This window comes from Condylostylus longicornis, unplaced genomic scaffold (genome assembly GCF_029603195.1).
Source record: "Condylostylus longicornis isolate FDR11 unplaced genomic scaffold, ASM2960319v2 ptg000055l, whole genome shotgun sequence".
NCBI classification, from domain to species: domain Eukaryota; kingdom Metazoa; phylum Arthropoda; class Insecta; order Diptera; family Dolichopodidae; genus Condylostylus; species Condylostylus longicornis.
In genome coordinates, this window is record NW_026578024.1 from 15,070,990 (window position 1) to 15,184,758 (window position 113,769).

A 113,769-nucleotide genomic window follows, 5' to 3' on the forward strand; every position below is an offset into this window, starting at 1 on the left:
TGACACAACACCAAATTTTTAAAATTTCAATATATTCCTGAAATAGCATACAAAATCAAAAATGTCTTCAAACCGTATATGCAAAACAACAAATTTATTTTCTATAACAAAACCGGAGTACACAAACTTTACACCAAACTTAAAGATAAAAAAGACAAAATGAATCAATCACACTTAATATATAAAATAAATTGCCAAGAGTGTGAAGCGTGCTATGTAGGACAAACTATGTACTTATGAGCAATTGAACATACAAATAGAAAGCAAAATACTATTCCAATATCTCTCAACTTTTGTCATTATGTTGTTTTTTTTTGTAATTTTAAAAAATTCAAATCTTCTGGCACTTCTGATATGGTTGAGATAATAAATGAATGTTTAACAACTAGGTTATTGAAAACCAATTACGTTATTGGTTTTTCGTTAATTCCGTTATGTATTTATATTTTTGCCAATAGGTCTATGAAAACGGGAATGCAATGATTGCACAGAATTTGCCTTTTTACATCATTGCAATATGCTTCGATTCCTGCACAATAAATTGAATACTACTTTAAATTTTTAAATTAATAAAGTTTTTATATAAATTGTTTTCATCAGTTAAGTTGGAAGCGTATATGTGTAAACAAGTCATATCATAAAATTCTACATATAGAAATTTATGCAAAAAGTTTATTACAAAAATGATTAAATTGTATAATAATTCATGATAAACAATTTACTTGAGAATTCCGTAAATAATCAAGTTATATCAAAATAAGCTTGATAAAATTATACCTTTATTTTGCTAGGTTAAATCAAAGAGTATGAAACTATATGTATATTCACAGTCACATTGTCTTCGTTTTTATGAAATTTTGTACTAAAAATAGCTATTGTGAATTGGATTAATAAAGCGTTCTGATTTCTGAAGGAAGTGTATTTGATATTCATATTACACACATAACAGCTGACAAATTTATGAAGAAATAAGAGTAGTGTAAATAATAAAAGTAGTATAAATTATAAATAAAAGAAATAATGGCATTAAGGAATATTTTGCCATGCAATAAAATTATTAAAATAAATCTAAGAAATATTTATACTCAAAATAAAATTAATTCTATTGAAAGCAGTAAAGAATTTAGTGATTCACATAAGCATTACGATATTATTATAGCAGGAGGAGGATTAGTTGGAACCACTTTAGCTTGCGCTTTAGGTTTTTATATTGTATTCTAGTATAAAATAATAAAATAATTAATTATTATTTTAGGTAAAAGCAAATTCCTTTCAGAATGCAAAGTATTACTTTTAGAAGGCGCTCCACCGTTTAAACCTTTTGATTGTAATAGCCAATATGGAAATCGAGTTTCAGCTCTAAATCATGCCACTGTAAAATTAATGAAAAATATTGGTGCTTGGTCAACAATATCTGATATAAGGCACAAACCAGTAAAACAAATGCAAGTATGCTAAATAATTTACTAAAATTTTGCGGTTGCAAAACAGAAAAATCTTATAGGTATCAGATGCTAGTTCGACTGCTTCCATTTCATTTAATAATGATAATTTTGAAAATGATGTTGCTTATATTGTTGAAAACGATTTGGTCATTCACGCTGTTTGCCAAGAGTTAGAAAAGTGCAAAAATGTTGAAATTAAAAATTTAAGTAAAATAGAAGGTGTAAAATTTTGTCAAGGAAGTTTTCAGAATTTTTGGTCGGTTTATTTAAAAGGCGATGAAAAAATTAAATGCGATTTGTTGGCAAGTATAAGTAACTTTATAGCATATTTTCATATATTTTTTCTTAATTAACAAATTAATTTATACAAAAATTACAAAAAAAAATGGTTTCGCCGTAAAAAATTAAACTAATTTTATTAAATATGTGAAACATTTAGTGTTGCGATCTTTGATCTAATTGCATTTTTATTCTGCACAGCTCTTCCGCTGTAACGTTCATTTTCTTTGATAAAATTTCCGTAAATTTGTCGAACTTTGCTTTCATATCTCTCAATTGAGTTTTAATGTCTTTTAGTTCATCAGATTCCGTTGAGTCAAATATTGAATTTTTAGCAGTAAGTTTTATTTTATTCATGCCTTTTTCATTATCAGAAAATAAACGTTGCCTTGAAAAAGCTATAGAACGGGGTCGGAGGGCACAGGTATCCTCTTTGGAACAGTTTATTCCCATTGAATAATCGTATCTACCAACACTTCTTTGAAATGTATCAAAATTGTCTTCACATCTTCTTCTACGAATAGTTTGGTTACGATCCCTCCGATCAGCAACAAGTTTAAATATGTTTAATTTTATATCCTCTGGCAATTGAGTGTCCCGAGGATCATTCGGTCTTGTCATAAATTGTAATTGATACCGTGATGTTCGAAGAAGTGCACTTCGTTGACATAAAGACAATAACTTTGGAGGAGTTTTTCTTAAGAGACGAGAAAAAAATAAACCTTCTAGCCTAGAAACTAATTCGGCTTGTCTTATTAATCGATCTAAGCCAGCTGAAACTTGAAGTCCTTGAATATCGCTTACAGCCAAACCAACAACAAGATTTGTTAAAATAACGGTGACAAGTAAAACGAAAGCCAAAAATATTATGTGAGAAGTCACTGGAAATGATATAATTTCTGTATCAGCTTGTAAGAGATCCGAAGAAGCATCTCCAGACTTCGTATCTTCTTCTTCTCCGTAAAATATGTCTTCAAATTCCAATTCGCCAGCCATCATCGTTACTACTTTAAGAAATGACCTAAAATAAGGTTTCAATGAATTAAAACAATTGATATTATCGAATATTTTGGTAACAATAAACTAAATATTTTGGTAACAATAAATCCAAACGCTTTTCTTTTGCTAATACTTAAAATGTAAGTAGTAAAAATACATACCAAGGGATGCTTTTGAATGCTTTGTATCTACTGAATAACACAGAAAAACTCAATGCGAAAGCTATTAAAAGACAACAGTAAGCTAGTAGAAATTTTCCAAAGTTTACAGCAACTGCAATAATAAACAAATAAGTTTGTTTTTTTTGGATAACTTTTTACCTTTTGTGAACATTTGTATATACAGTCCGAAAATTGGAAATCTTCCGACAAGCATCATTAACTCCAACCAAACTAAAAATATTATAATTGCTGCTATGTGAAATTGCCACTTAGGAACCTTTTCTAAGTCTCTTGCTATAATTGTGTCAGGCGTCTAAGAAATAAAATATAAAACATCTAAAAGCATATACATATTCTTACATATATATGTGTGTACGTCTACGGTGCATCTACCATATTGTGAATATCAAAAGTAATTTTACAGTTCATTTTTCTATTTTAAAACTTTATTGCACAATTATTTTTAATCTCTCAACACACTTACGTAGATGTAACATTATATAAATGTAAGCTATTAACATACCACGCAAAGAAATACCCCTAATATAATCGTCCATTGTAACCAATTTTCCCAATACTTTGCGTATGCATAAATTCCGTGACCCATTTCAAAGAATTCTCGTCCAGTTAGAGCTAAATTCAAAACAACAACAAAGTAACCAACCACTGAACTATAACTTGATGGACGACAGCTTGCGTCATCTAAGCAGCTCTTGACATAAACTCCAGTTACATATAATGAAAATAATAATACATAAGCTGCATGATAAAATAAACTCATTAAAAAAAACTTTCTAATTCTGCGCCACTTTAAAAATAAAAACGTTTCACATAGTGGATGAGTTAAAATTCTTTTTTGCCCAACTTCAATGAATGACATTATTAGCTCAGATTCCCCACGTTCAGTGTTTGGTACTAGTTGGCGAAAATCTAATTTAATTTCACAGTCAACATCACCAATTTCATGATCATTCACTTTAATTGATGAATCCAGTTTTGCAATGAATTTCGGAATAATATCTGGTGTACGACGAACTATGAATGATAAAGCTGTAATACCTCCATTTGTCCTGGAAGTGATATCACCACCGTTGTCTACAAATAGAAAATAATTGTTTGCTTAGAGATTATTCCACATATGTATATGTATGCTAAATTCGATTGAAAATTATAATTTTTTTTTCTATTTTAGGTGGGCGCAGATGGAGCTAATTCACTAGTCAGAAAGGAAATGGGTGTCACCTACTACAGTGAAAATTATAACCAGATGGGATTGGTTGCCACATTAGAACTAGAAGAAGTAAATACATTTATATTTTATTATAATTCATCAAAATTCAAATTATTTTTTGAACAGATAGGTGACGGAAACAACGTAGCTTGGCAAAGATTTATTCCCACGGGGCCAGTAGCTATGTTGCCACTGAGTGATAATTTCAGCTCTTTAGTGTGGACTACGACACCGGAACATGCGAAAAAGCTCAAATTGATGTCATCGGAAGAATTTGTTAACGCTTTGAACGAATCTTTTGTTAGTCTCACATCTTATATTAATTTCTACATTTAAATAATTCTTTAATAGATTAAGGAGTATCCAAGAGATGATCTAACAAAGTATGCACTTAATTTTTTGGAATCATTAACTAATGGTTTTTCTAAAAGTATAAAACAATATCCTCCACGCGTCAAATCTGTTATAGAAAATTCAAGAGCCTGTTTTCCACTCGGTTTTGGGCATGCGGCTTCATACGTTAATCATAATGTTGCCTTAGTAGGAGATGCTGCTCATAGAATTCATCCATTAGCCGGACAAGGTGTCAATTTGGGTTTCGGGGATGTGGAATGCTTAACAAGAATACTAAATGATACCATTTACAATGGTTCAAAATTAGGTATATAAAAGAATATAATGTATTTTTTTTTTTTCAATATTAAATTAATGATTCATAAATCGTTGCATATCATTGAAAAAAATTAAACGAAAAAGGTGATTTACACTATCTTGTAAAATATGAGCAAGAAAGATTGTTAAAAAATTTACCAATTATGTTGGGAGTTCATGGTATTCAAAATTTATATAGCACAACGTTTTCGCCAATTGTACTTTTACGGAGCTTGGGCTTACAGTTTACTCAGAACATGCCACCATTGAAAGTAAGTAAAAAATATCAACATTTTTGATAATAAATTGTTTTTAACTTTTAGAAATTGTTTATGGAACGTGCTATGGGATAAATACGAATAGAAAGAAATAATATTAATTATTATTATTAACGCAGTAATTTTTATTATTAGTTTTATTCAGTTCATATATTCGACATAATTTAACACATATGTACTCATATCTTTTTCGAAACATATGATTTTTAATTAAATTAAACCTTTAAAATTTTTAACAGAAAAATGTAATATTCTAATTAATAGCATAATATTATGTATTTTTATATAGAACAGAATATTATATACTTAATGTACGTACAATACAAAATTCGAGGTACCTACCATAGGCATAAAAAAGCAACTTTCACGTATAATAAATAATGGACCATTTTTTTAATTTGTATTTTTTGCAAGATTATTTGCATAAAAAAATTTCATTTGGATAGATTTTTTTTCATAATATTTTTGCTCTTATGTTTTTTGTTCTATGGTAGTATTACATAAATTAATAAAGTACATGAAATATTTCAAAAATAAAATGATTTTTTAGTTAAGTTTGTAAAATAGTTCAATATAACCCTATTCTTCATCATAGCTTTACTTTTTTAAAATTGGTATTTCCATGTTTCTGAAAACAAAAACAAATTAAAAATTAAAGACCTACAAACGATCAAATCTTACAAATTTCTTTTTTTGGATCATATCTCATCTTTGTTTTAAGTGTAATTTCTTTGAAACATGTTGGTGCAGCCCTCCGTCTTGGGCGAAGGTGAATATCATCTTTCAAAGACTCACCGTTGTTTTCAGATTTTATGGCTTTATCTGTTAAATTTATACTTTCTTTGCTTGTGTTAACTGTCACTTTACCTTTTAAAAGTTTAGTACTAGGAATTCTTTTTTTTGGTATCATTAACGGCATGAGATCTTTTTTATGCAATCGACGTACTTTAACCACAGGTATTTTACAAAAAATCTTGTCATCACGAGGAGTTTTTCGTTTCTTAAAAGGTGTACTTGAAGGAGCATTCAAAAGAAGATTCAATGTTGTATCACTAAATGTTTTGTGAAATAAAAGAGAACTCATTTCTTTTGTATTATTTAAATACGAATTTTCACCATAACTACAAGTTTGGTTTGTTTTAGAGACAATTGTATTCAATTGTGTTAAAGTATTATCATTTTCTAATTTGGCTGTGTTACTGTAGCTGCTGCGAGCGGAATTTTCTTCCTCAATTATAGTTTGTAAATGTCTTCGAGTTTCGTCTTTTTCTATCCCATTAAATTTTAAATTTTCTATTTCGTAATCATTTCTTATGGTTTTAGGATTATTCAAGTTATTTTCATTTTCTTGAGGTAATAGCAAACAGTTCTGTGGTTCTAAAACATTCATTATAAACAAAGTTAAGTCTTTAATTGTTTTATAAAAAGTAGGAACTTACTAGTTCGACCCCTTCGAGATCTTGTAACATTTTTTGAAGGCGAATTATCGGCGTTTGATGTTTCTGCTACATTTCCATTGGACTTAGAAGAACCGGCACAACTTTCTTCATTATTTTGACTATTACTTGCATTTTGATTAGGTGACATAAAATTTGAGGAAAAAGCAGTATTATTCTTCACAATTACATTTGGCATACCACATACTTCGGTCAGTATTTTGCAATAAGAGTTTGCTAATATCTTTTTAACAGAATCTTTAATGCTAGCATTTTCACTTTTCAATTGAACTATAATTTCGTTTAAAAACACTATTTCTCTGTTCAATTCTGCGATCGTTAATCTTAAATCACTATTTCGAACCGCTAATTCTTGATTAATTTTTTTATATTCAGCCATTGAACCTTTTATCAATTATAACTTTTATGAATTGTATTTTATGTTAATTAATATTATCAAAATTTAAACAATGTTTTTAAAAATTCCATCTTTCGAAAAACCGCTTTTTAAACAACTCAGACTGTCATTTTAAAGCAACTTCAATAATTTCAGAGCTGCCAACATTTTGTGCAACTACAATACAAGCAACAAAAATTACACCAGAAAAATATTTTAAAAATTTTAAGACTAGTTCACTTCATTTGACTTTTGTTACAAAAATTGAAAACAAAAATTATTTATCGAAACTCAAAATTCTAATAAAATGTTTTTAATAGTAAAAAAAGAGATTGATATTGAAATGGAATCTCGAAATTTCACTGTGCAATGCCAAGTTATATACAAGCCTCTGAGAAGCTAAGGACTTCCACTACTTTTATGTGCATTATTAAATCATTAATTATTTTGAAATAATTGCATTGAAGACTTAATTTACATGATTACGGCTACACTCGAATATATACTATATAAATATATAAATGAATAGTAAACTATATAAATATATAAATGAAATCATAATGACTTATATTTTCTTCTTCTCATATCCTTGCTGCATTTTCATAATTTTTAAAATATTGAGGCCTTCATATTTTCTTACGTCAAACAATTTGCCTTTTTCAAATAAAATTAAACAGAGACATGCACTTAAAAAATTAAAATCTGTTATGTGTGAACACACAGCTGTCAAATATTAAATTTCCGGCGAATTCTTCTGAACTCGTGTAAAATACACCATACGAAACACAAAATGTAATATAATAAGGTCACCGACACTAGTGTTAAAAACAAAATTAAGCAATGACCAGAAACGGCGGACGATATTCGTTGTTAATCCAGAACAACAGCGAAATCAACAGTTCAATATTATGTCAAAAAAAATCCGCCAGCGATAAAATAGGATTATGGGTTATTTTACAGTTGTCGGCTGGGTTCACAGCGGTAATTTCGCTCCATTAGCGAGCAATCTCATTTATATATTCTACAAGAATTTTGACATGTGTTCCGAAACTTTAATTAATAAAAAAAAAAATAGCTGCCAATGTAGTCACTGTAGGAATTATTCCACCCAGGAATTATTCATAACTCATAGAAATACTAATTTGACACCAAGCAGCCCTTGTATTGAAGCTGATGCTGGTCTGATTATACCTACATATATGTATCAAAAGAGATGTCAAGGCTTGCCGCAATTTTTATACAAAGCTTTCCTTCATCATTCTCAAGTGCACTCATATCCTGCTTCAATGATTCAATACCTGAAAACCTAAGTCCATAAACTGTTGCAAACTATTATTACTTTTAGAAGTCCTCAAGTTAGAAACTTATGATTTCATTTCTGTTGAACTCAACAATATCTCATTCTTGAACTCGAAATTGAAGTCACTAGTCTTGTATAGAGAAAAATCGTCTAAACAATGCCTGTCATCTATCCGTTAAAAAGGATCCTTAGTACGTTATTGGTGTTACCAACTTTTGTTGCTTTGTTGTGGTCTTACATTTGATGGTATTTGAGAGCAAGTAAGCTAAAAAATTCTTCTTGTTAATATTTTTCAAAATGTCGTGTAATGTAAAAATTCTTTCGCACTTTGTATTGTCCACGGTAAATTTAAATAACAACTAAAAATATCAAATGTTTTTTAACGTTTGCCCTTAACTACAAAAAAGTTAAAAGATTCAATCCATCGTTTTTCAGCACGTATTTTTTTTCTTCAGCAGATTTCAATGAAATGAAAGAAATAAATTAATGGAATGACAACAGGATCGATCCGGTCTCCGATCTTTACCATACATATATGTAGATACATAATATGTAAAAATCTTTCAAAACTTAAAAAGTGCAATAACTTCAACAAAATTGCTTGAGCTAAATGAGTTGCTAATAATAATTATTAATGAATAAAGTAATCAACATTATTTTTCATTTCAAATTCAGTAGAAAAAAAATACATAAAAACCGTTAATGCAAACTCACCTATTAATAATTGAACACAATTACTAAACTCATTTAAAGCTGCTATGTGTAAAGGAGTATATCCATAGTTATCCGATTTATTAACTTCAGCACCAGCTTGAATTAATTTATTTACACATTCTAGGCATCTAGTTTGTTTTACAATTGCTGCATGAAGTGCGGTTCTTCCATCCTTGTAAACTGCATTAACATCCGCACCAAATTTTATTAATATTTCTACAGTTTCAACACATTGTGAAAGACAAGCTAAATGTAATGGCGTTTGATCATCAGCATTTCTTGCATCAACCTGTGCTCCCTTATCTAACAGAATTTTAACACAGTCTACATAATCATCTTCAGCAGCCAAATGGAGTGCCGTAAGTTTTCTTTTTCCATATCTAGATCTTACATCTGCTCCATAATTTAATAATAATCTAGCACATTCGGTATGACCCAAGGCACATGCAGTATGCAATGGTGTTTCTGTGAAAACCTTAAATGAAAAATAAGTGTGAAAATTTTTTATAAGATTAATCAAATAAACACCCAACATTTCTAGCATTTTTTACACATGCATAGTATACTACTTTACAGAGTATTTAAGAAATTGTTGTTTTTGAGTATTTTTTAATTACTCAAACTTATTTAAAAATTGTACATACATTATATAGGTCTTCTTTATCAAATAGGTTAATTAAATTGTTTTATGTATACAAGTATGTACATATATGAACATGCATATAAAATTAAAATATGTACACATTAAAGTTTAGCAAACTTAATCGCCTTGTGAAGTTTTGGGGTCCTGAAAAATTTTGTGTAAAATTGTAGTAGTACGTGAAATTGCCTAAAAGAGGTTTTTATGTAGCAAAATAGATTTTTTTTTTGAAAATTCAACTTTTGATCAATAAAAATGCTATTTTGTTTTAACAATGATAACAAACCAAAACTTTCGCAACTGGGTGCTTTATGATCTGCTAAATAAAATGTCTAAAATTATTGAAAGGGCTTCCCATCCCAACATACTTATTTGATTTATATAAGTTGTTTTTACTTTTTAAAATAAGTTGAAGATAACTAAAATTTTTGGTTTTTGAATAGATTTGCATATTATTAACTGAATGAAAATTGTGTTCGCATTCATTCATTCAAAAAAAATTATTTTACATAAATGTACATCTTTTTTTATCCGCAACTGTATTTTCTAAACACTAAATTCCGCAACACTAAATTTCTTTAGTGACTTTATATATTATAACAATACGAAAGATGTGTAGCAGAAAAGTAAATTACCTGTGGCGTGTTTGGATCTGCTCCGTATTTTAATAAAGTTTCTACACAATCAACGGCATTTTTATCTATCGCAAAATGTAAAGCAGTTCTTTTCTCAATTCCAACATTAATAGATGCTTTCCGTTTCAATAATAATAATATACACTCAACACTACCGGCACTATGAAATACAACGAATTATGTTTATCTTAAAACCAAATTAATGAATAACACAAAAAAAAAACCAACCTTGCAGCACAATGCAATGGGGTCCCTTTATTTTGTTTATCCCAACAATTTGGTTCAGCTCCATGATCTAACAAAGTTTTTGCTATAATTGCGTCTCCATTACTACATGCAAAATGTAAAGGAGTCCTGCCCCTAGAATCAGTACAATTTGGATTTGGAGAAAAATTTTCTAGTAAACTTATCGCATTATCCGTGCATTTATACCAACACGAAAATAGTAAAGCTAAATTCACTTCAATGGATCCTGGTTTTAAATCTATTATAATTTTAAATGTTAAAAATTATTTTATTAATCTTCAAAAAACAAAAAAAAAATATTTTTACCATCTAAACATCCAATCGTTAAAATTCTTAAAATTTCACTTCCATTTGGCGATTCTTTTAAATTAAATTCAATTTCTTTAGGATCCCATATTATATGGCTTCTTTGATGCCGATGAAAAAACTGATGAAACTCTTCATTACATACACCTTCACTGGAATCTTCACTTGAAATACTTCCTTTATCATATAGATCGGCAGAGTCATGCCACCCCCCATGCTAATGTAATTTTAGAAATAAAAATTTGTGAACAAAATATTGAGAGAGAAATATAAAATACTTTTGATTAAAAAATATGTATATAAATACATATATATGTATATACGTATGTCCATACCGAAAACGGATACGTTTTAAGTTATCCATAGTTCCATGCATAGTTTTGCATGGTAATTTTTAAAATAATTCTGAGATATTCCAACTACAAAAAGTAGAACTGATTTTCCGTTTTTCAACTGATTTCAACGGATTTACGGTTGAAGTAGTTTTGTACTTGGTAACACTAAAATAGTCTAAGCTGACTTAGGATAACTATTAATGGAAGCATCGATATGCATTCCAAAAATGTATATATTGCTGCTTGTAAGTACTTATAATTAAATATGTAATTAGTTTTGAATTTATTTAAACTAATATGGAAAATATTTAGATTTTGCGGTACAAAATTCAAAAATTTATGTAAGAGAATATGTTGAAAGGTAAAATATTATGTATGAACATATCTACTTGAGTACGTAAGAATATATTTTTAACAACTAATTACCATAATGTAAGAGAATATCATAATTTTCAATAATTCAATTTTTATTTGATTCTTTTTTATAACAATAAATTCCATGCATAAAAATATTAAAATGTAAAGTACTTACCAGAGAAAATCCAATATTTTCCATGTTCATTTTTAATTTAATATTAACAACTTAAGTACTTCAGTACAACTTTAAAAAAAATTATATTAAACTTTAAGATCTGCACTAGATTAATTACATTTATGTATGTATGTATGTACATACGTATTATGTATGATCCAAGCAAAAATGTGTATGTATGTATGTTCATATATAAAATTTCTTTTTTAATTTTTAATTATTAATTTATAAAGATTAATTACAATATAAAAATTAAAATCAGTACAATAAAGTACTGGCCACGAAGGCTATTTGCTCAATTCTTAATACTTAGGTACAATATTGGTAATACAAACAAATTATATAGTTAGGGAATTTATTTATTTGCGTTGTTGGCCTTAATATGTTTATGAATTTGATGTCGATATATTTGGAATTTGTTTAATTTTCGTTTTCTGTTCTTTTTTTTTGTTATTAAACTCCAAATATAACAATCTTCAGTGATGCAAAATTCCCAAAAAAATTTTTTTAAATTTATTTTTTTTTTTGTTTTTACAATATCATATGAATCATATAAGATTTCGCATTTAAAACATTTAGTGAATTAATAAGTACCAGAAAAAAGTATGTATATGTAGAAATTTTTAAATCTCCTATCACACATTAATTATAGAAATTCATTGTCGTTTATCCTCAATATTTCACTATATACATAAATAAATTAAAGTTATATTATTAAATAATGCAAATTTAACTAAATTGGAAAAGGTAAAAAGTTGTGATATTGATTAAAAGGTCTTTATTTATATATGTATTTTTTTTTTGAAATTTTTTTTTTTGGCCAGAAGAGGAAGCACGAAAGATGTTCGTCCTATTTTAGGCAAAAAACGGCACATTTCGCTGTCCGCTATACCGATCCTTTTCAATGAACATTGGAGAGACAGTGTTCAGTCAGTACACCTGCCAATAATAACTTCAAATCTAGACGGCTCAAAGTGGCAGAGCGGTCGTCCTTGGCACCACAAAGCTATTTATACATTCACGTAAAATATGTAATATATTAAATGTTGTACAGGCGGTAAATCTTTAATTAAATATAAAATTCATAGCAGAATTAAAATTTTTCTGAATTAAATGCGATAAAAAAAAAATTTTATTGAAGTTATATTTGTATTTTTTTCGAAATATAATGATTTTCTATTTCTTTTAATACATTAAAAGAAAAAAGTGTATGCAATTTAAAGAAAACATACTTTACTGGTGCTGTATATAAACCCTTCATATATGAATGTGTGTATATGGAATCCGTGTGCATATACATAGGCTTTATCAAAACTGAGGTCCTTATCATCATTCTCATAAAAATTTGAATGAAAGGAAAAAAGAGTCAAAGACAAATAAAATCCGTCTGGTATAAGAAAGCTGTTAAAAATTTTTAAAAACTTTATAAAGTTTCTGGTTCTTTGCTAATTATCGACACAGGACGATAAAGTTTATCGTCCTTCGCCAATCTAACTTTGGCCAAAAAAAAAATGAATGAATGGTAGACAGTGTTGCTGATCATTCTGTTTTTTTCAATGTTGACGCCGAATTTTTCCATATGAAATTACAATGCACAATGGCAACTATTTTTAAATCTCATTTTTTAATGATGACATTAAAAATAATAATCCCGCTATTTTTCTCGGAAAGTGAGTAACAATTATGTACTCGTACTTGTATAATGTAATTTTCGAGTGAGAAAAATTATTCCGATTGCGTATCTCGTTTTATTTTTAAATTATATAAAAAAGTTTTTCATATTTCACATTTTGAAAGGGAAACAATCAGTCGATAATTTGAGAAAAAATGCAAAAATCCAATTAAAAAAATTAGTAATTTTATTGGAATAATAAAAAATCCATTAGAAAAGCCGAAAATTCTGATTTGAAAGTGAATAAAAAATGAGTAAAAAAGTGAGATACACGATCATTCTGTAAATGTGAATTATAAAACAGCGATGAATAGCATTGAATTATTACAATACTTTTAAAAAATTTAAATTGAATGATTTGAATTCACTGTAAAACGGTATTGGATTTTATTTATTTAAATAGTAAATTAAATATAAATAAATTTATTGTTTTATCACGTATTAAAGGTTTTATTTTTCCAGGGAGGAGCTTTTTGTGTATGACTGGGTTAAGAAAATGAAAATTGTTCCTACTTTAATTTTTTGTGTATTTTTTTCATGTCTCGTGCTTCACATTAAGTGTTCTTAATGTAATGTTAATAATATTATATTGTATAAAAGATATACATAATTATATATATATATGTACTCGTATGTATAAGTATAACACTATTATTGATTTCAATTATTATTTCAATATATGCATATATTATTATAACACTTTGTTTATAATACGATCAGCTTGTTGTTTTTTCTTGTGTTGTAAACAAAAAGCATAAATTTATCTATTTTTAAAAAATGTTATTTAATTTCTTGTTTTTCGATATTTAAATTATGTACTTTAAAAGAATTAAAAGGATTTTTTTTATTTTAATAATAAAAAAATTTAAAATACAAAAAATTTTTGGTAAGTCTATTTATATAATTCAATATAATTTTTTCGGTTATATTGAAGAAATTTAAGTCTAATTTAAAAAACAACATTTTTTATTTTAATTTATTTTAAAATATTAATTTGTATATATAAAAAAAAAATCTCATTACAAATTCACTTAAGTAAACACAATAGAAAATTAAATATTTTTTTAAAATTGTATCACCGTTATTTTTATCTAAGTTGTAATCTATAAAATGGCGTTAATCATTTTTCCCTTTTTTGCAAAGTTTAAATTATTTATTTTAATATTTATTTATTTTTTTGTTATAAAATCGCAAAATTTATGATCACTTTATCCATGTTTTGTTACACTGTTAATTTACACGATTTTACTAAATATTTATTTGTGTACATGAAAAGTACATACATTATTATACGTACAAACTATATTTGTATATAAACCACAAATATAATGTTAATTAATTTAAATTATCGTTACTACGTTATTATTATATATTAAAAAAAAGTTCTATAAGATTTTATTACAATAATAATTTCAAATTGTTTCAGTTGCAAGTTATCGGGTTGAGATCGATCGATAGACTAGATTTCCGTAACAGAAAAGAAAGTTTTTTTTCGCGAAATTTTTTACGGAACATCTAAATATAAGAGTTTATTATATAATTGTACCAATCTATTTATAGTACTGGCACGTGTATATTAATTTTTCTTAAATTTAATAAATATAAAGCTTTTCATTCATTGATCGGTAATTATAAGTATGTACATCTATATTTATTAAATATATACTTATATATTTATATACCTATATTATTTTAAATATATTATATATTAAGGAAACTATGAAGTTTTCGGGATATTTTTGAGGAAAATATTTAGAGTTTACACATAATTTTATTTATTTAATTGTTTATATACATAACATAACTGGTTATTAATAACAACTGCATTATTAATAATAAAATTATACATGTACATATTAGAAAAATTGTAAAAAATTCAACTTAGTATTTATAAAATGGTAGAGTTTAAAAAGAAAATTAGTTTATTTTATAAAAATTTTAGAAAATTAATAGTTAACCACATTATTATTGTTGTTAATTTACAATATAATTTTTCTTTTAAATTCATTTAATCTTTATCTGCTTCAAATTCGTTGGGAGATCATTATACATTTAGAACCATTAACATTTTCTACGCATTACTGCTTTGTAAAAGATTCGGGCTAATGTTGTCGTTGTTCCGCCGCATAAATTATTTTTTCATATAAATACTTTGGATGCATTTTTTTCTTGATTTTAAAACAATAATGGCTAATTTTTTTTTTAATTTTTTGTTCCAAAGTTAACAAATTAAGAGTTTCTAGTAAGAAGTTAATTGACGTATTAATATTTAACTGTAATATTTTCCGCATCGCTTTTTTTTGCATTTTTCGATATCTGTTCTTCATTTGTTTTGTAACTACAAGAAGAACAGATTAACTGTACTCGAGGTGATATATGCATAGCATTTGAGATTGTCAGTCTTTTTCTAGTCATTTTGAAATAATTTATTATAATAAGATATAATTTCCAAATATAGTGAATTTGCTCACCGAATTTAAGTTTTTTGTCAACTTCCTAAATATTTATTTTGGTAAACTATTTCAATTTTTTCGTCATTTATTACTAATTAAACTTTTTCTATAATCAACATAGCTTTAGTTTTCGCAATATTTAATTTTGACTTAATTTATTTGTATCATAATTTAACCTTTTTTCACAATCGTGTTAACGTCATCACTGATTACATATACTGCAATAGTACTAATTTTGAATATTCAACTGTTTTATAAATTTAATTTATGTATAAACTAAATAGCAGTATATTAAAGATTAATCCTTGCGGTACTCCCAGGTTTATGTCCATTAAATGTATTTATATTAATGTATTATATAATATATTGTGAATAATAAAAATAAGAAGTAATTTAGTAACTTCATTGTATTGTATAATTGATCTATAAAAGGCAGATTTAAGATTCCTACAAGTTTCTGTAAGTTACCATAAAAAAGTAAACCTCTCTCTTTTAAGCTAGTTTTAATTAGAGTACTGTAATCATTTGCCAAAACAACGGAAACAAAAGAAACTACATGTTTTTATTAAGTATGTCTTGATTATTTAGCTTTAATTTTATTCACTTTACAGGATTAAATAATTTAGAAATAAAATTTTTAATAAGGAATGATAATATTTATTTTTTTTTATAAAAAAATAATTGATGTTAAATTTTAATAGTTATTGCTTCATATGGTTAGTTCTTCAAATTTTTAAATTAAAAAAATCAGCGTCAATTAAAAATAAAAATTTAAAGTGTCTATATTTTATTTAAATATATTTAATTTCAATTTACTTAAAGCATGTTTGATATTAATTAATTGCTATTTCATTTAAATGTTATTTAATTTTTTGATATATGTATGTATGTTAATACATACATATATAATAAGTATTTTAATAAAAATCTATCTACTCTTCTATTAATATAAGATATAATTTAAAAAAAAAATTAAACTTAAATTATAAAATTATATAAATATTTGCTCTGCTGCTAACTTATCCATAAACGGTTGTACAACTGCACTCGTAGAAAAATAAAATATTAATCCAAATGTAATAGAAATTGGCAGTGCTGGTAATGCTTTTCTGCATATTGCTAATAGGAGTAATGTCAAACACAAACCAATAAGTATTCCTACAAAACACGCAATTGTTGTATTCCAATCTCCATAACTTGAGGCCTTCCCAACTAATACAGAGTAAAATATGAAATCACCGAGCCCTAATTTTATACCTCCTAAAAGCAAATTGCAAATGTATTTAATAATATTTAAAATATTTTATGTGAATTTTACTTTCTTCTTCTTGCTCTGGTTGATTAACATTATTCGTTTCTCGAGTTATAGTACGATATTCAACTGATCGATTTGGATTGCCAGAATCATTAGCTTGTACTTCAACCTGCCTCCTATTAATTCGCTCATTTGCTGTTGAAGCCCATTCTTGCGTAAACCCAGCATCAGTTTCTAAAAAAAATGTATTTTTTTTTATTTACAATGTTACAATTAAATACCACTAAAATTATTAATATATTTAGTTTTTTTTCCGGCAATATCTACAAAGCTATGTTTTGTTGAGCAATATTATTATGTATTATGTAAACAACACAATTTCGTTTATGTAAGCGACATTAATTTGAGCTATAACCTTATGATTTTAACCAAAACATATTGGTTATAAACACTTACTAGATGTTGTGCAAAAAGCGAAGCATCATAAAATTTCTTACTCAAATAATTTAAGTATAAAAAATGTTAAGTACCATTTAACTGATAACAAAAATTCACAAGTGGCGTACCTTCAGCATCATTACGATTTGAAACATGATTTTCTACTACTCTGTTTGAGGTATTGGCGTTAACACTTGGTCGTGCTTCCGTACTACTCTCGTTCTCTGTGAGATGTGTACCCATGTAAAAGTAAAGAACAGTTGCTGTAAAAATAAAGAGATATGCTATTATTTAAAATATTAAATTCGTTAAGTTTAAGCGTACACGAATATATAAGAGCTGGAAAAATTTGTTCATTTCTTTCTTGGGCCGTTTCAACTAAAATTCTCAAAGGACCTTTAGGTGATAAAACAGCTATTAGATCTAAAAATATAGTAGATATTTAGCTTTATTATATAACATTATGGTTGTAAATTAAATATACCCCATATTGAAATAACAGCTAATACAGCCCAGGTTGTCCATTCGGGCAAGTACTTAATAAATACTAACGCCATCAAGGCTGCTACAAAAATCAGGTATGCCTGCTGCAACCTCAACGGACCTAACCAATGAATAGAAATCATTCCCACAACGCCGAAATTCCATAGTATCAAGATTGTTGTTGGGTAATCAATAGGAATATTAAAAGCCTTTAAGACCACCCTAATAATAATAATTTATTTTTAATACTAAAATAAACAAATAATATTCATACTTACTCTAAATACATAAATGTGAAAATGAACAGTAACATAAATGAAGATAGTATTAACCAACCATGAATTGTTTTATAACACCTTTTTTTGTAGAGAACAATAAGTAATACCGTCATAATTACTATTACTGTTATTAAAATCAAAGAGTTTGCCGCTGCATTCCAAAATTTGGTTCCATAGTTAGTTGACTGCTCGTGAAATGGCGTATACAGTCTTACATAAATAAAATTACAATATATTAAATATATTTATAAAAGGTTTTGGAATTAAATTTTCTTACAGATAAACATCTTTTTGAGTATAAAATGGAATATTTGTTATGGTAATTACAACGACCAGAATACATAATGAAACTGGGGTAAACAATTTTATAACATGATGTGCTCCATACTTCAAACCTTCTGCTTCCTCTTCTTGTTGATTTCTATTACTGCTATCACCTGGTGCACTTGGTCCGGCTATATTTTCACGAATTGGATTGTTAGGATTATTTGTACTAGCTCTTAATCTAATATTATTAGTATTTATATCTGCTTCCTCTCGATTCGATGATGTATTTGATGTAGCCTAACATTTACATTGAATTTACAAGAGTAATATAAACAAAAATAAAAGTAATAAATTTAACTTTCTTGTGTCAAAATTAACAGACTTAGGTTTTTTTAACTTACTCCATAGTTTGAACTACTTTGACTTTCTTTTTGAGATCGCCGTTTTCTACCAAGCCTATCCGCAGGCACGGAACCTGATTCGCCAATATTTCTTTCGATATGACCATCCATTAAAGGAGTGTTTTCCGAAATATTTCCTTCCTGTACAGTTTCTGAGTCAATCAATAAGTTTCCGAATGAGTTTTTAATACTTCTACTTATATTCATGTGCCAAAATAATAATAAACAAAAAAATTCTCAACAAAAAAGAAATCGGTTTTCCAAAATTTGCAAATTTTTTTATTTTTTATCTAATGTCAAAGTTTTGAGAGTTTGCTAAAGACTTTCAAACTTTTTTGTGATGAAGATCATATCAGCATGTTTACATCGGGTATCAGTGCTCCTATGTAGGAGTGAAACATTTTTACCGATCGTATCATTGTATTAGTAAAGTATTATAAAGTGGCAAAATATACTTAATCTTTATACACACCATCATATGAAAATCCTAAAAAATACCATTTAAAAATGTTTAACCAATATCTTTAACAGGATTTTTAATATAGTAAAGTAATTTTTTTAATAGCAAATAACTTGTGGGGAATATTATTCCTGATGTGAGGCTTGTAATTTTGTTAGCAGCAATAAAAATTCGGATTTTGTTAGATGTATGAAAACGAAAACAAATTTAAGATTCTATTATAAAGCTCTATATCTTGAAAACCAGAAGTCGGATAGGCATGATTCATTAAGGCAGTTCTTGCTTTTTGACAAAGATCATGGAACAAAAACAGTTGAAAAGCCCAACCTCTCACTCACGCTCAAACAGTAGGGTGTAGTTAAGGATAGGGCTTTTTGGGATATTTTTGACTTATGGTTTTTTTAGCTCCTGCTGTAGAATCAGAGGTAAGTTTTTTGAATTATGTCGGTAATTTTGATTACCTAGACATAAGAACTTCTTTGGATTGGTTACAATACTTTGACTCTTTCTTACGTGGAGAAATCGTATTACCATATATTACTTGAAACTTTGGAAATTTGTTGTAAATTTTGGTAAGTTGAGCAAAAAAACTTATATTTTTTTAACTGAATATACTTATTATAGATATTTTTTAATATGTACATGTATTTTGATTCCAAATATAATATTTGAAATATTTATCAGTGTCCCCCACTTATGATTCAAGTGAGAAAGCCATTATACCCAAAATAAATTAGTTAAATTTTTTTATAATTTTCCTATTTTATCTTTCAAATTTCAAAACTCTAGCTTAGAAAAGTGTTTGAACGAACATACCTATGACTTTTAAACTGTATCGGAAAGAAATGTCAAAATTGCACATATCAGCTGATGGTGTAAACAAATAAAATTCTTTATTTAGTCGTCGCATTAGTCGATTGAGTAATTGTAAATATTTTCGAAGAATGACTTTATTTCAGATGAAATGGCTTCGGAAGCTTGTACGAAAAAATACTAATCCTATACCATTCGACACTGCCTCCACATGGAAGCGTAGATTAAGTAAATACTAAAAAATAATTTGAAATTATGGAGTTAATTTGGAAATATATATTTTCAAACAGGTTTCGGTTATGCTATAATTGCATGGCAGGCTTTTGGTTTAGTTTGCTATATGTTATATAAAGGAAAAGGAGATTGGGCTAAATACCATGGAATAAAATCAGAAGAAGATTTGAGGATGACACCAGGTAAAAAGAATTGCTTAAGTTTTTTGTAAAAATTTTTAACTTAATAATTTTAGCGGAACATTATAGCAAAATGTTTAATGTTAATAAAGCGAAAGTTATCCGAATATCTGGTTTTGAAAAGATAGATGAAGTTCAAATCGATAACTCAACAAAAAAGTAAATTTAACATTTTTGGATTTGTAGTGTTATAGTAATTAAAATATAGTTTGATTTTAAATATAAGTTTATTAAATTCATTATTATAAGTATGTGTTTTGATTTTTCAAAATTTATATAGGCACTTTACATATAATGTAATATTAATATACAATATTATTTCTTAATCTTAAAATGGGGAAACTATCACATTTATTAAATATAATACAAAATAAAGAATAGTAAAAATGTTGGTATGATGTTAAATAATTATTACTTTTTTAATATCGTATTTAATAAAATATGATTAATGCGATGTAATTCAGTTCGGAAAATACTCTTACGTGCATGTATAAATTTTCATATTAAATATACATAATAACTTAATTAAAAAACAAATCTAAAATGTAAATATATATATATATATATATAATTTTTTCAATTTTCGACATACCGAATATTTAACTAGTTTATATAAAATGAAATGGTAAAATAAATTTTTATATTAAAATTAAAAGGCAAGATATTTAAGTCTTAAGACATTTTAAAAGAATGGTTCTTTTGTTTTTCGTAGATTTTGATGTCATAAATTCCAAATTTTAATGAAAATATTTTGCATTTTATATTTTAAATAACGATTAATATAATGTTAATCACACCAATTGATTATCTTTAATCAGGTATATTTTAAGTTTAATCTCAATCATTTTTGATAGCTCGTGCCATAATAGTTCGACGATCAATTTCCGTCTTTAAATATTGTCTAAAATGGCGTTACATCGTTAAAAAAATTCCAAATACGTGACTTAAATATGTAGTATGTATTTACCTATATTGTTCATAAAATCCTACAATACGTTCCAGTTGTTTTTTATACAATCTTGTTAACATCGCATCGAAACATTCTAGTTCTTGAAGACTAAACATTTTAAATTTCAAAATATGATCTTTTGAAGAATCAGCTAAAATATAAAGAAGTGATCTATAAAGTATTTAATTAATATTTTTTCTTTTGAATGTTACCATGAAAATACACGTTTAACCAATCTGGAATTTGCTCATGTAAATAGGGATTTGCTGGTACTAAGGCGTTATGGGCGTTATACTGTGATAGTTGCGGCTCTGGTAAAATTGATTTAGGTGGTTCCGCAGAAGTTGTATATACATAACACGATGTCAAACAAGGATGATTTCGTTGAGATTGCCGTGTGATATGACTAAATAAAACAAGTTATTTTTTACACCTAATTACTTCTTACTTAAAAGTTCTTACTTATAATAATATATCCCGTGCTGTGCGCTATGAATTTTAACCCAACCTATTGGTAATCCCTCTCTTTCTAAAGGATGAGACCAATGTGTCGTTTGAGCGTTATGGTCAATATAATACTTGCGGCCGCGTAATGTGTAATACGCTGCCCATCCTGGTGGTAAAGGTAATTCTTCGTCAAGGGATTGCTGCGAGGGGACTGAAATTAACAACGATATTAAATTCTTTAGAAAATTTTAAAAACTTGATTCTTACCGTGAGGTAATATTTGATGGGTTGCATTATGAACTAAATGTTCTCCAAAAGTCATCCCAACCGCTTCGTAATTTCTAATTGGTTGGTAAACTGGGATTTTTGTAGGAACTAAAGCAAGATTTTGTCCTAAATGTTGATAACTTAAAACTGAATTGTTATTCGGGTAAAGTGTTTGATGTGTAGTTTGAGTTGCATATCTAAAAATTAAATATATATTACATTAAAATATATTTTTAAAAATTTTACTTGAACCTTGAATTGCTAGAAACATTTTGATATGGCGTTAATAAACTTGAATTAGTGTTACTATAAATAGGAGATTCTGATCTGCCAGTAGCACCAGTAACGGAAACTTGTGACTGGTTTTCATAAATTGGAGAATTTTCAGAGTTATAGTTTTTGGCAGTGGCCTGTAAAAAAAATGTAGTTTCAAATATTTAAACAACATTCATAGATATCAAAGCCTCTTGTATAAATCACCATTGTTAACTGCGATAATCCTTGAGGTGATTGTGATCTTGGTGATATATTTTGAACGTTCTTTATTGCTCCTAACTTATTACCGAATTGATCGCCAGGACTGTTAGTGGGACAACCGCCTCCACTCGTTGTTAAAAAGGTATGAGCATGATTTTGATTAAAAGAATAATTTCTACTGAAATTATCAATTGATTGTGCATATGAATTATATCCTGAAGAATCGCTTTGATGTCTCATTCGATCAATATGATCGATATTAACGTAGTTACTATTCCCTATATTACTATATGGATGTAATTGATTTGAACCAGTACTTGAGGGTTGAGAATTAGATCTTTGAGATTGTTGTTGATAAAAATCTAACTCATTTGTTAAATTAACATTCCCCACTCCAGTTATTTGATTATTAGGTGATACTGAGCGGCCACTAGCTCTAATTCCACCACCACCATTAAAACTTGAAATATTCAAATTTTGTATTGATTGATTTGGTGTATATTTCCCCACATGCCCCAAACCAGTTGATTTTGATAAAGTTTTAATATTTCCAAATTGGGGTTTACTCTGATTTGTTTCCCCTTTATCACTTTTGGGTCCCAATGTTTGACTATTACGACGATTTTTCCCTTTATTTTTACTATCATCAAACGTCCAAACATTCGTAACTAAAAAAAAAAAGTATAAGCAAATAAAATATTGATTTTCTTTTTTGCTTTCTGACTTGGAATTTCGGATGGTGTCTCTTTCTTAGTAAAACGTCCTACTACTCCATCCCGTGATTTGTCTTTTTTCCTTGAAAGCATATTTACTTTTCTTACACAAGCTATTTTTAATAATTTTATAATAAATAAAAATACATTTTATAATAGGTATAAATCTCAAAAGAATTCAGGAAAATTCGTAAAAAATATTTTACAAAAGCCGCGACCTAACGTCGTATGACTTTTCAGTTTTAAAAGGTTGACTGGCAAATCTCTTGATTGTCTAATATTATGTATCAAAAGACTCCTCTTGCAACTCACTCATTCTCACATACTTTTTCTTCTATTCGTAGTTAATGTCAAAGAGTTTATAGATTTGTTAAAAAAACTCATTTTAGAATGAATTAATGAATTACAAGGTAACGGCAAAGGAGCCTACAAGTTTATAAAGATGTAATTATTTCGGCTTGCTTTAGTTTTATTTTTGAATCTAATGAAATAAAATTCAAAGAGACAAAAACAACAATAAAATATGTAGGTAAATATTTTGTATGTATATACTTCGGCTTCAACTTTGATAATTATAAGAAAGCATATGCGTCTCCGGATATTTGAAATTTTTAGTTTTGATATTATAAGCAACTAAATTATTGCGTTAAAACAAACTGATTGCGTCAACTTAAAGTGGCATGTGTGTTTGCCTTAATATAATATAATGAAATAAAAATAATCGATCAATCAATTGTAAAACTAAAAATTCTTTTGGAACTGAACTCTTTAACCATCAAACATTTCCAATCGATCGATTTTGTTTGATGAAAATTGATGGCAAGACGTTCTATATTTTTCGTTATAGATCGAATTTTTTTTTTCATTCATATGTTACAAGTTTATAATACTAAGCTATCAAAAACAGAAACTGTGGAAATGAATAGGTTTAAAATATTTTGATGTAGATATATTATGTTACCAGTATATAATAACTTCCTCAAAACTGGTATAGAAGCTTAATCCGATTAGATTCAACGTTTTCAGACTACACTGAAGATCAGACAAAAAAAGCTTATAATCAACGAACACAACAGACCTTATTCTGTATGATATTTTTTGAAATTTGTCAAAAGTGTCAAAATAGTGTAACAAATTATGAGCTCTGTAAAATCTGAAAATTTTGTCAAGCACACAGAGCGTACCTGAACTCTCTTTGATTGTTGAAAAGATCCACAACTCAGATCGTATTCTCTATTCTGCATTAATGAATTATTATATTCTACCATTTCTACTGTTCTGAAATTCTACTACTTTTTTCATAAAACGATAGTGTTGATCTGAAAAAAATCTTCAAAGTGGAAGTATAATGTCTGTATAACAAAACTGGAAGTATAATGTCGCAAAACATATGTTTTGATATTGCAATATAAGTAAATTAATGATCATAATAAAGTTCAGAACATAATTTTTTTAGTTTAGAAATTATAAACAAACATGTTAAGTTTATTGACGAGGTAAAAAAAGTTATTCTGCGAGGTTGTTAAATAAATGAATAAATAATCACTCATATATTGATGCACTTTAAGGTTAAATTCAATGGTGATAGCGAAAAATGTCAGGCACATTTGTACAACAAATTATAATTTTCTACAAGTGACCTCGGTTCTTATGGCTGAGCCTTTAAAAAAGAAAAAGAAGCTAGATCCTATGATTATAAAGCAGCGGGAAGAGCGAAAAAAGAAAAAACTTGAGAAACAAATTCGAAGACTAGAAAGGAATGCAAGGCAATTAAAGCCTGTTGATGAACTGGAAGTCCCTCTCGAGTTATTGGATGAGAAAAAGTAAGTACCTTTAAATTAATAAAAATCTGTGCAATAAAAGCTTTCTTGTTTTAGAATGAGGGCACGAATTATAAATCCGATAACTGAAGAAGAAAAAGATAGACGAATTTTATTAGAAAAAAAATGGGCACGTTATAAACTTGAGACTAGAGTATCTGATTTTAAATTTATAGATTCCCTCCATGAAATGCAAGAATTTGCCTTAGAAGAGCTAAGAAAGGAATCTGAAGAACTATACCAAGAGGCAATCAAACCAGATTTATCCTTAGTTCCTTTCTCTTTTACTGGACCAGTAGCAACTCCACCTATAGACAATTATGATTCACCGGATGGCGAATATATTGATGTAACCAAAAAGTGGGAATAATGAAAATTTACAAGACAACATTGATAATTTAAATGATCTGATGCAGAATATGTATATTTGAATTATAAAAAAAATATAAAACTTAGAATACAAGTTACAATTCACAAAACTTTGTCCCATCTCCATATGCTACCGTCATCACATATACAAATTAAAATTTGAGCATCCCTTGAAAAGGCAGTTTGTCGAATAGTTGAGGTACATTTCTGATGACTCAATGTGCTACATTTTGTTAAATTCACATCAGTGGGGTCTAATTCCCATATAAAAACTTTACCATTTTGTGAGCCCAAAGCCATTATACGACGCCAATAATCCATACCAAAACGAACAAACCATATGTCACATTCTTTAAAATTAAATCTGTGTATAATTGTGGTTCTGTTATCTTTCGGTTTTACTTCCGTTTCTTCCATATTACTACCAATCTTCCAGCAAACAATAGAGTTTTCACATGATTTTGACAATATGTAATCTCCCAGCCAGAAAACACAATCAACATAATTGCGATGAATATCTCGGGTTGAAAAATCAGGAAAATGTTCTTTAATCGTTGGAAAAAGTCCGTAATTTTTCGTATAGTCAATATTAGAACTATTTGTTATTGCTTCTTTAATTCCTGGTTTATCTAATCTCCACAATTTCAACGAATGATCCATTCCGCAAGATATAATTTTCCCACCTTTCAAATCAAAGTCGGCACCAAGCACTTCATCTCGGTGGCCCTCAACACCACCGAAAATAGCTACACATATTCCAGTCTTAATATTCCACAAACGTAAAGAATGATCTTTACTACCAGATAAAAGAATATGTGCTAACTTTGGATGGAACTTTAATTCATTTATTGCATGTCCATGACCAATAAAATGTTTAGTACAAGTTTGCATTTTTAAGCAAAATACTCTGATAACACCTCGTAATCCACCTGCTGCTAATATAGGACGACTGGTTTTACTTTCATCTGGTTCCGTGGACCACGCACAAGTATAATAAATTTCATCTGTGTCGGGATCGGAATATGATTGCAATAAAGTAATTTGTCCATTAGGTAAACACTCGTACACCGAAATACGATTGGAACCAACTGAGGCGAAAATATTTTTATTTTTAATACCATGATGAAATTGGGCTCCAAAAATTGGCTGATTATGATCTTCCTTCAAATGAAACGAATACTTATACGGTGGTTTTACTACTTTTGAAGAAGCTTTTCGTTTTTTAAGTTTTCTACTACGGTTAGTTGGAGTTGCACTTCTAGATGTATTAGCCGTTGAACTGCTGGCCAAACTACCACAATCATCGTCACCGGAATCAATTAAATCGATTTCTTCAATAATAGTTGGGGCTGCCGGTGCCTTCATAATAGTAAATTTGAAATTATTTCATTTAATTTTTCAACGGGAATTATATTTGGAAAACGCCAAACAATCTGACATATATATTAAAAATGCATGCTTTACTAATTATAGTTTTATGTAATACAAAAAAAAATATCTAGACACTAGCCGCAGATATTATTTTTATTCAACAAAAAGTGGAGGCTTTTTCAGTTTTTTTTCTTGTGTTTTTTTGTATTTTTTTTTTTGGGTACATTAAGAAACGACTTTGACAACTGTAATGTCTTCAAAATGGTGCTGCCGTTTAAAATTCCTTATGGTTTGTTTTCACTTATCTTTTAGAATTTTTAAATTTTTGACTCAGTAGCTAAAAAATTAGCTTAAATGTTTAAATATAAACGTGTTCAGATATAACAACATTCCTGAACCTGACATCTGCACTACACTAATATTGTATCAATAATTTGTTTTTATAAATTTCATTGTGTAATAATACAGTATTACTGCACAAACAGTAATATATTTTTTTCTCGTACATACATATGTTTCGAATACATCAAATCATCAACAACGGGTAGCAACTCAAATACGGTATGAAATGCACTTGGCAGCTTAAGTTCTTTAATGATCTGGTCAATAACGCCGTGAATGCTACTTTAGTTAAAAGAATTTATGCAAGACTTATATAAAACAGGAGATTTGGAAGTGGCACTTGTTGAAGAATGACAAGATCAAAATGAAGATTTAAGATGCTATAAGCTTGCACTAACGATTTAAATTAGATATGTAATAAAATATACGAGTATTAGCATTAGGTAGTTTTATTTATAATAAATATTTAAGTTCATTAATATTATTGTTTATTTTTCTTAGTTTTTAATATCGAATTACTTGTATAATATACATATGTATATTAGTATTGTATATTAAGTAATATAATATTGAATATAATTTTTATAGTAACTTGACCGGGGGTTTGAACCCAAGACACTTCGGTTAAAGGGTCGGTACCATAAATTATCAGGTTATTTATTATACAAAAAAGCTTGTTGACAAAACCTACATATGTCAAGCATTAATGCAAAATACGTCGTGTAACCATAAATATTCAAACCTATGTTATGCATGCTTTACTTACGTATGGAAGTATCTATTTAAAGTATTTAAACTGACATAATATAATATGCGCCATCTATTCTATACCTTTTCTACGCTCATCAAATGAAATTTAAAGAAGCAGGTGTACACACATGAATCCAATCATAATGTTTTTATTAATGATTAAAAAATTGTTTTTTATCTATGTATGTATATATGGAACATAATTATAATAAGCACACACATGCATAATTACTGTAAAATGTTAAATATTTAAATTTAGCAATATCGTAACATGTTTTAAGCATGTCGAAACATGTAGATATTCTATTTTGCTTGAAAAATTTACATATTTCCAAAATATTGTTTTACCTTACAAAAGAAAAGGTAAAAATAATAAAAATCTATTATTAATTTTCATTAAAAAAAAAGAAATTTGTTTTAGTTTTGTTATTTTAAGTACTGATTTTAAGTGATTTCCCTAATACATACATACACATGCATATATTAGAGAAATCGCTTGTAATACATTATATATTCACATATCTATAGATATTTTATGTATACATAAAATACGTAATTACGTTATAATTATTTGTAATTTTCTAGAGATTTCCGCAGTAGGTAAAATAGAGTTTCTTCTTAATTTTTTTTAAATATTATAATATATTTACATATGTAAGAGTGTAACATTTTGCTAGAAATAGAAGTATCTGTCTGTATGAATATAATTTTTTAAAGGAGACGTACATTTGTATTAAACATTATTAAATAAATACTTGTATGTGTTGGTAATACAATATAATGTACACATGCATAATAATTTTATGACCTCAAAAAAAAAAAGACGTCACATTCTGATTTCGTTATAGGTACGTTACGTTCACTTATTTTTACCGTATAGAAACATATTAAAGTTATGCTACATTATGTAGATACCAGATGAGTTAAAACGATTTAGAATATTTTTTCTTAATTAAGTTATAACATTCTATTTTTAATATTGGGTCTTTCTTTTCAATTCAAAATTATTGTCAAGCTTTAATATGTCAAAGCAAGATTAATATCTTTTATAAATTTCAGAAAAAGAACTAATTTAACATTCAAAATTTTGTACAAAGGACTTGTTATAAACAAAATAATTTTCATGTAACTAATCAAATACCAAATAATATTCCATAATTTTGTTTAAAAAAACCTTTTTATTGAATAATTTACTCAAAAATATTTAGAGAAACTAAATAGAGTTTTTTTGAATTACATTTAAATTTTTTGAATTAGTTAATATTTAAAAATTTTTTTTTTATAAAATTACATATAAATAAATTGAAGAAATTTAAAAATGTAATTACATACTTACATTCTTTGATTTCCACGGTTCAGGGTTGCGAATTTACGGTCCTTTTAAATTTTTGGGGTCATCCTAAAAGTATGTTATTTTATTAGTTTTATTAAAATTGTTATTTGTTACATAATATCATTCTGACATAATATTATATCATAATATGTACATATATACATATTTGAGAATATTTTAAAATTTTTAAAGAAGATTGTTTCAAAAAATAGTAGAGATATTCATAAACGCATTGCATACTGCAAAAATATAATGTGATGAATGTGCAATATATGTTAATATTTTTAACTATTTTATAAAATCAAAATAGTTTTTATGACTTAACTGCGCTGCTTGTACTAATTTAGCTTTATTGCAGAAGTTCAGCAATATTTACGAAGAAACTGGAAGTAACACTGTTTATGGACATTATGTTTATGGATATGCTGCATTTATGAAAATTCCCCGTAGGAAAATATAATTTTTCTCTTAGACAATAAGCTGTAAGAGTTTAAAATTTTAATAGCTTTTGAGCTTAATAAAATTGAGAATGAAGTACTATTTGTTATTTATTTTTAATAAATAGTTCGTTAGATTGAAACTTTTTTCCACTTCCCTCCCTATCCAAGTTATCACTTCCCAAAATTAGTTAAATTTTGAGACCTTATATATCCCAGACTGTAGGTTTTGCTTAATTTCTATAAATGCAAAGAGCGAACGGTAATTGCCTTGCCAACAATAAATATACTATCTTAACTTAATTATAATCGCCGAATTCAAAAATTTTTTTTAAGGTTCTTTCATATTTCTGTTTTTTTCTCCGAAATGCAAAAGTTTTATATTTCTTAAAATAATATTTTTGTGTTTTAATGAGAACAATTTTAGGAACATAGTTTCAAGTAAAAAGTGTTTATTTTATAGTTTCTACTATAGTTTACCGAAGCCTTAGAAAATTAAAGTTCAGCCTTAGAAAATTAAATAAATTTTAAATAGTTTTTTCTAAAATTAACAAAAATAATGAATTATGTAGTTTATTGTATAAGTTTCTCATTATTTTCATATATTAAAAGAAAATTTACCTAAAAGAACGGAGATGACAGGAATAACTTTTAGGAAGTTAAAAAAATTGAGTTTTTACATAAACTCAATTAGGTACTTCCAGTCCTTTAAAAAAAATTATAAGCATATGGTCATCGTATAATACAGTATAATATAATATGAAACAATATGCAGAATATTAAAAAGTTTGAATGTGTGTAAGCTGATTTCTTTGTTTGAAAAATATATTTATACAAAAGAAATGAACACAATGATATTGTGGCTTTAATCGTTATTCACATTTTGTATATCTATATTATGCTTTATAGCGGTAACTCTATATATTATAAATAACATTGGTTTTTTTAGGAAGTTAAAGCCATTGAACTGAATCATGCGCGTTAACAAATTTTTTTTCTGTATATTTAAGTAAATCGATGTGGATGTATGTATGTACATCTTATATATAATATTATATGTAAAAGCAATTGAAATAATTAAAAAAAAAATACTCTTACCCTTTTTCTATACCAAAAAATATTGTAAAATAGCCCTTTCAAGAAAATTCCCAAGGAACTATTTGAAAAATTACATGTATTATGCATAAGAAATGGGTTGCAATTTAATATACATATGTACTTATGTATGTATGGCTTTATGTAGGTATGTATATCAATATGTACTTGAGTAATTTGGGTGCATGATTTTTTTTTCAGGCTTTGTACTTGAAGAGTACCTTAGGTATAATACTCGTATATAGATCTTGCTTACCTTTAAAATGAGCCGTTAAAAATATTATACGTATGTACATATTTATATAACGTATGTATATATGTGAAGTATATGTATGTAACGTATATTAATGCAGATATATTTGTTTGCATGTTATATGAGTGCCTACATAATGATTGCGCTTGACAAATATTTCAATCTAAATTTTAGACATGTACCTACATATGTAGGTAAGTAAATTATTTTATAATATTTTTGAATACATACATATATACATATACATATGTATGTATGTCTATGAAGCATATGCAGCTATAAATATGTGTTTCTTCTTTTAAGTTTTTTTCACCATTTTGCATCTGTTCATTGTTCGATATTAAAATTTTAGGTAGAAAGAAAAATGTGTACTTACCTCTATAAGTGTGTATGCCTGTATTCCAACTTCTTATTAATTTGGAAAAAAATACATACATAATAGGCAGGTATACATATATTTTTAGTAGCTTAAAAATCTTTCGATTTCACCCTTTCTGGTTTTAAATTTTAACAAACATATATACATATGTCTATATTTATGCAATTTCATATTATGTTATACTTACTTTTATACTTTTAGATAAATTATTGTTAATTACAAAAATTATTATTGTTTTTCATAAACGTGCGCACGCACACGTATGAAATATATTCATATACATACAAAAACTGAAAATTTATTCACTACGCTACATAATTTAAATTTTTATTTATTTTATTATTTTCTAAACCATATACTTAAATTTAATACATATATGGTGTATATATAATATATATTAAATATACTGCGGAAAATTATTATAGTATTAGTATTTAATACAATAATAATTTTAAATCGCGCACTTCAAGAAAAAATTAAATAAAATTCAATGAGAAAGGAAAGTATTATACTTAACTTTTATACTATCGTTATTTACACTAAAAAGAGAAGATATCATATTATGTACTTGGCATATATTTAATTATATTATAGTATATTGTTGGTATATAGTACAATATATGAAAGATAATAAATTAATTTAGATTAATAATATTGTTTTCTTTCTTAAAGAAAAATCAAGTGATATAATTATTAAAAAAATAATATACATCCTATGTATGTATGTGTTTGTACAAGTTATCTTAGGTACCTATATAATAGTATCGAATATTAAATATTGAAATTATAATAATTAAATTTAATTATGAATAAACTATGGTGTTGAATTATACATTGCATGTATACAATATTTTTCTGCCTTTGTATTTATTATAAAAAAAAAAAAACAAATGGCGTATTAAAAAATTAAATTGTGTATATGTTTCTAGAATTTTCAATATTACATATCTACATACATATATTTCAATTATATTATTAATTTGAGCAGACAATTATGTTCGTTCAACATCCAGATTAGCGACACACTTTTGTACTATTGTAAATCAAAGTATAGCTTTATGCTACGTACTTATATGTAAATATGTGCCTATACAAGATATACATACTTAACAAAATAAAATAATTCTACGATTAGGACTGAGCTTAGGATTTACGAATTTTTTATATGTATATCCTAATATATACGCACACATAATTGTTTAAATATATTTAATCATGTAAAACCAACAGACTTTATGCTGACATAATTTCATCTTATAGTAATAATGTAAATTTTTTTACAAAATTTTTAAATTATAAGTGTTTAAATTTGAAATGCATCTACCTACATACATACATACATACATGAATTATGTATAACATATTTAAATAATATTTTTTTAAATTATTATACAAATTATATGCATAAATTAATTTCGTGTAAAGCAGATGATGTACACAGTACTTTATAAATAAATTCCAACCCTACATATGGATGCCATCTTACAATATATATTGTATATGTATGTAAGTGTTATGACATTATATGCAGAGGGTTGGAAAATTTATTTTTGATATTATTTTATTTTATTCAAAGAAATAAATAAAATTTTTTTTAAATGAAATTAATAAAACATGGGAACTTTTTATTTAGAATCGTTAAGTATGTAAGTATATACATATAGAAGCAGGTAAGGTACGTGCATGGATGAGAATTGGAAAATATTAGGGCTTTTTTTTTGCTGACCTTGATTTCAAAATTTTTTTTTATTAAGTTGATTTCACATTTCATGAAATAAAAGCTAAAAAATACGTTAAAAATGTTGTTTTCTTTATTTTGACTTTGTGTATTTTTTTTTGTCTTCTTTATTTTTTCCACTCTGCATCATCTCTTTAATAAACATACGTATGTATGTAGATATACATAAATATATTTACCTAAATACGTTAGCACATATTATATATGTACATACATATGTATATACGTTTATACAGTTTTCTTCACATTTTTCTTGCCTCATATTTAAAATTTTATTTTTACGTTATATATTTTGTTTTCCTACATTTTTTTTTTAATTATCTGCAACCTATACAAATATTTTTCTGACAAAAACAAAATGAGTAACGATTTTGCGATGGTTAAATTATAAAATATAAATACATACAATATTTGAAAGGAAAAATTAATTGAGACCGTAGAATAGTTTTAAAGATAAATATACAAATACATTATGTGATGACTACATATTTGGGTATTTAAATATTTATAGGTCGAGGTATGCTTTTGGTGGGTATATACTCGATATACAAAATTATATTTTATAATCAACATTCAATAATAAAAAAACAACCTTGTAATTAGTGACAAAGAAGTTTGACGGCACGCTATTGTAAAATAAAGTATTTTACAACGTTTGGTGAACTAAAGTTATTTGGTAGGTAGATTATAATGCTCTGTTGGTTCAACAGTGATATAACTCAAAAAAATTCGATTTCTGATTTATTTATGCAAAAATAAATATTTATGTAACACGTCATTTTTCCAACTCTAAAACTTTAAATTTTGATTTTCTGAAATGTGCAAATTTTGATTACATATATCAGCTGTGTGTATAGTTTTAATTTTTAGTAAAATAAAATTAGAAAATCATACTCACGATTTAAATATTATGCGTACTTAAATTTGCTACTAAATTTTAAAATAATAAAATAAGTATGCAATAATAATTAAATTAATGGGATAAATAATACTGAAAAGTAATTAAGGTTTAAAATGTAATAATGATGTTAAGATAAGAGATTGTACATAAATTCGCATCAAACCAAAGGTTTGTAAGATATACAATATAATAATTGAAAAATATTTAAAGTTATCTTTTGTTTAAATAATAATTTCATTGATGAAATATCTCATAATATACATGTATGTATGTGTGTATGTATGTATGGATAAATTAAAATGAACTGATATTGTTTAAAAAGAAATAATTATTGCATATGGTTAGGATGAAATATTAAACAACAGTGTAAACATAAATAACTACACTAGTGTTAACATAATAATCAAATTCGACGATAATTGAGTTAAGACAAATATGTAAATTTCACTAAATTTTTTAAAAGGGAAGACGTTTTTGATAAGAAGATGGTTTTTGTTGGTTACGTTAGAAAAATAGTTTCAGAAAGGTATAGTTTAAGAAAAACAACGAGGTGAAATTTGGATTATTTTAAGATGTTGGATGGAGAGGGAAGCGGAAAATAATTTTGTTCGGATAAAATGAACTATTTTTCTGGAAATAGTTAAAATAATAGCCCTTAAAACAAAAATTAAACTGCTTGAAAAAACTTTTAGGTTCAAGAGAAATTTCGTCATTACAATGTGTGCCTATAGTATTTTGCTTTAGAAGAAGTTATTCGCTATTTTTTTGCGATTGTGGAATTCAATAGTGTAAATTGTAAAAAAATTAAATTTTTAGGACTTTAGGAAGCCATAAATTTTATAGAGAAGATACAAATATACAAAATAAATCTAGAGATGTAAGATTTTTTGAAAAAATCCACTTGTATATAATAAAATTTCACTTTTCTATCTATAAAGGGTGTAAAAGTTTTAGAATCGAACCGAATTTGTTGATTTGAAAATGTATTGAGTGCTCATTTTGGCTTCGATTTTAGTAAATGTACATGTTTTTGCCCCCTTTTTGCTTTTATCAATAATAATGATTTATGGAAAAATTACAATGTTAATATTATATCATTAAAAATGTTCTTTGGGTACACTCACTATGGATTCATACAAATTTTGTCACACGATTTTGAACTTCTTGTAAACTAAATGTGAAATAGACTTTAATATCTTTAACGAAAAAACCATACATATTTATTTAAAATGCTTAAAAATACTTAAATTTTAGAAAAACTAATAATTTTAAAAAATTTATTGAAAATTTACTGTTTGTGTACATATTAATATTACAAATCTATTATGTACTTATATGGAAGTTTATAATAATGTAAAATGTTTCTTAATTATGTTATTAATAAATTTAACAAGAAATAGGCTCTTTTTAAAGCAATAAAAAATATACAAAAAAAAAATTAATCAGGATTTATTTTTGTATTCCACAATTATTTTAGATAAAAATTTTAATCAAAAATTCAAAAAATGAATAAATTGAAATTAAAACATTAAATAATAAGATTTTATAAAGACATTCCTTAATTAGGTACAAAATTAAGTATAATTGCTAATTTTTCGTTGCAAGACTAGATAATAAGATTATAATCACGTATAAAACTGAAAATTATTAGCTCTCAAAATAATTTATAATTAAAATCCTAAGTATTGTTAGTTTGGGGAAATAGATTGGATTGTAGGGATAAAAATTAGTATGGTAAAGAATTTTGTTAATCGCATCTTTTGTTGTAATTTTAATTTTCTGTTTTTTTGAAAATGAAATTAATATTTCAATTTACAAGTATCTTTCAATATTGTTCATTACAATTTTTAGTATCTTTCATTAATTTTTCAATTATTAACTTTTTGTGATTTAGGATTTTTTATTACATTAATGTAAAATTAAAAAAGTAGGATATGCAAAATGCAAAACAACATCTTACAATTATGTAATGATTCAAATTAGGTAAATATGTATGTATGTATGCAAGCATGTACATTTAAAAATCGATTTTTTAGAAGAAAATTCTAGAACTTGCAATATGAAAAATTTTCTGTGATGATTTTTTCTCTATATTTCAATCCATATTTTTTTGCACATATTTTTACGATTACTAATATCATCTCGTATATTCTATATAAAGAAACAGTTGAGAATCTTATTAATTTTATATATAATTATGTACTTGAATAATATATGTAGTGTATTGTTCATGCATATGATGCAGAAGCTAAAATAAATGGCTTTATGTATTTGTTTTTATTGCTTTCAATATAATATAATATAAAATAAATGGAAAACTACTACAAAAACAATATTTATTACAATAAAAAAAACTTACCTTTTATTTGAATATGCTACGCTAAAGGAAATATCCTTTTATTTTTATATTTAAATTTAAAAATATATAATATTCTACAAACACAATCATAATTTTATCCTTTATATACAGAAATTCGTCCTTATACTGAATCCTGAACAAAAAATATATGAATTTACAAATAGTGCTACTTTCTATATTAACGCGTATGAATACATACAAGTGGTGGGGATATTGTTATAAATAACGCTGTAGCTGAGTGAATATTCACAGTTGAGAAAAGGTTTTCATTCTAATCGTTTGGAATTGTCTTGCAATTAAGACCAATATAATTGAAAATATAAAAGTTATTTGTATAAAGTTATGTAATATTGGTGAATAATATTTGAAATATAAAATTTAAAATAGACAGTGAATTAATTAAAAGTAATTTAAAATAAAAAAAAAAAAAGAGACGGTATAATTGCAATACAGGTGTGTTTTACTGTAAAAAAGAAATTAATTTAAATATAGATATTTATTAAAATTCTATATTTATAAAATAATTAAGAAAGAAAAAGCTGAGAAATTTAGTTCTTATTTTAATTTTCAAAAAAGGAAGAAATTAAAAAGTAGTCGCAATTAAAATATATATATAAATTAAATAATTATTTCATACAATTCTACATTTCGTAAAAATTTTAAAAGGAAATAAAACGAGTATATAAAAAAAATTAATTTCAAAATGGCTGCTTTTCTTGATGATTCATTAATTTCTGCTGACAAGCCCCAAACTCTATGTGATTGGGTAAAAAATTTTCGTTTAAAAAAAATTCAAATGAAAAGAAAATACCGTCATGGCAGTAATTTACGCGTTTGTGCCATGCTAACAACAGCACTTAATAATGCTGAAAAAGAATTAAAACTTAAGCAACAAGAAAGATTTAATAAATGGGCTGAAATGCAGTCAAGACTTGGTTATTATAATTATAATAATATGAATAGCACTAATAATAATATAAATAATATATATTATAATTATAATAATTCTTCTTGTGCTAAAGAAATGCAATCATATTCATATTATAATAATCAACAAAATAGCAATAATATTAATAGTAGTATAAATTGTGAAGATGATATACTACAGCAGCAGCATCGTGATAACATTAACGATTTATGGAAATCGGAATTAAGTGGATTAGATCAATTTATGAAAAATATGAGCAGTGCATGTAGCGTTATTAATTAGAAAAAAAAATTATTAAAATTATTAGCAAAGACTTTTCTATTCTAATTTAAATGAAAAAGATTAATTGATTGTATTACCTACCAACTTCTTTTTTTTTGTTAAGAAATTTTTGTAATTAAAAAAAAGGAAATTAAATTTTTATATACGTACATTTTGTAAAAGAAAAGAAAATTTAATTTATATTTTATAGAAATTGTTAGAAATTTAGTTGAATAATTTTTTTATATTATTGTGATATATTCGTTATTATGACAAATTTTCATTTACAGTTACAAATCACTAATTAAAAAAATAATGTGTGAAGAAGAATGATGACCTCTTTCTCGACCGGACCCGGGCTTACTTAAGAGCTTGGCAGTGTCGTCAGAATCAGTAAAAATGTTCGTTAAATTCATATATTCCATACATATGTGTAACTTATTTTGAAATCTTTATAAATAATCAGAATGATATGAAAATAGCTAAGTACAATTAAAATATTGTTGATATTACATTATATTAATATATTAATGAATTAATTAATATTTATTTTGCAGCTTTAAAACAATGTTTAATTTTCAGGTCAATTAAATTATATAAAGCCACATAGAGTATACAAAAAAAAAATTCCCCTTGAAATTTATTTTCATGTTTGTTAAAATATTTATGTACATACATACGTACGTATATGATATTTTGCATTTATAGATTTTGTAGAAATTTCTAGAATTTCTCGTTACTTATCTCTTTTTTTTTTCCAAAGCGCATACACATACTATACTTTTACTTACATTCGAAAGATTCATCACTACCACTAATAAGACTTAAATGATTATATCGTAATTTTTTTTTATTACAGACACAAATCAAACGCTATTGGTTTGTGTTCATAATAAGTTAGATATTACGATATGTTATTTCCCATTCAGCTTTAAAAGTGATTAATCGATAATAATGAAGGTTTTATATACATACTTAGCTATAGCTATACGTGTTAATTTGCTACTCGTATACGCGTAATACCGAAATGTATGTATGTGTATATATTACATTATATTGGATTTTTTTAATTAACGGGCAATCAACATAACATTTTATCTTTTTATTATTTTTTAAAACCTATTAAGATTTTTTGAAAAATTTCGAATTAGTAAAAAATCTGAAAATTAAATTTGTTTTAGCTGCTCAATAAATTTTTAATATTTAGTGGTTAATATATTTTAAATTTTCAAATTCATTTAGTTCATATTGAACTGTTTTTAACAATAAAAAAAATAAAATATTGTATATTTAAAAAAAAACAAAAAAAAATTTGACAAAATAAATATTTAATTATTTTAAAAAGTAAACATTTAAATTGTACTTATTGTTCTTTATACCCTCATAATTTTCTTTTATTTATAGCTTTTTTTTTTAATTAAATAAAATTTCTATTTTACAGCGCACATTCACTTATCATATTTAATTCAAAATCTACACAACACAGCCACTTCAAGATAATTTATAGAAAATATGTATATTTCCATAAGTAAGGTTAATAAGAGTTCATCCAAATTTGAAAAGAAAGGGAACTTCTTCAAATGGTTGAAAAGAAGAGTTTGTGACTGATAATTTAGTGATAGATCGCGCCTAGGAATATGGACATTTTCTTATCTTATATAATAACCAAAGAAGTTGTTCATCGAATGATGCATTTTCCATGAATCTAGAATGTACAACTAACACTGGTTAACTTGACATGTTTTACATTTTCGATAATGCTACGATTAAGAAGTGCTACACTTTCCTAATAATCCAGAGTAGTTAACAAGGAAATGCTGAAAGGTGATCTTTCGACAGAAGCTTGTTAAGGACCAGAATGGACTGTGGTTTGCACAAAAATCGTAGAGAACGGTCGTTAATGTATTGCTGACTAGTTGAATTTTCGGATCCGATGAAGTGTTTTGAAAGGATTTTTCAAAAAACCTTAACAATTGTTTTTTTAAAACTTATACACTTTTTTGCTCCTATATGAAAGGAGTGTTAAGACTGAATTGATTTATTTTTACAGATTTTTGTCGAAATTTACCTTGTACTCGCAATTGAGGGGCGACATTTATGTTATCAAGGGAATTTTAAAAAGATCAGCTTGTTAGTATCGCTAGTATGATTATTGGTTGAAAATTGCGGTTATGCTGATGATGCAGTATATTATACTTTATCTGTCATCGGTTTTTCGAAACATGGTACCTATCTAATGGTTTTAAACAAGTCTCCAGTACGTTCAACATTCAAAAATGATTTCTTCAAGAAAACTGCATGTATTTGCGTGTGGCTGTTAACGTGAGATTTAACACTTTTTTGAAAAATATTTTCTTGTTTATTTTCCTGAATATTCTTACCATCTTTATATATGTGTATATATTTATGTTAATTATCGGGATCCGTATAATAGGATTCCGAATTTTTTGCTTAACATGCCAGTAGTGTTTATTTTCAAGGTAAAAAACTAAAATCAATAGCTTAAGAAGGGTTATGGAAAACTTGAGAGATAGATCAAGCTATATGAGAATACGATTCCAGTACGATTTATTTTATGAAGAAGCTCATTGGAATATTTACTTTGTCGTTTATTCACGAATTACACTACTTTTGCTGATTATACCGTACGAGAGTTTTTGGACATCATTTTTGTTAGCAGACATTTAAACGAACATTTTGTAAGTTCAATATGCGATTTTAGAACGCTAACGAAATATTTTAGGGTTTTTATAAAACGAAAAAGAATTATTTAATTTAACTTCAAAATGCTGTGTTATATACCAACAAGTGGCATTAGCAAACTTTTTTCATTGGCATTAGTTTTACATTCACTTTTTCGAGCTCTGGAACTAGACTATTGAATGGCATTTTTAACACGAGTTCCTGAGAGTTGAACACGCATGATCTTCAATTAGATCTACCAAAATCGAGACTATCATCCATCGAGATTTCAAAAGTGCATCTCAAATTTTTAAAATACATATTTGCTGATCGGGCTCGAAATGACCTATGAATCAAAATTCAATCGTAAGATCTAAGATATTTTCCACTAATAATACATTTCAGGTTTTCAAGTCACTGTTCGCTGATGTTTTTTAAAGCAGTCAATGACTTTCAAAGAAATGTTCCGTATTTTAATGATTTCTAATGCGTATGCTGTACCTAAGCCAAACCGTTTGAATGTAAGCAGTACATATTTTATCCACTAATAGTATATTTTAGGATATGTTGTCGCTGGTGTAATGCGTTTTAACATCAAAATACGTACCTAGCTACCTATAGAAAAGAACTTTTTTATTTTTAAGAAGATTTAATTTGAATATGGATTCGTGGACACTAATTTTTACCAATTTTTACCAATATCGCTCGTAAGCCATAAATATTTTTTGCATTAACCAACCCTTTTTAGGTTTTTTTCAAAATAAAACAATCATATGTATGTATTCAACTTACAAGGATATATGGTTTCCTAAAGTTTTCTAGAATAAAATTTTCTCGAGGAAAATAAAACAAACAAAGCCATCTTAAACATCAAATTGAAAACTAAGCGAATAACTGTAAGAGAATACCTTGTTATTTCCTATTAATCTATTTTATAGGACATTCTGATGAAACTAATCGTGTTAGAAAGCTGATATACGAATTAAAACTTGAATTGTCACAAAAAATTTTATATGAAATACTGCAGGGTTGTAAGTTTTTTGCTATAATATAAAAGCTAACAGTATATTTTAGCTAGGAGTTGGTGATTTTCATAAATGTAGAAAGTTAAACATAATATATGGTTCCTAGATCAAAAACCGAAGTTCAGGATATTATTCAGGAAATTGTATTAGTGTAAATTCTATTTGCAATTAGTAATTCTGCATGTATGCTTGAAAAACAAAAAATGCCTGTAACTGATCCAAAAAAAATATTTGTGTTAGCAGCCTGATTCATCAAATTGCATATTTGAAGTGTATTTTGTAAAATACAGTAAATAATTGCATCATCCCAGTATTACAAATTTTGAAATTGAAAACTGTAAGAAATTCGCATGCTAAATATTTTTATACAAATTTTATTTAATTTTTATAACTATTTTCGTAAATATTGGATAAATTTTTTTTTAACACTTCGAAAATCTAATTTCGTTCTTTTTGCCATGAGAAAAACATATATTTATAGACTAGAGACACGTTTTATCACCTTTAGAGAAATATTATATATAATTCGCCAGTTTCAACTATTCTTCATAAGCAAGTAAATTGAATATAAAATATGAAAATATTAATTAATAAATAGCAAGCAAGCAAGCAAACAGCAACAAAACAAGCAAACAACTAGCCTAATTATGAACAATATATGTAGGAATTTTAGAATTTTCTTTTATAAACCAACAGAGATGTAAGTTCATTTAAAATCATTTTTTGAACGTATTCTAAGAAGAATTTATTTTTTTTTTAATACAAACTTAATATAAATTTCGTTAACCCTTTAAAACAGCAATATATATAACTAAGATAGTTGAATTATTTGGATACAAAATTATATTTATTTTTATAAAAATTTTTACATAACAATTATTATATAGCAGTTGTACATATTTACACCAGTTTTGGATATTTGAAAACATACCCATATTTGAAAAATTTGCAGAACATAGGAAAAATATTAAAATCATCAATAATTTTTTTTTTATTGTTTTAAGTGCATTTTTGAACAAAGTCAAAATATAATTTATTTTTTTGGAATTCAATGAATTAATTTATATTAAGAAAAGAGAAGATCAAAAAATTTCGGAACATATGTATTTAAATATGAAAAAAAAAATCAAAACGAATGTTTGTGAGAACGGTGGTTGCAGAAAATTTTTAAATGTTTTTAATGTTTAAAGTTTTGTTTTTGCAGCAGAGCTGCTTTTGTTTTTAAATGTATACTAAAAAAAAAAACATATTTTCCAATTGAATGGTTTTTTTTATTGTAGCTTTTGCATATAATTGGATTTTGCAAAAATGTGCATCAAATAATGGCAATTACATATAAGCAGATTTATTTTTAATTATTTCATCATATTTATTGTTAATTGTTGCTGATATTTTTATTTTTGAGAAAATTCAAAGATTTTTACTTGGTTTATTTTTTCTGAAAACAACTTTTAAGCACGAGCTTACATATTTTATCATATATATATATATAGAATGTAAAGGGAAACAACATACTACTAAAAACCAAAGAATGCTGATACTTATATATAATTTTTTAAATTAACTAATTATAAAGGAGATGTATTTTTTTATAAGATTTTTTCCCGTAAAAATAGCTTTTAATTTTATTTTAGAGAAATTTATTACATAGATCCGGCTAATGAATAAACTTAATATATGTTTACTACTTGATAGCTTCAATTTCATCACAAATATAATATAATCAACATTGAAAAATTAGGAAATTTGTTATTCTCCTTCTAATTTGCCGCCGGCTAGAAATAAGAAAACGAATCGATGAGAAAGAGAAAAAAAATTAATATGATCTACATTTTTAGAACAAAATTATTTATGTGATAAGTAAAAATTCAGATTTAAAATTTTGCAACTATAAGAATATCGTTATATATACATATATATATATATACAATGAAACAACAAACAAAAAAATTGTATTTTTCAGGATGAAGATCTTTTTTGTTTCTATTTTTTTTTTTTCTTAAATCTTTGTTACAGAAATTTCACATTTTAATATTTCCAATATTGATTTTGTTCCGGAATCACAAACATAATTATTACAGAGCAAAAAAAAATTGCTTCATTTTAAGATGGTCATGTAAAATATGAAAAAAAAAATGAATAATGTTTTAACACTGAAATATGGGGATTATGTAAATTTTGAAAAATTCTTTAAATTTAAAATTTAATTTTATTTGTATAGCCAAAGCTGGATTATAATCTACTTTTATTGTATATTATTAATGATCGAGTTTAACAACTGCAACTTTAATATTATTAATATTGTTTTTGTAATTCACAATGAGAGAAATTCACAGCAAGAATTCGAATGATACAATTTAATCATCTGCAAAATAATATTATGCATAAATGTTGTATAAAAGTTTTTGATTGAAAGAAAAGTAATAATGTTTTTAGTGTTATACATAACATGAGATGAGCTATATAAAAGTTGATTTAGTAAGTTGATTTTTCACAATATTTCTCGCCCAAATTTTTTTTTTTTTTATTTTCCAGTCAATTTTTTTGTGTTGTTTTTTTCTATTTTCAATTTGCATTTGCTTTTCCGTTTTTTTTTTTTTTTTGGAAAGTGTTGTTTAAAAAAATGAAATCTTTAAGCAAATTCAATATGAGAAAAGGGAATCAATGCAGAGTGTGTGGCAAGCATATTTAAAAGAAAAAAAAAAATGATCTGAAAAAAAAAATCAAAAAAAAAGGGAATCCAAATTGTAATTTTAATGAAAAAAAAAATCATCAAAAATTAAATATTTTGAAAAATTCATCGGGTTTCGTAAGTGTATAATTTTTTGCTTTTATAATTACAACAACGTTGGAAATTTTGTTTCTTTTCAGATTTTTTGATGTTTTTTTTTATTATGATAAAATTTGTTTCCACTTTTTTAGTAAATTATACTTACATAAATTTGTTTTCCTATACAAGCATTTTTAATTCACAATAGCAAAATTAATTTGAATATTTTCAAATATTTTTATAAAATGTTTTCTTAATATAAATAGGTGAAAATTGCATATTTTTTATAAGTGTGTTTAATTTTTATTAAAATAATACATAGTCTAAAATTCTAAAATATAATTAATATAAATTATATAATAGTTATATATTATACGTGTATTAAAATGAAATGCAACCAGTGTCTGTACTTATAAATAATTAATACCATTTTATATAATGTAATTTCAAATTTTGTTAAAAAGAAATATTTTTTTGGTTCTTTTATTTAATATATTATTTTTAATAGCATTTATTATTCATATAAATATTGTTTTTTTAAATGTTTCATACTAAAAAAAAAATAATTTTTTTAAGTAATTAATTCTAATTTTCATATATAAATGAAAAATTTAAAAAATGTAGTGCAAAATTTTAATTTCAAATTATTTCATTTTTTTTGGTGGGTTATATATATATGTATATATATACATAATGTATATATATTTCATATTGTTCATACAAAAAATAATAATTGTTCATTTAAAAAATTAAAATAATAAAAAAGTTCTCACAAAAAAAAAATATGAAAATTTAAAGCGTCCTAATAATTTTGTATAATAGCACTAGATATATATAAAGCTACATATTTATTATATGGTCTATTTTTGTGTATGTTTCCAAGTTAATTTTGTTTAAACAAAAATAAAAAAATTAAAATTTAATATATTTACATAAAAATCATAATTTCTCTGATTAATAATAAATTTACATATTATATTTATTGTTTTTTTAAAAATGTAGTTCTATTGTAATTCTACTATATACTTTTAATTATATATATATAATATATAGAAAGCAAAAAATCACTAAAAAAAATTATGCAATTCATTTTCTTAAAATTTGTGATATTATTTTTAATTAATATTTTATATTAATACGGTGCAAAAGTTCACAAAAAGCTATTAAATGCATTTTCAAATTTAATTATTATGGTTATAAAAATATAATTTATATTCATAAATATAAAAATATCAGTATAAAAATATAAATATGAATATTATATAGTTATCAACTAATTTAATATTGTGAAATAATAATCTCCATATAGAAGTATATTTATTATTATAATATATAAATAATTTCTATATTATGAAATTTTAATTCTTTCAAAAAATGGGTTTTTTTATTATAATATTACTTATAATTGTGCTTTTGTATTTTATTTTCTTAATATTTTAATTTGTTATTTATATAAGATTTATACTATACATAATAATTTTTATTCAAATGATTTATTGTGCTTTCTTAATAATGATATATAAAAATTATATTATTTTATTCTGCTAAAAATGTTTCTATTATATTTGCAAAAGCCTTAAAGAAAATAATTGATAAATTAAAAAAATAATATTGTTAAGTGTGATATTTTATAAAAGTTCTTGTTCAATTTATTTTAATTCAAAATATCTTATTAATTATATAGAGTTATATCAAATTAATAATACCCCCTCTACATATGTGTGAATTAATTAATGTCAATGTGATATATAAAATATTATACATATAATAATTTCATTTGTCCAATATATGAAAAGTTTTAATACATATATTAATATTCAAAATGTATAAGTAATTCAAAAAATATGGGAAAATTTAATAGTTTGATTTGTCTATAATATATTTTGTTTCTTTAATTATATAGATGAGATAAAAATTATCTCGAATCATTATATAGCCAGAAAATTGTGTTGAAATAGTTCTACCATATATATATATATATATAATTATGTTCAAATTAGATGTACATTTATCTATATAATATTGTACATCTTAAATTTGTTTTTAAGTTATTAATTTAATTTAATTTACGTGATTTCCTATTATTTATTTAATTATGTTGTCAAAATGTTCATATGAAGAAGGTTCTATATTCAGTGTAAATTTCAAATATGAGAAAATTAAATGAAAAAAAATATGTATAGAAAAATTTCAAGAGAGAAAAAAAAGAAGTTATACCTAATAATGTGAAATCTAACAAAGTTTGTTTTGTTATACATATACGACAAATGCTCTTGCTTTTCTTGTTTCTGTAATATTATTTTTTTATAATAATAATGTTGTAATAATATTTATTTATATATTTTAATAGTAAATAATATATAAGACACTGGTTGAATATAAAAAAAATTGTTTGCTGCGTTATAAAAATTTAATTATTCAAGCTATCAATTATATATAAATTATTATACAAAGAATATTCTTATATAAAACAAATCTTTAATAATCTGGGAATCATTTTATAGTTATAATTATTTTTAATTTATTTTAAAAATGAAAAAAAAAATAATTTTATAATACTTATCAATATTTAAATCGCCATTATAATTATTACCATAATATTCTATATATTAATTGGTTATATGGGAGTAAAGAAAATTAAAAATCTTATTACACCACTAATATTTACGTATACTTAATTAAATAATTTAGAAAGCAAATAATTATGCTATACTGTTTATTTGTGAGGTTATATAATTTTTGTGTATATTTTTTTTTTTGATTGAATTGAAAGTGAATGTTCATTTCTTTTGTTTTTCTACTCATATTTATTTTGAAAATGAAAATTATTTTTAAATCAATATAATAATATTATCTGTATAATTAATTAAATATTATATAAAAAAATAACTAAAATTAATAATCATTATATATTGCATATATTTACGTACGTAAATATATATAGAGCAAATTTTAAGCAAATAATTACAAAAATGTTTATACTTGTAAGCTCTATATGAATTTTTATATTCTTATATAATATTATACAATTTTACTATGTAGTCTATATAACTAAAGTATATAAAAAAAAATCATTATTTTTTCAATACTACTTACTACTACTACTACTACTACTATGCTTATCAAAATTTATATATATACATTAGTAGCATAAAATATTTTCAATGTGCGTCAAGCTAAACTTTTTTATATTATAAATTTAATTATACTTATGGTTTTTTCATCAATTAAAAATATCCACCTTCACCAATATATATAATATAATATCAACCAACTACAATGTAAACAACATATAAGCTACACAACTACTATATGGAATTAATTAATACTTCAAGTTAATGTTTTTTGTGCAAAATTTTCAATTTTTATATACTTATATAATATTATTTAATGTATATTCAAATTATTTTGTTTTCACCTATATATATATATTTATATATATATCCATATATAAGTTAATTGCAACAAACAAAAAGGAAATGCTTTTGTTTTTTTGTTAATATTTTGTTTTCCATATTTCTTAATATTTGATTTGGAGAGGAAAAAGCGTATTTAACATATTTTAAAAGAAAAATTTGTTTTACACATTATTATATAATATTTAGATGAAAATTTTAGAAAAAAAAAAAATGAATTATAGCATGAAAAAAAAAGAAAAATCCGGACGGATTTGATTTATTTTTTGGCAAAATGTTATAGTAACTAATTTAATTTTGATGTGTTGGTAATACTTTTATATAATACTATATTTTTTAGATTTTTGTTTTCATTTCGTAAATTTTCAAATAATTTATTTTCTTAAACATTAACACAATATTTTCAATATTTTTTCGTTTATTAGTTTTCTTTTTTCTTAATGTTTTTTTTTACAGAAATTTGTGGTTTTTTTATTAAATTTATATTAATTATATATAAATATTTAATGATTTTATTACAATAACTATTTTTTTAATTAAAAGAAATCCAAATTTCAAATTTATTTTCTACATTTATTCAATTTTTATTAATGATATTTAATATTTTATTATTACAAATGAATTCATATTTTTTTCTTTTAGTTTCCTTTTTATTAAATACAATTTATTTTTTTTGCATATTTTCTTAATTTTTTCTCTTTAATTATATTTTTATTTAATATTTTATTTGAAAAAGTTAATCATATATTTTTATAAAATTGTTTTTTGAATATAAACCAAAGGAAATATTTTTTTTTACAAATATTAATGAAAATAGTATATATTATTTACATATATGAATTTTACTATGGTAGAATAGAAAAATATAAAAAAAAATCATTTTTATACATAATTTATAATTAACTTAAAATTACAGATAATTAGATCTGCACACTAAAAATATAATTTTGATGTAAAATTAATACTCACTTTATTGAAACAAATATCAAGAAAAAAGCAAAATCACGAATTTAAGCAACTGTAATACATACAAGAAAATATAAACAAAATTAAAAGAATAATTCATATGCTTGCAAATGCTATATAAATAATATATATATGAAAAGAAAATTTATTATATAATTAAGTATCCTGCTATATATTTTCACATAACTGGCGAATTTTTTTTTATTATGATTACAATTATTATTATTATTATTAATATTTATTAATTTTAATGGCGAATTCTTTTCTCTAGTCTTTGTATTATACATATTTATTATAAAAAATATCGATCATCATTAATGCAAAATGCAAAACAAATGAAATACTTCATTCAACATACAACAATCAAATTGTGTCAAAGAAAATATTATCAAATTATGTCAAATACTTCGACAAAATATTTTTTTTTTGTTTGAACTTGTTGTATATTAATATTATTGTAATTTTATAATGTTGTTCTTTTGGTGTACTTATATTATGTATTCGAATCCATTTTATATTTTTTTTTTATCTATGTTAGTTACTCTTAAAGAAAAAAAAAACTATACTTTACATTATTGTAATTATTCGGATTTTTGTAAAAAAAATTTTTAAAGCCATTTTTGCAAAGCTGAATGGCTTTTAGAAGAATATTGAATTCCATTATTTGTTTTTCTTTTACAAGTTTAAAATTCCATTCTTAAAAATTGTGGGCAGTGTCCTTTAATAGAATTTGTAATAAATTTTTATTTTTTCCGTCGTATAAGTAAGAGATAATCATTTGAAATAATTTCAATTTAAATAAATAATTGTCTTACATAGATAAAATTAAGAATTTAATTTTTGTAAAATTTTTGTGGTATGAAAAAATATGAAAAAAAAAAAATAAATTAAAAATTAAAAAAAAAATATTAATGGTTCAAAAAAAAAAAATAAAAAAAAAATATTTAAAAAATATAAAAAAAAAAAGAAGAAAAGAATAAAGAATAAAAAAAAAATATAAAAAATAAAAAAAGTGTTAAAAATCAAAAAAAAAAAATTGAAAAAAAATATAAAAAAAAATTGGAGAAAAAATTAAATTAAAAAATAAATAAAAAAAATTAAACGAACAAAATAGAAAAAAAAAAAGAAAAAAAAATCAAGTTATACTTGACATACTTTTCGTTTTTACATCCTTTTTTCATTTTTGTATTTTCAATTTATCTTTATTATTTATAAGTCCTTTAAATGAATTGATTTTTATTAAAATATTTTTCGTATTTTCAATATTTTTTTAAAAAATATTTACATTTTTGCTATAAATACAAAATTTGCTATATATTTCAATGTTTGTTACCTAAAAATATATTTTTCATTTATTTAATTTCAATAATTATTGAATTATTTTTATTACTTATGTACTTAATCTACATAATTATATTGTTAATTTTGATATCTCTTATTTTATATTAAAATTTTGTTTATTATAATTATTCACTTATATAAAAAAAATGTAATTCATTATATGAAACTATTTGTATATAAAACCATAATTTTCGTTATATTTAACAATATTGTCAAAAAAAAAAAAAGAGGACACTGCCTTAATTTCATATTTCAATATTTTTGTATATACTTACATAGATTCAATTTTTATTTTCAAAAAATTTCTGTAAGAAACAAAAAAGAAAACAAGAACCAAAAACATTTTAAAACAAATATGTAACTGTATAGTTTTAAAAAAAAAAAGACATCTTGAAACATCATGATGATAGCAAGGCAAGAATGATTCCTGTATATGCAGAGAGGGTGAATGAACTTTTATCATTCCTATATATACATTTTTATTTTTTATGAGCAATTCATATTATGATGATCTTCTTATACTCTATATTGAGATTGACAGCGGCAACAGTTTCTTTTTGAATCAATTTATTTTTCTGGTTTTCCTGTTACCTACATATATATTTTTTTTGGAAAATTCCTGAGTAACACACATCAACATTGAAGAGAATCTATTATATTTTTTTTATTTTCCACAACTTCAACACTTTTGATTATTAATGGAAATCTCACAATCAATATTATTTTTCATCAATAAACACCAATTTTATATATACATACATATGTACATATGTGACTTAGTATTATCAACAAACAACAATAATTATAATTCGAGAGGGAACCATATTAACTTCTTATCAACTTATTTTTACTGGTTATTTGAATAAAAAGAACAAAAAACTTAGTGTCAACAATAAACAAACTTCAATAATCTAAATTGTATCAGCTTTCAACTTAATATATAATATTTTGTTAGTTTTCATGAAAAATCACACACAATCAACGTCAACTCATCAACATTTAACGCAATATATTTAGATTTTAATTGAACATTTCAAGTTTAATACAATAAGAAATAACCTGTCACCATGGTATATGCACATTTAACCAGGACTTTTCATTAATTTTATACCCAACAACTAACTGATAGAAATGTTAAAAATATAACATATTAAATCAACAAAATATATGTAATTGTACGTGATTTAACTTAAGAGACAAATTCTTCCATTCAGCATCTCTTCGAGATATTTTACAAAACAATATTGTACAAATTGATACCAAGATTTAAGCTTACGTATGATGTATGTCTTCTTATCAAAAAAAAAAAATTTTTTTTGGCCGAGCATGTCATTAATATTGTCAAAATTTCTATTGACTGAAACATTAGTAACCATCACTATAACTTGGTAATTTTTTTCTGTTACTTTAACTTTGTTAGATTTTGAAAATATATTACAGCAAAGTTGGTAATTAGCGTCATCAAATATGTGTCGGCGATGAGCAAAGAATTCTACTCAAATATACCTTGGTCCCCATAACAAAATATAACTTTAGCTGAGGAAAAGGGTTTTCGGAAAAACGCATATAGGTCTTTCTTTGTCGTTATCGAGAACATCATCTTATCAATAACTGAATGCAGTGAAAGTTATTATGTGTTAGCAAAAAGCCTTTTGTGTTTCAAATTGGGACCATTTGTTTTTATCGATTCTAAGGGCTTACTACATCTAGTGGCTACATCAACCAAAGAACGTATAGTGAGACTTTCATATCAATTCTAAGGGCTTACTACATCTAGTGGCTACATCAACCAAAGAACGTAGTGAGACTTTCTTATCAATTATAAGGGTTTATACTTAGTGGCTGTATCAACCAAAGAACGTAGTGAGACTTTCTTATCAATTATAAGGGTTTATACTTAGTGGCTGTATCAACCAAAGAACGTAGTGAGAGTTTCTTATCAATTATAAGGGTTTACACCTGGTGGCTATTGCAAGAAAAACCTTAGTGGGACCTTTTTATCAATTATAAGTGTTTCCGTTTAGTGGCTATATCAACCAAAGAAAGTAGTGAGACTTTCTTATCAATTCTAAGGGTTTACACATAGTGGCTATATCAACAAAAAATTTAGTGAGACTTTCTTATCAATCCTAAGGGTTTTCATCTAGTGGCTATATCAACATAAGATCGTAATGAGAATTTCTTATCAATTCTAAGGGTTTTCAACTAGTGGCTATATCAACCAAAGAGCGTAGTGAGACATTCTAATCAATTCTAAGAGTTCTCATCTATTGCCTACTTCAACTAAAAAATATAGTGGAACTTATCTATTCCAAGGGTTTCATCATGTTTATTTAAAGAGATTCAAGAAGATATGTTATTTACCAATACAATGTGGGTGAAAAAGTGTTCGTGCTTTTAGATTTGTTTGTAAATAATTTACAAACAGAACGTCGAGTTACTCTTTCTATCTTTAACAACAAAATTGTGCCCAAAATGTGCAACGAGTGCCTGATTTTCTATAATTATACATCAATCGCAGAATGTTCCTACTGAACATATAGCAATTGTAGCAAGTTAGAATCATCTGAAGAATAAGGCGTTGAATAACATATAATCCAGTTTTATGTATTACACGCCAAAGGAGTTTTTGACTTATAATTTTAAAATTATACGAGTATCACTATTTACTAAGTTCAGAACGCAATGAAAAATTTGGATGTGTTGGTTTGTTAATCTGTATGTATTAACAAAAGAAATTATTTTCTAAGAGATATAAGCGGGATTGACCAAATCATATATCACATTAATACTTTTCACATGTTAAACTCACATGAATTTTCGCTTCCATTTAAAAGTCGATGAAATTAAGAAAATGATCAACTGAATTTCTCTTTGAGTTCCAGTAGAATTCCAGTGGAAGTTCCATTCTTTAATAAAATTTCAAATATCCATTGGTGGCAAATAATGTTAAAACATATTACTTTAAAAAATTAAATCGTTGTGATGTATACAATATCGATCTCTAAAATTTGTTGATCAATTTTGATATTATCAAGATTACAACATCATCATTGTGTAATTTTTGCTCTGGTACCTAAAAAGCTGGTTTAATTAACACATTTCTAGTAATGGTTAAAACACATCAATTGAGATCGCATTTAATAATAAAGAGCTATTCAATAGAATTCAAAATTGAAATATCTTCATTGTGGAAGATAAGCATTTTAAAAAAATCATATTAAACCAGCAGCATTAAAAAATCGCGAAATTATAAGTTCAAGTATAATGTTATAAATGAGTAATGCATCGTAACAGAAAGTAACGCAAAGAATCACAAAGTAGTAGCACAAAGTAACGCAAAGAAATAAAGTAAATTTTGAAAAATAAATAAGTTAATGTTAGTTGACCTAAAACGAAAAACATGCAATGCAACACTGACCAATCTGATTTGACTGCGGCGGTGGACTTCAATCAACAGACTGCGGCGATGGACTTCAATCAACAGACTGCGGCGGTGGACTTCGATGAACAGACTGCGGCGGTGGACTTGAATTAACAGACTGCGGCGATGGACGAATTGAATAACAGACTGCGGCGATCGACGAATTGAATAACAGACTGCGGCGGTGGACGAATTGAATAACAGACTGCGGCGGTGGACGAATTGAGTACCAGACGGCGGCGGAGGACTTAAATGGTGCAATGACTTAAATGGAGACTGATATAGTGGACTTAGTGATAAGTTGAGCAACAGACTGCGGCGATGGACTTCATCTTAACAACTGATTCACTATATCGAAACTGATTGTAGAAGAAAAAAGTAACCTCCTGATTTCAGCAGTTGCGATTCAAGATTAAAACAAAGCATTAATTAAGAGCTATCATTTTGTTCTTAACAAAATTCAAAAATGTTTCGATTCTTCAAGATTTCAAAGTTTTTCGAGGGGTTTCCAGTACTGAATGCATTGCAACCACAAATTTAACATATTACGATTAAGATATCTGCAATAAGTACAAAATCTTGAATAAACGCGCAAATTCGCAAGACAAATTCAGTTAGTAAAACCTTTTGCAAAATACATAGAAATAGACTAGCATATGACGGCGTTAACTTAAAGTTTTAAATCGAAAAATGTTGATTGCGACAAAGAAGACGAACTTTTGACCGTGGCCATGTAGATTAACTGTGTGGGAGAGGATAATTGTTAACTGAGGTATGGTAAACTGGCTGTTGACTGCGGCGAGGGAGTCTAGCTGTTGACTGCGGCGAGGGAGGCTAGCTGGTGACTGCGGCGAGGGAGTCTAGCTGGTGACTGCGGCGAGGGAGTCTAGCTGGTGACTGCGGCGAGGGAGTCTAGCTGTTGACTGCGGCGATGGAGGCTAGCTGATGACTGCGGCGATGGACGAGCACCTGACAGCGAGGGTCTTTGGCTTTTGATTGCAGCGGGGGACATCACTCGTTGACTGCGGCGAGGGACTTTTGGCGAAGGTCAGTGTTCAGACTGCGGCGAGGGATCAAGTCACTAACATTTCTTTGCATGTCACTAACATTTTCTTGCGTTTACTTTAAATTTTTATTAAGAAGATTTTACAATATTTAATAATTTTGTGCGTTACTATGCCAAGTTTCGAAAATAAGCCGATCTCAATTTAACGAAAAATTAGTGGATGTACCGGTTCAATAACGAAAAAAATATTTCCAAAGACTCAACAAAAATGTTACGCATTCACAAATTACATGACAACATGTACTAAAATTGTAATTTCATAAAATCAAGCTATTTTAAATAACTGAGAAAACGTTGATTAGTTGTACTCAGAGCGTGCTTTTTTACTATTCAATCATTTTTGATAATGGCAAAGTTATATTAGAAATTTAAGCTTGCTTCAAATCATTAATCAAAATCGACATGAAATCGTTTTAACATTTATGCATGCGAGTATGTGTTTCACTTAATTACAACGTACAACAACCTTTGTTATAACTACAACTTTGTATTTTTGTGCACCTGAATTGATTACGACTCGAAGTGTTCGTGTTTACTTTGATAGCAGATAAGATTTTCACAGTGAAGATTAAGATCTCTGACGTCGATTGTAGAACAAGATTTGTTTTTCACAACGAGTAAAATTGATAGTTTTTTGATTACGGTTTGCAACTTTTTGAGGCTGAGGCTTGAAATTTTTATTCATTATTTTTTTGGTCATGGCTTGGAATTTCTTCGAACTATAGACTGCGGCGTGGGATTTTTTGAAGACATGAACTGTAGCGTGGAATTTTTTGAAGACGTATACCTCGACGTGGGATTTTTTGAAGACATGAACTGCGGCATGGGATTTTGAAGTTTCATTGAGTGCAGTGTGGGATCAAGTGTTTTTGACTGCGGCGTGGGATGTTGCAGGTTCATTGACGGCGGCGTGGGATTTATCTGTTCATTGACTGCAGCATGGGATCTGGCGGGCTTATTGGCGGCGACTTGAGAGGCGTTAAATTGACTGCGGTATCGGAATATTACAACGTGCGATTTATAATTTCTTGATTACAACATTAGATTACTATACATAATTGAATACTATACAAAATCCATTTGATCGCAATGTATAATGTGTATGAAAATCAACCATTGTAATTGGAATAGCATTAGATGTCACGGCGAATTCAAGCGCCTAAATAGAATGTACTTTCATTTGTTTAGAGAACACTTATCTATTTCACACAATCCAGTTAGACTCAATTGATCGAACGAGACAACAATACGAATGCACACATAGTCTACAAGTCTATAAGTCTATACAGTCACATAGTCTATAAGAATTTTTGTAAAACTATTATATTTGAAGTAACAATATTTTTCAAAAACTTCTAATGGATAATCTTCAATGTAAGGTTTTTGAAGATATTTTTATCTGAAAAATTAATTAATTTCGCTATATTTTTAACTTTATTTTTACAGAGTTGGTAAAGTTAACATTTCGTTTAAAACTCAAGCCATGCAATAGTAGTATTTCAGTTGATCGATGAACATTGAATCGCAAGTACAAATATTTCATCTAATAACAAGCAATCGTTTAATCCAAAGCTTATCATAATACAACTTGGTCCAACATAAAATTCATATGTACCAATCTTATTCATTATTTGCAATTCTTTTTTATACTCAGTTAACATTGTAAGTTTTATGTACTTATGAAAGGGACACTTTTGTTACGCTATTATTCATATATATGTAGGTCTTTTGTATCGAAGAACTTCAGTATTATTTTAAAATTCCATATGTACAATATATTAGGTTAGCTACTTAGTCTTACATGAACTTAATGTAAATTTATACATGAGAATGCAGCATATTTTCTTGGTTATACATATTTTATCACTGAGGAAGTTAGATCTTCATTTCGATGGCTGTTGCGTAGATTTAAATTATGATAAATAAAAGTATTAATAAATATGACAATATAAAATACTAAATAAAATTTTTATTTCACAAAATTAAGTTGTTTTTATTTAATAATTAAATTAATTTTACTAAACTAAAATGAGGTCCAAGAGACAACCGAATATTTGGGAATGCCAAAAATATGAATTATGCAAAGAGAAAGAAAAAAACTTGAGATTCAAAATGAGTTTATTAGCAAATCAAGTCAAGAAAATATTTAATAAAAAGAGCTTGATTTTCTTTATTTAAATATTACGACTCGTGATAACTGGTAGGTACTTTTGCAATTGAAAAGGTTTAACTGGTTTCAAATGGTTTAAGTTCAGTAGAGAAACTTATATGCAAGCTAATTTCAGTAATAAGATCTCGAAATCCACTATAAATGAGATATAAGAAGATTATTAACTATTATTGCAATAAGTGACTTACATACCTGAAAAATTTTTAACAGCTCATTTGATAATAAATTAAATTAGCTTAACCCGATTTACTTGACTTTGCCACAGAATGAAGGTTTTATTCACAATTTAATTAAATATGTAGTGTAGAAGTTTAATGAAAAGTACAAAAAGGCTACTCTCTTCTTTATTTCTTTAAGTTTTTCAATGTAAAATAATAAAAAGGATGGACTAGTGCAATACCAAAACGGAAGCTGAGCCCGTTAATAATCATGTGAAATGTTGCACAATCATAGCACTCATACTGCATACAAGTATGAATAATGGGTTCGTGCTCATGATATATTGATAAAAGTTTTCATGATTATTTTTTTTATCGTAAATTTTAATCAAAAAAAAAACATCTTTTAGACGATGCGATTACGATAAACGTTACCTATCATTAAAATAAACTTTAAAATAACAATTAACAGCTATCAAAAATGAAAACACGATAAATCAAACAACGAAAATGCCATTTTTTAAATCCATAGAGGTGCTAATATTTTAGTACGATCGTCAAAATCAAGATAGATATAATTTTGTACAGCCCTCACAAGACATAAAACCTCAGCCGCGTTTTTGTAATTGCGACTGACGATTAGTGTTACTGTCAGCCGTTATTTCAATTGTTCAATTTGACAACTGAATCGTGAGTATAAGTTTTGGAATAAATAAACAATTTAAATTCCAAATCTCAAGTCGTCCGATTCGAAAAAAAGGTTTTTAGACTTTGATTTTATAAAAAAATGGTGTCACTTAGCCCTACCGACATTCGTGAATTGGTATTAAATGTTCAGTCGCCCATTGTTTTGAAGAATTTGAAGATTCCTTGGAAATGTTTTGACCTGTCCTTACAGGATTGGTGTTCATTATTGGAGAATCACATGAACAAGAAACATTGTAAAATAAATTTTGAAGTTGGCAGAAGGAAGCATACACATTTTCCTCAATGGGAGAGATTTAGGGATGAAAAGGAATTGCATATTTCAGAGTTTCTAGAAGAAAATTCAGATTTTCTTTCAGAAAATTGGGCTTGTCTGAGTTATAGAAACATAGAAGAATTACCAGATATTTTACGTGACGATATTAAATTTACCTGCTTTGGATTCCCTGAGATTGATGATAATGATACCACGTTTTGGTTAAATACAAAAGATTGTAATACATCATGCCATTATGATACATATGGTTGTAATGTGGTTGTACAAGTGTTTGGAAGGTAAATTAATTTCAGTAAAGTTAAAAATATTTTAAAAAGTTTAAAGAACGTCTAAACTAATTTAACTATAATTGTTTCATAGAAAATCGTGGTTACTATTTCCACCAACTTCTGTATTTGATCCCATACGTATTCCATACGAAGAGTCTAGTGTTTATTGTTCTACAAATTTTTATAGTCCAAATGACTTACGTCAATTTAAAGGTAATTTTATCACAGCTAAATAAGTTTATGAAGCTTTTTAAAATAACTCAATTTAAGTTTCTAATAGAAATCAAAGATAAATGCCATAGATGTGTTTTGGAGCCTGGTGATATACTTATAGTTCCTAAAAACTGGTGGCATTATGTTGAAAGTTTAGAGACATCATTAAGTTTCAATCATTGGATTCCTTTAGTTAAATATTTGTGCCTTAAATCGCAATAAGTTTTTTTTATTAGCATCATTTACATTTTTAGGAATCTGATATCGAATCTCAACTGGATGAGTGCCTAGTAAAATACATAATTGAAAAGTTCTTGGTGGCTGAAGATGAAACCAATATTAGGAATTTTTTAAATCCCAATCAGGTCGGTTAAGTTCCATTAAAGATTAATAAATAAAAAATGGAAAATAATTGGGTGTACTTAGTTAATAACAGTTTCAAAATTTTTCAGTTAATAAGTTTCCTTGAAGATGCAGAAATCTTACAAATATTGGAAAAATTATGTGACGAAAATTTACACAACAATGAAGAGAATGAAATTGCTAGTATAAAGAAACCCAAAACATTGCGATATCCTTATATGTACTTAACAGAAGCTGAAACAGAAAACATAATAAAAAATTTAAAGTGTGATCACTACTATGTAAAAACTGTTCTAAATCACGAATTTTTAGAGTTAATGCGAAACAATTCTTTAAGATACGATAAAACTTTGGAAGAAAAAATTGATAAAAGCTCAGAAGCAAAGTTAAAAGAAATATTAATTAATTCCATTTGTCATCCAAATATGATAAGTAACATTAGAAAATTATTATTAGAAAATTATAAAAAAGATAACAAGTAAATGTTCAAAAATTAGTTAATATAATCTTTTTTGAAAGTGGAATTAGTTTTCATATATGTATGTATGTAATTTTTTAATTGCGTATACGTTCTTGTACTATTCTATGATAATTATCAATGTGCATAATATAAATCATTATTAAATATTAACAAACTTTTATATGGGCTCATGTTTTCATGTACATGTAAAAAATTCTATTATTTCCCTGCTTCTATATTTTCCACAACTATATTGCATATAACAAATTTCCAAATTAATAGAATATTGATCTATAAATGTTATATAACATTAATTCTAGTGCAGAAATAAAATCACGATAATTGAATTTCTACAATAATTCTATTTTATTCATTCGTTTTTTTTACGTTTTATTCAAATTACTTAATATAGAATATCAAATATATCATATTTTTTTATCTAAATTGATTTAAAAATGTACGTAGTAATATTATTATAGAACTAAGATAGTTAACATAAGAGTTTCTTAAATTTGTTTATTAAATTTTAAATAATATTTGGCTTTTTTTTATTGTCTTAATAAATAGTTCTTAATATTACTTTCAAAATAAACTTATACATTTTGATATTATACTTATTAAAGTTTTAAAATTATCTACACTATAAACTATCACAGATAAAATATTCTACTTAAAATTAAAGAGAATTATTATTTTTTAATGTAACAATATTTATAACATTTTGAAAATATTTATTAAAAGGACATATTTAAAAATATAGGAAAATCTCTGGCTATATTAATCTAGAATAGCATTACGTATAGATTTTCAATTCATCAATATAATATTTATTTTTATAAGTAAAAAAATAATAAATGTTTTATTTTATTATAAAAGTAGTTTTATAATTTATTAAAAGTATTCGCATTATTTTAAAATTATTTCAATTTAGTCCCATATTTACTTCCCATAATTTCATATAATTATCTAAAACTTCTTGAAACCATTTTTGTTTATCGTTATCCCTAAATATAACATTTAGTGATTTTAAATCTAATTGTAAAATAGCTTCATTATCCAATATATGATCTAATGAACGTAATAAAGTTCCATTCCCATGCAATTTCAAGAGCGTTGAATATCTAAAGAAATAATATTGATATTGAAGTTTTCTTCTAGCCCATCTTTCAATTGTTGTGTTCCCACTTGCTGATCTTATTTGCCCTAAATGTTCAGCATACCATGGCGCAAAAAAATTATATAAATCTAATTTTGATAAACCTGAAATTCCTTTTGATTTTAATCGATCTTTGATTACTTGATAATTCATTTTATTATAAACGAACACCTTAAAGAGTTTGATATTTTACATTGTATTAAAATTATAAATATAATACTAACTTGATATAGTGAATTTCCTGTTGTATATGAACTAATGTAGTGTGTACCAAATGACTCCATAAATTTAATAGCATCAGTACTGTTACCAGTCTTCAGTTGTTGTATTCTTTCGTATACATCATTTTCAAGTTTTTGATTAGATGGTATTGATCGTTTTAATTTACCGACTTCACGAAATCTAACAACTCTGACTAGAACATATGAATATTCACCACGAATAAATGATGTATTAACTCCTAATTTTTTTGCAGCTAATTCTGAATGCCAACCACCAGTAAAAGCTTCCCATGGCTTATCTAATCGTTCTATTGTAAAATCACGAAAATATGCTTGATATAATTGTCGTCGATTGTCACAGAATTCCATATGAAAATCACCATGGAATATACCGGGTGAGTTCTCTTCTTTGGTTTCAGTTAAAGAGCTCATGTCCTAAAATAATTAAAAAAATTTAATTAAAAATTAATAATTTTTAATATTTAAAAAAATTAAATATTAATAAAACACAATACTTATTCATATAAATTATTAATCGTTATTCTTAATTAAATATTTATTGTAAAAAGCCATATATATATATATATATATATGAATTTGTAATTATTTTTATTTTATAAAAATTTTAAATTACTCTATGTGATATTGCTTTATATCATTATATAACAGCGATATTATAACACTAGCTTTAATAATTAAATTTAACCATTAATTTGATTTCATTAATTATATAAAAAATAAACTCATTAAAAATCAAAAATTTTGAGGAATATGAATTTATAATTGTGTTATGTGTTTGTCAACCATATATAATAAAAAAAAATTAAATGTAAAGTATAAAATAACACTAACCTTGTAAATATTTTTTGTAGGCTCCTTAAATAACCACCTTTCAGTATCATTATTTGAAATAACTTTCATTGATATGCTAAGATAACCATAACGAACAAATATATTAATTGATTTTCCGATACGTAATTGTGATTCATGACTGCCACCAAAACATAAATCCAATGCTAATATAAATAATGCTAAAAGCCAAATGAAATTTTGTTTTTGTTTCATTTCTCATCGGGCACCACCAAATTATTGTTATGTACACGCAATGTTATGTTGTTAATGTTAAATAATCTGAAATAAGAGTTGACAATATTTTTGAAAAAAGCATTAAAACATATAAACATATATATGTATGCACATAGTTACATGGATGCAATTTTATATAACATAAAATAAGATTATAAAAATTATTAAATAATAAATTTTTAATAAAATTGAGGAAAATATAAGTAACAATTACAAATTAAACAATAATAATCAGCTATGGAAAACAAATAAAAAAATGGGGGAAAAAAATTGTAAGGTATTATTTTTATTTCGTTTTAGTTATTGATATTTTTCTCTTACAAAAATTTAGAAGAAGATCAAAAATTCAAGTCTAATATAAAATTGACTTATTCAACAAAATAAATTCAATTGCTGAAAGCAAAGTAGATTCTAGATTAGTTAGCATTTTGAGTGAATGTTTCCTTAGAAAATAATTGCTCTTATACTGAATTACCATATAAAATAAAACTAAAGTAATTTTGTTAAAAGTATGTACTTCAATTTTTAATAAATGAAAACTAATTTATGTCATAAATTTCTTAATATTTTGTATTTAATGGAAATTTTAAGATCAAAATTGGTATTAAGATCAAATTGGGCTGCATAATCTATGCATAGTTATTGTATAACCTTTGAAACATTGAAAAATGTAAAATATATTAATTATGTATTCTAAACAAAAAAACTATTTGTTACAATGAAATTTTAACTTCAATTTTTCTTCATACTTCCTTAATTATGTTTTGTGTCAAATTTGCATTCGAAAACGACTAAAACTATTTTAAATAATACCATATTGAGAAAATAGAGAATAAAAAAATGAGAAAACTAAATAGATGCGTGTACTCTTACACATTTGTTTTGAAAATTAATAGTGCAAATCTTTATTTTAGGTCATTAAAGTGACCTGACGAAAGTCATGTAAATTTTGTAATTCGAATCAAAAATTAATAAAATAAGGTTGTTATAAATAAATTAGGAATTTTTTTTTCTTTGTTTCTTAACTGTTATTGTACAGGGCCCCTTTAAGATTTAAGCTATAATTATATTTTACCGTTATGAAAATTTTCTTATAACACCTTAACCTTAAAATTTAAAGTTATCTTAATACTTGGCATGCGGGTATAATTCGGCGACGAATTACGCGTGTAGCGGGCGTGTTTTCGTGAATAACGCGGAAGTTTAGTCAGTCAGAAAAATCGCATTATATCAAAAACTACTTCGTTTTCGTGAACGAAACCCTTTTTATTTTACACTTATGTAAATATATACACTCGCAAATCAAAATACGTATTTTTACGTATAGCGATAGGCTAGAAAAAACGTAAAAATATGTTCGCCGCATGCCAAGTGTTAATTAATTAAAAAATATAAACTTTAATAAGGTCTAATATGCACACACAAATCTATATAGGTTTCAAGAATCAAAATACCATACTCACTTATTTATAAATTTATAATTTTGTAGAGCGGTAATGCATTACCGGACTACAAAAAGATTTGTGATCCATTAAATTTTAGCATCAAAAAATTACCTACTTAAATTACTATTACCAACTTTGTAAAACAGTAATGGAATATTAAAAATCTTCACCTAGATTTAGATCTTATTTAAATGTAATCAAAAGATATTTTGCGTTTCCTGAACGTCTTAAAAATTACGAGTTATTTGGTATTGTATGCGGAACGACAATTTTTTATTTCTGGCTACATTATACACCGGAAATAAATAATAATTTCAACAAATTTGTTTAGCAACATTAATACTAAATTTTATAATAAATTTGTTTAAATAATTTTCATCAACAAAGTTTAGAAACAAAATTTGAATTGAATAAATCAATCAATATTGAATAGAATTGCTTTTTTTATACTCTTTGAATTTTTTTTTTTTAATTCTCTTTGAATTACCAAATATGCTATTAATATCATAAAATATAACAAAAAAAAAAAAAAAAAACAAAAATTTAAAAGTTGAATACTTCACGGTTTTAAAATTTGAATTTATGGTGAAGAGAAGGTCATCATCGTTATATTTATACGCTCGATAAAAATTATTGTGCTTAAAAAATAAAATATAAATCCCGATTGATTAGCTTAGTAAGGTATTTTGTATTTGTCATTTTTTTGTTCTGCGATTGAAAATGGCAAAAGAAAATCAAAAAATTTGCAATCGATTGCATTTATGCATTTTTATTAAAATCAATTTGGTTTGTTTTTTTGTTTGTCGTTATTTACTTATTAAAATTTATTTAAATTTATAATTTTTTTTAACATTAATCATATTGTAATAAAAAAATTATTTGTTTGGTAGCGTGTTTGTTTGATATTTTTGAATTTTTAATTGAAATTGCACACAGAATACGCACAATATGTGCTTTGATTTCTGTTTTTCAATATAAAATAGTCTTATTTGCTTTTGTTTGTTAAAATTGCAAAGCTGACTTGACATAATTTAGATTTTCTTAAGTATATATATATATATATATATATATTGAATTATAAAGCCCCACTTTGCACAGAACACTAAGACTTGCATATTCAATGCTTGTTTAAAATTCGTACTACTGTGTGGCTATATAAAAAATGGTTGGACAACACATCTTATATCAATAAGGCGCAGTTATATATCAACAGATGTGATGACATATGGATAATATGTGTAATATTATGGCCCAGAACAATAACAAACAATAACTATGGGTGATTTGATAACACACCAGAATGCTATAAACGTCATTACGGAGTTCGAATAAATATGATAGCCAGGCAGATATTAGATTAAAACCTACAGGTAAAGAAGAAGATGCGTAATCCCATTTTCAATTAAATGGAAGTTCCAATTAATAAAGTGCTTAGCCCAAAAGAGAGTGCCATTCAAATGATTTGTTGAAATCCACACAGCGGAGAATGCATAAAAGAGGAAAAGAGAAAAAACTTATAATATATGAGTTTGAAGTAAGATAAATACATACATATATGAAAGGTTACGGACTTTAAAAAAACGTTAAAGACCGTAAAAAAAAAAAAAGTGAAACCTGAAGGTTTCTATATAAGTAATGGTTTTAATTTGATTTTTTTTGTTTGAGAAATGCTTCTTTTTTATAAAAATTTAAATAAAAAATTTTTCCTGATTTAGTATACTTCTTAGTTCATCAGCATTATTTTATTTTTTTTTGGATTTCATTTTTTTAGAAATTCTTTTTATATAAAACTTATTACACACAAGTTTGTTAGAGTTTAAGTAGTTCTTCTAAAATAAATTAAAAAAATTTTTTAAAAAAGCACTTGTTTTTTTATTAAAGAAAAAACATTATTGACCCCATCAATGTCGAATGTCCAAACCACATTATGATGAATGCTTATAACAATCTAGAAAAGAATTGAACAGACCAGTTTTGCGATTTTTTTCATAATTAATTTTTTTGCAGTATTCTTTAATAACTATTGTTCTGCCATATTTTTTTATTCTTTCATCTTGAGTACAAATAAAAAATAAATAAAAAATTATTAACAAGGTAAAGAAGGCTTAAAAAATATTTTTTTTTTATATTTATTTAATTTTTTATTTTAACATTAGGGAAAAAACTGTCCAAATTCTTTATTTCATAAGGAATTTCAAGCGAATTTGAAAAAAAAAACCATTGTTTGCTTGTTACTCGTAATTAATGATCATTATTTTGCTACATTGCGTTAATCAATGCTGTCGTTTCGAAAGGTTAATTCGAAGAGTGGCATAAAGAAGGGAAGAAGGAAAATGCTTATTCATTGTTCCTGAATAGAATAATAGTTACAAAATTATCAAGCACTGCATTGATATACTTATATTTAAATATCAAAAGGATTCTACAAGGTTTAAGCGTATGTAGGTCATTCGAAAGTTATGTTTAATTAATTCGATATTATGTATATATATAAGGTTCATTTTTGGTTTTTGACTCTTGCTTGATAAATTATCTAGTACCTAAACTTATAGGAAAACTGTACCTTAACCTATAGGTTAGGTACAATATAATACAGAAAATAATATTTAAGTTTTAAAGATTTTCTCCAAACCCAATTCCAACCCTATGTAGAACAGTGTTGTAGCAAACTAAATTTCGTTCGTTTACTGTAACTTATCTAGATATACATGCATTTATGTACCATTGTGCATTTAAGGTATATATGCTAATTGTACGTTAAGGTACAAACACAACAAAAAAAACTACTTTTAATAGAAGACGTTGCGTTGCGATTAAACGAACCGGCGTTTTTTTTCCTTCATTTTATTTTGTTTTATTCACATACGCGAAATAAATTCGTAAAAGTAACCACATAAGCATAAGTATATGTATATGTTTCTTCCATAAATGGAATAAGTCACATTATATAACACATTTATAAGAGTGTTTGTATATTTATTAGGATACTCAACTTTATAATTTCAACTATCAACAACAATACTCGCTCGTTGCATATCAAACACGCTAAAATATACATATAAAGAATGAGTCAAGGTGAACAACAAATAATTAAGAAAATTTCACGTTTCTTCTTTAGCTTTGTTTGTTGCTTCAATCAACTGAAATTCACTTTTTATTTTATTTTAACATTTCCTTTTTTTTTCTTGTACAAACTTTTGTTCATTTCTATTGTTAAAAAAAAAATAAAAATTAATTAATTAATAATAATAAACGCGACTTTTAAAATGATTTCATATTTTTATTTCAAATTCTATTTGGTATTCTTAAATATAGAATGAGTAAAAATTAAATATTAAAATTAACATAAAAATTGTATTTGGATTTTTAATATTTTAAAGATCAGGTTTTTTTTTTCTTTATTGAAAAAGTTATAAATAGGACAGGCTTAACAGTACTAGGAAGCATTAGAGGATAAGAATAATATATTGAATTTTTCTTAAATACAAATGACATTTAATGGAAATAATGACGAAATAGAAGTTTTTAATAAATTTATTAAATATTAATGTTATTACATAATCAAAATTTGAAAGTTGTTTTTGAATCTAATGATTTGAATGCCTTATATATTATTTTTCGTTAAGAAATATTTGCGAACAAGAGAGTATATGACCGAAGTGGTGCGAGGGTAAAATTTTAAAAAAGTTTTACAGTTTGTGTTTGCGTTTGCAATTTAAGCAGCAAATAAATAAAGTTTATGCAGCTGCTTTAGAACTGTCAAAGTTATATGTTCATACAATGTTCTGAATTATAAATAATTCTTTTGTTAAAAGTCCAAAAGTCTAGGTCTAAAGTCCAACATTTTAAAATCTTTTAAGATGTGAATTTAGGAATTTCAAATTTTAATAATTCCATATTTTGAATATTATGGCAAAATAAACATATAAGGACCCACAATCCAAATGTTTACTAATTATTGATTTTGTTTGAATAACTGTTTGTTGATTAAATAAGTGTTAGTACTTGGGTTTCATTTCATGTTTAAGGAAAAAAAATTTTTCTTTTCTGTAGACGAGTAAGATTTTCTTGCAGATTCAGAAAATCTGTACGCCAAAATATTTTCTAATTGGTAAAATTGGATTTTGATAAACAAATTGTGATTTTGATACTGGACCTGTTTCATATTCAGGTTTTTTTTTTTTAAATTTATTAATTTTCGTTTTCTTAAATATCAATTTCATTAGAGAGAAAAGTAGTATAATCTTAAAGTTATACTACTTTTTTCTCTAAATACAGAACTTTTAAATATTTCTTGTATTTGAATTTGTTGTAGTTTTTGTATAAAATACATTTATTAAAAATAAAAAAAATTTTATCTTTTCCGAGGTTACAAGAGTCAATTTTATGAAAATTTTGAAAATTTAAATATTTCTATACAATTAAACTTTGACATCCTGTAAATTTTTGCAAATATTTCTATAAGCTAATTTTATTCTTATATAACTAAAAATTCTAATTAAACGCAGTTTTAAAATATATGTATAACATAATGTTATACAAATATACATATCAATCACGACACCAAGCTCAGAGAGTAAATTTTAATACATCGGAATGTAAAACATAAAGGATTGTTGTTATACATACATACATATATTATGTTAGTTCCCAATACTTTGAAAAGTAATTTCAGTTTGTTGGTCTGATAGATATACATACATATATATATGGTATTAGTATAGGCTAAAAGCTTCTGCTATACTAATTCTTTGACAATTTTTGTAACAATTTTAATTTAATTCCCAAGAAAATTCTAATTTACATTTTGAAATTTTAAAAAATTTAAAAATTTTTAGGAAGCCAATTTAAAGTTTCTTTTGAAATTTGTTTCTTTTACGGGATAATTCTGATTTTATTATATTGCAAATGATATGGTATAGTTAATCATACATGGTAGCTTACAAATTATAATTATATATATACATATGTACATAAAATGCGATTAATCGGCATTTTTATTAATATGGTCATCACTAAATTGCTAATTGACGTCGCATTGCTTTTATGATGGAATGAAATTGAATTGTATTTGAATTATTTTTTCTAAATTTAGGTACACATTATATATATGTATATACAATTAACATTGAATTTATTATTGGATCGGTCCGTATTACAATCACAACATGAAATAAAAAAAATAACAATTAAATTTGAATTAATTAAGTAAAGTGTTAAAAATTTAATAAAATTTTGATTTGTTAATTGACTTGATACCGGATGCGCACTATTTTTGGAAAGTAAAATTGACATACATATGTGCATCCATATGTGTATAACAAGTCATAATTTACATTAAGTATTAGAATTTTATAAATGATGGATTCTAAAATAAAATTGGATTCAAATTTTGGAACTTTAACATTTTCGTCAAATTATAATTATACTTTCCACGTTCCAGAATGTGTAGAAATTTGTCATATTTACTTCTAAAAGAAACCAAAATACAAATGTTTTTGACAGGAACCTGATCCATCAAAACATTTCTTGTTATTTTGAATAGAAAAGGGAAGAAAGATAAGAACAGGTAATTCGATAATCTAATGCTTCCCCAGTTTGTCTAATTCATAATAGAAATAAGTCAGAATATTCAAGTAAAATTAATTTCTTTGTTCGAATTCAATTTAATTTAATATTTTGTTCTTACAATTTTCTCTCATTATCTTACAATCATTAAAGTTTAAAAAAGAAACGATTCATCATAATTGTTATAGGTTAAGGTTAAAAAAGCTAAAAAAAGTTTTCTTAGAAAAATGATATTAAAATTCAAGTTTTTATTAAAAATTTTATTTACTGACCATCTTGTGTTAATTTTTGCCATTATGTACAAAAATTTCATTTCTTAATTTCATATTTTATGTCAACGACAACTGACCTCAGTTTTTATTGTATCGTTTTTGTACTAAAATATCAAATTTACTCTCAAATTCGTTTTACTTTTTCGCAGATTTAAAATTTTTATTTAGTTGAATTAAGTTTTTAATTTTAATTTTAAAGTTTTGAATTAAGTTTTTAATTTTAATTTTTAATTTTAAAGTTAGGAAGTCAAACATGTAAAATTTAATGTTTAAATTCAATCTTAATATTTAACAAAAAAATGTCAAAATTTTAAATTAATTGTAAAAATTAATAAGAGAATCAAAAGTTTTTTTAACTTTGAGCGAGGTATAAACGTTGAAAACTTGAACATGCTCTTATTTTTATTACAACTCGCATTGTGATAACATAGTGTACAGTCGTTGTAAAAATAAGTAACGTATTCCATAATAAGAGAAACTAATACCCTTGTTATGATCTTTGTAGTGAATAGTTCGGATTGAACTAGGCGAATTGAATGACATTTCAAATTGTGATCGGCGACTGGTTTTGTTTACCTGGTCTAAAACGTTACTCTAGCTAAAGTCATTAAAAATTAAATGATCATAACCTAGAAATAGTTTGTTTACAGTATTTACATATACTTGTATTTCAAATCGCAATTCCTTAAAAATCCTTTCATAAATTGTTTTTGAAAATTGATAGTTGCTGAAAATAAATTTTATTTAATGTTACGCCGTATCTTAAGTTTATTTAACAAAAAAATACAAATAACAAAAACTAAATTGTCACGAAAAATAAAATAAATTTTTATTTGCTTCGAATTGCAATTTTTTTTATTTAAATTATTAATAACAGGAAACTTATATTTTAAATGGACAATTTTGGTTTAATTTTTCGGTAACACCTGGGAAAAAATTTCTATTTTTAATTGTCGCGTGGTAAAGAAAATACAACAAACGCTTCCGTCATAAGCGTATTATATATGTAGGTTTGCATGTATATGTAGGTTATTATATTTGTACTAAGGTTAGATTTCCCAATCAAAATCGGTTTAAAATAGGTTTAAGGTTGCCTCACTGAAAAGGAAATTATGGAATCAAATTTTTTCGAAAAAACATACATAAATAAATTTTTTCGACTGGCTCTTGAATTAAAAAATAATTTTTAAAATTTTAAAAGAATAATATTTAAGAATTAGAGAGCATGCAGAACAGCAGAAAAATTTTACTTTATCGTTATTTAAGTGGAGTCTAATACATTTAACAATAGTAAAAGAACTGTTCCAAGGTAAGAATCGTGAATTTTTTTTTAATAATTTTTATAATTATAGTATATGTTTTGTTTTTAGGTTTTTTTTCAAATTACTTGGAAATAAATCAAAACGATACGTTTATAATTACGTACATATACAATATTAGGTATGTACGAGTATGTAATAGGCATTGAATGCATTTTGAATTTGAGTACTTTTAAAATAAATTGAAGTAATTGCTATAATCAGGGTTTTACTTATAAAACTGTCGTTTTATTATTTTGAAATAAATTTAAATTGGAATGCAGTTCTTAACCCATGTAACGTATATTAATTTGAAGAGAAGGAATTACATTTTTCGTGATGAAATTAGTTTTGCCTTGAATAACTTTTTTCTGTCTCAAATATTAATTATTTATGTAAATACCATGTAAGTGATTGCAATACTCATCAACAACTGAAATTAATAGCAAAATTATAAGCTACGACGACAATCCAAAAAAAAAGTAGTTAAAAATTTCCTAATATTGTATATGTACGTAATTATAAATGTATCGTTTTGATTTATTTCCAAGTAATTTGAAAAAAAAAACCCAAAAACAAAATTACAATATTAAGTTCGTCTGTTTCCAAAAAGCTGTCATTTTTTAAGACAAAAAACTGAAAATTTTGCATTTTAAGTTTTTCAAAGGTCAGAAAATGGTTATTTATTATAATTACAATTTTGTTAAATGAATTATCAATTAATTTAAGGATAACAAGCAGCAAATTAATTGTCGGTCCACTATCATATGAAATAACTATGAAAGGCTAGCTGTCACCCACTCTGTAAAAACTGAATTATACACATTTATGTGAAGCATTTATGAGAGTGAATCGGAAACGTCATTTGCAGCACTAGAATGAAAAAAGAATAAAATCGGAAATGTCATTTATGGTTCAATCGTTAATGCAGTGGACTAACTACACTGAGATCACGAAATTTTTGTTCATGTTTATATAAATTTCTGCAAAATGTGCTTTTTTACACACCATTGGATTAATTTTAAACTTGTGTTTAAAAATTGGTAGTTTTAAAATAACGTTTACGCAAACATATTTTTTTTTTGTGTATTTAATATGAGAGAAAAAACAATAAAAGAAAAGAAAATATTTTCGTTTTTTTTTGGCATCAAGCGAAATTGGAGCGCAAGTATTTTAATTCATTCAGATGTTGAACGTGTATTTAATTATTGTGTTTATAGAAAAAAATGATATGCGCATATAAATTTAGTACAATCACGTGTTTTTATATATATGTAGATACAAATGTATAGGTGTGTGTTAGTAATATATTTAACTGTAATTGCTTTATGATTTCTATGAAATAAGTGTATTTCTTCTTTGTATTTCGCATTACTGAGATGAATAATTGTGTAAAAGCATTTTTAATAATTGTAATTATTGCTCCAATGCATGTTTCTTGAATAAATTTTGTATAACTATGTATGAATGTATGAAAATGTACTTTATATTCGGAATGGAATTCGAAATATTCACTCGAAATGGATTTTTAAATATACATACATATGTATATGTATACATATTTCGAAATGTAATTCCATCTTAAAGTTTAATTTTTCTGCAAAATCTAATTATTAGAATTATAGAACGGTTAATAAGTTCTTAATTATTAAAAACACAAAATATGGTTTTAGGGAAATTAAAAATTTAATTTTTTTTTTAAAAAATCTGTAGTAGTAATTTTCAAGAATCATGCAACGAGTAAAAAAAACTCTTCTATTCTGTTTCAATTGATTTCTTTCATTTGACCTTCAATTAATTTTTCAAGTTATTTGACTCTCACTTGGCAAATTGAAGGTTTGTACATGTAAGGTTTTATTGCAAAAAACGCTTGAACTACAATCTCTTTCAACTATTTAAATATATAAAAATGTGGCTGGAACATTTTAATCAGCGATTGTTAACTGATTTGTGGGGCAAAATTTTCGATGCAAAATCCAATAACGTGCATATAAAAAATATAATTAGCCTAAGTTTCGCATTTTCTGTCACCTCAAATTTCACGTTTAGTAGAAAATACAAAAAAAAGCGACGTGACAAAAGATGTGACGCTTCTAGTATAATGAGGCTAACTGATTCCAGAATAATTATTGTCAAGGATATTTATGTTGTACTAAGTTCTGTTTTGTGTTCCTGAGATATTGTGATATTAACAATTCAAAATCATAACAACTTATCACATATGCTTTTTATTATATTATAAAGAATATTGTGGAAAACATAATTTTCTGCATGATTATTAACTTAAAATTTAACCTTGATCTTGTATCTGAAAAAACACTTAATATGGGTCCTCTTTTATAATATTACACTTTATTTTTATATACACATTCCTAATCAACTTCATATTTATAAGGATTCTATAATATTGAAAGAATTAATTAGGTTTTTCAAGATTAAATGTAAACATATTGTATGTATGTATACACCGTAAACAAATATTATGTATGTATGCTGATATTGCAGTCCAGCAGCCACTACACATTAATAAATTCGATCACTTATTGATTAAAATCTTGATATAAAAGCATGACTTTAAGGTTTTTATATTATAAAGTAAAATTATTATTTGTTTTTGAACTATTTTCAATTCCAATACCTGTATATTATTTTTTCTGATCAATAAGTTTTTGAAAAAAAGATTAAATGTGATGAAAAGTTAATTTAAAAAAAATGCCTTGTAATAAAAATAAAGAATCTATAATTAGTATAGAATTCGATATTAGTCACGATTTAATTGTAATTTTTCATATTTAAGTTTCTTATTACAAATTTTAAAATTTAATAAGTTAAAATTGACTGTGCATATTCACAATATTATTTTCAGTTAAGAAAAAACAATTATAATTAAAGTTCATTGTGAATATAGAAAATCCGATGATTTTGAGAATTTATTATATAAGGTCAAATTTTTAATTCGAATTTCTAAAAATAAAAATAATATAATTATTATTTTTGTTTAACAATACTTATAATAGAGTTAGTTAAGTCAAGGTTCCAAAATATTTTATTGAGTACGGCTTATAAATATTGCAAAATTTGTTCTAAATTAAATGCTATTGAATAAATTCAAAGTTTTCTATATAAAATATTAAATAGGATTAAATCTATATATATACTATGTGCGTTTATTATGACCACGAGTATTAATTTTTGAACTAAAAATTAACATTTATAATCACGCGTCTGTGTAAAACAATATAAAAATATTTTAGAAATCTTTTGCAATTTGTACTAAATTTATATTTAACTTTTATATAAAAGTCACAATAAGCTTTCCCATAGATTTCAACATCATACGTTCTACCTGTTGTGGTATAACCCCTGCTAAGTAATTTAGTAATTTTGATAAGAAGCCGACTAGAGTAGCTTAGGTTACACTATTATAAGACAAAGAAGTTTAGGTTAGTGATTTACAGGTCTTTGAAATCCGGTGAAGTCACTGCAACCACAAAGGCTTATTGTAACGCCTATTTATTAAAATAAAGCTACAAACTTGACGCATATGACCTATGGTTATACATACATAAATACTTAATACATATATATATAGTAAAAATTATATTGCATAATTTCAGGGTGAAAAAAAATTTTGCGAGGAGAATTGAGACACGTAAAGGTAGTAACATAAAAAATTGGTTGGTAGAAAAACATTACGAATTGGAAATTTATCCAATTTGTCGTACAGCACAATACTCTAAGAATGGAAGTATAGGAACACACTATGAAAAACAAAACTGGTTTACAATAACGCTTAAATTTAAGGGGTGTTTTACTAAGTCCTGGTAATTAACATTAGTTATGGTTCTTTCAGGGGCACTGTCACTTCCTAGTGGTGGGCCCCGGTAATGGCGGAGGATAAAGGGGTGATTGAAATGATCAAAGTTACGTTCGTGTCGTGGTCATGTCTCGCGGCGAGCCTCTTGCTTTGTGAGTTTCAGCCCTATATCTATACGTCAGCTGACGACAGGCGTCCCAAGTCAAGGTGGAACAGCATATGCCGATGACTGCGTGGCTAAGGGGGAGCTTAATCGTTAGTATACGGACTCTGGATACCAGGCGCCCTCCAGTTTAAACGAGCCTTCCCATGGTATGCCGGGCTCTGCCATGGGTGACTTTACTTTCCCGGGCTATTCGTGGGACCAAGAATGGAAAACAATCTAAACAGCAACAACAGCAAAAACAACAACAACAAGAACAACTGTGACAAACACGACAACTGCAACAACAACAATAACAGCAGTGACAATTACAACAACAACAACAATACTAAGGACAACATAAAACCACTTAATGCTCAAGGGTCTTCGGAACCAGAGCTTCTCTTGACTGACGCAGAGGAGGAACTCCTTCTCACGCCAGTAGAGGAAAAGGCGGCGCGGAGACGGATAATCAGGATCCTATTGGACTTATTATCCAAAAAACTGAGGAGGACCTGAAAAGGTTGGACATCAGGGGAAAAAAACAATATTTCTCTGGTGCATCCAAGCGGCGTATCGCGGCTTATATCAGGGATGGCATGTCCCCAGAGGAAGCTCGCAGATATGAGAAGGAAAGGCTGGAAAAGCTGAAGGCCTGCGGATCGGGTGTTGTTGCCGACCATCCCCAAAAGAGGGAAAGGTCGGAAAGCAACACCCCTGATCCAGGGCCCTCAAAAAAGAGGTCGATGAGGGGCAATGTTGAGGAAAAGGTCCCTGGGAACATTCCTCAACAAAACCCGAAAATGACTTCTTATCGGGATGCAGTAACACAGGTCAAGGTGGCCATCACTCATAGACTGCATCCAGAGGAAAGGCTATCCGAAGTTCAGATGGGGAAAATTAAAGTAGCCATCATGGATGAAATGGATAAAGTTGTGGACTCTCATCCACAATTTACTGCAGCGTTGCAAAGGGACGGATGGATATCCGTAATATGCAACAATCAAAATACCAGGGAGTGGATAATCAGTGTCTGCAGGAAAATAAAGCCTTGGGATGGTTGCGACGTCGTGGTACTGGATGGGTACGGCATGCCCAAACAGCATGTCTGCGTCACCTACGTACCAAAGGACGAGACAACCGTCAGTCTCTCCAGGGACAAATTTCTAAGTAGGATAGGGAAGCAAAATCCCAGCCTCAAGATAAGTTCCTGGAGGGTGCTGAGGATGGATAAGGGAAAGGACGGGGGCTGCTCCATCACCTTTTCCGTGGATGATTCCGGATTGAAAGATCTACGGAAAGCGGAGTTCCGACTTTTCCTGAATTTCTTCCGTGTTACCGTTCGAGTTAAAGGAAGAAAATCCTCTCAAGGTGCTGGAGGCAGGGCAGGACAAAATAAAAACCCAGTGCCCACCGCGACAACGACGAGCACTTCAGTCCAACCAAAAGAGCCAAAACTCATTGGAAAGTCTGAACTCGCTCCGAAAATGGCGGCAAGGGAAACGGAAGGACCATCGACCAGCACGCCAAATATAAGCGTCCCGGGGGAACCAAAAGGGCTCAAGCCCATTGGGAAGCCCGGAACTGCTTCGGTATTTGCTGTTGGAGGGGCTAGCGTGGCACCTGGGACGGCAAAAGAGGCTGTGGCAGGGCAGGCGCCCACCAAGATGTGTAAAAAGGCGGCAATGGAAGGTAAGGCTCATGTAAAGCCTTTGTCTAAAGGGCCAAAGCCCATAAACAAGAGCCGGAGCAAATAATATGGCTGTGAGGTGCATCCAAATAAATCTACAGCATGCTAGGGCATCTACTGATGTTCTAGCTCATAGATTTATGAAGGATCACCTCGATATCGCCCTTATCCAAGAGCCTTACATAGTGAATGATCAACTGGGGGCAGGCCTAGGGCTTGCATTTTGTTTAGTAAAAGGCAAACGTATTTTCCCATTCCAGATTACTGTTCTAAGGATCAAGTAGCTGCGTTGGTGAAGGTGAAGTCCTGCGTGGGCTGGACAGAGTTCATTGTGTGCTCATCCTACCTCTCGGGGGACTGTGCCCACCCGGACGAGCAACTGAAGGATCTAGTGGACTTTTGTGGAAGGAGGAACTTCCAACTTATAATAGGAAGTGATGCCAATGCCCACCACACCGTCTGGGGAAGCAGCAATATAAATAAAAGAGGTGAGTGCCTACTTGAATTTATATATAGCAATAAATTAATGATTATGAATGAGGGCAATAGGCCGACATTCATAAATGCAATTAGGGAAGAGGTCCTTGACATCACCCTTTGCACTGAATTTATCGGCAGTAGGGTTGGTGGATGGCATGTCTCAAATGAGACATCCATGTCCGATCATAGGCAGATTAGGTTTGATATCATGATCTCCGGGGCCTGGCAGAAGAAATTTGTCGGGTGCCCCAATCCACAGATTGGAGTCAATTCGAAACGCTCCTCATGGATGGGGTTGGATCCGTTCCTGCTTCTGTCAGAACGGTGATGGATATCGAACTGGCCAGTGAGGCCCTGACGGCGGCTATTACTAATGCCTATCACGGGAGCTGCCGTGCTAAGCCGAGGCAGAAGGAAGTGCCCGTGGTGGAATGAAGAGCTTTCAAGGCTTAAACTAAAGACCAGAAAGCTATTCAATAAGGCCAAGGCGTCGGGTTCGTGGGAAGAGTATAAGGACTCACTCACAAAATACAATAAAGAAATTAGGAAAGCGAAGAGAATCTCGTGGAGGGCGTTCTGCAAGAGCATTGATGAACTCCCCAGCAGTGCGCGTCTTCACAGGGTGCTTTCCAAAAAGTATGCTAGCTGGTTGGGCCTAATGGAACGTCCTGATGGCTCCATGACTGAGAACGGAAAGCAGACGTTGGAGCTTATGGCGTCAACGCACTTTCCTGACTCGGAGATTCTTTGGAATCACTCAAATGCAGTCATCGAACCGAGGGCATCTTGGCCCAGGAGGGATGACTGGCGATGATCCCGTCTAATCTTCACGATGGGCAGGATTAGATGGGCTGTTTTCTCTTTCAGGCCCTTCAAATCTCCAGGTGATGATGGGATATATCCTGCATTTTTGCAGAGGGGTTTCCAATATATCGCTGGGGCACTGTTGGAAATTTTTCGCGCCAACTATGCGTGGGGTTACATCCCTCAAGCATGGAGGGTGGCTAAAGTGACGTATATTCCGAAGGTGGGTAAGCGACCAAGCAACCACCCAAGGTCTTTCAGTCCAATCAGCCTTACTTCTTTTCTATTGAAAGCAATGGAAAAAGTGATTGATAGATTTATACGGGACGGTGCACTGGGAAGCAATCCCTTGCATGAATCTCAGTACGCCTATCAGTCGGGAAGGCCTACTGTACTCGCTCTGCAGAGTCTGGTGGGGGTCCTTGAAAACTCGCTGGAAGTGCGGGAGGTGGCAGTTGGCTGCTTCCTTGATATAGAGGGAGCTTTTGACAACACCCTATATCATGTCATCTGTGAGTCGTTGCACAAACGAGGGATTGATGCGACGACTAGCAGATGGGTTAATCGGATGCTACAGGATAGGATTATTAAGTCCACCATAGCTGACGATATACTCTTCATCTCCGCTGCAAAAGGATGTCCGCAGGGCAGGGTTCTTTCGCCCCTCCTGTGGTCCATTGTAGTAGATGATCTAATCGCTGCTCTCAGGGGCTCCGGGACGCGTGTCTGGGGATACGCTGACGATGTGGCCTTCGTCGTGCGGGGAAAATTTGAGAGCACTATTTCTGATCTTCTACAGCAAAATTTACGTGTTGTGGAAAGGTGGTGCAAAGGCGTTGAGTTAAATATAAATCCAAGCAAGAGCACTTTGGTCGCCTTCACCAGACGCAGAAACAGGGACAGATTAACGAGCCCAATTCTGTTTGGTGAACGTATTAGTTACTCGAGGGAGGTGAAGTATCTGGGGGTAACCCTGGATGATCGTCTCTCTTGGAATACCCATATCGATAGAGTTATCGGGAGAGCTACGGCGGCCTTGTGGACGTGTAGGAGCTTCATCGGGGGGACCTGGGGAATTAGTCCCAGAATAGCACTGTGGCTATATACGGCCCTTGCTAGGCCCATCGTCACCTATGCGTCGATTGTATGGTGCCGTAAGGCTCTGCAGGCGGGGGTGCGGGCCAAGCTGGAAAAGCTACAGAGGCTGGCCTGCCTGGTAGTGACCGGGGCGATGCGGACGGCTCCCACCGCTGCATTGGAGGTGATGATCGGATTGCCGCCACTGCACCTCCATATATTGAAGGAAGCTCGGCTGGTGACTTACCGACTTCTCTCTGGCGAGGACGGGGCAGGGCTAAAGTTGGCCAACAGAACTCACAGAGACTTCATTGAGGGCGATCCGATTCTAAGCATAACCATGTCGGATACCTGTCTGCCGCGGTACAACTTCGACCACAGGTACAGGGTTCTGTTTCCCGATCGATGGAGGTGGGATCGGGGTGGTCCGGTACTTAGGTCGGGTTCGAGCGTGTGGTATGCGGACGGGTCCAAAACGGAGTCGGGTGTGGGTTCGGGCATATACGGTGTCCGCCCGGACAAGCGTGTATATGCAACCCTTGACCCGTATTGCACAGTGTTCCAGGCCGAAATATATCCCATAGAGATCTGTCTGAGAATCAATTTGGAAAGGAGGTATAGAAACCGCACCATCTATGTGTTCTCAGACAGCAGGGCTGCACTGCTGGCGCTCCGTTCAGCTCAGGTTACATCCAAGCTGGTCTGGAGCTGCCTTGCTGCACTTATGGAATTGGCATCGGAGAACAGAGTGACGCTCATTTGGGTGCCGGGCCATAGTGGCCATGCGGGCAACGAAGTTGCCGATGAGCTGGCGCGGAGGGGATCTGGGGCTGCCTTTATGCAGCCGCTGCCTTTCTGCGGTCTGCCTTCTTCCGCCGTGGGGGCCAGGCTTGCCTGCTTGCTCGCGGCGGAATCCGGCCGTCACTGGCGGGACACGAAAGGGTGCCGATGAGACCGCCGTGCACATTCTCTGCGACTGTCCGGCACTGGCTGTTCGGCGCCGCAATTGTCTTGGACATGGGTCCCTAAGTGTTCGGGAACTGTTGTCTAACTCCCTTAGGGATATCTCCGGCTTTGTGTTTGGGACGGGGATATTATAGACGGGAGAGTGGGGTGGCTACAATAAGTCAAAAATGGCTGCGGTGGCTTGGGGGGCTACTCCTGTCCCACTCGGTTCTCTTAGAATCTACAATCTACATCTCTATGGTTCTTTCAAATATAGGAAAGAGATTTCCACATTTTTGCATTTGATTGGGGGTATAGCAAATTTTCAAAAATTTGAATTTTTACTATTTTCATATAGACGTTGAAATTTAAAGGAGTTGGCACAGAGGAGAAACATAAAAATTTTGTTTATAAGGGAAGTGGTTTTTCACTAAAATTTCCAAAATAGTAACTCTCCAATAGTAAAATCATAAACTTCTGACAAAACTGATGGCACATTTAAGTAGTAATTTATCAGAACTTAAACAATCGATTCTCGTTTGCATCATAATAATCACAATTTAATCAAATCAATCATAATGAAGATTTTTCAACACTACGACTAAAAAATACGAGTTAGAATTTTTTTTATAATACGTAAATTTGTATATACTACATGATAATTTGGCCTTTAAGAATCTTCATATGAAACCAAGTAAAAAAAAACATTTTTCTTTTCTTTTTCATTCATTTCACGCAACTTTAAGCAAGAATGCTTTACCTTGTCCTTGAAAACACAAAAAAATTTGCGAAGTTAAAACAGTTTGAAGACCGATTTTATGTTGAACATTAACAATGTTAACACACAAGCATTCTTCATGAGAAGATTTATTTATGAACACTATCATGTATCATTCTACATTATTTCATTCTAATATATAAGTTTGTACATACATACAAACCTAATATGCTCAATGTATATGTTACTTCTCGAAATATGAAGCAAAAATAAGGGTTATTGTACTCATTTACCATCATAATAGTTGCTGTATAAGATACGACATTATTCTTATGACGCATTTAAAAGATCTTATAAGTATATATGTACATAGGTACTGTTCATTGTATAACATTATATGTATAACATTATTATGATAATTGACCGCTGTTATAGTTTGGTGTTGATAGCAATAAAATAAAGCAGAAACAATATTTTTCTTTGCTATTTTAATGGTAAAATTTAAAAAAAAAACAAAAATTGTTGAACATAAGGTAATCGTAATATATGTACATTACATAAAAAGATCTCAAGTTCATGAACAGCTCCTATAATAACGTATGTACGTGTATGCGAAGTCAGAGAAAGATTTGTAATTCATAATAATATAAGGTAAATATATAAGTTCTTTAGTATTATTTTTCGCATTCCATTAAATACCTAAGTCCATAAAGGAGTTGCTTGATTAAAATAAGAAAGATACTTGATCTATGTAGATTAATACTTGTAGTTCCCTGTACAAAATTCTTGTCCATAAAAGTGTAACACAGCAATAAGATTTTAAAACAAATTTTGTTTTCTTCATTATATTGGCGTTCATTTCATATATAGCAGAATTTCTATACATAGCAAGTTCATAATTCGAGATTGCCAATTGTTCTTGCTGAAAGAAAGTATATCCTCTCATATTTCAAACTTGTTGGAGTAAAATTTATATTTCGCTTTGCTTAAATGTTCAGTATTTGAAGATTTCAATAACGTACAAATTTAAATTCATATTCAGCAGTTGTTAATAGATATAATCGCAAGCAGCAGTCTGCAAAGTGTTAGGTTAGCGTAGGTTGCCGCGACCACCTGAAGGGTACATATAGGTTAACTAGGCTCATTGTGGTACCATCGGATCTCTTCTTTTCCGCCCCTCTTTCGAACCAGCTGCTCAAAAAGTGGGCTTGCAGAATGTTTGGTAATTAAATTACCAAACATTTTGTAAAAGATGCATAGATTAACAATTTATGAAGTTATAATAACTGAAAACTTACTTTCTTATTTGATATAACCGAGTTATTAACTTATCTATTTGTTCGACATATTAATTTAGTCAAATAGAAATACTATCTCTTAAATTTGTACGTTTGGTCACCTAAATATATGTATTTTGTTTTCATTAATTCAATATTATGTATTGTGAAATTTATGCATACCAATCAAACAGGATTTATTTTTTTTTAATGTGTTGTCTTGTCTATCAAATTAAAGTAAACTGTTGTTTTGTTTTGTTGTCAGTTTTTTTGTTGTGCAGTTTCCAATATAAAATTTTTGTTTTCCTTTTATATGTTATGTTTTCCTTAATAAATTTTATTCATTTAATTTTTATGTATAAGTGATCATGCTTACCTCGTTTCGATTAATGGCAGTATACTCAGAGAGCATCAGCTTAATGATCTGTCATAAATATAATTTTAGTATGTATATGGTTTAGAAATATAAGTCTTGTAATATAACCAAATAATATATGTAATTGAGAAGTCGTGTAAGTAAATTTGGAACAAATCTTTGAATTGGTATTATCCACGAGATTTTATTGTTGTGCAGTCTAACACTCTTTTACAAGCTGTAGAACCCATATAATTAAATATTTAAAAATATTATACTTTCTCCAATTCAATTAATGTCTCCAATTGAAGTAAAACTGAGAAACGAAAATTTTTATGGAATTCTAATTGGGCTGTATTATGAAGAGAATCGGTTTGAAAATTCAGTTTGTTTGTGCATTATGCATTGTTGTTGTTGCATGTGACAAATTTTATTTGACTAAAATATCAAGTTTATGAAAAGAACTAGAACTTTTTCACTTTAATGCAACACGCATACAAAGTTTACGCTAAAAATTAACAATTTTAATTCTAATTTTTTTTAGAGAATCAACGAAGCCTACCATATTTTTGTGGAGCTAAACAGTCTTCCATTTAAAATTTTGAATTCCATTTTTCATTTCAGTTTCATGTTTATGAACTTGGATTCGAATTTTTGCTTAAATATAAAATTATCTTGGAAGCATTTAAGATTGCAATTTCAGGCAATTTTTGACGGAACATTTTGATTAGATTTTTGACAATAGTAACAATATTTAAAGGTAAATTTAGAAATCGTTGTTAATTTATAATTTGGCTGTCCTTCAGAAAATTCTCCAGAATTCTATTTAACATTTGAATTTCAAAAATATACATACAAACATGGATATATACTAATATATCATTTTGTATACCATTTAGTGTATAGGAAACTTTAAATTTTTCAACAACCGTTTGTTATTAACGAGTGCAGCTACCTATAGTTAATAACAACTGATTATCTAATTTATACATAGCATATAAATTTTAAAAAAGATTTTTCTTTTAAAAAAACAAAAGTTTTTTTTTCGTTTTATAAACATCAATTATGTTGCAGGAAATAGCCATTTTCCTACAAAATATATAAAAACAAATTTCATCTGATTATAGAGGTAATTCAGTTTCAGTTCTTAATTGTGCATATCCAAGCATGCTGCAAGATACAAAAACAGAAAAAAAACGATGTTAAAATCGATATTTAATTTTTTATGCGCTGAGGCACAATTAAAAAAATTCAACATTTTATTTTTATCTTTAAAAACAAAAACTTTCTTGTTTCTTTCTTTTATTTTTTGAGGTTGTATTTTTAGTACAGAATCGTCTAATTTATTGTCTAATAATATACTGCATAGTTTTGCCATTTATGTATGTTTAGATTGAATGAAGAACGTTCTATAGAAATAATGTAAAATTTTTTGGAATTCGTTGTGCATCTGCTCGGGTAGAAGAAGGAAATTATTTCAAATTGTTATAATTTTTCTTAGCTCCATTTTATACCAATTGTTAGCATAATTTTTTTTATTTTGTGAATAAATTGGTCAAACTGAACTGAAATCTGTCAAACATCTAATTTAAATCTAAAATCTTCATTCCCTTTGTCAAAATATTTAATTAAGTCTGACTTGGTTTTACTTGCAAGGGTCAAAACAGTTTAAGTTATTTGTCATATTAATATCATTTTTATCCTTTGCACTCGTATGTCACACTGAAGGTGACAATACTAATTTATTTTACAGCTCGTATGTCACACTAGATTTGCAATATTAATTTACTACTCTACAATTCGTATGTTACACTGAAGTTGGCAATACTGATGTATATCTATAGACAATAGCACTAAATAACTGTGAATTTGGTTTGCGTTATTCGAGATCTTATACAAGTTGGCACGCAACAACCTTTAAAATAAATCGAGTGCAGAGGGAAGTGAAAAGTTCTAATCCAAGAATTTGATTAAAGCCCTAATATTTGCATTCTAAATACATAAATATCTAGGTATAACTGATAATCTCAATTATCTGGATTATTGGACAAATTTTCCAATGACATCTTATATATAAAAAATTCTAAATCAGTCACGCGTTAAACTTTTAAATTTATTTTTCTTCTTTTATGTTGCTTTATATAGCATAATAAAACGTTGAATTAATTATTGTTTTTCTTTTTTGATAAATGTATTAATAGCCATTATAAACGCATTCAAGAATGCAATAATAATAATAATAAAAAAAAGAAGTCATAATATTAAAAACTTATAGGAATTCTGAGTATTTGAATAAAAATAAATTGAAAGAAATTAAGGGAAACTGAAAATCTCAAAAAGAAAGAAAAAAAAAAAGAACACCTAAATTCCAAGAAATCGTTTCAAGTTAATATTATATTATGATGCAATCATTAAGAGATTCTCTATACATATAATGCGTGTATGTATGTAGATGTAGTTAGGACACCATAATGAGTTTAGATGATATTTTAAATTTTCAAAAGGCTTTTTGCTTCTGTCGTTTTAGTCAAATTTAAAGATTTTAAAAGAATAATGGATGAAATACATCAAAGCAGTGATTTTGAACGCAGGGATTCGAGACTATTTCGGTGCTCTTACAAGAGTTTCTTCATATTGTATCGCCAAATTATTCAAATTGTTTCATTCATACAGATAGCTAATTAGCTTATAACAAAGAATCATAAATTCGGTATAAATAAAGAATTGATAAATTAATTGAAAATATCCAGCACTGGAAAAGGGAGAACAAAAAACAATCAACGAAATATTTGGTGGACCGCAAGAATAAAAAGGTGTACAACCACTTCATTAAAAGAGTGCAATTCCTTTGTACATAATATTACATATATATGTATATGCATATATGTATATGCTCATATAGTAAGATGCATATTATACTTTTACATAGGTGTCCGCATATTCCAATGAACTCATTTGAATAAAAAAATATTTTCACCAAATTGTCTACGAAACACTTTAAAATTTTTTTGGAAATGGATTTGATATTCACAAGTAGATCTAAACAAATTAAATATTTCGTATAGTAATTTTCTTATCTGAAATATAATGCTTGTTCAAAACTAGTAATTATTTGTACCCGAATCACGATAAGTAAGTACATACATACATACATTAGTTATTTATTAACAATAAAAATTTTACCTTTATTTATTAACAAAATTAAATATTTTCAAAAATCAATGTTTTCAACAATTTTTATCACTTTCCGTAACCAAATAACATTGAAGGAGGTAATTTGACAGACGATGCACACATATGGATCTATGTATATGAACATAGTATTTTAATTTTATTGTTTTTCAATCATCCAAGTGGAAAATTGTAAAGTCAGGCAAATTGTAGGCGTTGGCAACGTATATTGAATTTGGATTGACGAATTCGTCGTATTGGAATTCGTGATTAACCTGATGAAGCACGCTTTTAATATACAAGAAAGCGGACTATATGTCGGTAATTTGAGAAGGAAATTGATTATTAATATCAAAGTCGCCAATTAAATTTTTGATAATTTTATTGACAATTGAAAAATCGCCTTCCTAACATCATTAAGCATAGAGATTCATTTAAAGCTATTACTGATTCAGTATGTATTTCATAAGATATTCTGATTAGTACAGACATACAAACATCAATTTCTATAGACTTAACGAAGTATTTTCAATATTTCCGCATACATAAATTGCCTAAAAAATTATATTTTTAAAACGCGTATTGAATACTAAGAATAATTCATTTGAAATGTCAATGAATACGTTGTGTTCGCTGTACTGTATATGTATAGGTATGTAGGTATTTTTAACAATTCAAAATCACATTGTTCAAATTTGATAAAAATATTAAAATAAAAACAAGATCGGAAATTGTTCATAAATTATTAACTATCATTATACTACATTGTTGTTAATTGTCAAAGTTTTGACAAATCATTAATTGAAAAATATCATGTAGAAATCTAAATTATCCTCTATTTTAAATAATTTTACAAAATAATTAATTTAATTTGAATTTAATAAAAATCTTGATATCACACTGTTTTGTTTGATTTTAATTTACTTCCGTTTTTTTTATAAATTATTACATAAATGGCTTTTTTTTTCATTTTTTTTATTAATTTTTTATTCACCTTGAACTTTTTGTTATAAAATATTTTAAATATTTCTGTAAAATTTATAGTTTTTGTTTTTATTTATAATACGCACAAATTCAATATTATATACTTGTATACAAAATGTATGCATGTATATTAAAAATAATTGTTGTAATCTCATATGTGTATAAATTAATTACAGAATGAAATTTATTAATTAAATCAATTATCTCTTAAGATTTTTTATTTTTAATTACATCATATATTTAGATAGTTATATATTGTTACAAATATTATTTTATAATTAAATAATTATGAGTTATATTGTTGATATTTTTCATTTTAATTAAATGAAATCAGTACACTGCCCTGCCTCTATATCGACAAAGTCTAAATTTAAGCTCTATATAGATTTTAATAAATAATTTATAAATTAAATTTATTTATGATTTCTTATTAAAAACAAATATACATTTTTAATTATGCATACTTGTTACAAATACTTTAATATATAAATAAATCAGTAATATCGTAAAATATTTAAGTATATATGTACATATATATAAGATAAAAAAATCGGATACGATCAGCACATAACCGACAGCAATGTGTACTGCATAATTTAGTGAAAGTGTTGCAGCAGATTGTGAAAATGCATTTTGAAAACTTCCATTTAATTTTAAGGGAATTAGCAAGCTTTTAATTAAAACACTTAGAAAAGTGTAAATTTGGCTTTTAGTAGAATTTCGCTTTGTGCGAAATTATAGCTTCTGAAAAGTTCACCAGTTAGTTTCGGTAACAACTAGAACTCAAAATATCAAATTTCAAGGAAATTCATTGATTCGTTCCGTAGATATGGTAAAAAATGTGAAATCGGCCCCAAGTTCGTTTTCCGAGCCCTGATCTTTCCGAAAAATTTATAAATCCTTGTTTGAAATTGGTTGATTGTTTCTCTCTATATATAGGCAAAAATGTAAAATTGGCCCGCAAGAAAGTTCAGTTCCAGAGGTCTGACATATCCCAAAAGTTGATCAAACCGTGTCATAATCAAAACAAATTCACATATAAATTTTAATCCAAATTCCGTTTATTGCACACACAGACCGGCAGACCGACAAACTGACATTTCTCCAAAAGGAGTTGATTTACGCTTCCCTACTATGAGAAGTGCGATCTCACCGAAAACTCGACATCCCAAAATTTGTTGCCATCACATAACCTCCCTTATTGTATACCATGCGGTCGATTAAAATAACTATAAGAGATTTACTTTATGAATAAATGCAACAGAGAAGTAACAGGTTTTTAACTTTATCTTACACACTAGTATATATATAGTGAGTACTAGTTCACAACAAAAAATATAATATTCTTAAATTTTTATTTTTTACTTGTTTTCTAACTTAAGTAAGTACCTAATACTATCTAAGTATATTATATTACGTGAAAATGTTTAAAACTGGTTTAAAAACAAAAAAAAAATCAACATTTTCATGTATAACATAATTATGTGCAACATAAAGAGGAAGAGAGATAATTTTGTTTGTATATGAGAGTGATAGAGAAATTAAAGTTGGAAGAATATTATAAATGTTGCAAAATTTTGTAAATATTCATTTTTGAGGTTATGTTTCAATAATTTTTCCATTAAATTTAGTATAAGAATATGCACAACAAAAAAAAAAACTTAACCTAAACAGGTAAGTTACAGGTAAATATGTGCACGGCATGTATTATTGCAAAATTTATCAAATATTTTAAATTTAAAAATTTTGTAAACATTTTTGTTTTTAATTTTTTTGATAATTACGAGTATTTTGCATTAGCTAAATTACTCAATTTTTCATTATTATAACTATTTGCAATGTATTTAAGCAAATCACTTTTTTAAATAGGTTTAAAAGCCTGTACTGTTTTATTCAGTTGTGTCTCATTAGTACTCTTATCATATATAAAACGTAGGAGTAAAAGGACTCAATTATGGAAGTCGATTTGTACTAAGTCGAAATATTTCGATTTATTACAAATCGACTCCCATAATTAAGCTCATAGTTATTCCAAAGATTTTTTACAAATTTAATATAAAAATATTAAATTAACTTTCAGGTTTTTAAGTTCCTTTTAAATTTTTTTAAATATTAATATTCGAGCCATAAATGTGCGCAACTACATAAATAATTCCCTAACATATTCTTTTACTTATTGACGTATCGCCAATTGAGAGTGGCAAAAGGGTGGATTTAGATATTAAATTTTGTTTATAATTTTTTGTGAATGAAAAAATGGTGGCGTTTCATTTTTTTCATTAAATAATATTTACGGAAATTTGCGTTCCAACTATCAAATTTTCATAAAAATTTAGTCATATAAAAAAAATTAACAACATGTAAGGACTAGAATTTCTATGACAAATTAAGAGCGAATATAACTGTACATTTCTTATGATTTTATAATATTTTTTGTTGCATGAGTGGAAACATAACTGAAAATTAAATTAAGTTGATCCTGTCATATAAATCAAGTAAGGGAAACAATATTTTTAATAAAGATTTGAATTTTTTGTAATTTTGAAAAACAAACGCGTAGTGTGAGCTGAACTGAAAATTCAAAATTAATTTGTTTATTGGTTTAAACCCTTGATTTCCTCAAATGCATATAAGATGCACATTTTATTGTTTATTGTTATGTCTGATTACTTTTCTAACTATAAGTACACACCAATCGTTTAGTTGTACAACAAATATTTCGATTTTTTAGTTTAGTGATTTTTTAATTAAATTTTTTATTAATGAAAATAATTTTTAATGCTGATAAAGCATTCATTTGATATTTACTTAATATATTTTTGCTGATTAAAATTCTAAAAAAAAAAAAATACAAATTTACTACAAAATTACAAAAATAAAATTTACTATAAAAATTTAAAAAAATGCCAACATTAAATGCGTGAAGAAAATTTTAATAGCGTGCACATTATGCGTAAACTCGTGTATTTTTTTACAATGATTTCAGCATAATTTTCTTATTGATATCAGCATTTTATTTTTTACTCATGTTATTCTCATATTATGTACTAGCTTTTACTAAACCGTATATTATGTATGTTTGTTGATATTTATGTATTCTTATATAATATTTTTAAGATTTATTATTTTGTATACAGCTATGTGATTTTTTTTCCTTAAGGTCATCAAACTTGATTAAATTTAACTGAACTAAAATTTTATGTATGATAACCTTGACTTTGATTGGTTTTTTCAATTTTTTTCATATTTTATTGTAATTTTCGCTTGAATTTGATTTGATACAAAATATTATTTATAAAATGAAATAAACATAACCTATGACACTATTTCTTTTGTGAGAATATTGGAAATAATATTTACATACATACTTAATAGTTATTTTTATTTTAAATTTATATGTGATTTGGCTCTTTTCTATATGATTTGGCGTTACTATTGAAGATTATCAGAGAGATCGCTCAAATTTTCATTCAAACAATATCAGGAGTTTATATGTAGAATTTATTTACAATGCTTTCCTAAGTGATTCGATTTTATTTTCGAAAATTATCACAAAAATCACACCCATTTTCGTCCAAACAATGTCAGTAATTATACGTTATTTAGTTTACAGCTACGCATAATATTTTTTTTTGTCGGAAAATCATAAATGAAATGCTCTTGTGAGTAAACGTGTTAGACTGAGTTTCCTCATTTGATGATTTTAAGTGGCGCAGACGGTAGCTTTTCTACGTGCCTATCTATCTTTTGTCAATGTATAAATATAAATTTTACAGTGAAATAAGGTAAGTGTAAATAAAAAGTATGAATGCTAGATAATAACTAGTATATGATACCTGCATAAAAATTCTATCGTGTGCGTTATGGAAATTCGACGAAATCGTGTTTTTGCAACCGTATTACTAAAAATGAGCGAACAAGGAATTTCAATTTCAAAGAGCAACTAAACTATACTCAACAGTGATATTCGAAAAGGAATAATTTCTTTAATAGACAAAAAGAATAAACTAAAACTTTTCTAAAACTTTTTGAGCTAAAATGTTAAAATTCGATATTCTTTTCGACCGAACATTCTAAATTTTATTTACTTTTATTGACTTACTGTGACAACTTTTTTTTATGTTATTTGCAAATATTGTAAAATTTTTACACGCTTGAATTTTGAAATTTTTCAATTGCATGTGATTGTTTGGCAGGTTGTACTACTAGATGGAGCTTACTTGTACCAACAGTTTATCAAATTTAATTTTTAATTTAATGGCTTCGTATTAAACTTGTTTTTTAAACGTAAAATAAAGTACATAAGTAAGTAAAAAAAATTAACAAATAATTAATTTTTTTTCTCACATTTAATTACTTAATAAGAAAAACAGCATAAGTAATTTCATAATTTATTTAATTAATTTTTTTATTTGAATTATGTGATGATCTTCTTCGGTTTTTTAAAAGTTTTTGATGAGTTTTTTTGGTAAAAAATTGCCTTGAAAGAATATTAGACTGGAAATTTAATGTTTATAGTTTTTTGTGCTTAAAAATATAAGGTTATGTATTTTTTCTCTTACCCAACAAAAAAAAATTGGTCATTACCAATTGGTCAAGTTTTAACTGAGAGAAGATGAAATTTTTTTTTTAATAACTAAATTTTAATTTTTTTTTTTGTTTTTGAAAAATTAAGAAGAGGTTACTTCAAAAAAATTTAATCATACTGCCATAATTTAAGATTCTTTTAAGTTAAAAATAATAGCGTTTTATTGTTGTGTTTTTTTTTGTTTTTAGGTTTCATGTCAAATATTGTGGGTTGCTTAAGAAATTAAATTGAATTATAATTGAAAGCCGTAACAGCGATTTGAATAGAATAAAGTAAGCCTATATAATTATTATTTGAATTTTTAGAATATTTGACCTTAAAGTGTCTGTTTCATAGAGGATTATTCATAAAATTAAATGAAAATTTCAATGTTAATATTCACAATAACTGTTTATATTAAAAAAGATTATATTTCAATGGAAGTGTTAATTAGAAAATTATTGTAATTGTGTTGTGTTCGTGAGTGTTAAAATCTTAAAATTTTAATAATTTAAGCATACATAGGTCTACTTTCATTCATTTTGAATATAAATTGTCAATATAATTTTCGAGACATTTTTCGAGAAGTTTTCGTACACTTCATAATTTTTTATTCTATGAGCTTTATTTAGAACTTTTTCAATACGAATACGAATTAACACAACTTTTTTTGACCAATAAGTTTTATATTTCGTTTCTTCGTTAATTAGATGACAATATTTTACAACAAGTAACATTTCAAACTCAAAATTTGATACTTGCTCGATGAAAATAAATTTTGAACTACATTCTATAGTGCAGGGTATTGTTAAAAACTATGGAGACGCTGAAGAATTTAATATAAAATCAGGAACGTCCAATACTACATCAATATAAATGAAATACTTATATTGTGAAGAATGATCTCAAAAGCAGATGATTAATAATACAATTATGAGGAAATTAATAATGTGGAATTTTTGAAAATTAAATTTGTAATATCTCAAAAAAGTTAATATTCAATTTTATGTATACAAATGAAAATGAATTATAAAACCGTGAAAAATTAGGATACATAACTGAGTTCTATAAGAAATTCTTATGTATAATAAAGTTCAATGGAAAGTCAAAGTTTAATTTGTTTACCTATGTATTGGAAGTGCTTTTGAACAGAAAAAATAGCCGAAACACTAGCTAATTCCAGATGAATATAACTGTTACAGACATAGAGTATGTAATACCATTCAATTACCTCGGTAGCATAATTACTACACAGCATAAACAAATGCCTTAGAAGAATATGCGGGATCTTCTGGCAAAGAAGAATGGCCAATGTCCAACAGTGAGAGCTGGCAGGTCAAGAGTCCATAATGACACAGGTAAAAAAAAATGGTAGTAGCTGGAATCATACGCTAAAGAGATTATAAGCTTCAATATTGTGTCAAGCTTTAAAGTTGAACTCACACGGAAAACGTTAAGTAGAGATGCCGAAAATGACTTGGCGTAGAACAATAAAAGAAAATGATCGAAAGCGGCAAGACATCGGCACAGACAAAGCACCTAGCAAACAGCAGAATGCGATGCAGCGGTTATGTAGAAGTCCTATGCTTCCAAAGGGAGTAAGCGAAAGAAAAAAAACTTTCGAACTATCTTAACTACTAAAATTTGGTTTGAATGACCAATCAATAAGAGATATGAGCTTTTTATATTATTATTTATTAAATAAATGCTTAAAAACTATGCCGAAGATTTAGTTTTTCTTGGAATAGCAAGTCTTAATAACGTAAATTCCATAATATAGTTTGTTCCTATAAGAAAAACTGCAGTATGATTCAATATTCAAGATAAATATTTTTTAACATACGAGTAGAATGTATATCAGTTTCATAAATTTTAATAACGACTTAAAATACCTGTTACTTCCATAATATCCTTGCTGGCGTATGGATACATTTATATTTATAAGTATGTTATAATATATATTATACATATTAATATTAAAATAAATCTGAATGCGGAATTACTTACCTTTATAGGTATATAGTATAATGCTTTCTTAATAGAAAACTAGAAAATCTTGGTTTTAAAATTTGAAAGAGTTTTTTTTTTTTTGGTTTTTTTCCATTATAAAATAATTGTAGCAATGCTATTCCTAAACCGGTTCCCCAAAGATAAAGATTTTTCGTATAGTAACTATAATTTAAGTTGGTTTTTTTTCTGTATTTTAAAGACCGCTTATATGTATTTAATCATTGATTAGGTATTGCTTAATATTATAGTGATAGGGGAATGCTAAAAATAATGAAAATTCTTACGTCACATTTTTTTATTTGTTTCAAATTTTTATAACTTTATAAAATATTTGATATAAAATTTATTCATAATGCAAAATTTCGTAAATTTTAAAAAAAAAAGTGATTTTGTATTTCACCTTTCCAAAAATTATTTCAAGTTTTGTGTTAAAAAATTTGTTTATGGAAATTTAAGTATATACTTATGTTTGTACAATATTATTTGGGTTACATTTACGTGTTTCAACAATTCATGAATAGTCAAATATAGGCACAACTACCCTACCTCAAACAAATGAGTAAATGAAAAATACAACATACAACAACAAACAAATGAGTAGTATGTAAGTATAATACAAAGTTATTTTCGGATGAAGTTTTCGCTTAGGCTGCCTGATGACTGTGAACTGAGACTGCCTTGCAAAGGTTGCGGTGTGCGAGGGTGTCGACCTAGTGAATGGGCTGGTACGCCTGCCGTTGATGGAGTTACTTGGCATCATAGATAAGGAAGCTAAAAGGAGGGACGGGGTCTTGAGAGGATGACACTTTGGACGTTGGTCTGGAAAACCTGTCAGGGGAGTATATTTGCCGCGGATTTTGAAATTCTTAAGAAAGTTAATTGGTTCCACTTAATGGTTGTCGGGTATAACATGGGGATTTTGGGATGTTAATTTGTGGGTTGCCTAAGAACCTTCTTGTTGGCCTAATACATAGGCTTACAAGGGAGGAGGGGTCGGGCGGGGCTCCCTGGCCTTACTACTACTTCTATTACCACTAGTAATACTGCAATTTGGAAGATTTTTTATACTTTTTATGTTAAATGCAAAATACTGATTAATTTTATCTATGAATTATTGAAATATTTTAATTCTATTATTGACAGAATTTAATTTGTTAATAATATCTTCTGTAAGTTTACATAACAGAATTTGTATACGTTTACTGAAAATATAAAAACTACATAAGAGTACATATGGACATGTGATCTGAACATGCTTTAAAACCTACAACGTATAATTATATCGTTTCAATATGTTATTTAATTTATTTAAATTAATTAACATTACGCTAAAAATTAAATTTTTCTTAAAAAAATATTCTATTTAAGAAAATTCTTTTCAGTTTGTTTTATTATTTTATTTGTATATTAAATATCGGTATGTAATGACCATTTATTTAAAATTAAACAAATTTATAATTAATTATCACGTAATTCATGTCGGTTTTTTATTCAATATTTTTAAAACGTGTTATTTTTTTTATGCGATATAACAATACAATTAATAAATCATTTCTAATATTTTTTTTCCTTTTTTGATCTTAAATATTATACTCGTATATACGATCAGTTCCAAGCACAAGTTAATTTTATGATCGCGAAACCATTAATTTTATTAATTTGCTTTTTTGTATTTTTGTTCTTTAATAAAAATCAACCAGTTACTATATTGTTCTGCCCGACAACATTTTATTTAACAAAATTTACAATTATTTTATAAATAAACTTCAATTAATTAATCAAGTATAATTTTAAGTACATATACTTTTATTTATTAACTCAAATTTATTATTGAAGTGCGTAATAAACATTTATAACTAAAAAATATGTAAATTGTAAATTTAATTTATAATTTAATATCAACACTATAGATGGCATGTTGCCGTTCATGTGTCAATAATTAGCAATAAAATTTTATATGTGAAAATTCATCTTATAAGCATATGAAAATTAATTTAATTAAATATAATTAAAAGGCTAGACTGCGTTGTGAAAAGTTGAACTTTTAGTGTTAAAAATAACTTCTCCGTATTAAGTTTATTTATTGCAATAATTAAGGTAAAATTAATCTCTAAAAAAAAAAGTAAAAATGTTAATTGGATTCCATTGTTGCGATGTTGAAAATGAATTCAAAAACATTTAAAATATAATAGGAAAAATATATTATAAGTATGTTCATAATATATATATGTATAAGAAAGTGTAATTTAAATGATTTAACAAGTGTCAGAAAAAATTTATTAATCCAAAAAATTCAATTTGGGTTTGAAATCGTTCTGCAATCCTCTACATTTATTACAAACGAAAAGATGTTGAATTACTGACAGATTTGACTTACTAAAGAACTAAAAATGGTAATGTACTTCGACAGCTCTTCAACACTGCTTTGCCATATTAATAATCGATATTTTCAATAAAGTAAACTTTCCATAGAATATCTCAATTTTAACCTATGAATACATCGTAATTATATTTTCTTCTAATTTAATTGGGAATTTGCATTGATCCCATGGGTCACTGGGGTTTTTATCTAAATTATTTTCTAGTTTTACAAGCAGAATAGCTATACAAACACAAAATACTCGTATTCTATCATTTATCGAAAATATACATACTTACATGATGTCATTGTACGTGTATTTGTTTTTATAGTTTTGCAAAGTCTGTTTGCACAATTTAAGTTTTTTATTAAATTAAAAAAAAAAACAAAAACTTTTTTCAATTGAAATTATCATAATCATCTTTTTAAATTATTTCTATTTAATAATTCATTTTTTTATATTTGATTGATTGTAAACAAGGCAAAGTACAATATTTGAGCAATTCTAAATGTGAACACTTAGTTTTTATTTGTCTAGAATTTCTAAAATGTCTAGAAATTAAATAAGGTAGAATATTTGACAATAACCAAAATTGTTTTTTCTCCGCATAAAATTAGAATTTAATAGAATAATTTATTATTGAACGAATTTAATTGAATTTAAGTATTAGTGAGTCAGTAATATCAAAAAAATTTTGATGTTAAACTAAATTTTGAATATAGGTTGCCAATTTCATAGGGAAATTATAAAAATAACACTCGTATAACAGGGGCTTAAGAATAATTTTTCTTCTTTTTTACAACTAGTTTTCCATATTTTATTGCACATCCAAGGATAAACCTATAAGGAACTGTTTACTAAAATAAGAGTCAAGGCATCAAAATTTTCACTTTGTCAAAATAGTAACGAAGAAGCGCAAATATGTTACGGAGTACAAATAATTGGCTCTTTAAAGAAAATTTTCTTGAAACTTAAGTGTGTCGCGTTTTTATCTAATTGGCATGTGCTATAATTTTGACGTACAGTTTGTTCTGGTATTTAATCAACTGCAAATATTTTGTAACCTATATTTTGCAAATTTTATAAAAATTATTTTAAATATTACACATGTGCGCTAGTATATGTACTCGTTCTTCACATACGTATTCTACAAGTTAATTAACGATTCTTTTATAATAATTTTTACATTTCAGTATAGCTGACAACATTATTTAAAAAATATTTATATTTTTATCATAAATTAAATGGACCTTCAATTTTCCGTTTGTATAATATAAATTATTTATTATTATAAATATATGTATATATACATACATACATAATAGTAATAATAGCATTTATTTACACATTTTGGCACATTTAAAACGCAATAATTTTAAAATGTTCAAAGCTTGATCTGGTTTTATTGAAAAGTAATAGCAAGGGCAACGAAATGAAAACCAGTATTGTTAGTTATTGAACGATAACCGCTACAAGGACATGAACTTTAAAAATTACTACATTTTATAAATTAGGAAAATTCGTTAAAGATAAGGAAATCAAAAAATTTTTAATAATAAATTATAAATTCAAACAGTTTTGAGATTTTTTTAATTACTATTGCGATTTTTGATAATTAGATCATCAAATGAAATATAATACTAATTGTATATGTGCATATTTTTTTTTCCATTTTTAATTTTATTCTAATCAATTTAAAATATGCTAAATGATTATGCGATGGTATCTATTTTGAAGGTTGTAGACTTTTTAATACATTGAGGTTTTAAAATAATTAATTAAGTTTTTATATAAGATGCTTGGGTTCTTTGGAAATTTAGCTTTTTTAAGTATATTTTCATTACATACATGATCAAAAAAAATTTAGATAATTGAAATTAGCCGTTTCCTAAATCATGTTTTTTTCCAAAATTTTCATCTCGATTTTTCAAATTACTTTCTTCTAGAGGACAAGTTGTAAAAATTCGAATTTTCGGTGTTTCTAAAATTACAAGCCTTTCGAAATATTCGTAAAATTCTATACTATTGAAAAGTATAATTACTTTTCTTAACTTACCAACTTAACCGTCTAATTCAATCACTATATCAATGCCATATAGTGATCATAAACTGTCCATATAAATCACACTTCTTTCAAATTTCTTCTTTTGCTAATGCTAAATGAATGCAATTAGTCGATATATTTTAAGGTAAAAAGTGCTTTTTTGCAAGCAATTACTTTGATCCAACTATATTTTATTAAAATTTCAATTTTTTTATTAGATCTTTTGAGAAATTTTTAATTAGTGTTCTTATTTAGTATATTTGGTAATTATAATTCTATTACTTACTTATTGTTTATTGCTTTTTTTAATGATTCAAAAATATTATTTTCATAATTAAAATAAATTGCAAAATTTAAAATATTGAAATTTCAAAAATTTTATAAAATATTCAAAATCAGAAATAATTTTGTCTATTTTTAAAATAAATGGTATAACACTTGAATAAATAGTTTTTTTTTAGTTTTGTTCCTTTAGATTTATGTGTAGGTTTCTATTTATGTGGTTTCTCTAAATCTAATTGGTAATGAGACAAACATTAATAATACTCGTATTCCTAAAGAGATGATTATAATTTGATTAAGTGTACTTATAAATAAAAAATTCTGTTATACTTTTAGTTGTTGATATCAAAAATTGTAAGAAAAGCAGTAATTTTCCTGATCTTTAATATTCAAGATTTAATACACAGTCACAAATTTTAAGAATATAATTTGTAAAATATATAAGTACATTTAATGTACAATAATAAATGCAATAATATGTTCAATACATACATTCACAAGTATGTATGCAGATAATACGTTATATATTCGTAATACATATTGAAACTATTATCGTGTGCTTTAATTAATTAATTTTTGTAATTGAATAAAAAACCTGTTAAATTTTAAAATTTTGCAATAAAATAATTCCATAAAAGTTACTATATATTATAGCGATAACTACGTCACATAATTTTGAATTTAAATATTCACATAAAATTATGTATTTCTATAGTTCTTATATAACATTATATGAGCGAGGTCAATGATACACATGTTTATTTTATATTCAATATAAATATAAATTAATTTCGAAAATTTATAATAATATTAATTTTTTTTCTTTTATTTTCAGTTTTTTTATTTTAATTTATTTAACTTGAACCTGACCCAGTTTTTTTAGGTAAATAAGAGAATATGTATATAGGAATTTACCAAAAAATGCCTATAACTATTTTTTTTTATTTGTTATATCACGTATTGTAGCAAAAAAACTTATTTTATGTTAGTTAAAAGAATAAATTAATTGATTTGAATAAAAGAAATTTTAAACAAACAAAATTAATTTATAATAAATTTACCAGAGGGCTTGTCATAGCTAGACATTTGTTAAATATAAGAGAATGTCACCAGATTAAGGCTTGTTAATAATTTATATGTTTTGTAGAAATCATAGAAAATATTATTTTAATTTTATTAGAAATATTTTTAACAATTGTATTGTCAACTTTATTATATTATTTATTGCTAACGGTTTAAAATATTATGCCCATTGCTGTGAAAGCATTGGGCATTGCGTTCTCTATAAGAAGTCACACGAGTGTCATTGCCGCAATCACTTAACTTTGATGTGATACCGGTTATAAATATAATTTCAATATTTTAAACTATGATTCTTGGAAGGCAGACTGCGGTGGAATCGACTGTGCGTCTGGAAATAGTGAGGCACGTGGCCATACTGAAAACTGGTGGAAATGTGGCGGAGAGGATTTACTATGTATCTTCTGCATTTGCGAAGGACCTTGGCATTTGCGAAGGACCTTGGACTAAGCTACAACAGCGTTGCACGGCGGATTTGATGTCTCCTCCACAGGATGCCATCGGAGCTGTGATAGGGATTATACCTGGGCACTGTCTGAATTGTACAAACGCAAGGAGGATGGGAACCTCCGCTTTATGAAGATATTTCTGTCACAGTAATGTAAAGAGTTATTGATACTAGAAAACTAATAATATTTTTTTACAAAGGCTGTGAAGACAGATATGGAATATGATATCATTTAATTATATTTTTATAATTCAGCAAAAAAATTACAAAGTGGGTGAATCTAGGATCAGAATAATCTCCTTAATGTCATTAATCTATTTCTTTAAACCAATTTAAAAAAATTCCTTTTTTTACATGTATTCTTTTTTAACGAGACACACTTCCGTCTTTTTATAATTTTTTTAAGATGCAAATCTGTTTAGCACTACCATAAGTGCATAAATATTCTTGTTTTTGATATTTATGCTGTCTATTACTTATAATTTATGCTGTCACATACTTATAAGTATTTATTTTTATATAATCTAGAATATTATTTATTATCAAGATTTATTTCTTTTTTTTTGAAATAATTGAGCTATAAATGATTGACATGTTTAATATAATTTTTCACACATTCAAAATAATTTATTCATTTTCATTATTGTCATTGTTATTTCTTTACTTTTTCAGATTATACGTGCGTGTTTTAAAGAATAAAAAATATTGTTGAAATATTATATTAAAAAGTATTATACAGTAAGTACCTACCAACCTTCTCGTTAACTGATCGAATATAAATGAATTTATTAAGAATGTTATTATTCTAAAATCACGTGTGAAAAAGCGGAAAATTAAGTCAGTCAAAAGGAATATGTATTGAGTGTATAGGAGTTTTGAAGTCAATTTATAAAGGGAGTAATAGTTATACATAATTGATTTTTTTTAAAGAAGTAGGAAGAATTATATGGAAAATATGTACAATAAAAAAGTACATCAATTCAATTCTATCTATCACTATCAATTTATAAAGAAGAGTTTCATGTAAGCAATTGGAATATCGATCAAATAGTTCGTATTCATGAACTAGTTTCCGAAAATGTTTGCTGCAGCAGGCCTTTTTTGAAAGAAATCTAACAACTTGAATTCCATTACAATTTTTATATTCATATTCATATAATGAAAATTATAAAATGTAAAAATGAGTTGATTACTATTAGATAGGTCATGTACGCGCCTAAAAAATGATGACGCTTAACACAATTGATAACAATTTATATATATGTAGCTAAGTATATCGCATATAACTTTTTTGAAAACATTGTTTTTAATTGTAAGGCTATGTCTGTATTATATTATTAACTTCCTATAACGAAAGTATAGGAATTTAAAGCCGCTGATAACAAAATTATACTTACATATAGTTTAAAACTCTTATTTATTTGTTTTTAAAAGTGAAATGTAGTTTGAGTTTTTAATTAACTTTTTTTGTTTTGACCACATTATCAATCATTGACAACTTATTTAGAAACTATTATTACTTATATACTTCTGTTTTGTTTTAAATTGAAAATGAAAAATTTTGAATTCAATAAAATTGGTCAAAATACACATTTGAGATGCTCAACACTAAAGTAGTCCAACATCAAAAACGGCATTTTGAAATAAATTCACTTATTACACAATTTTAAAAATTAGGAAAGAAATTAAAGTTGGATCACATTTCCGACTCAAACACAGTTTACAAAATTTTTACAAAATTTTAAAATTAAAAATGTTGAATGAACTTGAAATTGTTTTTAAAATATTTTTAACTTACTACTTATTAGACCACTTGTTTTTCACTAACAGAAGTAAACGACAAGCAAAGTTATTGTTACAACATTTGTTTGGTCAATAGGAATGCCAGGATTTGAATGTTTTTGTATGCATTTATATTTTTTCGTAATAGTTTTATAGAATTACATTATTCGGAAACGACGATCTGTAAATTTGACTACTTTATATCTGACACCTTATTTTTACACAATTTATATATGCATAAATTATGTTTGACATAAATTACTTATTAGTATTTATTTATATAAAGGAAGAAAAAATTTGCGACCGATTTTTTTCAACAGACTGTAGCGCGAAAATTAGTATATCTGAACTTCTCCCCCCACCCATACGAGTTCTTGCTGGAAATTGATCACAGGATCATCCCAGAAATTATTTACAACTTTAAGCGAATAACCCTGTATGTATGCATATGTTTATATTATGTAATATTAAAAAATTTTTTTATACTTACTTTATTTTTTTTTCAAAAATAATATACAAAATATTATTTTTTCATATAAATCTTAATAAATTAAATAATTAGATTAAGATTTTGATAATTTTTTTCTTCTCTTTCTGTATATAATTAATTCAAATGAATTAAATAAAAAAAATATGGTCGAAGAAAAGAAAAAAAAAGTAGTAGCACAAAAATATTGTAGAAAAGCTCTTAATCACCACATGCTACAATCATTTTTGCTTCTGTTTTTTATAATTTTCTACTAAGAAAAAAAATTTTTTTAAATGAATTTTCACAATAATATTTTTTTATATAATTAAAATTAATATTAAATCACTTATTATTTCATTATTCTATATTTTTACACATCTTTTTTTTTTTATTTTTTGATTTAGCTATAAATTTTATTGAAAGACTAAAAAAAATGGGCAAAATTGTGATTATTTAGCAAAAAAATAAATAAAAAATAAAATCGGAAAAATTAAATAAATTTAGAATTGCATAAATTTTTTTTTTTGTTTTTATTGAATTCCCCATTAAATAATGTTTATTACGGTTTAAATAATGTAATTTTAATTTTTGTTAATAGATGGTGTTATAATTACAAATTTTTTTTTGTTTTTGATTTTTACAAATTCATGTTACATTTAATTCCAACCGTTTTATGATTTTATTTTATTTTTTTTTACTATTTTTTAATTAAACCTTTTTCGTTTAGTTTTTTTTTTAATATTGATTTTACAAGGTAAATTCACCTTGATTTATTGCATAAAAATAATATTTTAATTTTTTTTTTTTAATTAATTATAATTTTGTTTTTGTTTGTTTGTTTTTTTTCGCGTTATGTTTTACTCCATTTCAATATTATACTTTAAAAATTTCTTAATTTTTGTCATATTTTCTTTACCTTTACTACTGATATACTTATAGTTTTTGTTTTTGATCATATTATCGATGAAAACGAAAAATATTCAATAAAGCATAAAAGAAAAATATTTATAGAGGAAACAAAATAATAATAAAAATTGAAAATAAATTTAAATAGAAAAACAAAAATAAGAATAGTTTTTTATTTTATATAAATTTGATTTAAATTAAATTTAAAGAAAAAAGACCTTCATCAAAATAAAAAGTTTGCAAAATATTTAATTTAACAAAAACTAAAATTGACCTAAATTTAATTGCAAATAATTTATAAAATAAAAAAAAATTCAAATAAAATATTTTTTCTAAGAGATTTAAAATTAAAATTCTTTTTAAGAATTTAATAAATTATGTAGATAACAAAAATTTAAATATTTACAAAATAAAAAAAAAATTATGATAATTTAAAGACTAATTCCGAAATAAAAATAAAATTAGCCCCCACGATTTATTTTTTTTACTAAAATATTCAAAACTCTTATTTAAAATTTTTATTTCGCAAAAATTACTTAATGAATCGCGTACAATAAATGAGCGGAAAATGAAGCAAAAAAATTGTTATCAATAATAAATATGCAACACAAAATATTATTTTTTGTTATTGTTTTGTATTAATGAGCCGCCAAAATAATTACATATGCGTATTATAGTAGAAGCGATGTAGCGCGCCTTTTTACAATAAACAACTGTTTTATACCGTCAGTAATGCTAGACTGACTGAAATATGACTTGTTTCAATTTTACTTTCAATGTTTTTTTTTTCCGTTTTTTTTTTTATTTTATTTATATTTTGATTGTGTAGGTAAAACTAATGTCGATCGCATTAAAGTTTTGTTGTTTTAAAGTTATATTATTGTTGCTATGATATCTAAATGTTTCTAGCAACATGTTACTAAATAAATTATGTATTATGCAAATAATGCAAGTAAACAAACAATTAATTATGTATTATTGTATTTTATGTTGTACATTATTATATTGCTAAAAATGTTGCTGAAAAATATTGCTCTGTATGATACCAAATCAGCAACAATTCTTATAAAATTGTACAATACTAGTGCGAAGTGCTTACAGCGAATAAACGATCATGTTGTTTACTTGCAACATAAAAATGTATCGAAGTAATAATGTTGATAAATTAGTGATTTGTATGTTGATACATATAAAATGTTTATAAGAAAAATGCATGTTTGTAATTACAATTTATTGTTGATTGAATTATGATGATCGAGGAGAGTTTATTGTAATAAAAGTGAGAGAATTTAGAGTGGGACAAAATTTTTCAAAATAATGAAATTTTAAATTATTATTTAAAAAATTAAATATTTTAATGAAGTATTAAAATTTTAGGTTTTAAGTATTTGTATATGAAAATATTTTTTTCGATTTAAATTCATCAGAATACTTTCTTTTCCCTTTATAATACTTTCTTTTTTTAATAACTTTTTAAAGTTTAACTTAAAATAATAATTTACATTATCTTACCCTAAAATGCGAACCCTAAAAACAAAATACAAAATTATTGGCATGCACATAATTATCAAAAGAAATTACGTAGAATTTGACAATATTGTTTAAAAAAGTATGATTTGCGTGCCAACCGAACACCAAAATTTTCTCGCCACATATTTCTAGTATTCGAAAATGGAAATTTTCATGAAGTATTAGTCGGCGGACTGAGGTTGTTAGACCCTTCCATCATTGACCCATAGAATTTTTTGTGATTCCCATTCCAGAGAAGATATCAAGAGAAATTACGTAGAATTTGACAATTTTGTAATTAAAATCAAATACAGTTTTAATTAAAACAAATAATAGAAAAATTTGCTCTCATTTTTTTTTTAATTTTAATTGTAAAGACTATTTAAAAATTAAATATCTTTAAAAGAAAATTATTATATAAATTTCCTTTAAAAATGAAGACTATTTAAATGTTTTGATTAGAAATGTGACTTACTCTACAGTTGACATACTTTAATCTCTACTTGTATTATTGCAGTATGTCTTTTTATTTAAATAATCAATTTCTTGTTAATCTTTTTTTAAGATTACAATCGGTTAGATGGAATATATTTATATTTTAATAATAAGACTACTTTTGCAGTATTTGCAAGCTATTTTATTTTTACACCATGGGAGCAAATCTATTTTTGGTCTATTTATCGTCTACTGTGCAATTAATTTAAAAATTAGTAAGATTTTAATAATAATTGGAATGTGTCTAATATGTATTTTGCATTACAATACGAAGAATAAATTCGACAATATTAGATTTTATTTAAACTCACATTTGTCGGTTTCTTTTGAAGTTTTTTTGAATGTTAACTTCTTTATTGTTTCCCAATAATGCCTCACTATAAATTAATAATTTTATTAATTAATACCAGTATCATAATTTTTAAATTATTATGTTGATCTTTTTAAGCAAGTGAGGTTTAAAATAGCAGCCTCTTTATAGTGTATAGAGTTAGTAATGTGGAATTGTAAAAAATTAAGTATTTTCAATAACCGGAAAATTTTAAATAAAATTTAAAAACCTGTAAAAATGCTTAACCTTTTGTTACTGAACATTTCAGTAATAATTTTTTATTCCAAAAAAATTCTTTTTGAATAAGGATACCAAAATATGTAAGTATTTTCACCAATTAAAAAAGTAAATATTTTTAAAAAGATCAGGTAAAATTTTCAATATTTTCTTTTCTTTTGGCTTTTTAAAATATTTTATGATTGTTCTAAGTATTTGACTAAATTTAATATGCCTTCATTAAATGCGTCAAGTGGTGTTACAAATTTATTTTTTTTTAAGTATCGCACCTCTTCCTTGTTTTATAATATGCGTGAATATTTAAAGTGTATAAAAAAAAAAATTGTTACAAAAATTTTCTATTGTTGCAAATGTGTGTTTGTATGTATGTATATGTAAATGTGTGAATAATGTCTATACTTCAACTAAAAATCTAGAACAATAAATATTATTTTAGTAAATTTCCCACATCAATATTTTGAGCCCTATAAAAAAGGGTCTAATCATAAAATTGTAGAACGTAATAAGTACAAAAAAACAACAATTGTATGCAGAACACAATTTAAATTGTAAATTGAAAGAAATAACGGAAAATATTGTGCGCGATTGCACCATATTTTTTTTCATCATTATTACTATAAAATTTATTCTTATTAAAAGAACTTTTATTACGAGTATACATAGGTTGGTTGATTATGTTCTGAAGTCACAAATTAATGTTGATTGTGCAGTCATACTTGGTTTATAAATTTATAAGTGATTCCGGATTCTATAATATAATTTTGCGTACAATTCCACACATTATTTATATTTAGTCATCTACATACTGACGTATGTGTATATGTAAATTTTAAATAAAATTTTAATATTAAGAATAATGAGGTTTATGCACTCTGCACATTTAAATATTATTCTTTTATTTTAAGAATTAAAAGAGACATATCCAATTTAATTCTAAAGCACACTACACATGTATGCAAATATACGCATGTTTATATTATAAGTATGCACTGGTATATACTGAGTGTATTTATTGTGTCTCATTCTATATACCTATTATTTTAATATAATCTCTATATAATATATTTATACTTTTATGATATTGTATACAACGATTGTGGGAATTACCTTCCGTGATCATATTATAAGAATTATAAAAAAAAATAATATTAAAAAAAAATGTATGTACATAAGGTAGTAACGTTATTTACCTAGCAATTTACAAGATTTCTATAATTTTAACTTCATTTTTGTTTTCGAATTTTGTATAGGCCGAAAAATATATTGTTTAAGACAAAACGATTTGCGATGTCAAACGCATACTAAAATTTTGTTACCAAACGCTTTAATTTTTATAATTTGAAAATGGACCCTTTCTACGTTGACCCATAGGATCTTTGGTGATTCCCATTCGCATCTACATTAGCATTATAACTGGCAAATTGAACTGACAATTAGATCCCTAGAAAATTGAGGTGTAGCAGTTACCTCAAGCTGCGGAACTTTTATCGTGGTCACAAAGCATCTTCCGAAGCATCTCAGTCCTAGACAAGTAATCGTCTCTCATTCATACAATAAGTGCTCCATCAAAACTTGCCTTACCCATCTTTTTTAGATGAACAATCAAGAGTCAAGTGAGTAAACCACTAATAGCTTCAAATCTGCACAACCAAGTATGTTCAGTTTCCGCTCCTGTGGTTCTAAGGGGCATGTAAATTTTTTTTGGAGTGAAATATGCCCGGCCCGATATTCGTATTATGTACTATAATTTTAGTACAAAGCAAAATGCAGCAAATAATAGTTTATGTAAACTGCTAACACAAATTGATCTATGACGTTAACAACAATAATCTGACGTATTTTTAATTTTACAAATATTATGGAACACAAATGTTGTGGAACAGTGCAATATAAACAATTTTTTTAAGTGTGTTTTTAAAAGGTCATTACCTCGTAAGTTCGAACATTAAAGTGATTCGGATACTGGTGTCTCTACCTTATGTGGTGTACATATCATATTATACAGCATACATGTATCAATAGACTATATTGACAAATATACATACATACATAAGTGTGCACAGAATGATGGGGTATAATTTTCTTCTTTTAGCTTTTCGGCAATAAAATATTTAAGTATAGCGAGATTTTCAATCCGAAATGTAATTTAATAATATAAATTCACTTTTTTTATGAATTTATTTAATTTGGTAAATTATTTTATTATTATTTTTATTCTTATGAGACAGAAATAATAAATTTAATTTTAAATTTTTCGTTAATTTTATTTACACAGAAAAAGAAAAACATTATTAATATATTTCTTAATCATAATAAAATTATTAAAATATATTACGCATATATATATATAAGTATGAACGTGTATGTATGACGTAAATTATAAGCTTGATGACCAAAATAAATATTTTGAAAATTAACAGTTTTATAGACTTTGGATAGGCGGTCAGACATTTAGTATATGAATAACATATGGTGAGACCTTCAATCAAGTTTTTTTTAATATTGAAGTAATTGATATTTTTATTATGCCCATTTGTATGGTCCGTTCTATGCGTATGCATATGTAGATATACTTACATGTATATTTTTTTAAAAGTGCGTATAAGTAACATACATAATAGTGGGTTCAATATTTAACTAGTATACTATATGGAATGTAGACTAATTAGTATACTATACGGTATTTTTTACAAGTTTTTGCATAGAGACCGATTCATTTTTTTTGGTTTTTGCAAATTAATGAAAAATTTGTAATTTTGTGACTTTAAAAAATTTTTCATCTTTAAACAAATTTAATTGTGCTTATTTTTAGCGGCAATAAGTTAGGAAGCTGGCTAAATTAGAGCTTTCTTTGTTGAACAGAAACCGTAAGTCATTAGTAGGCGGAATTGGCATTGAGTAATTAAATATTAGAAAAAAACATTTTAATGCTTAGGACAGATACTTTTGGGTTCTGGACAGAACCAATTTGCAAAAAATTCCCCAAAATTATATTCGATGTTATAATTTTATTTGCTTTTTCAGATCTATTGTAAAATTTTCAGGAGACTTTTTATTGCAAAATTTCAATGGCAAAAATTTTTCGAATTCTCCTCATTAAATAATATCGAATGCTTTTTGTTCCGTAGCAGACAATAGGAAAAAAAAAATATTTCGACAAAGAAAACTTAAATTTGGTCAAATTATTAATGTAAATATACCGCCGTTGTTTTGTACACTATTTAACGAGTGGAAGAAAGAGTTTATTAGAAGGAGGGTATGAAATTAAAGGTATAAATATGTACATATAAGTTCCAATACGTTGAATAGTGTTTAATTCTTTGAGATTAAGTCATACGAACTCAAATCTGTCTAAAATAAAAGTAAATAGCATATTTGAAATAAAGTATACTAAGTCGATTTAGATTTGAAATTAATAGCAGTCCTTAAAATTTGTCAAAGAAATTAATTTAAACCTGCGAACCTGACTATAAACTGGAAATATTAACTTAGACAGTTTTGTTTCATTTTCATAAGGCATAGATGTGTAATTCAAAATGATTTTTTTTTGTTTGATCGAATAAAATCGAATTATTTATTCCAAATGTCAAATATGTCAACGAAATTTGACTAATTTTTCGAATTCATTAAGTATAATTGACCAATAAAAATGTTATATTATTCTTTCAAGCACCACTCATGTTCATTAAATTTCAATTAAAATTCAATTTGATTTTTATTGTATGTATGTATGTATGTACTTAGTAATATTACTTAATGTTCTAACAATAAATTTATAGAACGGAAACAGATCTGAAAATTTAAAATAAAAAATCAATCACTTCCTACATTACATTTGAAAATTTAACAAAAATTTTTGCACATAAATTAATTTTTTGGAAGTGATAAAGTTGTTAAAATAAGTGATAATTTAAGAATTAAAATAACCTAAGGTTTCAAATATCGGAAGTTATTAAAACTTTTTTAATTAAGTATTAAAAGCTTCGACACATAACATTTCTGTAGTTGAACATGACTTGAGCTAAAGATTTTTTTTTCTGGATAATAAATCTATTAGTAATATTTATTTTTCTTAATTCTAAAGATTAAAGATATTTAAGTTATTAAAGACAAATTATTACTGTTATTAAGATGTTGAAAGTTATAGAAAATTAATTTTTTACTACCGGCTATTTTTGTTAAATTCAAGTTTAACAACTTCTTTAATTATTATTTCATTATTGTCAGATTTAATATTATGATTGATTTAAAATTTATACGAATTTAAGCTAGAATTTCAGAAATTAAATATTAGATTAGCATAAAGAATTTCCTTGAATTTTAAAAAAATTTAAGACAAGTGTGTACATTTCTACTAAAAATTTAAATATTATAATAGTTTAAAATTTTAGAAGTAAAAAAAAAACAAAATTGTTTAATTACTTTTTGTTTTCATAGTGTGGAATTGTTATTAAGATGTTAGATAAGTGGTAGTATATGATTGCGTAATTTTAATAAGAAATCTAGTAGCATATTGTTGCATAATTACTATTGTCTACTTGATAAACCAGTTGTAATTTGTACATTAAATAAAAATAAATAAATTAATTTCAGTTTATTTAATAATAGCTTATATACAATGAATTTACCGTATGATTGTAAGAAGTAATTTTATAGAGAATATGCTAAAATGACCAACATATAACAAGGGGCTATTGTTTTGATTAAAATTGCATATATCAGGTGTTGTTTGGTGTTTATTAGGAAGGGCACAGCAATCTTTATATCCAAAGATGTAAATATTTTGTATATTGTATAACAGTTCAGTACGAATTATAATTTTTTAAAAGTTTTGAAAAAATAAAAAAAAATCACGAGATTTTCAAAATTAAAGTTTTTGAGGAGAGTGATTTAAAAATTTAAAAAAGTGGCCCTATGTTTATACTAACATACGTTGTACACAGGCCCGGTTCTACCTTGTTCGGTGTCTTGCGCAGTTTCCCCGAAATACTACCTTTCCCCCTCTCTTTTTAGCCTATGAACAATATGCAATAAATATTGCACGTTATTTATAGTTAATCACTTTCTTGTAAATTTATGATGCTGAATGCAAAATTAGCCATAGAATTAAAGGATGGAATAAAAGGTTTAGCTTTTTGTTTTGCAATGTTTCCATATTAGATACTAATTTCATTGTAGACAGAAAGATAAAACATTTTTGGAAAAAACATAATGAAATGGAAAAATATTATTTTTTCAAATTTATATTTTTTTTTAAGGTATTCAATGGCGCCTCTGTTTTTGACGCCCATTACAAATGCTTACTTTACAAATATGATAAATCCGGCGCTGATTGTACAAAAATTCCTCCTGGTTTTTTGACACATAGTAAAGATTTGATGGTTTTCAATAAATTTCTTGTGCTTAATTACAATTTTTTGAAACTAAGTCTATCGCAGGGATATTATAATCATGGTAAGTGTATACAGATTTGAGTTAAAAATTAAATTTGTGGCGTTATGACTTTTTTAAAATAACTTTAAGGACAAATCACATTCAATAAAAAATTATCATAAAAATATTGCATTTTTATAAGTTATTCTCCTGGAAAATTTTTGATATTATGTTCCGGGACTTATTTAATGGAAATTTTATTTTAGTACATCAGAATAGTAATTCGGAACATTGCAGATTTTATTAATCCTATACATTAAATTAAAAGAAACATACTTTTCAACTGATGGCCATCATTTATAATCTGTTTGCTTATGTTGCGCGATTATTTTTTCATTAATTTTATAATAAAGAAATTACAATGGAATGGATTTCTTAGAAAATTATTGTTTTTTTTTTTTTTTTTGTGAGTTAAAATCATACAAAGAATGTTTCAAATGATTTTTAATTTAAAGTTATAATTGTGCACCGCTTATACTATATGATTTACCTTGAATATTCTAATTATGCTGAGAATTGAGGAAATTTATACTGTTTTTGTAAATGACCGCGAAATTAAGGTGTTTCCATGTAATTTTTTCATCATTAAAATATGAATACGGCTAAATAAAATTTTTTAATTTTATAAAATTCATATATGTTTGCATGTATGTAGATATACGAATTTTATGTAAGCGCAATGTTGAAAAAATTTAAGGTTTAATTTTCAGTTGTAAGTTTAAATTTTTTTTTAGTATGTATTAAATAATAATATATTTTAAGTAATGCCGAAATAATGCCATTAGACTATCAATGACATAAGTATCAATTATTGTAGCGATGACATAAGTATTGGTTGGTCAATTGCTTATTGGGCGATGATTATACTTGTTATTGGGTTTTGTAACCTATATTTCAGTTGAGTCTATTAAGGGTTTTTCAATTCAAGAATACAATTGAATTGGATGGTGTTAGTGAGATATCATTGCTTCATGTGAAATAAATAGTAATATTAAAATTTTTCTTTTGATTCATTTTTCCAATTTTGTTCAAAAAATGATTAAATTCAAATCAAAACAAAATGAGTTTATATCAAAAAAATTGTAAGGGGACTTTTGAAGAGTTAAAATTTTGTAGACGTAAGTATTATCCGTGACTTCAATAATGCTTTAAAAAAGATTTAAGTACGGTATTAATACGGTATTAGTACCGTCTCAGAGCTTTCAATACCTTTACATTGTAAAAAAAACTACTAAAGCTTTTGATACATTTTGGAATACAATTTCTACCATATCAATACAACTTTGACATTTGTTTAAAAATTTCAATTTAAAGTTCTGTGCAAATGTTAATTTTAAAAAAATGAATGTGTTCGCAAATATTGTTGTAAATAATTCAATTGATTTTAATAGTAGCAACAGTTCAAGTAGTTGCTAAAATTAAATGTTAAATCAATATTAAATCTGCTCTTTTTCCATTTTTTTTCAAATTTTAAAAATTAACATGTACGTGAATGTTTTCAAAAAACTTTTTTGTTTATGAATTTGAAATATGACAAATGACACTAAATTTTATATAACTAACAAACGTTACCACACCACTGGAAAAATAGCATTCTTATGCTTTATTTTCGAAAAAACTTGATAGCTACCACTTTATTGCTGAAAATATATGCTAGTTTATTTTATCGGTTATTTCTGGTAACATTTATATAACAAGGTATAAGAAAAGCGTGCTCGATTTTTTCGATACCCGATTTACTTTTATTTTACGTCTCCATTACGTATAAAACGCATTTTGGAAAAGTGTACAATGTCAAGAGCTTTTAGTAAACTTTTTGGAATTTGATACTTTGTAAAATTTTACGTCTTAAGCGCATTATTGAAGTCACGGTATGTCACGCCTTCTGTAAAGGCTAATAGTGTATACGTACATGTGTAGATTTTCATTAAAAGAACAATTGTCATGTTATCATGTTTACAAATTATTTTTCACTATGACATTACTATTTATTAAATGTGTTTTGGTTGAATTCCGCTATTTTATTAAAGTCAAAATTAATGTCATATATGTATGTACATAAATGTTGTCAACTTATTAAGCTAAAATTATTTTTTAAAGTCTTCCGAAGTAAAAAATCCTTAATGAATCCGAATTATATATCGTAGTTAATCCGATTGAAGAAATTCAGAGAATTTTTTTACTTATACTAATCAGGGCAGTGTCCGAAGTACTTCGTTTGAAATATTTTTAATTCAATTTTTGGGTTTTCTCATTTACCATGTTTCCAAAAGTCTCCTAGACGTTTTTTATTTATTTTTTTTTTCATTCTTCAAAATTATAGAATTAATTTTCCAAAAAAAAAATAATAATTGAGGTTTCTCTAATTTTTTCTTCAAATCTTTAAACTAAAAATTTTCTCTGTAATTCTGTTCCCCTTCATTTTGCTTTATAGTATGTTTATAATATGATTCTAAAAGCTCAGGTCAGTTAATAGTATGAACGGTGAAATTATTTTGATTTCATTTATTTTTTGTTAAATTTTCTTCTCAATTTTGCTTTCGTTAAAATTCTTTAAACATGGGAAGAATCTCTCAATATCGCAAGACTGAGTAGCATTAATATATTTTGTCATTTATCACAAAAATATGACAGATGTCAAAAATATTATAATTGTCAGTTTGTTCGAGTACGTGAATAAAAACGCTTTTAATTTAATTTTTTTTTTAATTTCGTTAATTTTATTTTAAATGTTTTTTTTTTTATTTTGTGTTTTTTTTTTGTTTATTTTTTTTTTCAAACTAAATATAATTTTTATTTTCTTTTTTTTTTTTGTTTTGTGTTCAATTTTATTGATTACATAATAAATCGGAACAATTTATTACACTTTTTGTTTTTTTTTATTAAATGTTTGTGTTTTTCATTCTTTTCATATAATTTTCATTCATAATTTTTAAATTTTTTAACTATTTATCGTACTTTCTTTTTGGTTTTTTTCTGATTTAATTTTTATTAATTTCTTTCTCTTTTAATTTTTAAATTTAATGTTTTTAATTTTTAATGCAGTTTGAAATTTTCATGTTTTTGACAGGTTCATTTCGTTTTGGTTTGTTTTCTTTTTTTGTTTTCATTTTGTTAGCTAAATTTCTGAATAGGTTACGTTAAGGTATTTGGATTGTATGTTGGTATGTATTTGATTTGTTATTGGTTTGTGTACAAGTGAAGTATGTATGTTGAAATTGTTTTACTATATGTTTTGTGTGTACTAGATTATAGTGTAAAATGTCTTATTGTGATTTTTCTTTAACACGTTTTTTTTAAATTTTTTTTAACAAATTTTCAAAAATTCATTTTATTATTTAATATTTAACGGAAGAAGAAATTCTTATAAGATTGTTTTAATTTAATTTTTGTTTCATTTTCTTTTTAATTGAATTAAAATATTTTTTGAAAATTTTTATTAAAGTGTTTGTTGTTTTGTTTTGTTTATTTTGATTGTGTAAGTATAATAAGTGAGTGTTATCGTGTTTTCTAGTATGTTTTATTAGTATTTGGTATAAGTATTTATATAGTGATGTTTTCAATTTGCGTTTATTTTAATATTTTAATTAGCTTTTATATATGGTTTAATGTTTAAGGATTGTATTTCTTTTATATACCTAATGTTGTTATAATGTTTTGGTTTTCATTTGTGATAATTTTTTGTTTTTAATTATATTTATAATGATAATATAATAATTGTTTCTTTTTCTATTTATGTGTGCTTTGTTTTTGAAATTGTTCTATTCAGCATTTCGTTTTTTTTTTTTCGTTCTTATTGAATTGCAAATAATGTTGTATATTATTATTTATCGTTATCTTAAACATTCTTGAATTTCTCTTGTAAGTAAAATTTCACTCGCTCGTATTTTATTATAATTATATTATTTTAAATTGTTATATTAATAGTTTTCATTTTTACTTGAATTCTCAAATTCACATTCGCAACAAATTATTAATTATGGTTTTTTTTTTTTGAGTTTTTTTTTTATTTATTAATTATATAGAAAAAATAATAATATAATTTATTAAAAATATTTAATTTTATTTTGTTACTACGAAATTGTTGTTTTTCTTTTATATTTATTTATTAAATATTTATTTTAATTTTATGAAATTTTAACATATAAATTATGTTTTACCTGCATTCATTCACACAAAAAATTTTTTTTTATTAAAATTTTTAATTATTTTTTAATATTTTTTTTTTTGAATAAGTTTTTGCTGATTTTTTTTTGTTGAAAACTAAAAAAGTGATAGTTGTACATAATGAAATGAAA

The 113,769-nt window shown here is 26.3% G+C and overlaps 10 protein-coding genes and 1 long non-coding RNA gene across 14 annotated transcripts; 6 read left to right on the top strand and 5 right to left on the bottom strand.

Annotated features, from left to right (window-relative positions):
• Window positions 1-953: 953 nt before the first annotated feature.
• Window positions 954-5,654, top strand: LOC129611879 (ubiquinone biosynthesis monooxygenase COQ6, mitochondrial). Its single transcript, XM_055525292.1, has 8 exons — window positions 954-1,201; window positions 1,256-1,449; window positions 1,505-1,747; window positions 4,077-4,184; window positions 4,242-4,415; window positions 4,467-4,776; window positions 4,872-5,038; window positions 5,090-5,654. The coding sequence occupies exons 1-8, from the start codon at window positions 1,021-1,023 to the stop codon at window positions 5,117-5,119; spliced, it is 1,407 nt and encodes a 468-aa protein (XP_055381267.1). The 5' UTR covers window positions 954-1,020; the 3' UTR covers window positions 5,120-5,654.
• On the bottom strand, window positions 1,771-11,696 carry LOC129611878 (transient receptor potential channel pyrexia). 2 transcript variants are annotated; one of them, XM_055525290.1, is made up of 9 exons: window positions 11,586-11,696; window positions 10,719-10,935; window positions 10,395-10,650; window positions 10,167-10,326; window positions 8,892-9,366; window positions 3,408-3,979; window positions 3,044-3,197; window positions 2,885-2,996; window positions 1,771-2,745 (listed from the first exon to the last, which is right to left on the bottom strand). In XM_055525290.1, the coding sequence occupies exons 1-9, from the start codon at window positions 11,613-11,615 to the stop codon at window positions 1,881-1,883; spliced, it is 2,841 nt and encodes a 946-aa protein (XP_055381265.1). In that variant the 5' UTR covers window positions 11,616-11,696; the 3' UTR covers window positions 1,771-1,880. The 2 variants fall into 2 exon arrangements, with proteins under 2 accessions (XP_055381265.1, XP_055381266.1); XM_055525291.1 differs by lacking the exons at window positions 8,892-9,366; window positions 10,167-10,326; window positions 10,395-10,650; window positions 10,719-10,935; window positions 11,586-11,696 and adding exons at window positions 5,726-6,421; window positions 6,484-7,107.
• Window positions 11,697-16,322: 4,626 nt separating this feature from the next.
• Window positions 16,323-19,131, bottom strand: LOC129611834 (presenilin homolog). 2 transcript variants are annotated; one of them, XM_055525218.1, is made up of 8 exons: window positions 18,833-19,131; window positions 18,442-18,728; window positions 18,165-18,374; window positions 17,888-18,108; window positions 17,728-17,826; window positions 17,496-17,666; window positions 17,029-17,199; window positions 16,323-16,970 (listed from the first exon to the last, which is right to left on the bottom strand). In XM_055525218.1, the coding sequence occupies exons 1-8, from the start codon at window positions 19,037-19,039 to the stop codon at window positions 16,702-16,704; spliced, it is 1,635 nt and encodes a 544-aa protein (XP_055381193.1). In that variant the 5' UTR covers window positions 19,040-19,131; the 3' UTR covers window positions 16,323-16,701. The 2 variants fall into 2 exon arrangements, with proteins under 2 accessions (XP_055381193.1, XP_055381194.1); XM_055525219.1 differs by having other exon boundaries at window positions 16,326-16,970; window positions 17,532-17,666.
• Window positions 19,132-20,201: 1,070 nt separating this feature from the next.
• LOC129611847 (uncharacterized) lies at window positions 20,202-20,766 on the top strand. Its single transcript, XM_055525240.1, has 3 exons — window positions 20,202-20,333; window positions 20,396-20,521; window positions 20,575-20,766. Exons 1-3 carry the CDS (start codon window positions 20,237-20,239, stop codon window positions 20,679-20,681), a joined length of 330 nt encoding a protein of 109 aa, XP_055381215.1. The 5' UTR covers window positions 20,202-20,236; the 3' UTR covers window positions 20,682-20,766.
• A 79-nt stretch (window positions 20,767-20,845) lies between these two features.
• On the bottom strand, window positions 20,846-23,592 carry LOC129611846 (scaffold protein salvador). Its single transcript, XM_055525239.1, has 8 exons — window positions 23,383-23,592; window positions 22,662-23,326; window positions 22,434-22,591; window positions 22,182-22,378; window positions 21,930-22,125; window positions 21,680-21,873; window positions 21,486-21,618; window positions 20,846-21,419 (listed from the first exon to the last, which is right to left on the bottom strand). The coding sequence occupies exons 1-8, from the start codon at window positions 23,462-23,464 to the stop codon at window positions 21,356-21,358; spliced, it is 1,689 nt and encodes a 562-aa protein (XP_055381214.1). The 5' UTR covers window positions 23,465-23,592; the 3' UTR covers window positions 20,846-21,355.
• Window positions 23,593-24,723: 1,131 nt separating this feature from the next.
• LOC129611784 (39S ribosomal protein L40, mitochondrial) lies at window positions 24,724-25,679 on the top strand. The gene is made up of 3 exons (XM_055525092.1): window positions 24,724-24,867; window positions 24,940-25,194; window positions 25,249-25,679. Exons 1-3 carry the CDS (start codon window positions 24,848-24,850, stop codon window positions 25,559-25,561), a joined length of 588 nt encoding a protein of 195 aa, XP_055381067.1. The 5' UTR covers window positions 24,724-24,847; the 3' UTR covers window positions 25,562-25,679.
• LOC129611783 (polycomb protein esc) lies at window positions 25,541-27,153 on the bottom strand. Its single transcript, XM_055525091.1, has one exon. The coding sequence runs from the start codon at window positions 26,923-26,925 to the stop codon at window positions 25,663-25,665; it is 1,263 nt and encodes a 420-aa protein (XP_055381066.1). The 5' UTR covers window positions 26,926-27,153; the 3' UTR covers window positions 25,541-25,662.
• A 9,619-nt stretch (window positions 27,154-36,772) lies between these two features.
• Window positions 36,773-56,379, top strand: LOC129611766 (uncharacterized). 2 transcript variants are annotated; one of them, XR_008697189.1, is made up of 5 exons: window positions 36,773-36,971; window positions 37,998-38,100; window positions 43,431-43,892; window positions 44,024-55,771; window positions 55,844-56,379. It is a non-coding gene; the product is annotated as an uncharacterized LOC129611766 (long non-coding RNA). The 2 variants fall into 2 exon arrangements; XR_008697188.1 differs by having other exon boundaries at window positions 43,431-55,771.
• Window positions 36,978-37,991, top strand: LOC129611765 (myb-like protein M). Its single transcript, XM_055525069.1, has one exon. The coding sequence runs from the start codon at window positions 37,222-37,224 to the stop codon at window positions 37,726-37,728; it is 507 nt and encodes a 168-aa protein (XP_055381044.1). The 5' UTR covers window positions 36,978-37,221; the 3' UTR covers window positions 37,729-37,991.
• A 1,036-nt stretch (window positions 56,380-57,415) lies between the features above and the next one.
• Window positions 57,416-59,144, top strand: LOC129611901 (HSPB1-associated protein 1). The gene is made up of 5 exons (XM_055525320.1): window positions 57,416-57,985; window positions 58,068-58,189; window positions 58,257-58,381; window positions 58,444-58,554; window positions 58,642-59,144. The coding sequence occupies exons 1-5, from the start codon at window positions 57,513-57,515 to the stop codon at window positions 59,032-59,034; spliced, it is 1,224 nt and encodes a 407-aa protein (XP_055381295.1). The 5' UTR covers window positions 57,416-57,512; the 3' UTR covers window positions 59,035-59,144.
• Window positions 59,145-59,580: 436 nt separating this feature from the next.
• LOC129611833 (torso-like protein) lies at window positions 59,581-102,190 on the bottom strand. Its single transcript, XM_055525217.1, has 5 exons — window positions 102,129-102,190; window positions 100,582-100,984; window positions 61,242-61,520; window positions 60,393-60,824; window positions 59,581-60,339 (listed from the first exon to the last, which is right to left on the bottom strand). The coding sequence occupies exons 3-5, from the start codon at window positions 61,452-61,454 to the stop codon at window positions 59,935-59,937; spliced, it is 1,050 nt and encodes a 349-aa protein (XP_055381192.1). The 5' UTR covers window positions 61,455-61,520; window positions 100,582-100,984; window positions 102,129-102,190; the 3' UTR covers window positions 59,581-59,934.
• Window positions 102,191-113,769: the final 11,579 nt, after the last annotated feature.

Coding starts and splice junctions, on each gene's coding strand:
- LOC129611879 (XM_055525292.1), top strand. CDS start 1,021: ATGGCATTAAGGAATATTTTGCCATGCAATAAAATTATTAAAATAAAT. Junction 1,202..1,255: donor CACTTTAGCTTGCGCTTTAG/GTTTTTATATTG, acceptor TTATTATTTTAG/GTAAAAGCAAATTCCTTTCA. Junction 1,450..1,504: donor AACCAGTAAAACAAATGCAA/GTATGCTAAATA, acceptor AAAATCTTATAG/GTATCAGATGCTAGTTCGAC.
- LOC129611878 (XM_055525290.1), bottom strand. CDS start 11,615: ATGAACATGGAAAATATTGGATTTTCTCTG. Junction 10,327..10,394: donor CCATTGCATTGTGCTGCAAG/GTTGGTTTTTTT, acceptor TGTATTTCATAG/TGCCGGTAGTGTTGAGTGTA. Junction 9,367..10,166: donor CAGATCCAAACACGCCACAG/GTAATTTACTTT, acceptor TTTTCATTTAAG/GTTTTCACAGAAACACCATT.
- LOC129611834 (XM_055525218.1), bottom strand. CDS start 19,039: ATGAATATAAGTAGAAGTATTAAAAACTCATTCGGAAACTTATTGATT. Junction 18,375..18,441: donor ACTCAAAAAGATGTTTATCT/GTAAGAAAATTT, acceptor TATTTATGTAAG/ACTGTATACGCCATTTCACG. Junction 18,109..18,164: donor TTCACATTTATGTATTTAGA/GTAAGTATGAAT, acceptor TATTATTATTAG/GGTGGTCTTAAAGGCTTTTA.
- LOC129611847 (XM_055525240.1), top strand. CDS start 20,237: ATGACTTTATTTCAGATGAAATGGCTTCGGAAGCTTGTACGAAAAAAT. Junction 20,334..20,395: donor CACATGGAAGCGTAGATTAA/GTAAATACTAAA, acceptor ATTTTCAAACAG/GTTTCGGTTATGCTATAATT. Junction 20,522..20,574: donor AGATTTGAGGATGACACCAG/GTAAAAAGAATT, acceptor TAATAATTTTAG/CGGAACATTATAGCAAAATG.
- LOC129611846 (XM_055525239.1), bottom strand. CDS start 23,464: ATGCTTTCAAGGAAAAAAGACAAATCACGGGATGGAGTAGTAGGACGT. Junction 22,592..22,661: donor GATTATCGCAGTTAACAATG/GTGATTTATACA, acceptor TTTTTTTTACAG/GCCACTGCCAAAAACTATAA. Junction 22,126..22,181: donor CCATCAAATATTACCTCACG/GTAAGAATCAAG, acceptor TGTTAATTTCAG/TCCCCTCGCAGCAATCCCTT.
- LOC129611784 (XM_055525092.1), top strand. CDS start 24,848: ATGTTAAGTTTATTGACGAG. Junction 24,868..24,939: donor ATGTTAAGTTTATTGACGAG/GTAAAAAAAGTT, acceptor ATGCACTTTAAG/GTTAAATTCAATGGTGATAG. Junction 25,195..25,248: donor GAGTTATTGGATGAGAAAAA/GTAAGTACCTTT, acceptor TTCTTGTTTTAG/AATGAGGGCACGAATTATAA.
- LOC129611783 (XM_055525091.1), bottom strand. CDS start 26,925: ATGAAGGCACCGGCAGCCCCAACTATTATTGAAGAAATCGATTTAATT.
- LOC129611765 (XM_055525069.1), top strand. CDS start 37,222: ATGGCTGCTTTTCTTGATGATTCATTAATTTCTGCTGACAAGCCCCAA.
- LOC129611901 (XM_055525320.1), top strand. CDS start 57,513: ATGGTGTCACTTAGCCCTACCGACATTCGTGAATTGGTATTAAATGTT. Junction 58,190..58,256: donor TGACTTACGTCAATTTAAAG/GTAATTTTATCA, acceptor AGTTTCTAATAG/AAATCAAAGATAAATGCCAT. Junction 58,382..58,443: donor TCAATCATTGGATTCCTTTA/GTTAAATATTTG, acceptor TTACATTTTTAG/GAATCTGATATCGAATCTCA.
- LOC129611833 (XM_055525217.1), bottom strand. CDS start 61,454: ATGAAACAAAAACAAAATTTCATTTGGCTTTTAGCATTATTTATATTA. Junction 60,825..61,241: donor CTACAAAAAATATTTACAAG/GTTAGTGTTATT, acceptor TAATTATTTTAG/GACATGAGCTCTTTAACTGA. Junction 60,340..60,392: donor CAGGAAATTCACTATATCAA/GTTAGTATTATA, acceptor AAACTCTTTAAG/GTGTTCGTTTATAATAAAAT.